General features: G+C 41.9%; 2 protein-coding genes and 2 pseudogenes across 2 annotated transcripts; 3 read left to right on the top strand and 1 right to left on the bottom strand.

The window, feature by feature from the left end:
• Positions 1 to 331: 331 nt before the first annotated feature.
• On the top strand, positions 332 to 740 carry Uba52-ps25 (ubiquitin A-52 residue ribosomal protein fusion product 1, pseudogene 25; annotated as a pseudogene).
• Positions 741 to 44,289: 43,549 nt separating this feature from the next.
• Positions 44,290 to 84,417, top strand: LOC148006393 (uncharacterized). The gene is made up of 4 exons (XM_087655373.1): positions 44,290 to 44,493; positions 46,158 to 46,472; positions 48,023 to 48,307; positions 82,943 to 84,417. The coding sequence occupies exons 1-3, from the start codon at positions 44,290 to 44,292 to the stop codon at positions 48,071 to 48,073; spliced, it is 570 nt and encodes a 189-aa protein (XP_087511499.1). The 3' UTR covers positions 48,074 to 48,307; positions 82,943 to 84,417.
• A 3,686-nt stretch (positions 84,418 to 88,103) lies between these two features.
• Positions 88,104 to 130,207, top strand: LOC120101881 (uncharacterized). Its single transcript, XM_087655073.1, has 6 exons — positions 88,104 to 90,183; positions 92,096 to 92,161; positions 111,552 to 111,598; positions 124,366 to 124,407; positions 125,005 to 125,086; positions 126,762 to 130,207. The coding sequence occupies exons 1-6, from the start codon at positions 90,148 to 90,150 to the stop codon at positions 126,819 to 126,821; spliced, it is 333 nt and encodes a 110-aa protein (XP_087511199.1). The 5' UTR covers positions 88,104 to 90,147; the 3' UTR covers positions 126,822 to 130,207.
• On the bottom strand, positions 121,595 to 123,429 carry Naa11-ps16 (N(alpha)-acetyltransferase 11, NatA catalytic subunit, pseudogene 16; annotated as a pseudogene).
• Positions 130,208 to 144,179: the final 13,972 nt, after the last annotated feature.

The following is a 144,179-nucleotide window of genomic DNA, read 5'->3' as shown; positions in this document are numbered from 1 at the left end:
AATCTCTCGTGCACTGTGACAGCCAATTCTGTGAACAACTGACTCATAAAAGGCCAGTGAAAGAAGAACACAGACTGGAAACAGTTTTAAAAAAGTCTATTCAGTCCCAAATCAAAGGACACCTGCCTGTTAAGATAAAGGACAGAGCAAGCACTGAAGATCCAGGTAAATATATTTAAAATGCAAATTATACCAGCCCTCAACAAACACCAAGAAGTCAACAAAATGATCTAAGTATTAAAAAGAAAAAACAAAACAAACAAACAAAAAATCCCAAAAACCCCAAACCACTCTTTCTCTTCAACAAGGTGGCCAAGTAGCAGATGCCAACATGCAGATCTTCATGAAGACCCTAATGGGCAAGGCCATTACTCTTGAGATCGAGCCCAGTGACACTATCAATAATGATCCAAGACAAGGAAGGCATCCCACTGACCAGCAGAGCTGATATTCGCTGGCAAACAGTTGGAGGATGGCCACACCCTGTCCAACTACAACATCCAGAAAGAGTCCACCTTGTACCTGGTGCTGCATCTACACAGTGGCATCATCGAGTCATCTCTTTGTCACCTTGTCCAGAATTACAATTGTGACAAGATGATCTGCCACAAGTGCTACTCATGCCTGCACACAGTGTAGTCAACTGTTACAAGAAGTTCGGCCACTCCAACAACCTGAGCCCCAAAGAAGCTCAAATAAAGCTGGGGCCATACCTGGCCTGTGACCCTGTGACCAAATAAAATCCATTGACTGGGGCAAAAGAGAGAGAGAGAGAGAGAGAGAGAGAGAGAGAGAGAGAGAGAGAGAGAGAGAGAGAGAGAGAATGACAAAGAAAAATATCAAGCTGGGCACAGGACTTAAACCTAGCATTCAGAGACAGAGGGCAGGCACATCTCTGTAAGTCTGAAGGCAGCCTGGTCTACAAAGTGAGTTCCAGGACAGCCAGGGCTATACAGAAAACCCTGACTCTAAAACAAAACAAAACTCTGACAATTAGCTTTCCTGTGTAAAACCATTATGACTCTTTAGAATATCCAACAAAAATTCATGTATTGGTGGCAAGAAAATACACTGTTAACTATGAATACTCTATGCTGGTACAGCTCACCAGACCAACCCACATTTGGAAAACAGCTGTGTAAGAAATATAGTAAGACACACATTTAAACAACTAACATTATTGGATTTTGTACTAAAAACTGAGATCTTACGAGTAAACTGTAGTGGTTTGGCTTGATGCTGCTTGTATATTATTGTTCATATTGGTTCCTCAAGAAGAGTTGACCCCACCCCCACAAGCAGAGCATCATGTACTTAGGTGATGCTATGTGAACCTTCTCTCCACTTTAATAGGTCAATAAAAGTTTAGAGCCTATGATTGCGTAGTGGATAGGAAAGGTGCGACTGGAGGCTCAGGAGTGGGTGGCAGGTAGAAGGAGAAAAAGAGAGAAGGAAGAGGAGAGAAGGAAGCCACTATGCAGCAGAATCATGTGGCTGGGAGAAACCAGAAGTAATAAGGAGTCTTAGAATTGGGAAATAAGTTAGTATTGTATTAGATATGCCCAATCTAGGCATATAATTTATAATTAAAATATTTGGATTGTGTGTCTTTTACATGGGTTGTTAGGGTTGGAAATTTTAGTAACAAATTGACAAACCCATGTCTGGCTTAGAACTGAAGTAACCCAATACAGAAATCCACCCCCAACCCACTCAATATTAACAACTAGAGCTTCACTCTAAAGCTGCTTCAGGGTGGACATTAAGCATGAGTCTAAAGGGTGTACAGAGAGCTAACTGAGAGGCTCCCTGCCCAAGCCCCAAGCAAACCTAGGCAACCAGAGTTAGCACACCAGCCCTGAGCTGGGACACAATGTGGCGCCAATGCAACAACATAGTTGGGGTTCCCTGAGTCTGAGAGAAAAAAAAGGACAGGAAGTCAAGGTTGCCTGAGATGAGGCCTTCACAACTGAAAATTAGCAACTGAAAACACAGCAGGTATCTTTCCAAAGCTTTCTCACAGATAACAATGGGCTGATCTAGGCATCTCTCTCCCAAGTCAACCTTCCCATGCACACTTTGATTTCCAACATCCCTCCACTTCTAAACAGGGCACAGGACACAGGTAGCAAGACCAGCTCTCTCAACTGCTTACACTGCAGGCTGTGTAAGATCAATACACAGGCTGAAGGCTATACAGGACAGTAAAAGACCTAAAGGGCTCAAAACACAAAAGCCAAGGTTCTTTGTACAGTCAGCCCCTCCCTACTAGTGAAAGAATCTGAAAGGACCTTAATGTCCTAAATCAAACACCAGAAGGAAACAAAGATAAAAGAAACTTCAGACCAAATATAAGAATTAAAATTGTACCACTGCACTCTTTTCCTCCTTTGCTTTTTGCCACATAAGGTGCCATAGAGAATTGAGGAGTTTCTTAAGTAGTGAATATAAAAAGCAGTGATTTTGTTTTTAACATTCTTAGCTTCTCAGAGTATATATGACCAAAGTCTAAGAAATTAAATTTGCCAAGGTAAGTTGAAGAAAATTTTTGCATTTTCTACAGGCTAACTCTAAAAGCTGTACCAGGATCCACTCTGACGTAACACTTTACCAGCAAAACTTGTAATTATAAACAGTATGATCTGCTCTCGTTAAGCAAATATTTTGATTGATTAATACTTAACTTTAACTCAACGAATAAATAAAATAGTTAGATTCAGTCATCACAGAGACCACAACAGTACAATTAATACAGTAATGAAAATGGAGCTCTACCTTATGTCTATATAACAAGTAACTATAGTAAGGACTAAAGAGGGCTAATATTGCACATACCTTAAGAGGCATGGACCTGGGCTGGAGTGATAGCTCAGTGGATAAGAGGGCCTGAGTTCAATTCCCAACAACCACATGGTGGCTCACAACCATCTGTAATGGGATCTGATGCCCTATCCTGATGTGTCTGAAGACAGCTACAGTGTACTCATGTTAATTAATTAATTAATTAATTAGCCATGGACCCAGAGAAACAAGGTGAAATCATATAAACCAGTATGAAGACAACCAGGCAATCAAGCACAGTGATATATGAAGAGATCTTAAATGAGAAATATGTATCAGTCAACTGCACAGGTTAAAAAAAAAATGACACTGACATACATATTGACAGCAACTTGCTGTCAATTGGGGGCAAACATACACAACTATGACCATCAAGAAGACTCAAAATTAAGAAAAATTTGGGTAGTAATACTCAATAAAGAAAGACAAGTGCTAAAATGATCAGAAAGGAATAAGTCTAGATTGGGTAAAAGAAAAGTCAGAAAGAAATTATTTGGTATAAAAAAAAAGAAAATAAAATTAAATAAATAAATAAATAATTGGGGGCCAGAAACAGATGGAACAATCTCACTGGGCAAAAAAAGTAGGTGAATAGGTGTCTTACACTTTTATTGCTGTGAAGAGACACCATTACTGAGTCAACTTTGATAAGGAAAACTGACATTGGGCTGGCTTACACTCTCAGAAGTTTAGTCCATTATTGCCATGGTGGGAAGCATGGCAGCATTCAGGGAGGCATCGTGCTGGAGAAGGAGCTGAGAGTTCTACATCTTCACCTGAAGGCAGGAGCAGGAGACTGTGTCGACACTGGTCATAGCTTGGATATAAAGGCCTCACAGCCCACTTTCCCAGTGACCCACTTCCTCCAACATGGCCACACATACTCCAACAAGGCCCCACCTCCTAATAGTGCCACTCCTTATACTACAAGCATTCAAGCATATGAGCCTATGGTGGTCATTCCTATTCAAATCTTCACAGACAGGGAGTTCATAGCTAAAACTATATAAAAATTAAAATTTCCAACCCACAAGACAAATTACTCATTCATTCCAGAGACTAGACCCAGGAAGAGTAGATAGAGCTGGTAGAAGAGGCAACCAACACAAAGGGGTAACTTGGTGATACCCTTTCTAGGCTGACAATTATGGCCCTTTCCTGACCTTCTTTGACAAATCCAAAAATGTCCTCTGCTATGTATGTACCCTTTCTCAAGCAAGAAAAAACAGATCTTTCTCTAGGAAATCACAAGCATGCACCGCAAAGGACCTCAGGGCCAACCCTAATCCTGAGTTCCTGCATGAAGACCCTGAGAGATGAAGTGAAGCCTGGGATACTTGTACAGAGTCCAAGGTGTTGGAAGCGCCAAAGCTGTGATTTCTGCCAGGGAGAGTTGCTTACATGGGATAGAACCAGCCTGGAAGAGATATATTTTACAGGCAGAAAGATGGAGGGATGGTGCCATCTAAGCCTCCGATATCAGATATTAAGCTAGAGACCTGGTTCTCAACCTTCCTAATGCTGCGACCCTTCAATACAATTCCTTGTGTTGTGGTGAACCCAACCATAAAATTATCTTTGTTGCTACTTCATAACTGTAATTTTGCTACTGTCATGAATCATAATGTAAATATATGTTTACAGATGGTCATAGGGAGCCCCTGTAAATATGTCATGACCCACAGGTGGGAAGTCTGACCTAGGGGACTTTATGTTTACGTGCTGTATTATCAGTCTTGCTTGGTCCAGCGTTTTCTGACTATGCCCCCATTCCCCCTTTTAGGAAATAGTAATATATATCTTTTCCATTGTATGTTGAAATTAATTCACTTTTTGAATTCACAGGGTTTTATCGAGACTGTGGGAGACCATAGGGACTTCTGAAGTAGGATTAAATATACTTCGTATTATAACAATGGCCTTTGGAGCCTGGGAGGGAAATGTGGTGGTTTGAATGAGAATATCTCCCATAGGCTCAAATGTCTGAACCCTGGTGGTGACTTTACAGGCTATACCTTGCTAGGGGCTAGCTCTGAGGCTAGTATATATTGACTAGCCCCAATTCCTGTTCACTCTCTCTGCTTCATATTTGGGGTTTAACATGTGATCTCTCAGCGCCCTGCCATGATGGTCTCATGGAAGCCCAACCAAAATAAACTCTTCCATAAACTGACATGGTCATGGTATTTCATTATAGCAACAGAAAAGTAAATAAGTCAGGCTATAAGTAACTGAAGATTAAAACAATTTTTTCTTAATCTTAAAAAGTTCATGATAAAATTGGGCACAAAACCAGTAAAAAGCACTCAACATCTCTAACCATTAATATAGATATCAATTCCTCTAAATATTGCAGTGTCCCATTCTCCTGCTTAACAGAACAAACGGTTCCTCCAGCTTCTTGAACAAGGCAGCCAGGTGCTCATCCTACAACCAAGTAAAGACATTCCAATAAACAGCAGGTACAGCTCCCTGCCACAAAAATAACTTTAAAATCCCAACACACTTACAAATACAATTTCATGTTTTTCACACTGTTTTGATTAGTTTGCTTTTTTCTCCATCTTTATTAATTTGGGTATTTCTTATTTACATTTCAATTGTTATTCCCTTTCCTGGTTTCCAGGACAAAATCCACCTAAACCCTCCCCCTCACCTTCTATATGGGTGTTCCCCTCCCCATCCTCCCCCCCATTACAACCCTCCCCCCAACTATCACATTCAATGGGGATTCAGCCTTGGCAGGACCAAGGGCTTCCCCTTCCACTGGTGCTCTTACTACATTATTCATTGCTACCTATGCAGTTGGAGCACAGGGTCAGTCCATGTACACTCTTTGGGTACTGGCTTAGTCCCTGGAAGCTCTGGTTGGTTGGCATTGTTGTTCATATGGGATCTCAACCCCCTTCAAGCTTTTTTTTTTTTTTTTTGTATCTATCGTGTCAAGTCAGGAGAGGAAGAGAAGAAAGGAGAGAGAGAGAGAGAGAGAGAGAGAGAGAGAGAGAGAGAGAGAGAGAAAGAAGAGTGAGAGTCTCCTGTAGCTTTATTCACCTCTTATATACCCAAGTTCTCCAGGTAGAAAATATCTGGGAAGCACAGTGGGAAACCCTGGCTCGTGACTACGTGGCTCATGACTTCAGTCCCCTTCAAGCTTATTAAGTCTTTTCTAAGATTCCTTCAATGGGGATCCATTCTCAGTTCAGTGGTTTGCCGCTGGCATTCGCCTATTTGCTGTATTCTGGGTGTGTCTCTCAGCAGAGATCTACATCCGGTTCCTGGCGGCCTGCACTTCTTTGCTTCATTTATGTGGGGCAGGCTCTGAATGGGTGTTCCTTCTGCCTCTGTTCTAAACTTTGCCTCCCTATCCCCTCCCAAGGGTATTCTTATTCCCCTTTTAAGAAGGAGTGATGCATTCGTATTTTGGTCATCCTCCTTGGGTTTCATGTGTTCTGTGCATCTAGGGTAATTCGAACATTTGGGTTAATATCCACTTATCAATGAGTGCATACCATGTGTGTTTTTCTGTGATTGGGTTACCTCACTCAGGATGGTAGTTTCCAGTTCCATTCATTTGCCTATGAATTTCATAAAGTCATTGTTTTTGATAGCTGAGTAGTATTCCATTGTGTAGATGTACCACTTTTTTTGTATCCATTCCTCGGTTGAAGGGCATCTGGGTTCTTTCCAGCTTCTGGCTATTTTAAATAAGGCTGCTTGAAACAGAGTGGAGCATGTGTCTTTGTTATATGTTAGGGTATGTTTTGGGTATCGGCCCGAAAGAGGTATAGCTGGGTCCACAGGTAGTTCAAAGTCTAATTTTCTGAGGAACCTCCAGACTGATTTCCAGAATGGTTGTACCAGTCTGCAATCCCACCGAAAAAGGAGGAGTGTTTCTCTTTCTCCACATTCTCGCCAGCATCTGCTGTTACCTGAGTTTTTGATCTTAGGCAGTCACTGGTGTGAGGTGGAATCTCAGGGTTGTTTTGATTTGCAGTTCGCTTGTGACTAAAGATGTTGAACATTTCTTTAGGTGTTTCTCAGTCATTCGGCATTCCTCAGTTGTGAATTCTTTGTTTGGCTCTGAGCCCTATTTTTTAATATGGTTATTTGTCTCCCTGTCGTCTAATTTCATGAGTTCTTTGTATATTTTGGATATGAGCCCTCTATTGGTTGTAGGATTAATAAAGATCTTTTCCCAATCTGTTGGTTGCCATTTTGTCCTTACAACTGTGTCCTTTGCCTTATATAAGCTTTGCAGATTTATGAGATCCCATTTGTCGATTCTTGATCTTAGAGCATAAGCTATTGGTGTTTTGTTCAGGAAATTTTCTCCAGTGCCCATGTGTTCGAGGTTTTCCCCCACTTATTCTTCTATAAGTTTGAGGGTATCTGGTTTGATGTGGAGGTCCTTGATCCACTTGGACTTAAGCTTTGTACAGGGTGATAAGAATGGATAGATGTGCATTCTTCTACATGCTTACCTCCATTTGAACCAGCACCATTTTCTGAAAATGCTATCTTTTTTCCTTGGCTCCTTTGTCAAAAATTAAGCGACCATAGGTGTGTGGGTTCATTTCTGGGTCTTCAATTCTATTCCACTGGTCTATCTGTCTGTCTCTATACCAATACCATACAGTTTTTTATCAGTATTGCTCTGTAATACTGCTTGAGTTCAGGGATAGTGATTTTCCCACAAATCTTTTTATTGTTGAGTATAGTTTTAGCTACCCTGGGCTTTTTTGCTATTCCGGATGAATTTTCAAGTTGTTCTGTCTAACTCTATGAAGAATTGGCTTGGAATTTTGATGGGGATTGCATTGAAACTGAAGCAGTCATTAAAAGTCTTCCAACCAAAAAGAGCCCAGGTCCAGTTTGGTTCAGTGCAGAATTCTATCAGACCTTCATAGAAGACCTCATACCAATACTATCCAAACTATTCAATGAAATTGAAACAGGTGGAGCACTACCGAATTCCTTCTATGAAGCCACAATTACTCTTATTCGTAAACCATACAAAGACCCAACAAAGAAAGAGAACTTCAGCCCAATTTCCCTTATGAATATCAACACAAAATACTCAATAAAATTCTTGCAAATCGAAACCAGGAGCATATCAAAACAATCACCCATCATGATCAAGTAGGCTTCATTCCAGGGATGGTTTAACACACTGAAAACCATCAACATCATCCACTATATAAACAAACTGAAAGATAAAAACCACATGATCATTTCATTAGAGGCTGAGAAAGCATTTGACAAAATACAACACCCCTTCGTGATAAAGTTCTTGGAAAGAACAGGAATTCAAGGCCCATACCTAAAGATAGTAAAAACCATATACAGCAAACCCGTAGCTAGTATTAAACTAAATGGAGAGAAACCTGAAGCAATCCCACTAAAATCGGGGACTAGACAAGGCTGCCCACTCTCTCCCTACTCATTCAATATAGTTCTTGAAGTTCTAGCCAGAGCAATCGGACAACAAAAGGAGATCAAAGGGATACAGATTGGAAAGGAAGAATTCAAAATATCATGATTTGCAGACAATATGATTGAATACTTCAGTGATCCCAAAAGTTCACCAGAGAACTACTAAACCTGATAAACACCTTCAGCAAAGTGGCTGGGTATAAAATTAACTCAAACAAATCAGTAGCCTTCCTCTACACAAAAGAGAAAGAAGCAGAGATAGAAATTAGGGAAATAACACCCTTCATAGTAGTCCCAAATAATATAAAATACCTCGGTGTGACTTTAACCAAGCAAGAGAAAGACCTGTATGATAAGAACTTCAAGCCTCTGAAGAAAGAAATTGAAGAAGATCTAAGAAGATGGAAAGATCTCCCAAACTCATGGATTGGCAGGATTAATATAGTAAAGATTAGTTTGCCTTTAAAGTCAAGCTATAGGCGACAACCAAGCTATAGGTGACAACAAGTGGTATACTTTGTCCAAACTGCAAACAACTTACTTTTACTGATTAGTAAATTTTATATGTTCTTTGTATTTTTCAAAAATTAGAAACATGAAGAGAAAATGTTTTGCTATATACAGATGATTAACTAATAACACTATGTACTAGATACTTATATGTTTTTCCTAATTCGCAGTATTACTAGCAATGCTGAGCTAAACAAAAATATATTGAATTGTTCTGTGCAAGAATATCTACTTCCTCCGAACAAAATTTTTGAGAGTAAAATTAACTTTAAAGGTTAGAATTTTTGAGCAGTGAAAATATATTCTACCTGAAGCCATATTATGAACTAAAATTAACAAAAATTATCTAGATATGTAAATATCTTTATTCATTAAAACACAGCCTTTTTCCCAGCCATGATTTTCAGATTTCATCCTCCAACAACACCGCCTCATGGTAGGCGGAGATTCTGTACGGAGAGAAAAAAAAAAGTCAGTTTTATACCATAACGTACTCTTCATTGATATTTTATCAAGGGAAATGGGAAATTTGAAAACTCAAATGTCCAATTAACGAAAGACAAAAGTATAATCCCAAGTAAGCCTTATCAAAATGTGTTCTTTTCAGGTTGCTTTATCATTGCAGTCTGTCCAGAGAACATCCTCCCTACACTTTTAGTCTCATATTTAAACACTTTCCAACTTTCTACTTGTAATCCGGGTCAATGGGGAATCTATGCCCTCCTGAATAACACTTAACATCCACTTTGCATCAAACAACAATAAATCAAACTGTCACTTACTTGTTACCATTAATTAGTTAAACAGTCTACTAAAATATTCCCTGTGTCATCTGACCTAAAATGACTCTTAAACTGTATCATAGAAGCCACTCAAGAAAACACACATAGTATAACACATCTGCTAAACAAAATTCACCCCCAAGAAATTCATTAAAAGATCTACATAAGGGACTTCTTAGTGTGATAACAAATTTAATACATGAGGTTGATACAAAATACATAAAGGAGTATTACTTGGTGCAGACCCATGCCAAGATGTGCTCTTGAGAAATGATTACATGCAAGAAATCAGGGGTAAGAAGGTGTGGAGGCGGTGAGGGCCTGGAGACTGTGTAGAAGCAGGCGGGCAAGAGCAGAGCCATGAGGGCAGAGAAGGGAAGACAAGGTCAGAGGACAGAAAACACTGGCATTCTTTTTTTTTTTTTTGGTTCTTTCTTTCGGAGCTGGGGACCGAACCCAGGGCCTTGCGCTTCCTAGGTAAGCACTCTATCACTGAGCTAAATCCCCAGCCCCAACATTGGCATTCTTAATGCAACACTTAACCGTACTATACAACACCAAGGTTACCAGATCCTGGCATGTCTCAAGCTCCCAGCTTAGGGACTAACTAGTCAGCTAGTTAAGTCATTGTTGGATCAAAAGAGGCACAAAGTTAAATTTTTCTAGGTACAAGTTAGGCCACCACTGCATTAACTTTCACAAATTAATGCAACATTTACATTCTTTCTGTAATTCTCTAAGATTATATCAAAGACTATTATATGAAGCCTTCACTATCAAAGTCAAACTAGCTTTGGTAAGATTTATAAGAATCTTTAACACTTAAAACATATTTTATCCACACACATGACTCCTACTTTTTGAAATGCCTTTTGATTTGGTTTCTCTTTCTGACATTTGTATTAACGACATATTATATACGTGAAAAATGGCTAAAGACACACGGACGTTGTCAGCTAAGTCCTAGAAGTGAGAAAGACAATTAAAAGTTTTAGGGGCATATGTAAAAGGCCCTGAGAATAAATTACTATTTCTGTGGACTTTGCTCTTAAATTTGCTCTAGGCGGGTACCAGGGTATTCCATGGTGTGTTCCTTATCAAGCCCAGAATTGCCAGATGTATGTCATAAATTCTCCTTAAGAGGATTATTCGTTAGTCTTCATCCCTTAAGAGCCAAAGAAATTCCTATTGCATAATGACTGGTTCAAAGAAACTCTGAATCTATACACATACTTTTAACAGACTTGAACATTCTGCTAATGTGTATGTGGCAGTCATTAAATGTAACAACATGTAGTCATATGCATGAGAATGTCCTCACAGACTCTGATATTTAGACACCTAGCTGGTGGTGCTGTTTGGAAGGGATTAAGAGGTATGGCCTTGCTGGAAGAAGCATGTCCCAGGAGGGAAGCTTTGAGAGGTAAAGATTGTTGTATATCCAGTCTGCTCTCTCTGCTTCTGCTCACCACCATGCTTCCCATCAAGATGTCTATTAAACTATAAACAAAGTTACTTTCTCATGGGAAAAGCAACAGGAAGGTCTCTTTCTCAGGTTTGCAGCTTACTTGGCAGAGCACCAGGATTCTCTGCTTGAGAAAGTCTGCTTCCTTGGTCTCAGTTTGCTTAGAATGACAAACACCCTAGGTTGCCTGCAAGCTGGCAAGCTGGGAACAGTGTCCTCATGCCATTTCTCTACAAATAATAAAATATATCTTCAAACTTAAAGCCATGTATGGTGTATTACACCTTTAATTTCAGTGTCTGGGAGGTAAAATGAGGAGAATCAGAAGTTCAAGGCTAGCCCCATGTATATAATGAGCTCAGGACCAGCCTCAACTTCAGAACCCTAGTCTCAGTTCTTAAAAAATGAATAAATAAAGGAAAAATAAGTGAGAAATAAAAAATAATAACAATTCATTTGATTATTCATTTAAGAGCACAGTATGCCCACCAAAGTTTCTGCTGTGAAAAGCCAGTGAGAAAATCCTTATAGATGGTGTAATAAGGAGGGTATCAACTCTGACACTGAGAAAGATGCTAAGGCTGTGGATATGCATCAGGGGTGCAGCACTTGCCTGTCATTGAGGAGGCTGTGGGTTTGGTGTCAATAATTAAGGAAAAATGCAAAACCAAGCAAGCCCCACAAGAAACTAAAACTATGTTTTCTATAAAAAGTTGTCCCAAGGCAATGTCACTTCCTAAGTAGTGGAAATTAATGAAATAAATATCTGAAGAGAACAAAATTTACAAATACCTGCTACTTCCCCCAATGGGATTCTTTCCTCTCTGAGAATAATCTGTCAACTCCAGAGGAGTGGCTGAAGAACAGCCATAATTTTGACAAACACCACACGAAAGGAATGAGAACTGGAGTTGAAGAATCTTCCAAAAATACTGATCTGTATATTACCAAAAAGAACCGAGGCTTGAGAGATGTCTCAGTGGGTAAGAGCCCTGACTGCTCTTCCAGAGGTCCTGAGTTCAATTCCCAGCAACCTCATGGTAGCTCAGATCAGCCCTGTAATGAGATCTGATGCCCTCTTCTGGTGTGTCTGAAGAGAGTGACAGTGTACTTACATACATAAGATAAATAAATTAATTTAAAAAAAAGAAATAAGAACAAACTAGAAGTAAACAAACCAAGTTTTCCAGAAATTAAACCCCTGACAACTTCTACTAAAAGGCCAAATACAAGGCAAGTGATACATTTCTCCACACTTGCATTGATACTCATTGCCCTAGTTAGGGTTATTATCACTGTGCTGAAACACTGAAGCAAGTTGCAGAGGAAAGAGTGTATTTGCCTTACACTTCCACTTGGTAATCCATCACTGAAGGAACTTGGGACAGGAACCCCAACATGGTAGCAACCTAGAAGCAGGAACTGGTACAGTGGTCAAACAGTGGTGCTGCTTACTGGCTTCCTCAGCTTGCTTTGTTATACAGCCCAGGACCACCAGGCCAGGGGTGGCCACACCCACAACAGCCTGGGCCCTCCTGTATAAATCACTGAAATAACACCCTATAAGCTTGATAAATAAAAATAAAACCGGATCTTATTGGGAAGCATTTTCTTAATCGAGGTTCCCTCCTTTATGATGACTATAGCCTAGATTGAGGTGACATAAACATGGAGAGCATATTCATATGTACATGTTCATATTTCACTGAAACCAACAAGAATCTTGTTTCACATACTCAAATATTATCATGAAAATATATTAAATTGCCATTAACTGTACATGTGTTTGGGTAGCAAAGAGTGTTTCAGTCCAGCCAGGACTACAGAATGTTGGGGTAGAAATCTCATTTCGCATCCAGACAAACCACAATGGGACAACAAGGTTCCATGTGGAAATGTTTAATGAGAGAAGAGTAGAAGAGGAGAGGAGTAAAGACCGGCCATGAGCATGTGGAGGGAAAGGGGAAGGAGAATGGGGAGAGAAGGGACAAAGGGGAAGAGGGGAGGCAGGGCAAGAACAAGAAGCAAGAAAGGAAGAGAGTAAGAGAATGAGGAGGGGACAAGAATCCCCTTTTATAGTGCCAGGCATACCTGGCTGTTACCAAGTAACTGTGGGAGTGGAGCTTAGACAGAAAACTAACACATAGTGAGAACCTGTTTCCAAGAAAAAAAAACAAAAACAAAAAACAAACAAGGAAAATGAACGAAAAAGTTTTTTCCAGGACTGAGGAGATGCTTCAGTAGAGAAGAGAATATAATACTCTTTCAGAGGATCAGAGTTTGGCCAAAGCAAACACATCTAGCAGCTCACATCCACCTGACTCAGCTCCAAGAGCTCAGACACACTCTCTGGATGCCAGCACCTTCATTCCCATGTGTGCATACCCACCATCACTACCAAGCTGCTACTACATACACATGCATATTATTAAAATAAAATAAAACGTTTTTAATAGAAAAAATTCTGAAAATTCAGTCTCAAACTCTGAACACATATATCACAAATTCTCTCCTAAAAGTAGTATAGGAAAAAACAACAGCATTTGGACCTCATTGATAGCAACAAGAACCATGTAGTATGTGGAAAATTACTACAAATCATTCATAGGATTATACTGTATGAGGTGTCATGGTATAAAAGCATAAATTTCTGCTAATCCATAACGATCACCAGAAAAGAAATAGTTTATCGATGTCTCTGTGGTCTTATCTATAGAGAGGTTCCTCACTCCACAAGACTTGTCTGTTTATTTAAATAATCTTTGTCTAAAGGGAAGAGGGCAATGGATTAGGATACAAATAACATGATGAGGCAAAACATGATGTTCAAAAAATGAGGTTTTTCTTCCTGTTCCAAGCAACTTTTGCAATTACAATGTGTCCTCTTTACTATGCTGACTCATTAGGAAGCAATGGTTCTGTATTGACAAGTCATCAATTATAAAGCTAGACTTGTAGGCAAAAACCACCTTGTTTGAGGTGATTGGGTTTCCAAAGCTAATTGTATGGTGTTTGCTCATCTCAGGTGAGCATCAGTGAGAAACAGTGTCTAAAATACAATGTACAAAATTATTCAGCGCACAACTTCTCTGTATTCTGCAGCATTAACAGAGAAACTATCAATGATGATGTCAAATACTTAAGCTTAAAAGTAAATTAGACATGAACTCATAAATCTACAACACATTATGCCCATCATTTGGGGAATGTCCTCAAAACACTTTAGTGATTTTATCACAGGATTCTATCCTGTCAGTGCAGAGCAAAAATCATATTGGAACAGACTTAGAATCCCTTTGAAAACGATACAAAACATAAAGTTACTTAAAGGCACCATCCAACCGCTACAGAGAGACACAATGGAAAGGATTTACTAATGAAAGACCTCAGCTCAGATCTTAGTCAAAGGACTGCCACCTTAGCTATTATACAGGGTATATTCAAGAGCAGTGAGCCTCAGATCTCTTCACCTTTTAACAAGAAATGTGACTGACTAGTGATCAGAAAATCCGCATGTGGGGCCATATGTGGATATTAGGTAGTGATGTGACCAGAGTAAAGAGAACTGAATGTAAACATGTCAAGCAAGGAGGGTTCCATTGTTTAATCCTGTCTTTAGCAGTCTTTTTCTTATTTAAGTTTTAGATTTAAGTTCTGAATAGAGTCTCCTCAAGGTTTAAAAGTAAAAGAGTTTTGAACAGATGAGACTGATTTAAACTAGTCAGCTAAAAATAGTGTAAAATTCCTCAGTGTAGGGTTGCGTGAGTCCCATGTCCACTCTGCCACAGGGCAAGGCTGCAATAGGCGGGATGCGGGAGATGACTGCACTTATCCCATCGAGCAGTGGTTATATGGGAAGTCAAGGGACACTGCTCTGGGGGGATGAAATGTAGTCTGAGGCACAGGACCACTGGAGCTGCCTGAGGGATTGGGGAGGTTCCTTGGGCCTGCAACAAGGCAGGGGCTGTCTGGTTCTTATGCTCTTAGGCATCCAGGTGCCCGTGAATGCCACAGAAGAGTTGAGAATGGAGTTGGGGCCTATGGAACTGGATCTAGTCCTGGGCTGAAGGGGAAAGAAGGGGGCCTCTAGCTGGTCCTTTGAGGAGAGGCTTTGGCTTGGTGAGGGGGGGCTTGGTTTGGCTTGGTTGTAGTGGTTTCTGTGGCTGGGAGAGCAGGGAGTCCTTCTGCAGGAGATTAGATGCTGGCTCTGTAGTCTAAGGCCTTCTCTGTGGCTTACCATGGCGCATCCCAATAAAATGAGGCAGTCCATGGTTTTACGATATTTATCGACATGGTGAAAAGTGAATGATTAAAACCGTACCCCACTTCTTAGGGTGGACTTGCGATTAAGTACCTTTTGAAGAGTGAAATATCTAGGAAGAAAAGGTTATTGGCTAAGCCTCCAGGCCTTTGGGACCTCATTAAAATGGAGATCTGTCTTGAGTCTATGAGACCACAGGCCATGTCCTCTACCTGTGGAGGGACTTGAAGCATTACCCTTCTGTGACTGATGGCCATGAATCTATGGAGGGCTGTGGGCTTGTGATCTGCCTAGTTTCCCAGGAATCAGGCGAAATGCCTACTGTCTCTTCAGTGTCACCGGGATTTCTAGCCTTAGTTCAACCAGGAACCAGGCTATCTTTCATCTACCACACAGTTCTTACTTCTTGTTTTCATATGACTCTATGAAAGTTGCCCAAAGTGCCTCAACAACTGAAAGGTTCTGTAGGCTAAAACTGTAAAGAAATATTAAGGCAAAAATATTAAATGTCAGCCAATCAGTGACTATAAAGTATAACTATTCCCTGTTCCATTCAACATACCAGAACAGTCAGCCAGCTGGCTTCCCTTCAATGGAAGGGGAATGATAGAGCAGCATGGATTTAGAATGTTTACAATAGGCTTCTTGCCTTACAGGATTACTAAAGCATGTGTCTGTCCCGCACGACCTCTCACCAGCAAGAATACGCGGGAACACACGAATCCTTCTGTAGCCAAAATGCTTATTATTTATTAATAATAGAGGGCGGCGGGGCGCCAGCATGGCGCGGCTTATATACACCCTAGCGCAGCGCATCCACACCTGATTGGTCGCTTACCCATGATCTCATTAGGCACGCCTCAGAGTGGGCAAAGACCTGGCACGAAGGCACTCTTGCACATGTGCACACAGTTAACTTCCTGAAAGGAAGTCGGCTGGCGCGGCAGAGGCCATCGCCATCTTGTAATGGCGAAACTATCTTGGCCTTCTATGTGGGGCGCAGTGGAAGCCAGTGCCATGTAGTGGTGGCGAATGTTATTGCGGCCCTCTACATCCCCCCCATATTATTTTATTAATAATCAATAAATTATTGTCTAGGCTGGTCTAGGTCCCTGCAATTACGTCCATCTGCTGTGGCTCCTGTCTTAGGTCGTTTGTCTATGTCACAGCCTTATCGAAGGGTAACCCTTTCGCCACCGGGTCCCGTGTACTGTGCATGAGGAAAGTTGTCCGTCTCTGGATACCACAGTGCTGTGTGACAGTAACTGTTAAATGACCTAGGGCGAACTCTAAAAGGAGGCCAGCCAGAAAATGAGTTAGTGGGGAAATCATGATCGCCCTATTGCGTGCACTGAGGAAACCTCAGCGATGTGGAAGGGCTGATCAAAGAATCATTGAGTCTCTCTCATCCCAGTGCAATGGATCCACAGATCCAGGGGGTGCAAGAGCAGAGAACTCAGATACCGACTAATTTTTGAAGATAGATAACCAAATTTTAGGGGAGGCCCCTTGTTCAATGGCCACAAGTGCTTGAGTGAAAGCGACCTTGTCACGTTTCTGTTGAGATCTGAGTTTGCAAACCAACCATAGCATGAACACTAATCCACAGCATAGGGCTGCACCAAACAGAGCCACTCCCGATAAGTAGTGGGCACCTCATTTGGTTCTCTTCAGCTGTTACCACCAAGGGCCGTAGTCAAGCCACTCCTATAATAAAATTCAGAATTCCCAATTGTTAGCAACTACTCCAGAAAGTTCACCCACTGTGCTTGTCTAACAATAGAATGGGGGAGGGTAACTCCAGACACTGTAGACACAATGGCTATAGCAGTAAATGGCTGCTACAATAGCAGCGAAAGTAACAAGGTCTTTCCCAGGACAGTTCAGGATCAGCCATTCTTTTCTGGAACAACCAGCAGGCAATGGAACCATGTCTGAGATCTGTATAACCAGGACAGAGTTCCCCAGTCCACAGCAGCTTTACGCAGGTGGCATTCCAGTGAAGCTACAGACTGCAAGATGACAACACCAGTTAAGGCAGCAAGAGTCACCAGGGGAATGAGGGGGGCAGCAACAGCTGGAGTCCAGTCTTCTCCAGCAAGCAGCAGTGCACAGAGGGTCAGAGAGCAGGCCACAATGGGACTGGACACACGCAGCGGTAACACTGACTGCAGCAATGCCAAAATCTCTGTGATGACAAAAGATGAGGGGGAATCTTCCATCTTCCTCTCAGGGCAGAATAATGACTCCAGGGACCCGAACCAGGAGAGCTGAATCTTTATGCAACCAGGATCAGCAAGTCTCACCAGCCACTCAGGCAGCTGGCACACACTTGTAGCATCCTGTAGAAAAAACAAAAACATTCCCTCTTCCCCAGATAAAATATCTGGACAGGATCATGTCAATATGTGGATCTCTCTATTTCACCTAGGCAGAAGTATGCCTAGTTGTAGGGTGCCATAAACTTTGGCATCCAAATTTTAAAATTGAAATAAAAGGAGCATTATTTAGCATACAGGGATAACTCCCCCTTTTTATTTATTAAGATATAGTAAAGGTATTATTTATTAAGGTAAGTCCTCGAGGATTAAATTGAGGACACTGAGCACTTGTATTTATAAATTGACTTGTATACCAAATTATTGTCTCTAGCATTATTGTTTTGGATATATAAAGAATGAGATTTTTTTGACTAATTGTTCCTATGTAAGGCCTATAATCTGCCTGGTATCATTGTCCTCCCTTGCTAAATGGTCCAGGCAATCCGGTTTGAGTTCTTAAATGTCCTATAAAGGAACAGTACTTAGTGTTCTTAACCACTAAGCCATCTCTCCAGCCCCTCACCAGCTTTATTTACCTAAACATAAGCATTAATTAGAAATGCCAAATTCTGTAAATATTGTCCAATTTCAGTCTTACTAGAAATCCCTGAGCTGGCAGGGTGAGGCTGGGAATTGAAAGTAAGCAGATGGAGTCTTCCTCTTTTCATATTAACTCCATTACCATTTTCAAAGAGCTGGGTCTATGGTTTTGTTTAGTTGTCTGAGCCAGAGCACTGAAAGGACAGTGAGTTGTCAGACAATTCACACTGAAATCACTCATTGGTTTTAAGTAGAAAACCTGTCTCTAATAAAGCATTAAGTAATTGAAATCAATTGTAAACCACAAGCCACACATTGGCTATCAGTATGTGAATTGAAAGCTTGATTTAAAAACGGTGGCTAAACCACGGATTTTAATAATCTGTGTTGAAGCAACAGAAACTCAAGAGAATAAACAAGTGATCCAATCATATATGTAGCCTTTTCATTAGATGAACCACCTATAAATACACTAAGCACATTTTCTATGGGGTGTATGCACACATATACAGGAAGTACAAAAGCATGTAAAGAGTAAAATTATCAATTTTGCCTGAAAAATTTGTATATGTAATAGGCCAAATATCAGTATTTTGTAATAACCAATTTGATTGCTGTTTGGAATAAGGTATGTTTCACCAGGTTTCTTTTTAAAATACTTCCATGACTCTAGCCTATAATTCTGTATTAACACAACTGAAGCTTTATCTCCAATGAGGATAACAAAGGCTTAAGTCCTCTGGTAAGGTGAAGTACTTTGGCAATAAACATATCCTTAGAAGTTTTGAATTAGTTTCAAATATTCTTTTCTGGAGTAGTGCAACAGCTACTCCCCAAATATTACAGCTCATTTTGAGAGCAGAAGTTTGTAGTAAAAATTTCCATATACACTGAAAGATTTAAAGTTCTAACTTTTTACATTGAAGAAGCAACAAAATTACATAATATAAGGATGTTAGCCATTCCTAATAATATCACTTTATGGGCTCTCTAAAATTATAAGCAAGCTCACGAAATGAAAACTCAAAATCAATCCTCTAAATCTATCTTGAAATGGCAGTTGGAGTAAACAAACTGGCTGTAGAGCTCTCACAAGTTTCAAAACCTCATCAATCCTTTGTAAATCCTGTAACAATCTCTACCTGTTTGATTTTTCTTAATTACAAATAAGTTTGAGTTAGTCAGTGTAACACTGGCAATCCTTATTCACAATCTTTCAGCTCTCCTTGTAACACCAGAGCACAGCCACAATTTTGGAAAGTCACCTGAGTTCTGAGTACTGACTAGGCAGCTGTTCTTGGGTCAGTGGAATTAGCACCAAAATACAGATAGCTTCAGGACAAACCACAACTTTGGAAAGCAAAACTCAACCTCCAACAAACGATCTAGTCTCCAAAATCCAGTCTCCAGTCTATCCTTCATGCTACAAAGTTTGACTGCCAATTCCTACATATGAACGCACGATGGTGTAGTCTCCAGTACCTCAACAAAGAGACACTGTCCTAAATTCTTTTAGAAGCCTGGTTTCTAGAATAAGAGTTCCATAAAATTATTATCTCAACTTAGACCTGTTTCCCTAGGTTGGCTCATGCCACATGTTGTCTAGAATGACTCCATCCAAATTACCAGCTTTATGTCAACTTTCTGTTACCAATATTATACCTTTTTCACCATATCCAATAACTTGAAAACCAACAATCCATGACCAAGGCATGTAGAGCATATTTATACATTTAAAACCAATCAGAAACAAAATTGAAGTGGCTACGCATATCTTTAATATTTAGACCAAGCACCATTTTTACCTTTTTAGCTATGATTTTAAGAGAAGCACCTTGTCACCTGTTGAGTCAAATAATAAGTCAGGGATTTTTCTAAGAGAAACAGCTATCAGCTCTTGTACCAAAGAAGCTGAGGAGCTGCTGGCGCCTATAAGATCAGCTCGTGCAGACGCTTAGCCCCTGGGCAGCTTCTCCAGCTGACCTAGACTCCTGGCTACAGGTACAGGGCTCTAAAGGCCTGATTGAAACTGCTTTTTATTCATTTGTTCCTTTTTGAAACGAGTTAAAACCAAATCAAGATGTGAACGACCGGCAGATAAAGTTTTTACCATTTTTTCTTTTGAACATGAAATATAAAACATTTAAGCAACAAGAAACAAAAACCACAGACATAAACTGACATACAGGGATAGCTTGGTGCACCAAGGACAGACAATAGACAAAGAGGGAAAAAACCAGATGGTGTCAGCAGAGAGGTAGGATTGTCCCTTTCCCACCACTTCCACAGTGACTATCCACTCGAGTGGAGTTGATATGGACGATGGATTGTCTCAATTCCTGGACTAGTCCATCAACGTGTTGAAACCAAATTCCTGTAAGATACTGAGATATATTACGGGATATCTGAGCAGCACGGCTGACATTCACAAATGGTATGGAAGTGAAACACAGTCCTGAATATTTTTACTCACATCCCAATTACATTAACTCCATCAGGCTGTGCATGGGCATTGAGATGTCCTTTTGTTTGATTCTCCTGAATAAATTTTCAGGCGGTCTACCTCTATCAAGTCTGATCAGTATGACTCTGTGAAGCTTCCAGAGCCTAATCACACCTTTTACAAGCACAAAGACAAAATTTTTCTCCCAAAATACTGTGTTCCTTTTATCTCCTACCTTTTTTTTTCCAGGGCGTTTTTTCCCCAATCTCTCGCCTCGCAGATTTGAAGTCTTTAGAGGGGACTGTCTGCTTATTATCTTTTTTCCTTGAGCTCTTTAATTTTTTACCCCACCCTGTTTCTGACATGCCGCCTTGCACCTCTCCCAGTGCTCTCTGATTTGCTATTACAGCTGGGCGGCTCCCATTCGACCTCTGACGCTGTCTGGCAGTAGCTAGAAATTCAAAAGCCAATAGAGAAAGCACGAGGGCTGCCAAAACGATAATAAAAACTTCCGCCGCATCTAGCAGGGGAGTGAAGTGGAACAAATCAAGACGCATGTCTCTCAGGGCCTACCTTTTAAACACTACAGTTCTGGATTTCTTCCGCAGATGGAAGACCCCCTCTTGTCTCCTGGCGATGGCGTGGCGTCCCGGGTTTCAGCACCAAATGTCCCTCGCGACCTCTCACCAGCAAGAATACGTGGGAACACACGAATCCTTCTGTAGCCAAAATGCTTATTATTTATTAATAATAGAGGGCGGCGGGGCGCCACCATGGTGCGGCTTATATACACCCTAGCATGGCGCATCCACACCGGATTGGTTGCTTACCCATGATCTCATTAGGCACGCCCGGGAGTGGGCAAAGACCTGGCACAAAGGCACTCTTGCACATGCGCACACAGTTAACTTCCTGAAAGGAAGTCTGCTGATGCGGCGGAGGCCAGCGCCATCTTATAATAGCGAAACTATCTCGGTCTTCCACGTGGGACGCAGTGGCACCATCTAGTAGTGGCGAATGTTATTGCGGCCATCTACATGTGTCATTCTCGATGGGCACAGCAGTAGCAGCTCATTCTGGACCTCAATGTACATGTTAAGAGGCCTCTCACACCCCATCAAAAAACTTCCTTTTATCTGCTTATGTGGGCATTGGTAAGCTTTACTTAATTTTGCTTATTTTTTGGTTTTTCTGACATAGGGTCTCTATAGCCAAGGATGGCCTAGAACTCAAAGTTATCCTACTGACTCATACTGGGTCTTGGCATACACTACCACATTTGATTCTTAATTTTAATATTTGTCAAAGGAACTATCATCATTAGAAACAATCAGGTTTTGCAAAAGTGGCATTTCACATATTTACTAAGAAAATTACTTATACAATATATAATAAAGAGCTCATTTATCACACCCTGACAAAATTCTCCCAAATACAGCTAATGGCATTTGTAACTCCTAAAGATATGAAGTATTAATGAAAGAAACTGAAGCTTGCTTGCCCCCCATACCCCTGTAATTTCAACACTCAGAAGACTGAGGCTGAACAGTTATGGCTGGTTTGGGCTACCTAGGAGTGGTAATGGCAGTGTGGTGGGGAGGAGACATAGGAAGAACAAGCCAGGTACAGTAAGTCACACCTGTAATCCCAGGACACAGGAAGAAGCTAAGGCAAGAGGATTCTGAGTCCAAGCCAACAGAGGCTAGATAGCTATGTAGTTAGGTCCTATCTCAAACAAACCAATAACCCAAACAATTAAGTGCAACTGCCTTTGAGTGACCTTATTTAGTCTCATTGCTGTGGTCATATACAGATACAAAGTGCTACCTTACCCTCACTTAATAGTTACAAGAAATATTTGTTAACTAAAACAAATGTACATTGAGTTCACTATTGTGCCCATTTTAGTTGTATGACATAACACATAATGTGCCACAAATGTAGAGAAAGCAACCTGGGGTCACTCTTAGACAAGGCAAGATAAGCTGGGTTTGGGCCCACACATATCTCTCTTCTCAGTAGCTTTCCCCCTTACCTTAGCCATCAGTTTCCTACTTAGGCAGTTACTTACAACTGAGGACCTTAAGGTATAGTGCAATCCAGGGACATTTGTATTTAAAGGGGTTTCTCCGTAAGAAATCAATGGGACAGTCTTTTAAATGAAGAGAGTTAGTGAAACTGGGATATCACATGCAAAAGAAGATGGACCATTAGCTTACACTATATATAAATATTAATTCATAATAGATTTTAAAATGGACTTAAACATAAGACCAAAACTACTGAACTCAAGAAAAAGAAAATAGGTAAATATTTTGACAGTGGATTTGCTAATGATTTCTTGGATATGATATGAACATATTCTCACAACAAAGTAGATAAACTAGAAAATACTCAGACGTAGTACTGTGAAAGCAGAAGGGGGTCCATGAGAAGAATAAATCCCATGATTTTGTGTGCCAACTAAAACTCTTAATTAAACTTTTGGGGAGAAAAAGTAAAAACTGGAGCTGAAGAGATGGTTCAGCACTTGAGAACACTTGCTTCTCTTGCACAGGACTAAGGTTTAGTATCCAGCGCACACAAGGCAACTTGGAACCATCTGTAACTCCAGTTTCAGGATATGCAACAATTTCTGGCCTCTACATGCATGCTGTAAACATACAAACGTAGTCAAGTATTCATATGTTGAATTAATAACTATCAGCACTCAAATGCTGCCACGGTGGAAGCAGCACACAATCACAATCCTCACCGCCCGCCAAAATGCTCTGGATTCGTGAATGAAACACACATACACACAGACACACACATACACACAGACTCACACACACACACACTCAGAGCCTTCTATTTAATATATTTTAAACATCGAAATGTCTGGACTCATCCAAATATCCCCGCAACTAAAACAGTCTTCCCTCCCATATGCTTTAATTATTTCTTACTAAAGCCTATATTCAATACTGGCAGCCACAGACCCAAGCCTGCAGCCCTCATGCACCATGATCTCCAACTCTTACATGTTGTCAGTGTCTCTGTGTCTTTGTCTTCCTGTCCTACATTTCTCAGGCTAGGACCTTCTCTTTCCCAGGCAATGGTGATCCCCAAGGCCCGCCTCTGTCTCCTGGCCTAGCCATTGGCCACCAGCAACTTTATTACCAATCAGAGCCAACTGGGAGTGAGGACCCTCAGAGTCTTACAGGCAGACATGTGGTTCCCATGTGCTTTTGGGAGCCAAATGAACACAAATAGCATTACAACCAATCCACAACAGTCATAGACATTAAGAAATTAAATATTTAAGTTAAAACTGCATCAAATCACACAGCATTGAAAAGGCAACTTACAAAACGGAAGAAAGTAAGTGAAATTATATTCAATAAGAGATAAAGATATAGGCTACTTAAAACTAATTTTATCATCACTGAAAAAGTAATCTGACAGGTTTGATGTATGGATGGCCAATAAGCACAGGAAAATATGCTCCCAGTCACCAATCATACAAAAACACTAGGAGAGGCCTCCTCACACCCAAATGGATGGGTACTGGGGTTCAGGGTGTTGGGCATAATCTAAGTATTGAATCCAGTGTCATGTGTGCCCTAAGCAAGTGCTCTACCACTTAACTCTATCCTCAGCCCTTTTTTCCCTTGAGTCAGACTCTATGTAACCCAAATAGCCAGAATTCCTGATCCTCTTATTTTATCGCCCAAGAGAGGAACTAGGTGAGAGGATATAATGATGCTCTTACTGTGGGAAAAAGCATGGCAGAAATCGAAATCATTACTACAGCACTACATTATCTATGTACACTTCTGAGTATAGACTCAAACTCAAAGTAGATGTGGCCCTTGGTGAAAATGGGTTGAGTTGCTTCCCAGGGTCTCTGGTCTGGCAGGAAATGGGCAGAGTGTTAATAGCTCTTACAAGGAAAGCAGGGAGGTTTAGGAGGACAATACAGGAATGCTATCCAGGGTCCTGGGTCTCCTCTGCTACTGTGGCAGTGCCAGTGCCAGTGCCAGTGCCAGGGTGGCATTAGCAGCAGTAGGCTTTGCTGATGGCAGGAGGCTGCGCCAAGGTCCAGATGAAAGCTTCTGATGACAGCTTCTGGAGAGAAAGCTCTTTCCCAAGAGTTACAGCTCAGTAAATCAGACAGTCTCAGATTACTCTAGGTAACATAGCTTCTGTACTTTACTAAATGTGAATAGGAATTATACTTTTGGAGGAGTAGAGTGGGTTCCAAGGGAAGATGCTTGGATCCACTGGATCAGTTTGAGAAGCTAGTGATGCTCTATTTGCATGGGGAAGGATTCCAGGTGTTTTTCCTACGTGACTAATAGTCCTGGTCTTCTCAGTGTGGTGTCCTGGTTACATGTTCTAGAGCAGGCAATGGCCTCATTCCTACCATTATCAATTCTGAGATTCACGGTGTTTGAGATCACTAAACCTTCTGAGCTCTTCTGTCTGATGTCATGGTCCACTTGCTCACAATGAAACATTTATCTGTACACCTGTATTCCCAACAGCAGCATTCATAGTAGCTAAAAGGTGAAAGCAATCCCAAATATACATTGATATATGATCAAAAAACAAAACATGCCACATACACACATGAAATATTATTTAGACTTAGGAAATTTAGGATGTGCAACAGCATAGTCATGAAATCAAGATGCTAAGAAAAGCAGTGAGTTGTAAAGGTAAACTGCTCTCCCATCCCACTCAGACCAGATACTTCAAGTATTTAGGAGATACTGAAAATAGGAGAGTGTGTTTTGGGACTGGGGTAATAACAGGAGAATCTTAGGCCAAGATGAAAGAGATTTATTGACGAATGGTAGTAATGTCTGTTGCACACTGTATTAATGTTACTGAACAACCCATGTAAAAATGGTTGGGACCAAAGAGATGGCTGAGCAGCCAAGGGCACTGGCTTCTCTCTCAGAGGACTATGGTGGGCTCCACTGCCAGCACCCACATGGTGATTCACAGCTGTCTTTAACTCTAGTACCGGGAGTACCCAATGCTGTCTTCTAGCCTCTGTGGTTACCAGGCAAGAATGTGGTGTAGAGACGCGCAAGCAAGCAAAAATACCTTTATACATAAAATGATAACTAAAAAAGGATCATCAAAATGTTACATTTTTACGTTTTAAGCATTTTAGCACTTCACCACAGTTTTTTTTTTTTTTTCTTTTTTTCGGAGCTGGGGACCGAACCCAGGGCCTTGTGCTTGCTAGGCAAGCGCTCTACCGCTGAGCTAAATCCCCAACCCCTCACCACAGTTTTAAATGGTGTATTTAATGGCTTAAAGATAAAAATGTGGATCAGAGAATGGCCACTAAGAGAATACAGAGCACTCAGGAATGCTTAAATAAATGGAATACAAACCCAGAGGACTAAGAGAATTTTGAGAGAGTCTGTACTGTTATGTTCTATCTTCCTTTCACATTACCTATATCTTTAATAGGGTACAGAGTTGGGAACTATGAATTATATTTCCTAGTGACTATCAAATCAAGAGTATGCATGTTGACTAAGTTCTAGCCAGCAACATATGAACCGAGGCCACAGTCAAAATGTCTGCCATTTCCTTCTTTATGTTTACCCTCCCTAGTACTGAGGATCAAATTCCTATATTCTTAAAGAAATTTGCTTGATTTAATATCAAGAATGGATGTGTAAAGGGTCAACATCTGGTGTTGAGCATTGTCTTATTTTGGCTCCCCAAAAAACCAGGTCTGAGGCTCCTGGAGTCCTTTAATTGCAAATAAAGTGTTGCCATATAAGCAATGGCTGGGTAGAAAGACAGAAAGAAAGGGCAAGGGATTGAGAGAGGGGAGAATGAAGAGAATCACCATGATCCATATTTAGAAGGATCAGATTTAAGAGCTGCAAGAGAGAAAGCAGCCTACAATATAGGTGGAAGGGAATAGGACCCTATAGGGAAAGTAGAGGCTTTCCCAGAAGGTAACAGAGCAACAAAGATAAAACACAGATTTAAACATAGATCCCTCCTGGGATACCAGAGGGAAATGTATGCTAGATATCAGGAGGATTAGTAATGTCCAGCCATTGGGCATACTCGAGGTGTATCAAAATTAACTGGTGTGTGTGTGTGTGTGTGTGTGTGTGTGTGTGTGTGTGTGCGCATGTGCATGTGCATGTGCATGTGCATGCGCACATCTGGGCACATGTGTGTTTCATTTGGAGAACTCTTGAACAGTGCCATGCCTAACTATGGAGCCAAAGCAGAAAAATGAATTCAATGCTACAGTCTAGTACATTGAGGTCTCAAGTGAGGTTTGCATTAACCTGGATATGGGGGGTTCACAGCCCAGTCAGCCAATGCACAGTTTATTCAGTTTCAACTTCTTTTAAAAGCAAAGCAGGATAAAAGTTTCCCACAATTTATAGTTCTCACCAGCTGCTGCTTCCCTACCAATAGCATATCTTGGATTGAAGTGATGCAAACCTCTTTGCCAACTGAGAAACTTGTCAGCAGTCCAACTCTTCGATCTGTTAGATGTGCTGTTGTCTAATTAACCTATAAACAAAGTTACTTTCTCACGAGAGAATGATCATGAAGGCCACGTCCTCAGGTTTGCAGCTTACTTGTCAGTAAGAGTCACCAGAATCCTCTGCTTAAGGAAGTGTGCCTCCCCGGTATCTCAGTATGCTGGGAGTGACCAAACCATCCTATCGTGCCCTACAACTGACAAGCTAGGAGCAGTCGCTTCCTGTCATTTCTCTACAGCAGACTAAAATAGTGTCAGATGAAATCCGTAGAGAATGGCTAAGCAGACAGAGTGACCCATGGTCCTGAATAGCCAGAGAAATGCTGCCCTCTGCAGATTAGCTGCCTATCTTTGGGCCAGCACAGGCAAGAGAAAAGTCTCAGTATTTGCATCAGATCCAGTCTTTTCCAATCGCTTGCCCTGTGCCCTAGTGAACTTAAGAACACTTAATAATTTTAGTATTAGTAATTTATTCCACATTTCAACTACATAATTGAGATTGTGCCAAAAGGGAAAAAAATGAAACAAAGTACATTCTTAGTAATCTTAGATGTAAGAATCATGGAGTTTTGAGAATTATACAACCCTTGTCCTATAACTAAACCTTCAAGAAGACCCTCTTGGAAGGGTGGGGGAGGGAATGGGGGCTTATGAACAGGAAACCGGGAAGGGGAATAACATGGAAATGTAAATAAAAAAATATACCTAATAAAACATTAAAAAAAAACAAAGAAGTTCCTCTTAAACCTTGAGTGTGATCAAACAAGACTAAGCCAGAAAGGAACATTCTGTTCACTTTTCTGCTAGACTCTAGAACAATCATATACAATACACGCATTGATCACAGACATTTTTTGTCCTCTCCGGCACACATAGAAAGCCATGGGGCCAGAAACTCAGATAATAAACTTCAGTCCAAACACAAGAAGCAAATTAAAATAACAACAACAATAAATAAACCTGGTTTGCTGGCACACACTTATGCTGGAGAGACAGAGACTCCATATCCTCCCTAGCCAGATGGCCAAGTCGACCTGTCCTATTGATGGCACCTGAAGAGTAAACCCCATGGTTGTCCTCTGGCCTCCACACATGCAAGCTCACATATGCAGAGCCACCAGGCCAAACCAGCCTGTAAAAGGTTTTTCATGAGCCAATAAGAAAGCTCAGTGGGTAATGGTTCTTGTGTGGCCAAGCCTGATGTAATCAGTTCACTACCTGGGACATACACTGAAACCTGACTCTTACCAGATGCCCCTGACCTCCTTGTTTTGAGGTTTGGTCTGTTGCTCTGCATTGTAATGCTAACTGCAGACCCCCAAGGCCTGATTCTCCCAGAGACAAGAGTCCATAAGTAGACCCAAGTGATGAGATGTGATCTTTTCCCCAAATTATTTCTGATAAGTGAATAAAGATGCCAAAAGTCAACAGTTGGGCAGAAGACACAAAGACAGGGTTTAGCATTCCAGGACATCTGGCATCAGAGAAGAACCATGAGGGGAAAAGAATGTGAAGGGAGGAGGAAGCCTCCATGGGTCAGGTAGGTTGGCTAATTGGAGTTAAGAGAAGCCCAGACATAGGAAATTTAACTTTATAGTGGGATTATTGGCTGTGAAACAGACATAACAGCAAAAGGATCCATATCTGCCCAGCTCCTTTGCTGATTAATGTAAATATAAACCTTGTGGGTGTCTTTTATCTGGGAACTAAGTGGACAGAGGCAGGGGAGAAACCCTGTGTCAGGATTAAACAATTTCTACAACATTCACACATACAAATCCTGCCATACACACACACACACACACACACACACACACACACACACAAACACACAAACATACACACACACAAATAAAAATTGTCACTTTTAAAATGGGGTAAAGGAACTTGTCATCACCCATGAGGATCCCCATGGGGTAGGAGGACGACCTCCCAACTCATTTGTCCTCTGGTCTCCATATACACACACTAACATATATAGACATAAGGACACAGAATACATTCATGAGTTAATTAATTAATTACTTAAAAGCTTTTCTAATTATCTGTTCTTAGCCCCAGCTCACTCTGTCTTTGCTTTACACAGCTCAACTCCCCACATCTGCCTCCCCTTCTCTCATGCCTGTCATGCTTTCATGTGTGTTACTCCTCCTTTAGTGTCCATGTTTAAATCTATATTCGCCTCCTTATAAACTATAGTCTGGTGATTAGACAGATACTTCCCAGGTTGAAAGAACTTGCTGTGCGATCATGAGGCCTGCAGTCCGAATCCCAGCATCCTGCAAACACCAGTCACTACAGCTGCCAGGAATCAGACAACATTTTCTTAGGCAAAAATAATGAAATACTGCCAGTAATTTGGATGAACATACACTTATGAATATAAGGCAAAATGCAAAACTTTGTCCTTTTAAGATGTAGCTCACAAAAAGAGTGAGGACTGGGGTCATGAGTCAAAGGGAAGTAAACATACTGGTTTCTTTTATACCATGTGAACCAAACAAGTACTGTTATCTCTTCAAATCTGTTCCTTTCTCATGAGCCAATTTTAAATAATGCTTTGGAAAACTATCCACCTGGACCTGGATCATTCTGCTCTGTTGTCCCCATCTTGATTTTCCTCACCTCTCTTTCTCCTCCCTCCTTCCTAGTCTTTTCCCCAACTACCCTTCCTTCTCATCCAATGATAGGGTATGCCTTATCCTGGACTCGCCTTGCACCATAATGGCATCACCTTACACAGAGCAGTGTCACAGATTTCAGCAGAATACAGTAGAGGGATGGACTGGGGAAATAGGATGCTCAATGTTCAGCACAGTGATGTGAAGGGTCAACTTCTAGTCGAAGTTCTGTTCTCAGACAGAACAAGGCCTACATTAAACTCCTGGGCTTTGCTATTTCTGTAGATTTCTAATTTCTCAAAGCCTAGCTGAGGAACCACCCATTTAGTTGAATGCTCACTTCATTCAATCATTAATGTTTAGGAGGGTTTCTTTACCCTTTTACATCAATATGGGAAAGTTCACCAACAGTAATAATAGTCTTGAATATAAGATCTGTTTGTCAAGTCCATTTTCCTCATGAACAACTATTATAAAAATTAAGACCAGCATGAAGGCTCAGCAAAAGGCTTTTGCCACAAAGCTTGATGACTTGAATTCAATACCTGGATCATATATGGTAGAAGGAGCTACCACCCACAAGTTGGCCTCTGACCTCTGCACCATACATGTATATACATACATACACATAAAAATGTGATGAAAATTTAAAATGGAAAGCCTAACAAAATTGAGTATAATTCAGCCAAGGTACCTTTAGTGCAATTCGAGTTGCTTTATCTTCTGCTGACTTAACAATACAGAGGGGGAATGGAAAGAAATGACCTATTGTTTTGACTGTGCCTAAACCTCAAGCATGCCCAAGAGAAGGCAAGCCTGGAGGATGGGCAAGGTCCTAGAGGGATTGTACCAAAATATCACCACACAGTAGAGAACACATGTAGTCAGAAACTACTTAAACAGAATGTGTAAGTCCTCAATACATAGGACACAGTTGATGGTGCTTGGGGTGCAATTCTTAGGGGCCCTGCAGTGTGTAAAATACATGACACTTGTGTTATATAACTGTCTGGGATTCAGTGAATCTATATGCTTCATTTCTAGCTTTGGATTACCTCAGCGGACCTTTGTGGAGTTTTTTATCGATAGAGTAGCTCTTTACCTCCTCATAACCTTATTATGCTTTAGGCTTTTATTATTTTATTTTTCCCTCCCACTATTTAAAGTTGACCAGAAGAAAAGGGTTGTGTTGAGGCTAAGTTGGTTGGTCCGGTTTTCTTCTTGGAGGTAGGCTTCTGAACATCAAAATATCTGAATGGACCACCTCACCTCTAGATCCCAATGAGGGCTTTTCAATAGAACCCAACTGAAATTGTCTGATTGTCTCTTCTCAAAGATCAGGAAAAAACAACAGTGCCATTTCAGACCTCTTATAGAGGGAGGGGCATGTGGCTGCCTCAGTATTCTGTTGCTCGTGATTTTTGTAAAAACTGAATTTTTAAAGTCTGTTAATGTTTCACAAAGAAGAAAGCCACAGTTTGTTGTATCCTATCGTTTTATAGCTTTACATTGTGTGTTTCTTCCTTTTAGGAGAAACCCTACCCAGTACAAGCCATCACATGCACAGAATGTCCAATGAGTGAGTTGGTTCTCCACAGTCCTTGGTGTAGTACTTAGTTTAGTCATTTACATTCTTTTGTATATGAACCCCAATAGGCTTATATGTTTGAATACTCAGTCATCAGGGAGTTGAATTATTTCAACTGGCCTTTGGGAAGAGGTATGGCCTTATTGGAGGAGGCATGTTATTGGAGGAGTGGGTTTAGAGGTTTCAAAGTCCAGTGTATCATTCTGGGATATATTAGGATGTATAGCTCTCAGTTACTGCCCCAGCACTTTCTTATTTGCCTCGGGCCATGATAACGTGTACTGATTTTCTAAAACTGTAAGCAAGCCCCCAATTAAATGTTTTCTTTTACAAGAGTTGCTTTAGTCATGGTATCTCCTCATAGCAATAGAATAGTGACAAACAGAGTTTATTTGACTTACAATTTCAGGTAACAGTCCATTATTTCAGGAAAATCATAGGAATTGCAGGAATTTGAGGCAGATGGCTGAAGAATATTCACAGTCAAGAGTAAAGAGAGCATATTTGCACGGATAGTTACTTAGAAGCTTTTTTCACTTCTATATATAGTTCAAGGCCCAACCTAGGGAATGGTGTTGCCCATAGTGGGCTAGGACTTCTTACTAAGTATTCAAACTTATGAACCTTTGGCAGCCATTCTCATTCTAGCCACCATAATCCCTTGTTCCCTAAATTGATTCTGGCCAGGATATGTAATGACAGTAAGGCAAATAAGACTAGAACAAAAATTGGTACCAAGAGTAAGATAGTCGTTGGGTGCTGAGATTAAAAAAAAAATTCAAGATATCTACCACCACCACCACCACAACCACCAAAACGTGCCTATAGTCCAACATGATCGAAACAATTCCTAAGTAAGACTCTCTTCCCAGGTGATTCTAGATTGTGTAAAAATGACAGTTAAAAGTAGCCAACACAATGACCAAAACAAAGAAGAAAAGCAGCCTTAGAATATAGCCCCCTTTTCCATCACTGAGAAAGTGAGAACTCACTACTGCCCAGGATAATCATGACAATAGCATTTCAGTAGGAAGAGACATGTAGTGTGTAACAAGACATTCTATTACCAGTAAACGATACCATCTCAGTGGAAACCACTCTTCATTTAGTATTTTATGTTGTGGTATAATGTGTGATGCTCATTCTCAGAAGAATTGTGAGAACTTTGCAGTAATTCTGGATGGCTTACAACCCCTGTTCCTGCTGCTGGATTAATGAAGCATAGCTATATTTATGGGTGAGGTTGTGTGGGAGCCATATTGGATTTGGGCCTGGTTGCTTTGTCACTGTCTGGCCTTAGTCTTAGATTGTAGGATCAAAAGCCTCTCCCTGTAATTTACAGCACAAGAAGTTTGCATTCACGGAATGTTTCAGCCAGAACAAGACTCTTTGGATCTCCAGCAAGGTTTGACCCCTACTGAGCTCTGCCTTTGCACGTGGAAGCTTTTTGTCCCCTACTGGGAACAGTCTGGCCAGGTACTTCTCACCTGAGTCAAAGAATTAGGTTGGCCTTCCTGGTTATTTTCCTAATTTATTCAGGTCACATAGTCGGTCCTTTGTTACCGAAGTCTCAGCCAGGGTTCCCCACTGTGCTTGGCAGATTCCTGCTAAGTGGTGTTCTTTGGAAATATAGTTTGGTCAATAGAGAAACCAGAAGCTCTTCCTCTTCTGGCTTGAACCGAATAACCTGTGTGTGTGTGCTTCTTTCATCCTGCAGGCTTTCACCCGATTCTCAGTACCTTGTCGGTGCTGGTGCCGACAAGGTTGCTTTTCGGGCCATTCAGATTCTCATTTAGCTACTGTTGAAGAGTTAAATTTTACAAAGTTCGGACATGCCACTGGTCATCTGGAGCCGCCCCCTCCTGGTCATCTGGAGCTGCCCCCTCCCCTTCCCTCACTCCCTAAAGATGAGTCACCCCCCTGCATTGCTGAGATGCTAGATTGCACGTACCCTTTGCTGATGTAATTCCGAGCCAAAAGTAACTGTGCACCATTCGAACCAGCCAATCATGTGTAACCACGCGAATTCCCCTGGCTTTCCCTATATAAACCCCCACCTTTAGAGGCTCATGGTCGATTCCCCTGTCTCCTGTGTGTGAGACACGTGTTGGCCCGAGATCTCGTTAATAATAACAAAAATTATTGCCTCTTGTTGTTACATCACGACTGGCTATTCATGCTTCCTGGGGCACCCCATCCATGACTAGAGCAAGAGGCTCCCCAACTCGGGGACGGCTCTTACACTGTTAGCTGTTGGAACACGAGCAAGCCACTTAAAATTTCAAAATCTCAATTTTCTTATCTCATACGATGTGATGAAGATTGTGAATCCATTGCAATGTCTATTGTGTAATAAATTTTTAATAAATTATGAGAACATCATCAACAAATCTAGACTGCAAGCTTTTAAAGGGTATGGTGTCATATTTTTTCAGACTAAAGAATTCAGATATTTAAAGTCCTCTAATTTTATGAGGTATGTCCATTTGAGCACACATAATTCTACCTTCATGAAAATTGGGAACACAAGAACTGGCTGGCAGAATTAGGGGTTCAGCTGTTGCCCATGTTTTGAGGGAGGTCAGAGGTCAGATAGCGTGGGCTTGAAGTTTGGTTTTCACTCTTGCTGAATGGGTTCTTGGTTAAGGCAGGTAATCCCTCTACACTCCATTTCAGTATCTGAAAATGAGGCACGATTACTGGATAAACAAAACAGTGGAAAGAGTGCCCAGACCGAGCTCTGTACGTTATAGATGGCTCAGTTAAAGCTTGCTATTGCTATCATTGACTTCAGGAACATCATTCTGGCTCAAGTACCAAGTTCTAAAGGAAATGCTGACGGCCAGCAGATCACATGTAACAATAACAGGTGATTTGATTTGGGGAAAAGCAGAGCATATCTAGGCAAACAGCACAAAGAAAGCCAAAGACAACTGGAAACATGGCTGCTTTCACTACCCAGTGGAGACAGCTCACACTGATGTTATATTTGGGCAGCCATGAGCTCTTTCTGCATCATCACAAGTACACCAGCATTTATTTACAGAACACTGTGTTAGGGCAGCTGGGAAAGTCTTAAAGGAAATGAAAAGTAGAACCTAAGAGAAACAGAGTCTGGGGAGGGGAAGACTTCTGTGTGGAGGACATAGAGACTGATAGAATATACTTAAGTATAATTTGTGTGTGGGTTTGCTTCTTGTTTTTCTTTGTTTTTTAACTCAAGTCTCATGTATTCCTAGTAACAATCAAGAATGTAGCAAGAATGCAAAGAATCAGGGAGTGGATTATACAGGAGAAAGTGTGGGAGTTAGGAAAGCCATTCTAGTAGTATTTTTTCCTATTCATGTCAGCAAGGGTTTACTGAACATCCCTGTGTAGCAGGTCTGTGCTGTGAAAAATAAGATAAAGAGATACTATGCATCGCTGACCACATTCCAATGACTATGCAAATCCAGCCAGGAATACATTTGTAAAGCTTTCTCTTGTCCTATGATCAGAGAAACAAGCATTCTTAAGTGACTACATAAGGTAGATAAGAGAGCAGAGAGACAGAGACAGACAGAGTGGGTCAAAGATGTACCATGACATGAAACTACAGTTCAAACCCAGGAGCCTTTGGAAATGACAGACCTAACTAGAGTACTGGAGAGTTTAGAGGAAAGGCTGAGAAACACATGCCCAAGTATTAGGCATGCAGAAAGAGCATGTTCTTTGGAACATCTGCAGGTGGGAATGGCAAGGAGCAGCATCTGCTGAGATATACCTGAATTCAGCTGTTATTGCAGATGGTGTACTGGAGAGAAACAGTTCAGTATTCTGAGGATGTAAGGCTGGAAAGAACAGTATATATCAGAGGAGATACAGAACAGCATTAGCTTTCCAGGAAGGTGGGGAAGCTCCACCCAAGCATGTCAGACAGAGATATACCATAGATTTGTTTAAATTTTATGGACAGTGCAGGGTTAAGTGTAGAGTGTATTAATAAGGCATAGGAATTCCTACATGTAAGAAAAGTTTACGCCAGCAGCAGTGTGTTTTCTCTCACAGTGAAGGGGTGGTGACAGGAGGGCAGGGCTCTCTGCAGTTTGGCTTTGTCATGCTTTGCTCTCATAGAGGCCATTCTGCCATAAGAAGATGGTTGGTTGAGCACAAGACCTTGCAATGTGTTTAATGATACAAGAATGGGATATAAGCCAACAGTTCCTTTATCATCCATCATAAAGTCCCTTCCAGAGACCAACAGCCTCAGTAGATTTCTGCAAGTCAGGTACATACCACCTCCAATGGCCACCTTTGGCTGTAAGAAAAGCTAAGCAAGCAGTAATTCTCCTTGTATAAAAGGTCTGGGCATGGGAAACTGGGAATAAACAACGAATAAGTTAAGCTACCATTTCTTCTACCACAGGGAGCAGGTGAGATACAATGAGGACCTGCAGGAGGCTAATGGTAACAATACATGCCTTTAGAAGAAATGTGGAATGTAGAAATTCTTCTAGTTCTTGATGTGGAGTCTCATAGGAAACTCAGCAAAAGGCTGGATGTAAGTTCAAAAGCCAAAGGCTCAGGGCTGGGTCTGAGACTCTAGCTGTGAGCAGGGGCCATTAGAAGAGTCTGGACACTCCAGGATGGCATGGAGCAGAAAGAGAATCAGGCCTCAGTAATGACATGCTTTTAGAGCAGAGGCATAAAACAAAGACCTTAAGGAAGAATATAAGGAGATGACCAGAGAGGAGAGCCGGGCAGAGAATTTCTAGAAAGAGACTCCAGAAGGGCGAGAAATACCAAAGATGTCTAAAGGTAAAAGGCTGGAAATTGGATAGAGAATTTTGTCATATGATTTCATAGCTGGTCTCGATCTGAGCCATCTATTGGTGGAAATGGAACAGTCCATTTCCCTGTATTGTAAAGGAAGGCACATGGCTAGTTTAAATTCCTTCTTAGCAGAGGCTCTAAAAATGCAGAGGAAGAAAATCAATGCAGTAGGAAGTAGAGAAAAACATTAATGGCTTGACAGGGGTATAGTTAGGGATTAGGAGAAAGGCCAATGGGAAGGGAATGGTTGAAGACACAGAAGACACTTGTAGGAATGAGAAAAGGCATTCAGGCATCGCCCTTTATCCATGGCTTTGTATTTTATTGCCTTAGTTATTTATGGTCAACTCCCTGCAGCCCCCAAACTTCCAGAAATAAATAATGCATAAGTTTTTTTCAGTAAGTCTTATTAAAGCATCTTGTTCCATTCTGTTTTGTTAATGCCTTTAGGGATTACTTTTATTATGATTTTTAACTACGTGTAGGTATGTGTGTCTGCATGTCTCTGGTTTCCACATTCCCTAGAGTATGAGACAGTCCTGAGTTGCATGAAGTGGGTGCCCAGTACCAAACTCAGGGGCTCTCTGAGAGCAGCAAATTCTTTTAACTGCTGAGCTGTCTCCAGCCCCTTCAGCTGCACCTAATTAACAACTCAATGCTGTCCTAGGGGTGCATAGGAAAAGCCCTAACACACATTTCAGACATCCAAGGGATGTGTTCTGCAATGGAAGAGGTAGCAACTGTAATCATGACTGCTGGACCAATTTTAGTTGTCTGTAAAAATGGGGGCCACCATTCCTAGCTTTGCTGCACTTAGAATCTGAACAGTATGAAGCTTTTGAGTCCAAAGAAAAGAAGAGGAATGCTGTTGGGAAAGAATCTGAATTGCCCCCCCCATACCATCTCTGTATTTAAAATTATAGGAAACCTACATGGTCAGTAACACAGATGACAAGACTGCAAGACTCACAGTCATTATACACAGTACATCTTACATCAAATACTATCTTGCGCGTGGTATTTCTTAGGCCCAACATAATTCCATGTGAGCCTCAGTCTGAGAAGACGTGCTAATTTGCCCTATTCTATTTTTTCACAGGCCATCACACCAACCTTGGAATACAGTTGGATAGCAAAGTTATGCGAAGAGTCCCTGAGTACTACAAGAGCTGGGCTACACAGAGAGTGTGCTCCCCTGACTTTGCATGGCACATGCTTGTCTGACAGTCCATGGAGCATATACTTCTGGCCTATCCTTGGAGCATGCTCATCTGACTAAACATTGAGCATGCTCATCTCACTAACCATTGAGCATGCTCGTCTGACTGACCATGGAGCATGCTCCTCTGACTAACCATTGAGCATGCTCATCTGACTAAACATTGAGCATGCTCATCTGACTAACCATTGAGCATGCTCCCCCCCCCTCCCCATACAAGGAACGTGCTCTTGAGAACTTGCATCTATCTGCACTCAGAGGAACAGATGTGCTTTCATTTTCCTAAGCAAAATAACAGGAAGTATCATCATTCTTGAGGTCACAGTATTCATAACAGGAATGTGTGGAGAGTCACATACGTGAGATCAATTGGAAGCATGGTGTCTGGTTCAGTCCCTATCTTGAGGGGGATAAAATAATCTCAGTTCTCAAATGGTGTCAGTCACCATAAGGACCCAGCCCAAGAGGACTAAGCACTTCTGTAGTCCCTTATAATCTGAGCTTGAAAGGGGCCTCTGCCTCTTCAGCCAGCTGGGCAGCTCACAGAAATTCTATCCTTGCAAACGGAGCTATAGGTACCAGAGAAGCAGCTCTTCCCTCTGATTAGTGGAACAGCTATGACAGAAATTGTCTTTTCCCCAAGACATAAAGTGACATTTTAAAGGAGAAGCCTCTCTTTTGATGCCATGGAGTCATTTAAAAATAAATGTAAATGCTCCAAAGAATGTCTGTTTAAGCACAGCTGTAAATCAGGGACACAAGACCATTCACTTCAGCCATCTCTCTGCCGGATTCACTTCTTGATCCTCAGATTATGTAAGAATCAAATCCAGTACTATCTTTACTTTCAAAGTCAGTTTGCCTGTTTTGCTGGTGACTACATGGTATGTTAGAGCCTTGTACATATGCTTCAGTTTCCAAACCTAATTGTGATCATGGGCCGGTAAGGTCGAGGACCAGGTCATGAAAGCCATCATAGCTTACCCACCTGGGTAAGCTTGTAGGAATATTGCCAAATGAATGGGAGACTGATGAAAACTGGAGTACAGTAGTGGGTGGGTTGCTAAGCAGCCTGGTAAAGAGGATTGCAAATTAGGTCCCATTAGTAGAAAAGGTGGGGTGGACAGTGAGAAAGACTGCTTTTCTGGGCCAGCAAAACTGGGTCCTAGTCCCAGGCTGGCTTGTTGGGCTTCACTCACTCAACAAATAATCCTTGAATTTCTAGGCATTTGACAGGCTCAGAATAAGACAACATTTCTTCTCCCAAAACATACTGAAGGTTTCTAAGTAGATCACAAGAGAGATATGGGAAGACATTGCACCTTGGTCAGTAAACGTGGGGTATGTGCTGAGCAAGAGCCTTCTAAATCAAGTTGTTGTCCAGGAAAGCATTCTGAAGACTCTTGCTTCATACCTTGAGGGATACAAAGGGTCATTTGTAGACTGGTGGAAAAATTTACCCACCACAGGGAAAGGGACTAGTGTTTCAGTTATTCTGCATCATGAAATGTAGGAGGTGGCATTTGACAGCTGATAGCATAGCCAGAGGTGTATCTAACCTAAGTTAATTTGCAAAGTAAAAATGCCATTGAGTCAGTACAATTTGCAGTTGAAAGTAGAAGTCCAGAGACAAGACAAAACTGGGTTTAAAGATAAGCTTTGACATACACCAATCACATGACAGTAATCACTTTAAAAAACAAAACAAAACAAACAAGCAAACAAAAAAACCAAACACTCTTCAAGTTTAGTTTCCTTAGCACAGTGTTCTCCTGATTTGGTTATCTATTGATGTCCAGCAACTCCTCTCATATGAAATGCCTTAAGACAACACATATTTAGTAATTCTCAGGGTCATTATGAATTAAGAATGTGTTATGGCTTAAATGAGGCCCTTGCTTCAAGGGTCTATCACATGGCTGCAACCAAAGTCAACCATGGTTGTGGTGCCATCTCAAGACTCCAGAAGCTCATTTACAGGTCTCTTGGCAGTTTGGTTCTTGCTGGCTGGTGACCAGAGTCTCTCCGGAGTTCTTTACTATGTTTTGCCCTCCTAAGGCAGTATATAGCTTCCTCAGATCCAGTGGAGATATGGTGTTGACTGGCAAGACAGTGTAGAACTAGAGTTTCATAAAGGTTATTCATTGTTAGAGCCCGAATGTGCAGAACTAGAGTTTCATAAAGGTTGCTCATTGTCAGAGTCCGGATGTGCAGGGCGGGATGTGCCTGAGGGAGAGCCAGAGATAGGACTTGCCAAACCAGCTATCAGCCTCAAGGACACTGACCATCCGTAGCCACCCCCTCCCCTTCCTTCACCCCCCTGAGTGAGATGAGCCACCCTACCTGCCTGCTGAACTGCTAGATAACACATACTACTTGCTGATGTCATTTCGCGCCGAAAGTAACCGTGCACCTTTTGAATTGACCAACCATGTGTAACGGCGCGAATGCCCCTTACCTCCCCTATATAAACCCCCAAGTTTGGAAGCTTGGGGTTGATTCCTCTGTCTCCTGTGTGAGATTCGTGTCGACCCGGGATCCCGCTAAGTCCCGGGATCTCGTTAATAAAAGCTACCTCTTGCTGTTACATCAAGAATGGCTACTCGTGATTCCTGGGGGCACCCCACCCCGCGATCGGAGTGAGAGACGCGGCTCCCCGTTTTGGGGTATGCTCTTTCATTTGGGGGCTCGTCCGGGATCGGAGCGTGACCCCCCCGGAACCCCGAATGCCACTTGGAGGTACGTAAGTGTGAGTGCTGGAAAGCAGCCGCTGAATGTGTGCGTGTGTGTGTGTGTGTGTGTGTGTGTGTGTGTGTGTGTGTGTGAATAAAGTCCTATAGTCTGTGTTTTTCGGTACCGGTTTAGTGTCTTAGTGCACTGTCTGGGTAGATGAAGGATTCCTGCCCTGTGCACGAGAGTCTTAGTGCACTGTCTGGGCAGAAGAAGGATTCGTGCCCTGTGCACGGGTGGAAGAAGGTTCCCCACCCCGTAGAAAGCTAGGTTGAGAGTGCACTGTCTGGGCAGAAGGAGGATTCCTGCCCTGTGCACGGGTGGAAGAGGGTTCCCCACCCCGAAATGGCACCTGTGAGTAGATGAAGGATTCCTACTCCGAATAGTCTTTTTCTTTCTTTTTTCCTTTTTAGAAAGCACACCGGGGGACGCCTCAATCGCGCAGGCTCTGGGACACGTGAGAGATGTTCCGAGAGCCAGCCTTTGTCGGGAGGACCCGGCAACTGACAGGCAAAAAGATCTGACTGTGACTTGACTTCGGAGGTCGCGTTCTGCTGCCTATTTGAGTATAGGCACGGACTAGTGTGCTTAGATGTGTTAGTGTCTGTTGTCTGTATTCTGTTTCTGTGTTTGGTATCCCAGAAGCAGCTAAGGTTAAGCTGCAGTTTGGGCCATGTACTGAAGGTACCAGGCATCTGTGGAAATTGGATATAGGATGCTTTGTCTTGGTCTTGTTTGTCTGGATTGTTTTCTGTGGTATTGTAAAACAGTGTTTTATCTGTTCTTGTGCTCACAGTCAGCGGTGATGAGTTGGGGAAGATTTAAATTTTGCTTGGGAACAAGGAATCTTAAAGTCGGAGTTTCAGCCGGTTTGACAACTTAGTGAGTAGCTGCCTAAAAGATCAGAAATGCTGTCAACAGGTTATAAAAAAAAAAAAAAAAGTTCCAAACACGGATAGAAGGCCCTCACTTCTGCCTGCTCTCTTCAGACGCCTGAAGGTAGAGAGTGCCAGGTCTGCCGCCAGGCTCCAAGGGTGGGTCTCTAAGGGGCTGGAAAATGCCCCAGCAATCTGGGTAAGATAAGGAAAAGATAGGAAGAGAAAGTTACAGAAATTTGAAGGGTTAAGCTAAGTCACTGAGAGAGTTATTGTAAGTTGCAGAGAAAATAATTTGATGCGTGGTTCAGGGTCTGTGCAGAAAAGTGGACAGCACCTAATAGCTGTAGAAGAAGATGCAGAGAGACTGAAAAAAAAGAAAGAAAGAAAGAAAGAAAGAAAGAAAGAAAGAAAGAAAGAAAGAGGTAAAAAGAGCAGGAAGCTAGGGAAGAAAAGAGACAAAAAGAAGAAGTTAGAGAGCTAAAGAGAGATAAAAGATGAGAGAGGAACACATATTGGCCACAGTAGTTAGGAAACCTAGGAAGATAGTACCTGGGAACAGAAGAGAATTCCTGGCTAAAGATCAGTGTGCCTAATACGAAGAAAAAGGACACTGGGTCAGGGACTGCCCAAGAAAGAACAAGAGGGGCCACTGGAGAGCTTCTTGGTTCTAGAGTGCTGGCTATGTACAGAGATAGAAGGGAAGTATGTATACAGGGACCCAATGCTCTGTGCTCCTATGCCCCCCAGTGGGCCAATATCCAAAGACCTTGAGTGCAAGGGGCTACTGGCAACGAACAATACTTATGGACTGCCCGAAGAACAGTGGACCTTGGCGTGGGCCGGGTAACCCACCTACTAGTTCATGGTCACCCCTGACTGCCCCATCCGCTGCTCATGAGAAAATTGCTCTCCAAAATGGCTTGCGTGGGCTGAAATGGCTGGGTGAGGCCATGTGTATGCATATCTACAGACTGTGTATGTGGAGCTTAAGATCTGTCTCAGTGCACCAGTACCTGATGCTGGGAGATGAATGGCTTAGTGCTTTTCTGCCTGGAACACATCACTCCTGCCAGCCGGGCACTAACAATTATCACCCAATCCAGGACTTAAACTGTGATAGAGTGGCTGATGTTTTAGAGTGTCCCAAAAGATGGGACCACTGGTCAGCTGCCATGGACTAGATTCTCCACCGGTTGGGGACAAGCTGGTCACCTTGCTGCCCAATCCTGACCTGGAGCCACCACAGCACAAGTGTCAAGCACTGGCAGAAGCCCATGGGTGGAGGAAAGACCTCTGCGACTGGCTGATTGACCCCTGCTGAAAGCCGAGGACCTTGTCCACAAACGGGAACAGTTCTCTTCATGAAGGTCAGAGATAAGTGGGTGCTGCCGTGGTGGACAACACAATGTCATCTGGGATGGCTGAACTTCTACCCACCCAGCACATCAGCACTGCAGATGCCTTTGCCATCTCTTGGATGCCCTGGTGAAGCCAACAACTGTGAATACTATTCATTGCCCAGGAAAACTGGAGGGAAGAGATTCAGTGACATGGGGCAGTGACAAAGCAGATAAAGTGGCTCGGGAAATGGCTATGCAGGAGCCTATCCTGGTTACAGGCCTGCAGGAGACAGCCACTGGGAACTGGGATTGGACTAAGGGATGGCTTCACTTAAAATGTACAACAGAAGAAAAGGCCCAAATTGCTTAAACGAAAAAAATAAAAAAGGACAATGGCACACTTGAGGGGAAAATCTATACTCCCCAGAGAACAAAGAAAAGACTCACTTTGCCAAATACAGAAATGGACTCATTTAGGAGATAAGAAGTTTGTCCAAGTAGTTAAGGTGTATGTAATAGACTTTAAGATTTTAGTCAGAGAGACAGTAGAAAGTATAAGGTATGTCAATAAGTGAATACTTAGCAAGCAAACAGGGCAAAGAGATCTAGAGAGTTTAGTGAAAAGTCGAAGTGAACTTCACTGAGATAAAACCAGAAAAATATAATCACAAGTGTCTCCTAGTGCTTGTAGATACTTTTTCAGGAATAGATAGAAGCTTTCCTCACCAAATGAGAGATGGCCTCTGCAATCATCAAGAAGATACTGGAAGAAATCTTCCCCCGATTTGGAATGCCCAAGGTAATCTGGTCAGACAAAGACCCTACTTTCGTTGCCAAGGTAAGCCAGGGTGTGACCAAGTATTTATCGGTCAATTGGAAATTACATTGTATCTACAGACCTCAAAGTTCAGGACAGGTAGAGTAAATAAATAAATTTTTAAAAGAGACCTTGACAAGATTAAATTGACCATGGAGACTGGCGGAGACTGGGTGACACTCCTTCCCTCTTGCTCTCTTCAGAGCAAAAAATACCCCTTCCAGATTCAGCCTTACCCCCTTTGAGATCTTATATGGGGCCTCAGCTCCCCTGACTGTATTAGATGATGTTACTGAACCAACATGTCATAGTGCCATAGTAATAATGATTTGTGTACCAGGCTAAAAGACCTACAGGTGATACAGAAAGAAATCTGCTCACAGCTGACAGCAGCCTATGCTCCAGAGACCCCTGAGACATCCCATCAGTTCCAGGTTGCAGCTACACTGAGCCCAGACATTCGAGCCTCACTGGAAAGGACCATACCTGGTGTTGCTGACCACCCTGACAGCTGTCAATTCTCAGCCCTCACCAGCAGCATACTAGCTGTTAGGGCTGAGAGCTGGGACCTAGAGGGAAATTCAGTCATGTTTGTCCTGGGTTCTATCAAGATAGGTGTGGGATAGGCTTGATTTCCATTACAAATGATGTAACATTGCATATTTTAGTACTCTTAACCCTTCCTGGGACTGTACCTCAGGGATCACAGTCTTTATAAGCTTAGAAGTTCTAAAAGCTAGTCTTGACCTTGGTGTATAGGCTTAGATAGTGTCCAGATTAGAATCCTCATGTTTAGACAACAATATCAGGCTGTGCGAGGTGAGGAGCCCCTAGATGCTGAGCCTATCATGTAGTTCCAAGATTTGAACTACTCACACACAAAAAAAGAAGTGGGGAATGTAGAACTAGAGTTTCATAAAGGTTACTCACTGTCATTGTTCAGATGTGCAGGGTGGGACATGCCTGAGGGAGAGCCAGAGATAGGACTTGCCAAACCAGCTATCAGCCCCAAGGACACTGACCATCCATAGCCACCCCCTCCCCTTCCTTCACCCCCCTGATTGAGATGAGCCACCCTACCTGCCTGGCGAGCTGCTAGATAACACATACTCCTTGCTGATGTCATTTCGCACCAAAAGTAACCATGCACCTTTTGAATTGACCAATCATGTGTAACCTCGCGAATGCCCCTTACCTCCCCTATATAAACCCCCGAGTTTGGAAGCTCGGGGTCGATTCCTCTGTCTCCTGTGTGAGATACGTGTCGACCCGGGATCCCGCTAAGTCCCGGGATCTCGTTAATAAAAGCTACCTCTTGCTGTTACATCAAGAATGGCTACTCGTGATTCCTGGGGGCACCCCACGTTTTGGGGTAAGCTCTTTCAACAGAAAGGCCATTGAAGTGAATTCTGAACACTATGGCCCCATTCTGTTGGTCAGAATTCACAAGCTAGCCGACCCTTCTCAGGTCGGCAGGGGTGTGTTGTTGGAGAGTAGGAGTGCATGGGAGGATGGGCATTTATACAAGAAAGAGAACAAACACTAGGAAATGAAGCTGTGGGGATTCCATCTTGTATTTTGGTTTGCCTCTAATTTGTAGGCTAGACCTCCAGTCAATGTCAGAGCTATTGTTATGCAGAATGGAGGGATGGTGAGCCAGAGTCAGAATGTACTGTGGGTGGAAGAGTAAATAAGGTGACTTTGGACAAGTCAAATAGCCTCCTGCCTCTGAGACACCATTTTGTCCTCAGCAAAATGTAAATACTTGGTCACAGGGGGGCAAATGAGAAAAAAAAAAGTGCAAGCTTCAGTTTGTTTTCTGAGGGAGAAAACATAGCTCTCTCCAGCTTTTGGGGACAAACTGCTCTGGGCCTTTTCTGTTTTCTTGATTCGGAGTCTGTCAGTCTAGTATCTTCAAGGATTTTAGCGTTTGGCCCCTTGGAGCCAAATAATAAAGAAATATATTAAATAACATATAAATAATTAAGAATTACATGGCTAGGAATAAACACAACAAGAAAGCTGGTTTTGGGAGTCCTTTAAAGTATCTCTAAGGCTTTTTTAAAAAACTACCTTTGCTTCTAAGGAGCCCGTGGGGGGTGGGCCTAGCTGAGAGAAAACTGGCTGTATGTGGGAAATTTCATGCTCCTGATAATAAAATGGTAATAAAACCTCATCTGGCTCCTGAGACTTAGAGCAGAGGGGATGTTTATGGTGGAGGGGGTTCCCCAACACAGGTCCAGCTGCTTTCCAGGTTGGGAGGTTTCCAGCCCTACAGGGCAACTGGGATTATGGACTCTGTGGCCTCCTGCTAGGGCAGTTCCTTTACTTTGGGAGAAAACACTCAGTTGTCCTGCCCTGGTGCCAGACAGCTTCACTCTAGGCTCCAATAGAATGGTGTCACAACAAAGTGAGATTCACAGTCTGCGCTGGGGTGGTTTGCCCCAGGGAAGGTAAATAGCTGGGGAGGACATTCAGAGGGTGGCAGTGTCCTCCCAAAGGTTAGCCAGTGATTGGGGATAGAGTTTGGGAGTCAGCCTTTCACAAAGGCATGCTTCTCAGCAGGAAATGTGGGTGGAGCAGAACAGTTCTGGGATAGAGACAAAGCTCCTTTGAATCTTTATCAGAAGGCCTGGCCTCTTGCAGGAGGGGTACCCGGGACGCCAGGGCAGGGAGAAAACTCCAGTGTGTAATCTAATTACTCTCCCTCGCTCTGTCAACCTAGAGTGCACAGTTGCTTACAGCCTCCAGCTGCCAGCACGCTGAGTGTCCCTCTAGCTCATGAGGTCACCTCCTACAACGTCATAACCCATACTGGAGAGTTGTGGGTAGCCCAGGAGTAGTTGGGACAGCCCAGACCAGATCTGGCCAACAGTCTCACCTTCCCAGGCTGGCTGCTCCACCAAACTACAGCAGTCTTAGAAAACCTATTGAGAGCCAGTTGCAGTGGCCGCTGGCAAACTTTCTCAGAGTCGTTGATTGGTCAGTGGCCGAGAGCTTTAGCCAATCAGCGCGGTGTTTGGGCTCGCATTTCAGACCAAAGGTCCAAGTGGGTGTCTGGCGGGCACAGTGGCCTTCAGAGACTCAAGGTATGGAGGGCAGAGCCAGGGAGGGGTGAGCATGTCTTGGGAGGGGACAGCCAGGCGGCTGGCACCGCCATCACAGCTATCGCTGCTCCTGGTGCTGATGCTGCTGTCACGAGCCGGGGCTCTGCATCCTGAAGAGCTCTTTCCTTACGGGGAGTCGTGGGGAGACCGGCTGCTGCAGGAGGGCGACGTTGAAAGCTCCGCGGCTGTGAAGCTAGCAGTATGTAGAAGTAGCTTCTACGGTGTCCAGTTCAGCAACCTCTACGTAAGTTCTGCTCGCAGAAGTGTGAGGCTTGGTGTGGGGTTGTAGTTTCTTCCCAGGGTGCTGAGCAACTAACCTCCATGTTTAACTGTCACTGCCGCTGGGGACCAGACTTAGCAGCTTCTTGATCCCTACTGTGGAGGAATAAGGATCATTTCAAGGGCGAGCTGGAACCGTCCCCCTCTACTTCGACTTCCCAGGCAGGAAGATGAAATTGAGGCAGCTAGTGCGGTTTGTGTTTAGGGGCGGTGGGAGGCTGTGCACGCAGGCATAGCAATCTAATTAAGGACATGGCGCTCAAGGTGTGCAGTGGTGGAGAAATATGAACGGGTTCAAGAGTGGCCGCAACTGTGAGTCGCAGTGCACTTGAGCACTGTCGCCAAAGTTGAGTTTGTTACCCTGGATGTGTCTCAACCTGCCAAGAGTAGGGTGTCTTCTTGACTCAAGTAGAACTCGGACCGTAGGTGCGTTCGACTGGTGGTTGCCCACCACCAGTTTGAGTGACCACCGTTTTGCCCTTTTAAAAATGTTTATGTGGGGTGGGATTCACGTGCTACCTCATGCGTGTGAAGAGCAGAGAACAACTGAAAAATCCCACGCAGAGAGACCCTTACTCAAGTCTTGGGAAATCTCGGACCTCAGACACAGAGAGACCATTTTGGATGTAATAAGCAAAGGTGAGGTTTATTACGGAGGCCTATTACAGAGATCTCCGGGCAGACACGTATCCCGCACAGGAGACAGAGGTGTAGGCCCGAGAGGCTGGGAAAAAGAGTATTTAAAGGCAGAGGCTGTGAGCACCAGGGGATGGGGGATGTCAAAGGGGAATGCACCACAAGTTACAAGATTGTTTTATGGCTCCAGGAGATAAGGGGACGCCAGAAGGTTTTATGGCCCCCTGGTTCCTGGAACAGAGCTACTAAATCAGGAGAAGGGTAGGGTCTTCAGGTCCTCATTATTTTTAAAAGTTTGTCAAAATTGATGAAGCATCTGTATTTGAAACACCTCTGGTTAGGCTTGGGCTGCCCGGTTTCCTGGAATGCTCTCTGCAGGACACAATGGCTGAAAAGCACAAGTAGGGGCTTATCAGGGTCTGGAGGACATCTGGTTAAAGTATGACTCTGAGTAAGCTGGGGGGATGTCTTTGGATGGTTTATGGCTCAGTCCTCGATAGCCTGAGCTGGTTTTTGCATTCCTTTTCTTTATCTTTATGGCCTGTTATTCCTGGCGGCAGGGCTTAGCCCTGAGTTTGTGGCTTTTGGGGCTAACTCTTTTAATTTTATATTTCTTTTTTTTTTTTTGTTCTTTTTTTTTCCGGAGCTGGGGACCGAACCCAGGGCCTATGCGCTTCCTAGGCAAGCGCTCTACCACTGAGCTAAATCCCCAACCCCTAATTTTATATTTCTAAACCTAGAATTCATATAATTTTCTTTTCACAACCAGTTTTTTTTTAATCCCACCTTCTGTCGGGTCCTAAAACTCAAGTCATCAGGTTTGACAGCAGAGTGCCCTTACCTGCTGAACTGTCTCACCGCCCTGTGGTCTTATTGTAGGTGGGCACCAATGGGATCATCTCCACCCAGGACTTACCCAGGGAGACTTAATATGTCGTTGATGATTTTCCTACTGACTTCCCAGCCATCGCCCCATTCCTGGCTGACATCCACTCGAGTCACAACTGTGGCCGGACCCTGTATGGAGGACACCTCCTGAGCTGTGCTGAGTCTGGCTGAGTCTGTGCACAGGCTTCCCCGCTACCCACTTCTTCCTGGCCACCTGGGAGCAAGTGGGCGCCTAGGAGGAGGACAAGCTTGGTTGGGGCTGCATGGTCTGGAGAGGTAAGCAGAGGTGTACCCTGCAGCTGCATAAACAGAAGGGTTGGGCTTGAAAAGGAAACTAAGCATTGGCTAAGAAGCATTCCCTTGATTCTGCTCCTCAACACTAAGAAAATCGCTTAGTAAAATGAGGGAGTAAGGTGCAGATACCAAAAACCCTGAGGGAACTTAAGGCACTATACAGTTTTTTTTGTTTTGTTTTTTTCTGGAATCACCTATAAATACACAAATAGTTCTAATGATATATTCATCAAAAAATTAAATATTTGGGAAATTTAAAAAGGAACAACTTTTTTTTTTTTTGTATGAGCTGGGTGTGGTGTCACTCACCTTCAATCCCAGCAGAGTCAGAAAGGCAAACAGATATCTGTGAGTTCTAGGCGAGCCTGGTCTACAAAGTGAGTTCCAGGACAGAATACAGAGAAACCCTGTCTGGAGAAACCAAAAATATCCTGTAGGTTCGTGTGTACATTTCTATTTATTTCTTTAATATTGTTGCCGTTGACAACAGTGGGTCCACAGTGCCCATATTACTGTTTCACTTGCTTGTTCTGCTGTTTAGTATGCTCTGGTCAGTGTATTTCTGTAACATTTATTACAACCTTATAAAATCTCACCCTTCCTAGTGGTCATTAAGGTTGCTCCCGTGACATTTTTACTATAATCAATACTATAAAATGCCTTATAAGGCTTATATTTTATTCGTGTGTGTGTGTGAGTGTGTGTGTGTGTGTGTGTGTGTGTGTGTCTTTCTCTTTGTCTGCTTGTGTTGGTAGGGCCAGAAGAGGGCTTGGGCCCCCTGAAGCTGGAGTTGTTACATCCAGACAGTTGTGAACTGCTTGACTGACAATGGATACAGAGATTTGAGCTAGCATGCTGAAAGGACTACAAGGAGCTGAGCCACCTCTTCAAAGCCAACACTTTTTAAAGTGTCAAAACACTGCACAGCCTGAGCTGACATCACAGGAGAGTGAGCAAGCATGCCATGAACTTCTTAGTAAGTTCCCTGTAGCTTTCTCCACATTGCCTTTGTAACAGTTTACATACTTCAATCTGCAGGAGCCTGCTTTGCAGTCTCCCTGGAGAAAACACCAACTCTGCTCTGGCTTTGGTCTTGGCAACATGTGAAGCGGGTATGGGTGGGTGAGGGTAAATGGCCTCATTCCTGGTGTAGGTAGAGACAGAGTCCTCTTGTGAAATTCCACCTGGCTGTAAAATGCCATAGACCTGGAGCAAATCTGTGTTTGCTTTAACTTCCCTAGTGCCTCTGAGCTACAGAAGTGATGTCTTCCCTAAGAGCTTGCCCATTGTTCCTGAGTTTGTTCTGTGAAATTAAAGGAAGAGACATGTTTTCCTAAAGCCTGCACCAGCAGAGATGGAGAAATTGTTTGAAGCTACAGTTTCTTACTTGACAGGTTAACATCCAGTTTTGTTTACTTACTAGCCTTGTAATGCCTTGGCTTTGACATCTCAATTACAGTTCAACAGAATACCTTCAACTCAAACACTGCTTCCTTGGTGCAGGCCAGCCAGCTAGAGGGCTAGAGAAGACAGGCCCCACTGTTAGGTTTCATTCGCTCAGTCATTCATTCATACATTCTTTTTAAAACGTTTATCTAATATCATGTATAACAAGCTTATAGTGGAAAAAAATAAACTTTTCTAATACAAGCAACTAGGTCGCCAATTCTAATATTTCTATTTTCTTACAGTCTTTTTTAAATTTTTAATTTATGAGTGAGTCTGTGGGTTTGCATGCACATGTGTGCATATGCATGTGTGCATATGCATGTGTGAACCAGAGGTCAACTTTAAATGTCTTTGCATGGGAGTCATCTTGTCTTTTTATTCAGGGTCTCTCTGGGACCTGGGGCTCCCCATTTACGATAGGCTTGCTGGCCAGTGAGCCCTAGGGATCTGCTTGTTTTTCTCTCCAGAGCAGAGATTACAAGTGTGCTGCCACGACCTGCTTTTGATCTGGGTGCTGCCATTCAAATCAGGACTTCATGCACGCATAGCAAGCACTTCATAGGGTGTGCTGCCTTCCCAGCTTCTCCTGTAATGTTAAAAAAATCTATGTCACAGAGTTAGGGTTAGGAGCTAGGGTTTAGGGTTAGGAGTAAGGGGTTAGGGTTAGGGTTATATATGCAGAGTCATATATATCATATATAATCTCTATCTGAACATAGTCGATATTTGTTAATTCAGAAACTACTATTACACATTTTCCTTATATCGGCACTGAAATAGACATAGTCTCTAAGCAGAATGCTCTTACTCTGAATGGCCTCTCTTACATTGTGTAGGAACACCACTGATAACCTTTTGTTGGGGTAATATGGTAGACTCTCCAGCTAGAGCTTCCTCCTAACCCATCTTGATTCAGGGATTCCATTTGTGTAGGTTTCAGTGAGTAAGCAATTTCTCCAGGATAGAAGGCAGAGTATGTTTCAGCCTCTGCGCTGGAGGTTAATGTACTAGGGGCATGGCAGGCACAGTGTCTTTCAGAAGAGCAGGGTGTTGGGATCTGATGCAGGAGCACTCAAGTGTAGAAATGTTGTCCCCTCTGAGGACTGCAATTGGTTCCTGGAAGTAGGCAGCCTTGAACGATTTGAAGTGGGGAGTCTGACGTTTATGTTGTTCCTTTTGTTTTGCTTTTGATCCCCCCACCCCATGCATCTCAGGTTGGCCTCAAACCTCATAATGGAGGATGATCTTGAATCTCTGATCCTTTTGACCTGACTGACCTGTGCTGAGATAGTGGGTGTGCAGCATCACACCCTACCCATTTGATGGGAATGGAACTGAGAGTGCAGGCTGACCAGGCACTCTACTAGCTGAGCCACAGTCTTTCTGGTGACCTTAGTTAGTAAGGTTCGAAGGGCAAACTACTTAGACAACTGTTAAATAGTCTGTTTGTTCACACCATCAGACTTCTCTTTAAATTTTTAAAATTGTGTTTATGCACATGGGTCATATGCCTACATACCGTTGCATGCAGTGCCCGTGGAATACCCTGGACCGGATTACCTACAGTTGTGAGCTGTCATGTGAGTGCTGGGAAATGAACATGGGTCCTCTGGAAGAAGAGCCAATGATCTCAACCAGGGAGCCATCCCTCTGCCCCCCTCTCCTTACCTTCTTGCAGGAGTGTTTTATACTGTCTTCTCGACACAGTCCCACAGGATAAGTACAGTAATTACTGTTTATATCACAGAAGAGAAAATAATTTCCAAATCTGCCTTAAGTGAGGCAAAGTCACCTTAGAAGACATACTTTTCCCCTTTCTTACACTTTCCATGCAAGACCCATTTCCTGTACACGAATCATATAAGTAGTTACAGTAACAATCGCTGCACTTTTTCTGAAGACATCTAATAAATAAGGTTAGCGTTTTAGTGTTCATTGCGGCTTTGGTGCTAGGATAGTTCTTGGAGCCATATTCAAAGGAAGTGTGAACTGGAGTGAAGTTGCTGTGAAGGATGCTTCTGATGACAACCTCACTTTGAAATTATGTTCTGCTGCTCCCAAGGAAAATTAGCTAGCCTCTTGCAACAGAAAAAACAAACAAACAAACAAACAAACAAACAAAAATTAGAGCAAGAAGCATTTGCACTGAGGCTCCGGGGTCTTGAGGCTGTGGTGGGTCCCCAGTGTTTTAGTGTTTATTTGACATGAAGGTTACAACCCGAGAGAGATGAGTTTACTACTTAGGATTCTCATTTCATTAGCAACCTTTCATTAGAAACTGTCTTTGACAGTTTCCTTTTGGTGTCCGTGCATGCGGTACCTGTGTCTCTGTGTGTGTCTGTGAATGTGTGCGCATGTGCAGGCACACACAGACATTCATGCATTGCTCACATTTGTGTGGAGATGCACGTGTGTGCAGACCAGAGAAGAACTTTGAGTGTCCTTCCTTAGGCACTATCCACATTTTAAAAATTATTTATTTGTTCTGTGTACGTGTGCATGCTTTGACACTGTGGTAGTCACAACACAAATTCAGAGTCAGCTCTCTGCTAATCCTCCTTCATGGGGTCTGGGAATTGAGCTCTGGTCATCAGGCTTCCGAAGTAAGTGCCTTTAACCTGCTGAGCACTCTATCCAGCTCCCTTTCAAATCATGTTCAGGCACACCTCCTTCTGACCCAGTACTCAGCAGCTAAGCCAGGATTGATTGCTGGATGATGAAGCTCACGAAGCTGCCTTCCTTCCTATGGGACTACAGATCTGGGACTGACAGACACCATGACTGTTTTTGTTCAGTGTGTATTCTAGGGATCAAACTCAGGTGACACACTGAACCATTTTCCCAGCTCTTCCTTCAATTTTGCAGTTCTGGGACTTGAACACAAGTCCTCAGGAAGGTTAGCTAAGTATGTCCTTCATGAATGAGCAACACCCATAGGCACAGTAATTCTTTCATTACACCTTCCAGGTACTTGTGAAGTCAGGAACAAGGCAGAAAACACTTGCAGCAGTGGTCTTGGAAGACACAATCCCTCAGTCTTCATTTTCTAAGCTGTAGATTGACATGGTAGTGCTGACTTTTTAGGGTTGTCATGAGAATTAACCAAGGCGATGTGTTGTTCCTGCCATGTAACGATCTTGTGGTAGAACTCCTTTATGTAAGAACTTGGTTGTTTTATTTCATTTTATTCTCTCTGTGTGTGTACATGTATGTGTACATATATATTTACGTGCTACATGTGAATATGTATGTCTATGTATGGTGAGTGTGTATGTAAATAATCTATGTTAATGCTGTATATGAAATTGTGTGTCTGCATGTTCATGATGTGTATTTATGTCTGCATTTGTGCATTATGTGTGTGTTTGTATATGTGTGTGTGTGATGTGTGTGTCTGTGTATGGTTTATGGGTATGATGTGTGTATGTGCATAATGTGTGTGCTTGTGTGTGTCTGTATGGTGTGTTTATATGCATATGGTGTGTGCATGTTGTGTGTGAGTGTGTGGTGTTTGTATGGTATGTGCATACTGCATTGAGGCCACTTGTGTGTGCATGATATATATGTGGGGTGTGTGTATGGTATGTGTGTAGGACATGTATGGTATATGGTTTTGTATGATTTATGTGTGCACGTAGCGGGGTGCACATGCAGAGACTGGGAGGAAATCCTCCCGGTACCAGTTCTCTCCTTTTACATGGGTTCCTGGAACTGAACTCGGATTTGAAGGCAAGGGATTTATTTACCTTTCGAGCCTTCTCTGGCCCTCTCTGTAAGTACTTTTTAAGTGGAGGGTTTTCCAAATTACTGTTTTGGGTTTTTTCCCCTTTGTTTTTCTTATCTTTTTGTAGGGGAATTTGGTGGGGAAATTTCTGTAGCTTTCTTGTTTTTTAACTTTTCCAAACATCCATATTGTTCTTCAGATATTGCCATAGGGTGAATGGGCTTCAGGACTTGTTCCATTCGATGAGGTTTTGAGCACAAGATGTGTTTTCAATTACTCCTGTGGAAGGCTCTTCTGAATACTTTGAAGACCGTGGGATTGAACTCTTGCTTTGATAGATTTTTTTTTTATTTTTGAGGTAGATTTTGGCACACAACAATCTCCTTTGCCTGGAAGATTCTGTGATCTCTACATAGTTTTCTTACATCCGGTATAGTAATATTAATAGTAGTCACTAGAAATGACATCAGATGAATAATACCTTTACAGCGTGAAATGTTTCTGCTCTCTTCATTCCCTCCAGGATGTTCAAATTGGGTATGACAGAGTGTTCTACCTGGCATGCTAGAATGGCATGGTGCAACTGCATTACAAAAATGGACAAATAAAGTGTTTGTTCATTTAGTTAATCTGAGATTTCTTAAACTGTCACTTCATAGAGCAAAGAGGTTATGGCCGGAAGATCTGAGTAATGAATGGTACCGTTTTTTGTTGTTTTGTTGTGGTTGTGGTTGTTGTTGTTGTTTTTGCTCTGTGTGTTTTTGGTGTCAGGGGAAGGCTGTTGTGTTCTCACTGGGGAAGAGGGTGTTATCTAGAACTGAGTTAGATAGTATGTCGAAGGTTTTTGTTGACGAGGAATTTCATTTGGGTTGGAAGGACCACAGGAATGGGAACCGAGTGTGAGTGGTAGTAGAGCTTGCCCTAGTCTGGGCTGCATCCTGGGAGAGGGGTGGGAGCGTGGAAGTTGCTTCAGAAAAGGATGGAAACATGGTATCTGTAGCCAGGAAGCAGAGAAAGATGGGTGTTGTTTCTAAGCTTTCTTTCTTCTTTGTATGCAGTGCAAGCCTGAGCCCAGGGAATGGTGGTGTCTATATTTAGGGTGGGTCTTCCCTCCTTAATTAATCTAATCAAGATACTTTATCATAAATATGCCTGTTGACTGTTTCCTGGATGGTTGTAAATAGCGTCAGATTGACAGCTAATAGTATGCTTCACAGCTGCTCCCTGGATGCTTTAACATAGAATGGTGGGTGTTGAGTTGGTGCAGAGGTGACAGTTGTTGATCAAGAACTTTGGATTTAGTTGGAGCTTTTAATTTTTGAAGCTAGAGTCCACAGAAACGGTACGTGTGTAATTTACCACATGTCAGTGAAGACAGAGAGGATAGAGAATAACTAGGTATATGAAAATGGGTTGAAGAAAACTGCTTAGGTGTCCTTGAAGACTACATATGAAGGAGGATACACTATGCCATCGTGAAAGCATTAGGCATTCTCTTAACTCTGCAGTACAGGGGTGAATTTGGAATACCCCAAGCACATCAGTGTCCCCATGGGAATGGGGAAAAAGTAACATACAAAGTGGTGGTTGGTGTTCACACCAAACATCAGAGGCCAGAATCCAGTGGCCTTACACCTCCAGAGGATGTGTCCTTAAAGAAGACTGAGCATTGAACTTTGTCCCCCAGGAAGGAATCACCTCATTTCTTATTTTGTTATCATTTTGGTAAGGCTGAATAGACAAACCCCTTGCTGTAAAGATGTCATTCTGCTGGTTGATGTTTTACCCTTGTTGGATGGTATGTTTAAGAAGCCTTCTGGTTTTCTGTCTGAACAGGAAACTGGAGACCTTGCAGCTGGGCAACTCTGACCTGATCCTCTTTGTACTGCTCCCCACCCTGTGGAGAGCTCCTCTCCTAGCTGGCACTCTCTCTTTCTCTTTGGGGAGATTGGGAGGCCATGACTCTTATACAGGTTTTGGCAGTGCAACTGAGGGCTTACCTTCAGAACCGGTGTGGAGGACTCTTGGAAAACTTGTCTCTGGGAATGTGAGGGCCTTTCCCTTTGGAAAAGAGTCAGACAGAGGGTGTCTCTAAGGAGGGGCTCTTCAGAGCCTATGAAGTGGCTTCTTAGCGATTCTGTGTGGAAGTCTGTAGCCCTGACAAAGGGTTCATGTGTGGCAGATTTCAAGCAGCTCAACTCTTTCAGAGTGTACTTTGGGATCATAAACTATACTAAAAGGAAGTTTTTGTTGGTTTCTCCTCTGTTATTTGCCTCTTTTAGTGGGGATGAGGAAATTAAAAACTTGCCATCTGAAGTGAGTGCTTCGCCAAAAGGTGACACAGAAAAGACATAGAGCAAATAAGGCACTACATGTGCAGATCTCCAGGTTAAAAGTCGGGCTCTCCCATCACAGCCTCCTCACTTCTTCCCAGACCTCCTCCCCACTGCCTTCTGATCTCCACATGTAGATAGCCCTTATCATATGGAATTTCTGTAAATTTAGAACCTTGGTTCTCCCTTATCTTGTGAAGTTGATTGTGGCCACCATACCAGGAGCCTCCACAGTTGGTTATTTAAGGATGGGATTATTAGTTCAGCTTTTTATCTCCTACTTGAACTTTGTTGTGACTGAAATAAAGCTTTTGCAGCCTCTGGCCCTACCCTGACTGATGATGGATGATGCATGTTCTTCGTGTACCTGAGTTGGAAACTTAGAGGGTTTGACCTTTCTGGATAGGGTCAAGCCCTGCAGATGACATACTTGAGGACTACAGCTACAACAAATGTAGAATGTGGGGACTGAATTCATGAACTTTTTTTTGAAAAACAAGGAAGGTAAGCAGACTCTTCCATTTAGAGAATACAGAGAAGCTACAGAGTTTTTTTATTTGAAACCATATTAATATCTGCATTTCTTTGACTTATTATCCAAACCTCAAAGCTGTACTTTAGCATTACGTGTCAGAAAGGTAAAAGTAACATTTGAGATGTTCTAGAACAAGGCAAAAAAAAACAAAAGGACACATTCGTTCCTTGTATTCAGTTTTGAGGTTCTTGCTGTGTCAGTTTGTCTTGTTTAGCAAAATGAAGAGGTAATGATACCAGTAAGTGATTTCTTTTCCTTCTTGTCATCCACCGTCTTTATAAAGCAAGTATTTGTAAGAGAAATGTCTCCCCAGTTCCCTATTAAATTGTAAAGCATATATGATCTAGTGAGAGAAGCCAACTACAGAGTCTAACACAGTGGAGCATCCCTTAACTAATTCTTTGGTGGAAGAAGGTGGTAATGGCAGAAAAGGTCCCTTTGAAACTCAGTAAATGAAATATCAGGGAGTAATTCCACAGTCACCCTGGTGTTAATTCAGACTCCAACTCTCATCTAGGTCTGCTTTGGCTCCCACAGTGTTTATCTTCATTCATTGGCTGCCACCGTGATGCTACCCAACCCCACTCTGATGTCCTGGACACTCTCCTTTTTCTGTGGCCTCTGCCACCATGCCTGTCCCCAGTCACTCTCCTAAAACTCCAGTCCTGGCTGTTTCTCTCTCCTATAATTCAGGCTCCTGGGGCATAGTTTTTTGGCTTTGTCCTGACTGCAGCATCAAACATAATGTGGTTTAGCGGGTACCCAACCCCGATGAATTAATATTCAGATGGGTTAGTGAGTGGAGGCCAAAGCCAAACAAGACAACCAACAGGAGCCAAAGACATACTGGAAAACCAACATAGTGGGTGCTGAAGGATGGAAGGGGTTCCGCATGGTATCACAGTCCTCGACCCCCAGGAGGCAGTGCTTGCTGGTTAGGATTTTCTTGGTGCAGGGAAATATGGACACAGCATCAAAGCACTTAGTAGGAGTGGGGACCCTTAAACACTGTGTAGAGGGCTTAGTGGAGCTGAGCCTGGGAAGGGCGATTGGGTCAGAGCAGGTGTCCTGGAATGGCTTGTTTGGTAGAGTTCAGATGACTGTCTATTGCAGGGGATGAGCTGTTGGGTCTGGCTGGCTTCCATCATTAATCATTGCCTGACCTTAAGCAAGCCCCTGGGTCTCTTTCTTCATTGGCAATGTGACAAGATAACTCGTATTGTAAAGAGATTGAAAAGGAAAGGGAGTTTGGCTGTGAAATAAGTAAGGATGCCTTTTGATCAGCTGCTTCCTGACTGACTGTTGCCTGCAGTATGCAATGGGTGGATGCATAGATGGATGCATGCATGTCTTGCTGGATGCACGGATGTTGGATTCATGGATGGATGGATGGATGCATGGCTGGCTGGCTGGATGCATGCTGGCTGGATGCACAAATGGATGGATGGGTGCATGCATAGATGGATGAATGCATGGCTTGCTGGATGCATGCTGGATGGATGCATTGATGGATGGATGGATAGATGGATGCATAGATGGATGGATGGATAGATGGATGCATAGATGGATGGATGCATGGATGTTGGATGCATGGATCGATGGATGCATGGATGTTGGATGCATGGATGGATGGATGCAAGGATGTTGGATGCATGGATGGATAGATGGATGCCTAGATGGATGGATGCATGGCTTCCTGGATGCATGGATGGATGGATGCATAGATGGATGGATGCATGGGTGGGTGCATGCATGGGTGCTAATATGATATATGGATGTGAATGCCATTCAGACACAAAATAAAAACTGAGGGAATAGGAATGAGCAAGTCAATTTTGTTCCTTGTCCAGAACTCTCAAAAGAGTTTGGACTGGAGTAGCTTTACAACCTTAACACTTTTAAATACACTGTTTTAATGTTATTTGTTGAGAATTTCATACATTGATACAGTATTTTTCAGTATATCCACTTCACCCCCTGTATTTGTTCTAATAATCCCTTGAATACAGCGAAGCCTACTCATGAGTGAGGGGCCACCACTGCAGCGTGGTCCACTCACTAGGGATCATACCCCTAAAGAAACCCTCCCCCAGCAGTTCTCAAGTGACAGAATCTTCTCAGCTGCAGGCAGGGGCTTCAGTGCCCTACCACATCCGTGCTGGAATGTTGAGTGGTTTGCTCTTCTGCTGGACACCAACTGCACTGAGTTTGTGAGCTCAACGTCCATATGAGAACATGTCATTGTTTTGATCCAACTCCTTCCGACCTTTGGCTCTTAAACTCTTTCCACCTCTTTTCTTTCCAATATTCCCTGAGCCTTGAGGGAACTTGATACGGTGGGAGCTTCTGTGGCTGAGCTCTCCACAGAGAGTTCATTCTCAATACTCGGACTAGTCATGAATGTGTATTACCTACCATCCACTGTATGAAGATGCTCTCCCAATGACCACCGAGAGCTGTGTTAATCTATGAGCTTGTAACTGGTATAGTTTGATACTATATATCCATTTAAGAAAATAGTAGTTATGGTTCACTCCCAGGGCTTATGAGCCTCTCTGCCATGGTTTCCTGACCAGATTTACAATGCCAGGCAAAAGTTTCCTCTTGTAGTGCAGACCTTAAATCCACCCAGAAAATGATTAGTGATCCTCATTACATTTCTGCCATTTATGGCATACCCATGAGTACATCTTGCCAGGGCTTTTGTTATGTAGCCCTGAGTAGTCACAGTGGAGTGAGAATAGTCTACATAGCATCTTCTAGAATCATAAAGGGTAGCTAGCAGGGGTGGAAGCTTCCTGCTAAGTACTGTGCAGGCAGGTTTGTGTGATTTCTTCAAGTTCTTTGACCTACTTGTGTGGTGTCATCAGCTATAGGATCTTACCATCACATTCTGATGGGTAGCCCTGAGCAATGAGAATTGACAACTCTGGTATCATCTCTGTGACATCCTCGACCAACAACTTGAGAGCAAGGTGTCCTACATCTAGCTCTGGACTTTTTGAGAACTTGTAGCCAATGGAAGGAGAATTACCCACCTTGTAACGTTCGTTGTAAGTTGGCAAGTAGCTTTTCATACGGCTTTTGTATTTTAATGTTCGTGGACGTTTTACCTACTTGTATGTCTGTGTGAGGCTGTCAGAAGTCCTGGAACTGAAGTTACAAGCAGGGGTGAGTTACCATGGGCGAGTAGGTGCTGGGAATTGAACCCAGGACCTCTGGAAGAGCAGCCTGTGCCCTTAACTGTCCGTCTCTATGGCCCTTCATATGGCTTTTTCAAATATCCTTAGTGTTAGTTAGTTCTTCTTCATCCTCTTCCCTGCAATCCTAAAGATTTTAAACCAGTGTTTCATTTATGCATTATTTAGCTATTGATCTAAATTGGTAGAAAAGATTAAAAAAAATAACACATGGTTTACAAAACTATATTTGTAATTTGAAGAGGGGATTCTAAAGGAGATTATGTTCAAACCAACATGGAAAAATCCTAAAAAGGATCTGGCCTCCGCCCCCTTGTTGTAACACCTTACCTGTGTTCTGATTTTCTTCTTTTGTTTATTTCATTGTTTAAGGGTGTCTGCAATACCTTTTTGTCCACAGCTGAACACTTTCCAGGCCGTTCTGGCATCCGATGAATGTGATTCCTATGCCCTCTTTCTCTATCCTCCCAATGGTCTTCAGTTTTTGGAACTCACCCCAAAGAATCCTACAGTGTCCAGCTGCAGCTTCCTGCTAAGGTGGGATTCTGCCAAGGGGAAGCAGATGATGTGAAGAGAAAAGCCCTGTATTTCAGCCTGACTAACAGTGAGCAGTCGGTGAAGAATCTCTACCAGGGAGTAATGTGGAGTGTGTGACTGTGCTATGCACTGGAAGGACATTTAGGAGGGACACTATCTCTAGTGGCCAGAAACCATTTGATAATAACCTTTGGTGGCTTCTAAGAAAGGCGCTGGTTGAAAACCAAGAGCTAAGCTGGACCTCTGGAGCTTCAGGCTGCCCAAGATTTAAAAGATTCTTTCTTTTTCCTGCACTCTCTGTCAGGCATGGAAACCAGAACCAGCAGTGATTATATGTTTTTGCAGAACTACTGGGGCTTGCTGTGAAAAACATTGTTCTTGGGGCTACATAGAAATATCCAGTCATAACTAACTGCCTCAGTGGACGCTTTTCTGGAGAGGAGGCATCATGATTCAGTCTTTCAAACAGGTATTGTTAAGGATTAAATTATGAGTACTATAATGGAGGGGGGAGGAAGATGAGGCTTTTAGTCGTCTCAGGTTTCTTTTGGCACCATCACCAGAAATCATGCTGACTGGTTTACCCACAGCGTTGCCAGAGACAAATCCATTTCTTAGTCTCCCCAGTGGGTTATTCTGCTAGTGCTGCAATAGGCTATTCTGCAGGAGTCTGTCCAGTTGGTGCTCCTATAAGACGATTGACTTCAGGTGGGCTCTTTTGTCTTTGAATTTTGCAATACTAGCTTAGCCCACAGTAGTTACTTTGTGGCTTCCCATAGTTGCTTCTCAGTCAAACTAGATCATGGGCAGAGAGAGTGACAGAGCAAAAATTTACCGATCACTTTATCTGCAGAGCATTGTGATAAAACCCTTGCAGATATTATCTTAATTAAAACTCTCTCAACTTATAGGCAGTAAGTATAACTATCTTCCCAGTTTTACCAATAGTCTTACCGAAATTATGAAAGGTGCTTATGTCAGAGTCAAATGGCCGAGCCATAGTCAATACAGCTCTGAAGGATGGATACAGGGGTGATCTCTTATGCAGAGTAGATAGGGTGTTTCTTACTTGGATTTCATGTTACCTGGTTGTTTGTATTTTGGTTCATTTTATCAGTCACTTTGGTTACAGCTCACTCTGCCCTTCTCCTGCAATTTTGATATTTCTGGAAAGCATCAAAGGAGACAGTGAAGAACCGGAGTGAATGGATGACAGTGTTTGTGTGTGTGTGTGTGTGTGTGTGTGTGTGTGTGTGTGTGTGTGCACGCACATGTGCGCGTGCATGCATGTGCATGCATGTGTGTGTGAGCACGTGTATGAAGGCCTTTATGGCTCTAGTAGGGAAACACAACTTTCTCCTCACATGCTTTTTGCACACACACACAGGCACAGACACATGCACACGCACAGCAGCTTCTTATGGATATGCAGGTACCAATTCTCATTCTAATACTCTGTGATTCTTGGTCCTTCCCAGATTCTGTTGGTGTCCAGGGGCTCTGCCTTTAAAAATCATAGTATTTCAAGCACTCAGCCTTATTTCCAAGGGTTCTACATACAAGTGTCGCCTCCTGTTCTGTGATCCGTACTGGGTCTTGGTCTCCATCTCACCCTAGTCTGTGTAGTCTAGACTCTAGAACAGACTTAGCAGTTGGCCTCTATCCTTTCTCCTCTAACCTCTTACCCTCTAGCTTAAAGACTCTCTCTCCCCAGGTTGTACCTAGAGCCCCTTGGAAGGAGGGCTGAATGCTTGAAATACTACAATTTTTAAGACACAGGCGTGTGCCAGAAAGGAGCAGCGTGAGACATGACCAGAGTGATTGACAAATTTGGTGTGCCTCACGCTTAATAAAATGAGACAAACTACAGACAATGGAATAACATAAAATGCAAGTCAGAATTATCCTACCACTACTCTGAGTGACAACTCTGCTACCTCCCCTTTCAGCGTGGGCTTTGCCTCCCATTCAGTGTTTGCATACTTAACACTGTCTCCTAGCCTTCTTTCCTCCAGATTCTGTCAGTATCGTTGTCTTAAGGGTTGAAACACTGCATCACACATGCCCAGCATTGAGGACAACATTTGTAAACTAAAGTAGCTCAGGATCATGGTCCTAGCTCCTTCTGCATGCTTTGCTGTACCCCTCCAAGGAGAAGAACATTTTCCTAGTCCTGGAATCTCTTCCTCCAACAGAGGTCATACATTATTCATGTTTGCAGGCCTCTTCTGAAACATATGCATATTCAGGTAGGGAAGAGAGTAGTTCCTGGGAAGGGATTAGTCCCAGGCAGGCCAGCATGGCTGTTCTGTTTTGTGATACAGTTTTTCTTTCTAGGAGACAAATTCTATCTGTGAGCATTCATAAATGACCTCAGTGTAGAGGGTAAATTAACTGTTTAGATTCCCACCAGGCACTGTGGCAAACACCAGGATATTGATTTATGTCTCATTAGAAGGCATTTATTTAGCTCCACTGTTGCATGATTTGTATTTTCCTTCTCTTTGAAGCTTTGAAGCTGTCCACTTCCAAACTCAAGAGGTTTCCCAGCTGCAATACCCTGCTGTGGGATGGGCTGGGGCTCCAGGGTCTCTTCTTACTGATTGGTTTCAGTTTTTATAATTACATTACTGTGTGGGAGTTGGGGGTTGGAGGCAGCTGTTGGGGAGATGTCTGGGTCGGAATCCAGTTTGTCAGAGTTTGTGCTCTCCCCCTACCGCGTGGATTCTGGGTTTGCTCTAAGGTCTTGTAGGTAAGTGGCTTTACCTGCTAAGTCATTTTTTCAGCCTGGAGTTTTGTCTTCTGTGGTGTGTTTTATTTGCAACCCTAACTTCTATAAGCACCAACTGAGGGCAAGAGTTGAAGCTCTGCTGGTAGAACATTGCCTTCCGGACACAAAGCCCAGAATTTTGACCTTGGTGACACACAAACAGGGTTTAGTATCACACCTGGTATCCCAGTGTTTGGGAGGTGTAGGCAGGAGGAAGAGAAGCTCAAGGTTATCATCAGCTACATGAGACTGTGTCTCAAAAAATGAAAAGAAACCTTAGCAATTGAATATAACAAATCACAGAAGGGACGAACACTGACCTGATTGGGGAGGAGAGGGTCTATTTGGTTTACTGTCCTGGGTCACACAGTGCATTAGGGGAGCCACGGCAGGAACTAAAGCAAGACAGGAACCTAGAAGGAGGTAGGAACTGGAGCAGAAGCCATGGAGGAACATTAATATTGGCTTGGTTCCTCTGTCTTACTCAGCCTGATTTCTTACACAACCAGAGATGGTACCCTAGGGTGGTATCACCCATAGTGAACTGCTCTTACTCCCACCAATCATTAACCAAGAAAACACCCCTCCCCGAGACTTGCCTTCAGGCATGTGTGATTGAGGCAATCTCTTCTCAAGTCTGTGTCAGGGTGACGAAATCCAGCCAGTACAGCAGAGTATCGTGAATACATTTGGGTACAGGTAGTGGCTAGTGGACAGTGCACAGAATGAGAGAGAGATAGAGAACTGAAGAAAACCTCAACTCTCTTCATTATTGCAGTAGAAACCGAGACTAGAATGATGAATTCTTGCCCCAGTGAACAAAGATCTCGTTATATGATTCAGTGGATCTTAATACTTCTTTTTAGCCATTCCCTCTTATTCTTGATTGTTGACTTTTGAGGAAATTACATTGTCTGGGATAATTTGAGCTTTGGTACTTCATGCAAACACAGGATTGATATCATTGGCTAGGTCCCATTTTCCAGAGTCATTTTTTTTCTCCATCTTTATTAAATTGGGTACTTTTATTTACATTTCAATTGTCATTACCTTTCCTGGTTTCCAAGCCAACATCCCCCTAACACCTTTCCCCTCCCACTCTATATGGGTGTCCACCTCCCCAACCTCCACCCATTACCGCCCTCCCCCCAACAATCATGTTCACTGGAGGTTCAGTCTCGGCAAAATGAAGGGCTTGCCCTTCCACTGGTGCCCTTACTAGGCTATTCATTGTTACCTATGCAGTTAGAGCCCAGGGTCAGTCTTTGGGTAATGACTTAGTCACCTGAAGCTCTGGTTGGTTGTCATTGTTGTTCATATGGGGTCTCAAGCCCCTTCAAGCTCTTTCAGTCCTTTTTCTGATTCCTTCAATGGGGTGGTCCTGTTCTCGGTTCAGTGGTTTGCTGCTGGTATTCACCTATGCATTTGCCATATTCTGGCTGTGTCTCTCAGGAGAGATCTACATCCAGTTCCTGTCAGCCTCCACTTCTTTGTTTCATCCATCTTATCTAGTTCGTTGTGTGTATATATGGGCCACATATGGGGCAGGCTCTGAATGGGCGTTCCTTCAGCCTTCCAGAGCCTTCCTAACCCGAGCTTTCTCTTAGGGTTAGAAGTCATCTTACACATGGCTGTCCTCTTCACAGCAAGCGTACCATTGACACTGAGATAGTAGGTGACTGAGCTGGCAAGAGTAGTGCCACATCCCCACAGAAGATCTCGAGTTTCAGGATAGCTGGGACTATCTGGTGAGACTCCTCTGAGAAAAGAGATTCTTGGGAACTAACAGGGGTTCATGGTCTACTCTACAGAGAAAATGAAGAACTGTTCCCAAATACTGAGCCTCATTTTGATTAATACATTTGTATCTTACCCATGTTGAACTTTTGCTCAAAAATTGTTTTAGACTTGGTCATTAAAACGTACTGATACATCTATCATCCTCTGTCATTAATACATTAGTCCATGTGAATCAGAGTACACAGAGATGTTTGTAAGACAAAGTTTCTTGTTAGCATGAAATTCTTGCCGTGGGTTTGCCAACTTTTGGCTGTATGATCTCAAGATTAGCTAACCTCTCAAAACCAACTTTTTCCTCACTAAGATCTAGCAGAGCTACCACCCCTATCTTGCAGAGCACAGTGAAGACTGATAAGCACTGGTGTAAGCACGGCTTGTAGAAATCAGTACTATTTAAGTGTTTTAGGAATTTTAAGCTTAAAAAAGCTTGAGTCCGATTTACGTTTTCATTCACGTCGAGAAAGCATAAAATATTCTTGCATTCCATGTTTGCTCTCAAGACAGCCAGGATTTTGACAGAATATTTGATTTGGGCTTCTGGAGCAGACATATAACCTGATGGCTTAGTGTTCCATACACAATGACAGACAAAAGGCAGCTTATAACAAAGTTCCTGTATGGTATTTATCTCAGTTACTTAGAACCTTTGCTTCTGTTTGACATAGCATGGAAAGTTTGGCTTTGATCGTTAAAGTCTTTTGATTTCAATGTGAATTCTGAAGGAGGATGAATGGACTGGTTACAATCCACTCTTTCCTCTGTTCTTAGAGTAAGCAACCTGGGGATTCCTGGGGCGTGGGCTTTTCACATCAGCAGCAGGCTGGCCCTGGACAATGTCTGGCCAGCCACGGTCAGAGGTGACCATTCCACAGCCTGCTCCTCAGCGCTGGAACACTCCTTCCACCATGCTGCAGCCCTGGAGATCTGTACTGAGGACAGTTGCAATTATCACAATGAGAATGGAGAGGATGTAGAATACCCACCAATTGAACCAGGGGAGGCCCTGGAAGGCCACAGCAGAATCGATGTATTGATGTGTCTTTCAAATCAAAGGGTAATTTCAGCTTTGTGAATGTTGGCACCACGTCTCCAGATTCTGATCACGCTTCTCCTTTGCTACACCCAGCACCTGGTAATTGGCCATCCTACCGGGAAACAGAATCGGCTTCTTTGGTCTGTCAAATCAGACAGGGGCCACCTGTGGGAGAGGTAGAGGTCCTGGATTTCAAGGACCCAGCATTGCTTTTGAATCCAGTAGGCACCAGAACCCCAGCTCTTGCACAGGCAGATGCAGCTTTCTTAACTCCAGGCAGGAAAGACCTTAAGAACAAAAACACCCAGTCCTATCCAGAGGCACGGCCAGTGCTTTCACAGCCAGATGTTCCTGTCGCTCCTTTGGAAGGAGAAATCCTTCCTAATTACCCCGAGTCCGGTACATGCCACCCCTGAGTGGAGGGAGGTATGTGGTAGGACTGGATGACCACGTGAGTTCTAAAGCTCAAGGCAAGTGCATTGAAAAACTGGGCATTTGAGGTTTTGTTTAAAGAAAATATAGCAGAGTTGACAAACTAGACATGGTCATTCCTGGACCCATCCCTGTACCAGGCAGGCTGGGACAGGCTGGGGCAAGCTGAGACAGAAAGATTTTCTAGGTTCAAGAGTAGCCTAGGCCATATAGAGAATTGTAGGCCAGCCTGGATTATACATCCAGCTCTCCTCCCAAGTGTAATGAAAAATTTCGGTTTGCAAGTTCAGAGAAGGTGAGCCATGTCGAGGCTTCATAGGCATTGCAGGATGGAGGGTACAGCCATTTAGCTTTGACTGTGGTAGTTAGCTGTGCAGGCTTAGGCAAACATGCTGAAGAGCCTTAGGGAGAGAACATGGTATAGACACCTGTGTCTGCTATTAGTTCTGGTTCTTGTCCCCACAGCTGTGGCCTTCACCTCCCCTGAACCACCATAACCTGGTTCTGTGACTCACTAGCACTAAAGGTAGCAGGAAGAAGGCAGGGGAATGCCCAGAGGGAACAACTTTTCGTCCACCCTGATGGACTGGGAAACTGGTCCTAGATTCATCCTCCCCCACACCTATCTCCCGCTCTCCCTGCTCAATGATCTCTGCCAGGAGGACGTGTCAGAGGTCACACCTCTCTCCACAGCATTTCAAGTTCACAGTTTTTCTGTCCGTGTATTGACAAAAACATTAACCTAGCAGAGAGGACCTTCTGGTTCTGCTGGGACATTTTCTGCAGGTTCAGGGGTTGTTTAGAGAAATAGTTCAGGAGGGAAGGAAACACTTTGTGTTTAACAGAGTATAGAGTAATAGTTAGGGGAGGACCGTTGTTGTCAAGTTTGAATCTTGGCCATGCTAAGGCAACTTATTTCACCCTCAAGTCTCTGATTTTCATTTATAAACGTATTGCCAGGATTTGTTGTTAGTATATGTTATGTTTTGATTGCCTGCATTAGTCTGTTCCTCAGAAGACAATTAAGACCATCATTACTAATCTTTAGAGGATTTAAAACATAGCAAACTGGAGGATGGGGGGGGTGAACAGCTGGGCTGGAAAACAGGGAAACTGAAAACAGAAAGTCTCATTAAAAAGCTTTTGCCTCCTGGCTCCTTTTCTGCTTGATGAAGTTTGATGAGCATTTGTTTTTGTTAAAGCCAAAGGCATGGATTTCTTTTAAACATTCTAGAACTTTCAAATTCTTCTAACAATCTCCTAAAACATTCAGTGTGAGTTCTTTCTATCTAAAGAGATTTAAAGACACGAATCAAAAATTTCAACAAAGGGATTTTGTGTTAAAGATGGGTTTTTGAGTGGCCTTTTGTTGGGGGTTGTATTTTCTTGGCCCAGGAAGAGCACACAGTTATTGGAAAGTGCTTGTATGTACAGTTGTCTGAAACCGGGGGAGCGGGCTATGGCCCAGCACAAAACTGTAAACTGATCTAAAACCTTCAGAGAGTTTTCTTTTGCAATCGGTCATGGTTCTTGAAGCGTGAACTTTGTAGATGATAATGTGTCACAGTGTCAAAGGTTGTGTGTAGCTGTTTAAGAGCTCAGAAAGGCCTGAAATGGAACCAGTCACTGGGAACTGAGGGTAACAGCATAACCCAGAAGGGACATGATCTGTGGTATTTAATCAGCTGCCAAATGTAGTCAATGCTGACATCTAAATGCTAGAATGTTTATGAAAAAGACTTTCAGGGGGAGATTGTCCAACTGGAAGCTTCTAAGTCTTAGAGGAGAAAAATACTTTTAAATTTTACTTAAAAAATATTTATGTGTGTTCATGTGTACAAGTTCATGTGTGGGAAAGCCTAGCCCTTAAGGAAGAATGTTTGGTGAGCTGTGTGAAGCATAGAAACATGTAATTGTTATTATTTATGTTCAGAGGAAACACTGTTCTCCCGGAGGTTTATCCAGCAGCTGTGGGCTTACTCTGGGCAGCTGTTGACATGGGGCTGAGACCTTCTAGTACCAGCTCAAGGTAGGAAATGCGCAGCTTCTGGTAGTGGATGGACTTGAGTTACCCCGCAGCTCTGTTGTGTAGTTTGAAGACTGATGCTGTTTGAACCTTATTTTCTGAATAGAGAGCACCCTTCTCAATAAATTTTAACTTCCCCTTTAAGCATATAGGATTTTGTTTGCTGAGTCAGGGAATTAGGATTTTGTTAAAGGCTCAGAAAATTTCTCTTCTTTTTAGTATTGTTTTCATTAGGGTGTGTGTGTGTGTGTGTGTGTGTGTGTGTGTGTGTGTGTGTGTGTGTCTGTGCACGCCTGCCTGCCTGCCTGCCTGTGCATATGTATATGTGTTGTATAGGCCCCATAGGCATAGGAATAGGAGAGGTGCTCTGAAGTGGCCCCAGGGCAGCTTATGCAGCATGATGGTATAGACAGGTTCCATGCTGCCACCCTGGGCAGTGTTTCTTTGTCCTGAGAGCTGGCTGCAGCCCTGCTCATATTGGGAGCTTTCAATTCCAGGCTGCAGTAGGTTTTTGGTTGTCACAGCAGAGAGTATCTGTATTCTCACCGCCAGGGAGGTGGGCTCCATTTGCAGAGAGAGAGAGATTCATGGGGAAAGGCTGTAGTGCATTTGTTAGTCTCAGTAGACTGAGCAGCTGTGAACTTTCCCTTCACTAAGGCCATCCCTAACTCAAGCCTTGAGAACTGTTCCGTACAGCTTTTACTCTGGACTGAGCTCACCCTCCCTGTTGCCTGCCCTGATCCTCAGCTTCCACCTGGTTCCCAGCAGCTACACAAACAGACCAGTTCTTTTAGTCTGAGGCAGGGATTTTGTTGCAGCTTTCAACCTGGAGTAGCAAGCGCTGCTGAGGTGCTGGGGTCCTCGAAGCTGGGAGAACTGAAGTAGAGGAGGAAGGTGCGGCCAGGTCGAAAGCTCTGGGCCAGGGTGTGGTGGTCTCACAGGTGGCCATTTCTGAGCACAGTCTCCACTGCTGTTTCTCACCCCCTGGCTTCTAATACTCGCAGGCAGGCCGCTTCTGACATTCCCATAGTGACGCAGGATGGGGAGAGTTCTGTGGGCAGCAAGTAGACACACCACCCAATCCAGATCAGGCGACCCAAGGGTGTCTGTTAGCCCCACCTCCACCCCCCCATGTCCCACCCCCATACTGTGGCCAAGCTGCTTAAGTGGTTCTAGCTGTTGTGGGGGTCCTGCAGCTGTGATAGGCTCCTCCTCTCCTGCCCCTCCTCCCCACCCACTTCTCAGGCCCTCCTGGGATAGCTGTCCTCCTCTGGGGCCCTGTACTTGCTCCCAGCCATGGTGGCTAGGCTCACTGCTCTCCTCCTTTACCTCGTTTTCTCCTTGGCCATCCTGGTCCAGACAGGTAAGGTGAGTGAGGGCTGGGGCACCCGGGGACCCCGCCCTGCTGCCTGGGGGTCGCTCTGTGCATGACCGACTTTGTCTCTACCTGGCTGGCCTGAGGTGTGGCTTCTGGGTAGGAATAGGGAGACCTGGCTGCTCTGGGCCTAGAGGTGAGGGTCTAAGATTTTCTGGAACTGTAGGGCTGGTATGAAAACACTAGGATGTTAAAATCCTAGCCAAGTATTAGTGATAACAGCTGTCCCCAGCAGTGTACCTTGGGAAAAACCTTGGAAAAAGCAGTCATTTTGAAAATTGGCCTTGAGGCCACCTGCAGCAAAAGCATCTGGAGAGCTTCCCAGGAGACTCTCTGGCCACTTTCATCGGGAACTCGGAGGGTTAGTAGAGAGACAAAGGAAAATTAGGGTGGGGGTGACTTGTACTTCTTAACAGCACCCTGCTCACTTGCCTTGCAGAGAGCGTCCAGTGTGTGCCAACCAGTGATATTGACAAAGATGTCTATCTCATGACTCTTGAGATATCTCTATATGTGTGTGGTTCTAGGGCTGGGAAGGAGGAGAGCCTTGTACATATCACGCAGGTGCTCTACTACTGCCAAGACACACCCTAGACCTTGGCAGAGTTTTTCAGAGACAGGATCTCTGTGTGTATGTCAGGCAAGTCTTGAACTTATAAGCCCCTCCTGCTTCTGCTCTGAAATGCAAGGATAAAGGTTTCGGACAGCTTGCAGATGTGTTTTTTGTTGTTGTTTTTTTTTATAGTTCCCTCTCTTGATTTCAATATACTCAAACACCAAGGTTTTTTGTTTTCCTTGCTGCCTTAGTACAGATGTGTTGGAAGAATTGAGGTCAGGGGCTATCTTTGTGGGTTGGTGTCAGCTCCACTCATCTCAGACCTACCCTGGACTCTGGTGAGCTTTGGCTGTCCTAACTGTATAGCAAGTCACTGAAATGGGTAGATGTTAGGGCTCGCCAGTCTCAGTGCATGATGACTTTTATTTTATTTTTGGTTTTGTTGTTGTTTGTTTGTTGTTTAATTTGAAAATCTTTTATAACGAAAGTTTTAAAAAAATGTACTTTGATGGCTAGTGGAAGATGCACTCTGTCTCATGCCTTAAAAATCCATTTTAACCTGTCATATGATAAATATCAATAGTCAGAAACCATATTTAAAAAGCACATGAAGGTCTTCAAGTGTTTTAGCATCTAGGGTTGTAAAACCAAAAAGTTTGATGCTTCCTTTGCAAAATTATACTCAGGAGAGTGGTTTCTGCTGTGCACAGTGTTTATCACTTTATTGTTATGAAGTGATACCCGACTGTCTCCTGAAGTGGCTGTTTTGGTTCTGGCCACCAGCAGTGTACTAAAGTAGCCATTGTGTAATGGCCTTGTCAGCACTTGTCAACTTTGTCATGATCTAAACCCACAAGATTTAGACATTTATTATACAATTATATTATAATTATTTATTTGTAATTATATTTAGTTTACATGCTTCCAATTACTACGGGGTTGTCTAAGATAGTTTCTTCTTTAATGAATTGCCTGGTCAAGCCTTTGGCTCAGTTCCTTGTGTATATTTTCTCCTGGTTCCTGCTCACAATGCTCTTTTTTTTTTTTTTTTTTTGGTTCTTTTTTTCAGAGCTGGGGATCGAACCCAGGGCCTTGCGCTTCCTAGGCAAGCGTTCTACCACTGAGCTAAATCCCCAGCCCCCACAATGCTCTTTTTTCCTGTTTCCTTTGCTGTATTTTTTTCATTTTTTTCATTATCATTACAATTTCTATCTATTGATCTGTCTGTCTGTCTGTCTGTCTGTCTGTCTGTCTGTCTATCCAAGTCATTCCTATTGTTTGCCCTAATCTTAAGCAGTGTATGAAAGGACTGATAATTTCTTTATTGACTTATTTTAAAAAGTCAGTATCTTTTGTTTATCAAGTCATGAACTTTGTGTTAACAGACAAGGATGTAAAATATTCTTCTTTGCTCTCAGTTTATAATCTAGTACAACAAAACCAAGAGAATATAATATAAACAAGGGATTGAACCTAGCATAGTCGCTTACTAGCCAAATGCTTCTGAGCTCTATGCACAGCCCCAACCTTGTCTTTCTAAAATTATGCTTTGTTTTTGAGATCTACTTGCCTGCAAGTTTTTGCCACGTACAGCTGAGAATAAAATTTTCGAAGTTTTAAATGCTATTAGTATTCCTCCCCACTGCCATTGATTTTTTTATTTTTTAGAGAAGATCTTCCTTTGTTGCTCAGTCTGCCATGAAATCTCAACCCTCCGCCTTAGGGTTTACAGTGCTGCCACTGGAGGCCTGCCCCACTATGCCTGGCCTACCTTGGGCTTTAAAATATTGTTTTAGATTTATTTTTTACTATTTAAACACTAGAAATATTTTTCCTACATGCATGGATGTGTATCATGTGGTGCTTTGCGCCTTCAGAGGTCAGGAAGGTGTTCGATCCCCTGGCACTGGAGTTACAGATATAAGCAGCCATGCAGATGCTGGAAATCAGTTGCCAGCACCCCGGTCAGGTCACTTACAACCACCACAGCTCCAGGTCCAGAGGATCTAAGGCCCTCTCTGTAGGGACTGCACTAATACAGATTTAACCCCTTGGCCCCTATATGCATAATTTAAAATATCTTATAAGATGTAATTTTCTTTTACATTATTGATATTTCCCATTCAAATGTGATCTATGTGATTCTTTTAACTTTGGGTTTATTTTCATAATCTTATTCATTTTCATTTCCCACAGCGGTGTTGCCGAGCATTGTATAGTATAGATTCCTGTTATGAATAGGATCTTTTCCTCCTCCTCCTCCATTTCTCTAACTCATGAATATTGATGCCTGAGAAAACTTAAGATTTTTTTCATATTGAAATTAGCAGTAACAACCTTAACTACTTTCTAAAGTTTTGTGTGTGTATGTATAACATGAACAGCTTCTGATGATGGATGACCCATAGTCTCTAGTCTATACTCACATAAACACACACACACACACACACACACACACACACGAGAAAGAGAGAGCTAGAGAGGCAGAAAGATAGAGGCAAAGATAGAGAAACAAAGACAGAGAGACAGAGAGACAGAAAGACAGAGAGACAGAAAGACAGAGAGACAGAGACAGAGACAGACAGAGATGGAGAGAGGGAGACAGGGAACACTTCACTGACTGAGCTACATTCCTCCATCCATGTTTTGTTTTGCTGTGTAGCCTAGGAATGTGTCAGGATGCTTGGTTTTGACCAAGTTTTTGAAATGTATAGTTACAGAATACTCTCCATTTTGGTCTGTTTTATTTACTGTTATATCCCTAGGACGTGCAAGAGGGTAGGTGTTTTTCAGTTCAATGGAAGGAAGAACAGATAAATACCAAATTTTCCATTCACAAGCGCAGAGCTATAGTGATTTTGTTTTGAACCAGGCATAGTGGGGAAGTTGAAGTAAGAAGATGGTTTGTGTGTCTTCTTATTCTCTGATTCCTTTTATATGGTAGCTCTCTGCCTCACCAGGCTTCTTATTCATGAATTTTCATAACAGCTTTATTTGAAATTGCCTGGTACTGGAATGAACGCATATGTCCCAGACAATGGAATGAACTGTAACAATCACTTGGTGCACTCCATTGGGAGAGATGGCTTCACAGTTGGGGTGAATGGACTCAGACAGTGTTAAACACTTCAAGCAGTACGATGCCACAAGTATTACTTTGTTGGAATTACCTCACTATGGAGGCAAAAAGCAAATTAGTGGTCATTTGGGGTCTGAGGTGGGTAGTGGATGGAGACCTAGGAGAGGTAGAGACAAGTATGTGTGTTAATCAGAGGTGAGGAGAAGGGGCCAGTATAGTGATGTAACTGTTCTTTGCCTGGACTGTGGTAGGGTCACATGACACATTTGACAAAAGTATGGATGAGCAAACATTCTCCAATGAACGAAGGTAAGTCGTTTAGTGGAAGTCTAAACCCAGTGTATGGTTGTGAGAATTTCCGTATTTTTATTGTGATGATAGACTATGTCTTGCCATAATGTGACTTTTGGAGGAAACTGAGCAAAGCACAAGAAACCTCTTATGTTGCTTCCTACAACTCTGTGAACCTGTAGTTATGTTGGTAAACTTTTGAGATCCTGTGGCTCAGTAATTCTGAAGACATCTGCATACATGTCATGGGTAGAGGGCAACACCATGTGTCTTCAATTGTTCTCTACTTTAAAAAATATATTTATTTATTTGCACTTTTGTGTCTGTTTTGGCTGCTCATACTTAAGTGCATCACTCGAATGCAGTGCCAGAAGAGGGCGCCAGATCTCCTTGAACTGGAGTGCGGGTGGTTGTAAGCCAGGTAACACATACCCCGTGCTAGATTTACAGCCGAGCACCACTACATCCGGCCTTTACATGGCTGCTGCACACCTGAACTCAGGCTCTTATGCTTGTGCAGCAGTAACGGTACTCAGAGGTCTCCCTAACCCCGTTTGACTGCTTGAAATAGAATAGACTTTTCTGACATTGGAATTGTAGTGCCCAGTTCCTCGTGCTCATGTGCACAGCTGGTTTCGTGCTTGGGCAGTCAGACTTAGGTTTTGGTTGGAAGCCAGGTATATTTATGGTCCTTAAGACATAAGACCTCCCTCTCTCCATCTCACACCCTGAATACTTGGCCAGTTCTCATCCTTCTTCTCAGCACACATTATACAGGGCATCACTGATGCAGATGGGAGCTGCAGAATTCCTGATCCACTAAGATGTGAGACATGTCATCTGCTGACTCCTGTGGTCCCTTACCGAGCCACTCTGTTAGGCTTCCCTCACCATGATGCACTTTATCCTCTAAGATCCGTGTCAGTGTGAGGCCTTCCTCTGTAAGTTGCTTCTGTCAAGTGTTTGTCCCAGCCACAAGACTAGAAGTCCGAGAGTGGAGAGATGGGCTGGGCTGTTCCTCACTTGGTTCAGAACTTGCTTGGTCCCTACCATCAGATAATCCCAGGCACAGAGACTGCAGTTACACATGCTGTCAAGGTGCATTCTAGCTGCAGCGTGGCTCAGGACTCTGTGCCTTTGCACCTGACTGATAGCCCATTGCGTAGCTGGACTGCATCATAGGAGATGACCTGTCCTCATCTTTCTCTAGTATTACTTCTCTCTTCCTTCCTTCTCCTCTCTCCCCACCCTGTTTCTTCTTGTATTCCTTTCAGCAGACTGGACTGCCCCAGTGATCCTGCACTTCTGCTTGTCATGCAATGGAAGATGGCTGTGTTGCTGTCTGCTCAGTAGTGTTACAAGTGATATGTGATTGGCCAGCATCACCCTTTTTATTGTTCTTGGGTAATTTTCCGTATTCCACGTGTTTCTCCTGAAAATAGATGTTTGAGTTGCTTTGTTTTTATTACAAATGAAACATATCTGAGAGCCCAAGGAGGGGCATTCCTGACTAATGGAGCACATATATGTTTAATGTCTTAAGAAACTTCTGGGGGTTTCTAAAGTGTTCCTACCATGTTCTACTCTCAGCAGCAATGCATGGCACATTCCATTCTTCCTAAGATTAAGAGGAACTTCCAGAGGAACAGACGTGGCTTAAATAAGAAAAACAAATTCACTCAAGAAGAGCTTTGAATCACTAATAAATGTTGACTGAAACACAGAAAAATGGTAGAACTACTTTGGAATGCCTCCTGTGTCTAGCTAGTGTCTGTGGACACCCGTGTGCTCTTTTTTTATTTTTTTTACTCTTTCCCAGGTGTTTGGACAGACCAAGGGTACAGATATGCATGCTTGAGGACATAATGTTTTAATTATACAGATGTGTGTGGCATCCAGCTTGAAGTTCTCTGTAAACAGGGCCAGCTGTCCCTGACATTTTCCTCTTCTCTGCTTTTTCTTTGTATAGAGGCAGACAATGAAAAATGATGATTTCTGTTCCCTCTGATCAAAGACTGTTAACCTTTCAGCTATAGCCTTATCACAAAGCGAAGAACTACTCATTGAAGGGGGGAAATGGGCCTGTTGACATTTTACAGGACTTTTTTAAATGTTAAAGATATTTTTGAGGGTGGGGCCAAGGGCACAAACACCTGTAATGTGTGCACTGTCCTGAGTGTCCTTACATTCTCAGGAAACAGGTGGCTACTGCTTTGTGTGTTCTTTTGGAACAAACTCATACCCTCCTGAAAGGACCAGAGTTTGTTGTGCTGATAGAGGGGGCATGTGGTAGACTGGGCTGAGGCCTTCACAGCCTCTGTTGAGGAGTAGTACTGGAGGGGGGGAGCCTTTCTGTCCAGTATTCTTAAACAATGCTTGTCATTTGGGGCTTTGATATGTTGCTTAGGCTATGACTTGGCAGGACACTTCCAAAGAGCAGGACACACAGATTGGTATGGTACCAAAGTGGCAGGAAAGCAGTTTGTTTTTTTTTTTTTTCCATTTAAGAATTTAAAAGGAGGGCTCAAAACCTCTGCACTCTGTAATTTTGGTCAATCGTCACTGGCTATCTGTTAGTCTGGCAGGCATGAGTTTTAAAAACACGAAAACAGTATTGGAAAAGGATGTTCTGGCTCAGGGGGTAACCCAGGCTTTGCCAACCTGACTTTAAACATCTTTTTTCATAGAACTTAGCACAGCTAGTGATGCTGGGGGTGGGGTGGGCAGTGTAGGGAAGAAACTTAATTATGCAAATTTTGATTTTAATGCTTTATTTGTATGTTTCCTGGCAGGCTGTTCTTTAATCTCTAGAGCAAGATTTCTCAGAATTACCATATATTCTCATTAATTACATTAAAATTATAGCAAAGGTTGTTTTTGCTATAATCAAGAGTGATTTTGATTAATATTTAGGAAATCAAACCCCTCGCCAGCAGTGGGAATGAGAACAACCTTCTCAGTCAGTTGTCCTTTCTCTTCCTTCTCACCCCTTCTTGAAAAGGCCAAAGATACAAATGCACCAGAGGGATTTTTAAGATTCTGTTTGCTTTTGCAGATAGTTCTAAGGAAAACACTCCAAAATGGGAGTCCATTTTCCTCTCTCTTGAGTGTGAAGAAAGAACACACAAGTGCACACCAGCCTGCCTTGGCTGGCAACAAACAGTGCCAGGAGCACACACCCTCTCTTACAGGCTGACTGTTAAGTCAGCAGAGAATGCTGGGAAAATCTAGAAGATGAAGAAGGTAACATACCCATGTACCCATGTAAAGAGGACATGAAAATTGCAGACAGGTATTAGATTAAAAACTAAAGGACCAGTCGAAAATGATCTATCTTTGGTTTTAGAAACCATACCTACTGAGGCATCCCACATTATAACTTGCTCTGATTTCAATAGTTTGACATGTGTGTTTTTGTGCTTATGATCTGTTCATGAACGTTCATTAGTACACTATGTACAGTGTGAGGAGGAGCAGGTCATTGAGGGAGAAAAAGATACTGGAAAGATAGTCATTTGACACACTATAGTTTCTAATGTTTCAACCACACCCTCCTCCATTTTCCCTCTCTTCTTTCCATTCTTTTGTGTACTGATGCTGGAAACCATGACCTTGTGTGTGCTAGACACACACTCTATCAATGATTCTCTGTTGCCTCCTTATTGATCTGTGTAATAATTTTTGATCACAGGATAGGTGTAAAATAGTGTATCTTCACTATCTCCTCCTTCAAGGAGTGCTCAGTACTCTAATCAAAGACAGAACCCATTTGTCCATTGTCTTTTTCCTTGCTAACCTCTATGTTTCCTGCTTTTAGGAAAAAGTGGGGCCAGCTTACAGGTTCAGAGGTTCAGTCCGTTATCATCAGGGTGGGGGCAGGACAGTGTCCACACAGATAGGGGGCTGGAGAAGCTGAGAGTTCAACATCTTCCAAGGGCAGATAGGAGAAGACTAGCTTGCAGGCAGCTTTTAGGAAGTCTTGTCAGACTATTTCTTTCTTTTTTTTTTTTTTATTAATTTGAGTATTTCTTATATACATTTCGAGTGTTATTCCCTTTCCCGGTTTCCGGGCAAACATCCCCCTCCCCCCACCCCTTCCTTATGGGTGTTCCCCTCACCACCCTCCCCCCATTGCTGCCCTCCCCCCAACAGTCTAGTTCACTGGGGGTTCAGTCTTAGCAGGACTCAGGGCTTCCCCTTTCCACTGGTGCTCTTACTAGGATATTCATTGCTACCTATGAGGTCAGAGTCCAGGGTCAGTCCATGTATAGTCTTTAGGTAGTGGCTTGGTCCCTGGAAGCTCTGGTTGCTTGGCTTTGTTGTACATATGGGGTCTCGAGCCCCTTCAAGCTCTTCCAGTTCTTTCTCTGATTCCTTCAACGGGGGTCCTATTCTCAGTTCAGTGGTTTGCTGCAGGCATTCGCCTCTGTATTTGCTGTATTCTGGCTGTGTCTCTCAGGAGCGATCTACATCCAGCTCCTGTCGGTCTGCACTTCTTTGCTTCATCCATCTTGTCTATATGGGTGGCTGTATATGTATGGGCCATATGTGTGTGCATATGTGTGTGTGTGTGTGTGCATGCGCGTGCATGCACAAGAGTGTGTACATTTATGTGTATGTGTATGTATATGTGTAAGAAGAGAGAGAGAGAGACAGCGAGACAGAGAGATAGAGAGACACACACACAGAAAGAGAGATTGATATGTACAATGGTGCCTGTGGAAGTCCAAGAATAGCTATGGAGTTGATAATTTCCCATCTCTACATTGGTTCGAGGAATTGAGTTCAGGTTATCAGGGTTTCTGTTTTTTATGCAGAAGATAACTGTACAATAAACTGGATAACTTAAAATTTGAAAAGAAATAATAATTTTTTCCAATTCCCCAAAATAGAATTCCCCAGAGTTCAAAATATCAGCCGAGCAATGCCCCTGAGTGTTCCTGGATTTGAATGGAATCCTTCTTCCCCTTCCCCCCCCCACCCCATTCTTAACTACTTTGTATCTCACTAAAATATAAGAACAGTTTCCTGTGGATAGATGTGATAACTTGGAAGCCTTTCTTCTGGATTTAGATTAGTGTGAGCAAAGGATGTGTCTCTCAGGTGAGTGGAATGCCATTCTTTGTCACCTTGAAAGTAAAATTATACAGATTTAAGGTTTAAAAATATGAAGTTAAAAGAATAAGTTTCAAAATTCAGACTCAGGACTAAACACTGTGAAAAGCAAGTCCAGGCAGCCCCGCCCTGCCGCTAGGACTAACAGACCATAAAGATAAAGAAAAGGAGTGCAGGAACCAGCCTCAGTTATCAGGACTGACCCAAACCATCTGGCAGAAAGGCACCTCCCCCAGCTTACTCAGAGTCACACCTTAACCAGATGTCCTTCAAACCCTGATACGCCCCTAGCTCCCAAAATCCTGTATGCTCCAGTCAATACGTACTCTCCTGCTGTGCTGTAATCTCACTGCCATGTTTAAATGAGCCAATCACTTATAGTTGCGCCAGAAATTAGCCAATTGTGTGTAACCGCGCCAAACCCCCTAGCCTTCCCTATATAAACCCCTGACTTTTGAGCTTCGGGGTCGACACCTCTGTCTCCTGCGCCGGATACGTGTCAATCCGTAGATCCCTGTAATAGAACTCTGTAATAAACCTCGCCTTTGCTTATTACATCCAAAATGGTCTCTCTGTGTCTGGGGTCCGCGATTTCCCGCGACTTTAGAAAGGGTCTCTCTTCTGGGATCTTTCTTTCTTTCTTTTTTTTTTTATTATTAACTTGAGTATTTCTTATATACATTTCAAGTGTTATTCCCTTTCCCGGTTTCCGGGCAAACATCCCCCTCCCCCCTCCCCTTCCTTATGGGTGTTCCCTCCCAACCCTCCCCCCATTGCCGCCCTCCCCCCATAGTCTAGTTTCTTCTGGGATCTTTCAACCTCAGCTTTCACAAATCCTTTGTAATCACAGTAATTACAAGAAGCTGTGCAGACGAGAGGGTCATGGTACAATGTTCACAAATGCCAATGTGTAGCAAAGGCCTAATAATACACTAGGTGTGAATTATGAAACTCAATTAAGGCCTTTGACAGTCATATTGCCCAGTTAGAATATACATAATTATAAGTAGGACTCCATTTTTTTTTTTTTACAAAAAGAATATTTGCTTGTTAAAGTGTGACATTCAAGAGTTAGCTTAATAGGATGTGGAAAGATTTCCCAATGAATACTGCAGACCTCAGAAGAACAAAGGCGAGCACATGGTTTATTTTAAACAGATGTCACCTGCTGTGGAAACTTCTTTCAGGCAAAGAATACAATGTTCTTACTGTACTCCAGGCCTGTGATGGATTGTTATATACATAGGAGAAAGGGGGAAATAGTCTCTCTATTTCTGCCTTGAACTTAGATGCCTAAAGCAACACAAATCCATCCATTAACATTTTGGGTATTAGGCGGCTGAAAGATTCCCACTAGAATAAAGTTCAGCTTTAGCAGCGTTGTCCTCCTCTGAAGGCTCTAGTTTCTTTGCCTTTCCTGAGTTTGTTCTTATTGTTTGTTTTGTTTCTTTTTGTTTTGTGAACTGTGTCTTCATCTCATGGATCATGGCTCCTTCCCCTGATCCACTGAATACATGTTGTCTGATTATCACTCTTCTCTTCTTATCATGACCCCAGAACTCACTTTAAGCCTGTCCAGATAATACAAGATAATAACTGTATCTCCAGGGGTTGGGGATTTAGCTCAGTGGTAGAGCGCTTGCCTAGGAAGCGCAAGGCCCTGGGTTCAGTCCCCAGCTCCGAAAAAAAGAAAAGAAAAAAAAATAACTGTATCTCCAATACCTTAGAAGCTAGTTTAGTTACATCTTATAGTTATTTCTGCCTCATAAAGTATCAACTGTGTATGCCCTGACACTCGAAATGAGAACACCCCTGAGGGACTGCATGCATTACAGGAAATTGAACATTACATCATTAGCATTGTGTCGTGATGTCACACTGTTTTTATTTTACGTAAAACCACAATAGATTCTCAGAAAAGATCATATCTAGACAACTTCCATATATGGATTTAAAAACAGTGTACGATCTTATGAAAACCAGAAATGAAAATTCCACAATATGTGTGTTAAGTGCGGGGTCAGCTGAAATGACTCAGACCCATTGCAGGGGCCTAAGTACTTTTTCCTTCCACTAAGTGGTGGTTAATGAGCACACAGTAAGCTAAATGGACTGTGCATGCAGTCTTCTTCTTTTGTAGCCTGGGTTCTGCTATTTTTGCACAGGTCTGGTATTCATGTTTTTGCATGTGTCTCATTTGGTAATATCTATGTTACTCACAACACAGGTCTAAGTGTGACAAACATGTTGAGTGTACAGTGGGGTTGTGTCTCAGCGGCTCTACCACAGGTGTCTTGCCTCAGGCCTCTTGGGCATTCTTTGTGCAGAAATGTTAGAACTCATCTACCCAGTGATCCCACAGGGATGTGGGGTGATAGCCAGGACATAATGATTCTCTGTTTTTTGGGGGGGGGGGAAGGAACATGATGCTTTAAGTGTGTTTTAAATATTATCACTTTTACTTTTGAAATTATAACATAATCCCAACATTTCTCCATTCCCTCCACTTCTCCTCCCACCAAACCCTTCCATGTGGGCTGGAGAGATGGCTCAGTATTTGGAAGTGTATTTTACTCTTCCAGAAGAACTGAGTTTGGTGCCTAGTACCCTTGGCAGACGGCTCACAACTGCCTGGACTTCTAGCTCACAGGCTCTGATGCCTCTGGTTGCCTTGGGCATTCACACATACACAGGATGAAAATAAAATAAAATAAAATGTTAAAATGACTCCCATCTACTCTTGCTTGCTCTCTTTCAAGTCCACGACCTCCTTTTTCATTAATTGTTGTTACATGCAACTATGTATAGATTTTCCTACATACATAAATATAACCTATTCAACCTGTCTAATGTTGCTTGTATGTTTATGTTTTCAGTACTGACTACTTGGTATTGGGTAAAAATTGACCTGCTCTTCCCCGGGGAAGACTATCAAAGTCTCAGCATTTCTTAGTTGCATGTAGTTCTTTGTGTAGAGTTGAGGCTTCACAGGCTTTCATCCACTTTGGCATGTCTATTAGCTTGGTAAATCAATTAATTTATTGAGGCTTAGTTACTGAGAAGGAACTGTGTGACTGAAAGGCAGCTGCATCACCAAAAGCTCACCACAGAGGCTGGGGAGAGGGTTCAGTCCATAAAGTGATTGCTGCATTAGCACAGGAGTCTGAGCTCAATACCGAACACCCACGTGACAAGCCAATGCTAGTGGCACACACTTGTGCTCTCATTGTTGGTGAAAGGGGGAGAGCAGATCCTTGGCAGTGAGTAGCAAGCTGACTTGACTTAATTGCTATGTTCTGTGTATGTATGAAAGATTCTGTCTCAAAAAAAGAAAGGCCTTCAAATACCCACAAAGGTGTGTGTGAACCTAAACATAGAAACATACACACACACACACACACACACACACACACACACACACACACACACACACACACACACACCTGCACATACATCTACAAAGTTTGGTTTTGAAGTTCCATCCCAGCATGGATGATAGCTCACCAAAGCTGTAGACATAGAGCACTCTGAACAATTTACAGGTAGCCCGAGGAACCAGAGGCATTTTGTTAAGTTTTATGTGCCCTACAAGTCTACCTTCTCACTGTAGGAAGGGGTTAGCAGTGACTGACTTCATGGAGGACCATACTTTGAGCTGTTGGAAGGGACAAAAGTCCTTAAAGAAAATGGTGTGCAGTAAAGAGTCACAGGGTAGGTTGTAGCTAGACTGGAACTAAAATCCTTGCCCTGCCTTGTTTAGAGCTGCTTCACTCCAGTCCGTTTCTATCTTCAAGAGGCCTCCTTCATGATATACCTTCCTCCTCTTCTTTGAGGTAGGGTTTCAGCGTGTAGCCCTGGCTGGCCTAGGACTTGACACGTACACCAAGCTGTACTTGAAATCGCTGTGCATACCAGGCTTGCCTTGCGCCTGTAGTAGAACGTCTGCTGACTCCCAGTTTCTGGGAGTAGAGAGGCTCTCGAGAGGACCTGGATTCAGTTCCCAGCATTCACACGATAACTCGCAGATGACTCTAAGTCCAGTTTTAGGGGGTCCGATGCCCTCTTCTGATCTCCAAGGATTCTTGCACACTCGTTGATTTTGTGTGTGTGTGTGTGTTTGTGTATGTGTATCATATTAATAGCATATATTAAATAAGTAAAAAATATATTTATTTCTTGCCTACGTAGGTGCAGAGTATCACTCTTTGCCTTTGCTGAGGAAAGGTTTCCTCTTTCAAATTAGCTGCCCCTAAGCCATCATCCAGCTCACACACAAGTCTTGAATCTCCTTCCTTCATTTAAAAACTACCTAAAAATTAAAACTACCTAAAAACTAACTTAAAATTGTCTTCTTCTTTGCAGGATACGGAGACTTGGATGATTTTAATCTGGAGGATGCACTGAAAGAAACTTCCTCAGTAAAGCGTGACTCAAACAAACAAGTCCACCAAGCAAACACAAGTTGTCAGCCATGCACCACACTGACAATCTTGCCTTCAGAAAAGTACACGCATATGAGACTAGCTGAACCTCCATCTACCTGTTTGTTCTGTTGTGCAAGGCTTGTGTCGTTTTGTCATACGTGTGTCATCTTCCTTTTTTTTTTGGTTCTTTTTTTTGGTTCTTTTTTTTTTTTTCGGAGCTGGGGACCGAACCCAGGGCCTTGCACTTCCTAGGCAAGCGCTCTACCACTAAGCTAAGTCCCCAACCCCTCATCTTCCTTTTACATTTAGAAAATTTCATAATTTTCATTATGTGGAAACCACAAGAGAACATGCATCTGCCTTCACCTTTTTTCTGTTGTACAAAAAGAGAACTCCAACCCATTTCATTCCTCTCACTGTTTTGTTTTGAGACAGGGTCTCTTGATTCAGCCCGAGTTGTCCTGAAATTCTCTGTGCCAACAAGGCCGGCTTTGACTTGGGTCCAGTACTAGAGCAACAGTGACTCTTGCCCACTGATGTGCATTTCTAGCTTCAGAACCCATGACTTTTTATGATTCTTCAGTGTGATCCCCACAATGGCCTCGGGGACCTATACCGAGACCATTGTCACGATGTGACTTCTGTAAACCATAAAGCAGCCCCTGTGTTTTACAATCTGCTTCCTTTTGTCCTCCCTTCTCCCTTCAGAGAACCACTTTAGCACCACGACTAGAAGGACAGGAACAACCAGAGCCCCATCAAATCCAGCAGGTAATGAGGTGTGGGAAGTGAGGAAGGCCAGACTCACCTGAGAAGGGACACAAGGAGGGACTCGTTAGGACTCCATCTGGGAAAGGGTCAAAAGGAGCCGTGTAGAATTTTTAGCGGCACATATGAAAAGTTAGCAAAGGCACCCATGTGAATGTTAGATTTAATTCAACAGAATCCCATCTGGCTGGTCACTGTGCCTTACGTGAAAGCCATGCGTTTCCACTTCCCTATTGCTTTGGGTGACGATGGCTGCCAGAATCCAGGTACAGGAGGCAGAAGGGGTGAGCTGAACTTGACTTAAGCCCCAGCCGATCCCCATAGCTCCCAGGTTAAACATGAGCCACTCATAGTAGAGCAGAGTTGGGCAACCTGAGGCCTAAGGAGAAGTCTTCAACGAAGATATTCAGATGTTTTCTTGAAATTCTCTAAGTTATTGAAGATATTGGAAGAGTTTGTGTATGTGGGTCACATCTATAAATACTTCTCATCTGAGAACTTAGAACTAAAAACTGATATTAATCTGAGGAAAATAAAAAGCCATATGCATTTACATATGTGGTGGGTTTTTATGAGAAATAACTGTGCTTATAAGGTGAAAACATAATTTAGAGTATAAATGACATTATTTTATAGTGTTCTGTAATGTCTGGCTTCAATAGAATGCATCTGAATTCTTTGTGTGTTTGTGTGTGTGTGTGTGTGTGTGTGTGTGCGTGTGCATGTCTGTGTCTGTGTGCGCCTCTGTGTGTGTGTGTGTGTGTGATTGCATGCATGTCAGTGTGTGTATATGTGTGTGTGTATGTTTGTGTGTCTGTGTGTGTGCATGTCTGTGTGTGTATATGTGTGTGTGTTTGTGTGTATGTGTGTGTGTATGTGTGTGTTTGTGTGTGTGTGTGTGTGTGTGTGTGTGTTACTGTGAGACAGACCTAGGAATCACTATGTAGACCACACTTTACTAGACAGACCAGACTGGCCTCAAATTCACAGAGATCTGTCTACCTGCCTCTACCTCCCCACCCCCCGAACCCTGTGCTGGGACTACAGATGTGTGTTACCACTCCTCCTGGATTTTTAATAGCTGCATCTGGACTGAGCAGTTTTAAGTTCCTGAGGTTCAGTACAACATGCGGAGAAAATCCAGACTCATGCAAATATGTAGGAGAAAAGGGGAAAGAACTCAATGTACTTTTTTCCTTTAGTATTTTCTTATTTATTTACTCCCTTTTTGTCCAAATTGCTGCCAGTTTCCCTGCTGCCTTACACAGTCTCTCCCTCTATGTCGCCCCTTCTCCTCAGAGAGGGTGGAACCCCCAGGGTATCCGTCTCCACTCCCCAACCCCCACACCTAGCTGGTACATCTAGCCTCTTTGGGACTGGATTCATCCTCTTCCACTGAGGCTAGTAAGGTAGCCCAGCCAGGGAAACAGGATTCACATGTAGGCAACAGCTTTAGGGACAGCCCCTGCTCCAGTTGTTTGGAGCCAACGTGCCCAAGCTGCATATCCGCTACACATGTGTGGGGACCTAGGGCCAGATGTGCATGCTCCCTGGTTGGCGGTTCAGACCTTGAGAGCTCCAAGGGTCCAGGTTAGTTGACTCTGTTCATGGTCCTTTGGAGTCCGTGACCTCTTCTGGTCCTTCAGTCCTTCCTCTAGCTCTTCCATTGGACTCTTCCTATTCTTTGAATGGATCATTCACAGTTTGCTAGCACTGTGCACTAGTCACTTGGAAACACTGATACCCCAACCAATGCACAATGTAATATATTACAGAATCACACCGATTCCTGTTGCCACCTATCTTATTGAACAAAGCGTTCAGTAAGTCATACAGGGTGGCACCACCTGTAATCCCTGCACTGTGGAGGCAGAGGTGGGGAGAATACCAAAAGTTTGAGGATAATCCTGTTCTGTATTGCAAGTTCCAGGGTACTCAGGGTTACAACAGCAAGATCTCTTGTCCAAAAACAAATAAGCAAATAAATGATGAGTAAAACAATGATTTAAAAAACCACCTAGATATTGAAAAGCTGCTCATATCAAAGCCACCAGTAAGTTTTTGGAAAACTGTCTTAAATTCCAAGTTTCGTTACTGGCAGCAGATATGATCAAGGGAGGCTGCAGGGATAGTTCAGTGGCGCAAAGCACTAGTGCCTGTGTGGCAGCATTCCTCTTGGAGGCTCTGCGGGGGAGTTATTTCTCTCCTTTTGCCATACACATTCTTTGGCTTATGACTACTTCGTTCATCTTCAAAACCATGGATATGCCAGTGTTTCCTCTTTCAGTTTGTCTATTTTTCCGTATCTGTAGCCCAGGCTCATTTGAAATTTGTTATATAATTCAGGCTGCCCTCTAAGTCCTCCTCCTCCTGAGTCTGCCTGTCAGATTCTGGGTTCATAGGTGGGCACCACCACACTTGGTTCTCATGGATCTTCTGTGCATACAGTCCTGTCACCTACAGACCGTTTTCAATATCCTTTCCTCATTCTTGCTAGGACTGCTGGTACTGCATTGAATAGAATTGGTAGATTGGACACGGTTATCTTGTTCCTCAGGTTAGAAGGAAATCTTTCAGTGTTTCCCCCTTGACTATGTACCCTGGTGCCATCCTGTGTGGTCTCCATTCCGTTGGGTGACATCGCTTTCATCTTCGTTACTTTTCTTGTTGCTGTAAGAAAGCTCCAGGGTGGAAGTCGCTTAAGGGAGAGTTATTTTTGCCCAGTTTGAGTGATGATGGCATATACTCAGCTCACTCCATCACCTGTGTACAGGCTAGGATCTCAGACCGAAGAACCATGTCATCTGCCGTAGGTGCTTCTTTTCCACACAGTTTACCGAGTCAAGATGATCTCCTACCATATTGCTGGAGGCCTCTCTCTCAGGAGGTTCTAGAACTCATTGAGTTGACAACTCGCGCTAACCACTCTAGCTTCTATGGCTGATATGTGGAATTATCATCAAAAAGATGTTAAATTTTGTCTATTTCTCTTTCCATACCTACTGACATGATCACATGGTTTTTATGCTTCATACTTTTAATGTTTAACGATTTAATTTATGTTGAGCAGTCCTGTGTCCCGGGCATAAATCCAGTTTTGATTATAGGGTGCAATCTTTTAAATATGCTGTTCATTTTCTTTGCTAATGTAATGTTTCCTTGATTTTTGCCTCTATTCATGTAGTTTTGCTTGTTTTTGGCATTCTCCTCTGGCTTCGCGTGAGGGTCATGCTGTTCTCATGAAGTGAATTTGGAATTCTTTCCTCCTCTTCAGATCTGCAAGGATTTGAGAAGGATTAGATTTAGCTTTTCTTTGAATTCATTTTTATAACTTCTCTTACCTGGATATTTCTTTGTTGGGAGGTTGTTAATTATTCTAATTATCATCCATCCGTTTATATTTTGATTTTTCATAATCACCTTAATAGTTTGTGTGCTTTTAGAACTCTATCCATTTCCTCTAGCGTGTCTGATTTTTTGGAATACATTGTCCATTGTAGTTTCCTTTGTACCTATTTAGTATTAGTTGCAATGCCTCCTCTCCCATTTATAATTTTGAGTCCTTAGAACAAGTTTTGAATCTTGTTTTCTTTTCTCAAAAAGCCAACTCCAGATTTCCTTTCTTTCCTCTCCTCCCCTTGTTTTTCCCCGTTTGTTCTGAGGAAAAACCTAGGACCTCTAAGTAAATGCATGCTTGCTTCTGAGCTACGCCACCAGCCCACAAGAACCTTAGCTCCATTAAAGCTTCCTGATGGTTTTCTTGTCTAGAATTCTTTGTCCTCCCTCCTTTCTACACATCCTATTCCTATGCCACTTCTTCCTCTTCCTCCCTCTTTGGAGACTGAATCTTACTATCTTGGCAAGCAGTCCTAGCTGGATCTCAAATGTCAGGTCCTCCCACCTCAGCTTCCTGGATCGTGGCCGTGCACCAGGTGGCCTGCTCTTTCCAGCTTCGTAACAACTTTTCCTCTTATGGGCCGTGTTTCTGTTGCGAATATCTGAACTCTTTACTAAGCATTCAATTCTGAAACACTTCCTTTTGAAAATTTAATGGTTTAATATTTAAGCAAATAGAACCTATCAATTTGCAGTTAGTTTTATAAAATGAAACCCATTGCTTTTAGTTTTGGAAGTTTAATTATTCCAGCACATTTTGCTGAAAAGATTTCTTCCTCCCTTGAGTTACTTTGCATATGTATAACAAAAATCACTTGAGCAGATCTGAGGTCTTTTGAGCTCTTCATTCTGTTCTGTTGCCTGTATCTATCTGTCTGCCACATCTTTGGTAAATGTTAACTATGAAATATTAGGTAGAGTGATTCATCCCACTTTATTCTTTATAAGGTTTAAAAACGACAATCTCAGGTTCTGCCTTCCCCAAAAAGTTTAGATCAAATTTGACTATTTATGGAAAGAAACAATCAGTGGGACTTCTATAGGCTTTCATTGACCCTAGAGAGTGTGGGAGATGATGTTGCCAGTGTGGTGTGTTTTCTGGTGTGTGTCTTTATTTGGATCTTCTTGGTTTTATACCTTTAGGTTTACTTTACGTTTATAGTAATTTCCCTCACCTCTGCTTTAAATACTTTGCTTTCTGAGACACTGCTGAAATGAGTTCAGTAGCATCGACATGTAGTAGTGATGACAAGGCAGCATCCAATCCATCACTTACAAAATGCCACAGTAGTTCTCCTTTACTCTTAACCTGGGCCCCATGTAACCCCACTGATCACGTTGGAGTGACACGCAGGAAGCACAGAGACAGAGACAGGAAGTGGATAATAAACCTTACATGTCACCGTCCAGTGACGTATTCCCAACAATTGGCCTGTAGGGTCATTTCACGTTTGACTACAACACCCATTTGTTTCTTGTTCTGTGACGGTGCAAGTGAGTTGTTTGGAAATCCTTGTTGTTTTTTCTTTTCATTTCTTTCTCTTTTTGTTTTTGTTGTTGTTTCTTTAATGCAGGGTTTCTCTTGGCTGTCTTGGAACTCACTCTGTGGACCAGGCTGTTTTCAAGTTCAGAGATCCTCTTGCCTCTGTTCCTCAGAGTGCTGTGATTAAAAGAGTGCATCGCCATAGATCACATGAAACTCAAGACGGATGACCAAAATGCGGATGCTCCACTCCTTCTTTAAAAGGGGAACAAAAGTACCGTTAGAAGGGGATAGGGAGGCAAAGTTTAGAGCAGTCTGAAGGAACGGCCATTCAGAGCCTACATGTGGCTCCACATGTGGCCCATACTTATACAGCCACCAAACCAGATAAGATGGATGAAGCAAAGAAGTGCAGGCTGACAGGAACCAGATATATATTTTTTCCCAAAATGTTTTCTGCTGAGTGTTTAGAAACTAGCTTTTTAGATCTTTGATCCACTTTTAGTTGATTTTAATGTATGGTATAGCATGATGGTCAAATTTGCTTCTTTAACCACTTTCAGTTTGTAAAGCAGTTCTCTGTACAGCACATAAATGCTAGCTTATAAAACAATTCTCTGCACATTACAGACAACACCAGCTCATTCATCTCTGGGCATCATAATCTGCTGTTTAGTTCTTGCACAAACAGTGGAGGAAACCATAGCTCATAGGTCTCGGGGATCGTCTAGAATTCCCTCTCCATGTGTGCAGCAGATCTAGGCTCATGTTTTAGCTCTGGTCAAGTGGTGAGATATGGGTCTCTCGGTCCCCAACCTATGAAGAATGGTTAGAATCTCCCTCATTTAAACCTGTTCCATCTCTTTGCCATCTTTTTCCGGGTAGTCATGAGGTTGTATAGGAGCTTAAATAAGTACTAACGATGGTCTATTCACGGTGTGACTTCCTTAAACTATGATGTAGGTATGCATTTTATTATTATTTATTTTTTATTGCTGTTTTCCCTCCTACTGTCAGAGAGAGGGGACCACATCACCACTACTACAACGAGAAGGCCAGGAACAACTAGAGCACTGTCAAATCCTATGGGTAAGACAAGCTCTCAGAGGAAAAAAGGAAGGAAGGATTTTCCACATCAGCTACCTGTTTCAGTGGGTATCCTAGTTTGTGTTTCTATGGTGATAATTAAACACCATGATCAAAACCAACATAGAAAAGAAAGGGTTTATTTTATTTGGCTTATGACCACCAGTGTAGGGATGGTACCTTTCACGGTGTACCGTGTCCTTCCCCACTGATCGATCACTGAGAAAATGCCTAACAGCCTGAGCTTATGGCGGCCTTTTCCTAAACACGGTTCCCTCCTTGTAGATGGCTCTAGCTCATGCCGACATAAAAACTACCCAGTACAGCAGTGATTATCTCTTTTGTTCTGTGGTCCCTAGAACTTGATGGGTTTGACTTGGAAGATGCCTTGGATGATCAGAACGATCTAAATGGCCCCAAAAAGCCAAGTACAGGAGAAGGAGGAGGTAAGTTCTAGATGTTCAACATCACAGGCCAGTGCTATAGTTCCTGGTATGGTTTGTCTTATACCTGCAATGGCGTTCTGACACGTCCAGAGTACTGTAGATCTGGGTCAGATCTGGGCCACGTTGAGTTGCAGGAGAACCCCACAACAGTAGTACTGATATATTTTGGTCGGGATTCTCCGAATTATTGGGAATCTCAATAACTATTGTCTTTGTGTGTCATATCTACCTCTGTTAAATATCTATATATTTAATTTTTTTTAAAAAATCAGTATTGTTTGTATAAAATGATAATACTAAACCAATACATATTAACATAAATAGCACATTATATGAGTCTGTGTGTCAAGAGAAAAACAATTTGTCAGAGAGTGGCATTATTTTATACTTCTTAGAAATTTCTAGAATATCAATCTTGCTAGGAGATACCTGGATTCTCATATTGAGATATGCAGCTTGAAAGCTGTCCTCTGACCTACACACACACACACACACACACACACACACACACACACACACACACTTAAATACAATTAAATTCAAAAGGGTTTAAAACAGACATATAAATGAATAATACATTTTAAAAAGTGTTTACCTTTCCTCACTTAGTTCTCCTTTCATTACTTTTCTGGTTGCCCTGACCAAGTACCTAGCAAGCGAAGAGAAGAGGAAGGATTCTTTCATCTTATCATTTTAGAAGCGATGAGACCCCGATATGACTCTGCTGCTCGAGTTGTATCCGCACATAGGAAGCAGAGAGACAGAGACAGGAAGTAGGATAGTAAAACCCAGATGTCACCTTCCAGTGATGTATTTCCAAAAGCAGGCCTCAAGAGTCCCAGCACATGAGCCTATAGGGGCATTTCACATTTGAACTACGACACCCGTTCAATGGACTTGTGCCCATTTGTAGTTTTCCAGCATTGCAGGTTAGGCTTTGGAAAACCTTATTCTCTTATGGTTTATAAAAGTTCAGTGTAATGCTGCGTGCTATAATAAAAAAAAAATCTAACTTGCTGCTAACACCACCCATACCACTGGAAAAGACTCACAGTAGCTTACAAAGGCTTCACCCGAAATCTTGTCGACAAGCACCATCAGTGGCTGTCCTGGACTGACGGATTCATTTCATTCAGTTTTAAGAAATGCTTCCCAAGTCATCCAGTTGGTACGACATTCATTCTGCCTGGCAAAAGTGGTCTCATGACACAAAGCAGACAAAGCCAAGTAAGAGAAGGAACAGTGACGCCAGGGGCTTATCAAGTCACCCCTCTGTCCTCTGGAATAGAGCGGGACGGCTTTAAGCACACTTTGCACACAGAGCATAGGACATTCAGGAAGATGTGTACTTAATCACTGAACTATGGTTAATAATGATTCTGCTTCTTGTATTAGTCATCTGTGATTGTTTTGCAGATCGTGAGAAAGTTAAGACTTATTTTTGCAGAAAGACATTAATCTCCTTGGTTCAGTTAAGAAGCAGAGTCTTCTATAGAGTCAGAGCCTCAGAGAGCTGCCATCGAGGCAGAGGGATGGCGTCTCATCTGAACTTAATTATAGGATTGTATTTCTTCTCTCTGTGGTCACACAAACACTCAAGATGATTGGCCGTTCTACAGAACATATACATCGGCAGTGAGCTGTCTGAGGGGCCGGTTGAAATTTTGCCTACCCCCTTTCTTCCTTATTCATTTCCCTCAACCTCCTTCCCTTCCCCCTCCTTCTCCCCCTCCCCATCGATCCTTAGTATGAGCACAAGGTGTGGTTCTGAGACCTTACATCTGCTGTGCCACTGAACCACACTCTCAGTTCCATGAAGAACACTCACGTGTCATGGACAACTTTGACTAATCCAAATGTTTGCTGCTGAGATTTTTTCTTTTGGCCACTGAAGTGTGTGGTTTTTCTGTAGGTTGATCAGACAAGGATCTCGAAGATATCTTGGGAGGCGGGGGATACAAACCTGACAAGAATAAAGGTAGGAATGTTGCTTTGTTTGGCAACACATGGATTTTCCTTAAAATGCTAACCATCCGGCCACCAGGTAAACATGTCACTCTCAGCCTCTGGCAAATCAGGCTTTGACATGTGCACCTGTCATGTGCAGTAGGCTCTCATTCTTGTGGGTGGGGGCTCATTTGTGAGCCATCCTGGGATGCTACCCATTTGCTCTGTTGCTCTTTAAGCCTGAGCTGGTGTCCCCACTACCTAGGTGCACCTCATAAGCCAGTTTTCCATGCAGTGCGAGGGTTCAAACTTAACATGGCACACATTTTAAAGAAGCCCCTAGCAAATCAGATGTTTACAAAATTCCTTTGGATTCCATTTCCCCTTCCCAGGAAGATTCACACTTCCCTCCTATTGGATTCCAGGAAGTGGAAAATCTCCTTGGGGTGTATCCTGTGAGCAAAGAAACTATTTTCAATTAAAAAGACAAAAAGTTGGGGGAGGGGAAGGAGAGGGAATGGGTGCTGATGGACAGGAAGGCGGGAAGGGGAATAACATCTGAAATTTAAGTTAAGAAATATATCTAATAAAAAATTCAAAGAAAGAAAAATTAATACAAAAAGCAATTTATAAGAAAAATTATCTAATGAAAAATTAAAAAAAAAAAGAAAGCCAAAAAGTCCCACATCGTTCCTTGGTGGGTCTGAGCCCCAGGTCCTGTTTATCAGCTGATAGAATCCATTCTTACCTTAAAGATCATGGGAGCTTTGCTACTTTGCAACAGAATTTCAAGGTAGCCATCCCTGAGGTTTAACTGTGTTTAAATGTGTAGGAAAATTAAACCACAGGATCAGACTGTCTAGAGGTTTCAATCCAGACTGACACACAAAACAACACACAAATCAAAAACAACCAACTGAAAAAAAAAGCCCTTAATATTAAAAAAATAATGTAGCACTGGTTCAGGAAAACTACGGAATCTTCATCCAGCCTCGCCCAAGGAGCCTCCATTGTAGAACCATAGAGCTGGTTGTTCTAAATCGGAAGTTGTTATCTGTGAAATAAAGTCACCTATTGAAGTTATATCTGTGAAATAAAGTTACCTATTGACATTTTGGAAATTATGTTAGATCTCATTGTGTGTGTGTGCGCGTCTGTGTGTGTGTGTGTGTGTGTGTGTGTGTGTGTATGTGTGTGTGTGTGTGTCTGTGTCTGTGTGTCTGTGTGTGTGTCTGTGTCTTTGTGTGTGTCTGTTTGTGTCTATGTCTGTGTGTGTCTGTGTGTGTGTCTGTGTGTGTCTATGTCTGTGTGTGTGCCTATGTGTGTGTGTGTATGTCTGTGTGTCTGTGTGTGCGTGCCTGTGTGTGTATCTATGTGTATGTGTGCCTGTGTGTGCATGTGTGCCTTTGTCTGTGTGTGTGTGTGTGTGTGTGTGTGTGTGTGTGTGTGTGTGAAATTTTATCACATGTTTAGATTTCAATAGCCCTTAACACAACCAGGGAGAGATTATCATAAAATCTCTTCTGCATGCTTCCCCTTGAACAGTCATGTCCCTCCCAAGCCTCATGTTTGCAGTTTCCACAGCTGTTCATGACTGAAACCTTTCTTCACACATCTGTCAGATGGGATCTTAAGCTTGGATGGGGTGAGATGTCTGAGTCTTGTGTGGTGAAGTACGTTCCTGTTGGAACCCATAGGTGTCATATGCCACAGTTGTGACCTTTCAAATAATCACTTTTGACAAGATGTTGGAATGTTGTGGTGTTTGAAACCCTTTGTTTATTATTCATGTTATGATGGAGAAATTGTAGCAGGGTCCGCAGAATTCAAGCTTTGAGTCCATCAAGACCCCTCTTTCCGAGTCCAGGCTGAAGTTGAGCATTTGCTTCGTTCTTGCAAGCACTATGCCTTGCATATGGGAACAGTGTTCTGTTGCTTAAAATACCCCGCAGTCATGTTTGTCCCCAGAAAGACATTTCCAGATGGTGTCATCTCAAGGAAAAAGCTGTAAAAGCCTCTAAGTTAAAATTCCAGGGGTCAGGAGGACACGGAGCATTTAAAGGGTGACAATTGGTATTTCCAGACAGGGAGAGAAGGGCAGTGGTTACCTCTGTAAGTGTGCATGGGAACGAAAGCCTGAGTGACAGGCCGGGGGCTTCAATTCATTAAATGTACTGGTTTTAGAAAGGAAGAGGTGTCTGGAAATTCTTTAATTGGGCTCACGTTGGAGCTCATCTTGTAAAGAATAATTAATTGTTGGCTACAGTTACTCCCTCCTTCACCCATCACTGTAGGTGTCAGAAAAGAAGATCAAAGGGGACACGGGAACACGGGTGACATTCACAGACACCATCCCTTCCACCAAAAACCAAGCTCATGATGGGGAGCGAAGGGGAAGCATCATATAATTTCCATACATTATAAACTCAATTAGCAAACTTCCTCGACTCCAGTCTTTACAACGTAGCTTCAGTCATTCTGGTGTGGATTTGTCAAGTAATATGTTATCCGTTGTGTATTTTTTCCTCAAGACAACATTGTTGACACACTGCGAGTGTGTACCTGAGTCCTCGAGCATTTCTTGAAGTGAGTGGCTTGCAAACCCTCCATTCTTCCTCCTCCTTTGACCTTTCAGGATTCACACTGTTGCCCTTTTTTGCAAGTGGTCTTCTTTTCGTAGTGTGGATGAGAGAAGGTCCAAAGAGGTTTCGTTGGAGTCGTTTCCACAATATTTCTGGCTTTAATGTGGGGAAATACTGTTCTATGGTGAGGAGACACATCAGACACCCACAGTCGCTCCAACAGATCAGGGAGTGCAACATGAGCATAGGGAAGTTGTTGAGCTGCTCTTCATGTATAACGTTGGATGTTTGGATGTAGATAACAGCGCATTACCTACAGAGTAGTCTCAGTTTTGTGGTAGGAAATGGATGAACATGGCTGTGAGAGATTTTGCAACTGCAGGAATACTATATTCCCTGGTCGTTAGCCCAGATAGTACATTTTGGAGTAATTTTTCTGTTTGCTCTTATTTAGCAATTATAAGTTTTTTTGCAGCAATATTTTCCTCCTTTTATTACTTTTTTTTAGTAATTACAAGCTTTTTATAGCAATATTTTCCCCCTTTTTATTACTTTTTTCTGTTCTTATTACTTTTTTTTTTTCAGCAGAGTTTTTTTTTACAGCCCCAGGTTGCCTGGATGTTGCGAGCTTTCTGACTTAGCTCTCTAGGTTCAAGGGTGGCGCCACCTGGCGTAGCTTTATTTATTGACTTTAAAAACACCGTACCTCTCTTGCTATTGCAATAAAAGCACATTTTAAAAATATTTAAAAGCCCTTGCTGTTTCTTGCTGGAAGCCTGGGACACTCACAGAGTCCCCAGCAGTTGTCAACATAATCACTCCACCATCCCATGATTCTCTGTGTCCTTGACAACCAGATGTGTCAGGCACTCGATGGGAGCCACAAGCTAGGTGGCCATCAGAGAGGGGCAGACTCCTGCCTCATGTCCCTGCCTCTCCCAGCAAGTGGCTCCACAGGACTGGAGGCTGACGTGTGTGTGTGTGTGTGTGTGTGTGTGTGTGTGTGTGTGTTTGTGTGTGTGTGTGTGTGTGCATTGTTGTCTTTGTTTCTGAACTGCTGAAAGTCTGACACTTCTGTTAACAGCAGAGCTTATTCATAATTTATCAACCCATTGTCTTTCCCTATAAGAATAATAAATAATAATTAATGGTAATATTAATAAAGGAAAGATGTTTATTTACCTCCAAGTTCTGGGAGCCGGGTGACCAAGATGGGTGGCTATATCTGGTGAAGGACTCACGTTGCACCCTAACATGGCAGAAAGACAAAAGGGCAAATGGGCACAGATCCAAAGGACAACACAGCCTGCTCTTGTGGCACCGAACGGAAGCATCACGCTTTTTACCGCAAGTTTCCGTGGGGACAAGATTTATTCAAACCACTGAGCACAACTTCCTCACTGAAGTAATTCCTCTTATTCTATGGGGTCCATCCAAGTAAAGGTGGTTGCTATAGCAACAAGGTCCCTGTAACCTCAATCAGGCAAAGCATCATAGTTTTGTAATCTTTGCATTCAATCAGAACAGGGCATTTGTCCTGGTCACAGTTTCATGTCTTTGAATATATGTGTTTTTAGAAAGTCGGTATATATCGTGATCTCATGTTCATGCCCTTGTCCCAGTTTCTCCTCACTGTTTTATAATAATTTATATCACCGAGCCCTTTTCCATATATCACCAAACATTTTACGTTGCTATTTGTCAGTGGATGGACTGCCAGACCGAAGGCTGTCATGAAAGAACTGTGCTGCTGTGAACATCTGTATATGGGCGTATAGAAGATTTCACACAGGCATAGTTTTTAACTGTCTTGAGTATATGTGGGCATTGGCATCCGCTCAGCATCTGCTAGGGTCTCTGTGCTGGGTCCAGACATGGCTCCGTTTCACTTGTGGGTGCCCCTTCAATACCCGAACTATATATTATATATTGTCTCTTTACTAATCTCGCTGCACTTGCCCAAAATTCTCCTCCTGAGAGTTAACCAGAGAACAAAGTCTCTGCTGGGATTTTCAGAGACTTCCTTTGTCTCTGCAATGAATCTGAGTCTTCACCTTAGCCTCAGGCAGACTCTTCAGACGGGGGCAAAAAGCAGCCACATTCTTCACCAAAACACCACAAAAACAATCTCCAGGCCACACACTGAAATTATTCTCCCCTGAAGCCCCCTGGGCCAGGTCTATGCAGTTAAAATCACTCATAGCCACAAAGTCTTCCTGCCAGGATAGCTCATTGGGCCCCACTCAAACCATTTCGTGGCTTTCCAAATCCAAAGTCCCAAAATTCACGTTCTTCCAAACAAAAGTACAGTCAGGATTATCAGTAATACCCAGGCCTTGGTATCAACTTCTGACTTACTTAGGGTTTTACTGCTGCGGACAGACAGTGTGACCGAGGCAGCTCTCACAGGGACAACATGTGACTGGGGCTGGCTTACATGGACAGAAGTTACCTGAGTGCCCCTGAGGGCTTCAACTGATAATAAAGAGTTGCCATAGCCAATGGCTGAGCAGAAAGACAGAAAGACAGTTCATGGGGTTGGGAGAGAGGAGAGGATGAAGAGAGTCACCATGATCCAGAGTTAGAAGGATCAGATTTAAGAGCTACAGGAGAGAAAGCAGCCTATGATGTAGGTAGAAGGGAATAGGACCCTATTGGGGGAGTGGGGTGTTTCCCAGAAGGTAACAGGGCAGCAAAGATAAAACATAGATTTAAAGGTGTGAAACCTGGGATGCTGGGTGGAAGGGAGATGTATGGTAGCTGTCAGGAGAATTAGAAATGTGTCTTTCATTCTAAAAACCAGAGAACTCTTGGGCAGGTGCCATGACTGTACTAAGGAGCCAAAGTTGTTCAATTAATTCACTGCTTCAGTCTGGTACATTGAGGTCCCAACTGAGTGTCGCATTATCCTGCAAAGCAGGATAAAAGTTTCTAGTTCTCACCAGCTGCTATTTCTCTAGCAATAGCACATCTTGGATCAAAGTGACCCAAACCTCCTTGGAGACTGAGAAATCTGTCAGCAGTCCAACTCTTAGACGTGTTAGAGGTGCTGCTGTCTAATTAAGCTATAAACAAAGTTACTTTCTCATGAGAAAATGACCATGAAGTCCACGTCCTCAGGTTCGCAGCCTATTTGGGAGACAGAGCACCAGGATCCTCTGCTTGAGGAAGTTGCCTCCTCTGTATCTCAGTGTGCTGAGAGTGACCGAACCATCCTAGAGTGCCCTGCAGCAGGGAAGCTAGGAGCAGTCGCCTCATGACATTTCTCTAAATTAAAGAAAAATAGTGTCAATCCTAATCCCTAGAGAATGGCTAAGCAGACAGAGGGACCTGTGGCCCTGAATAGCCAGAGAAATCCTGCCCTCTGTGGATTGGCTGCCTACCTTTGGGCTATCATAGGCAAGGGAAAACTCTCAATATTTGCACCAGATCCAGTCTTTTCCAATAGTTTGGCCTGTGCCCTAATTAACTTAAAAACACTTAATAATTTTAGTATTAATAATTTATTCCACATTTCAGCTACATAATTCAGTCTGTGCCTAAAATGGGAAAAATGAAAGAAAGTAAATTCTTAGTAATCTCAGATGTAAGAGTCAGGGACTTTAGAGAATTATACAGCCTTTGTTGGATAACTAAACCTTCAAGAAGTTCCTCTTAAACCTTGAGTGTAACCAAGGAAGACTGAGCCAGAAAGCAACATTCTGGTTCACTTCTTTACTAGACTCAAGGACAATCATATACATACACACATCAATCACAGACATTTTCTTCTGTCCTCTCCTGCTTACATGGAAAGCAATGGAGCCAGAAACTCAGATGATAAACTTCAGTCCAAACACAAGAAGCCAATTAAAATAACAACAACAATAAAGAAACCTGGTTTGATGGCACACACTTTTATTGCAAGGACAGAGTCTCCATATCCTCCCTACCCAGCTAGCCGGGCTGGGTATTAAGACAGATTAATATTCCTAGTCAAATGAAAACTCCCATTTTATAAAAACTGGTGGATGGCACCTGAAGAGTAAACCCCAAGGTTGTCCTCTGCCCTGCACACATGCAAGCTCACATATGCAGAGCCACAGGACCACACGAGCCTGTAAAAGATTTTTCATGAGCCAGGAAGATAGCTCAATGGGTAAAGGTTCTTGTGTGGCCAAGCCTGACATAATTAGTTCACTACCTGGGACCTACCCAGAAACCTGACTCCTACCAGATGGCCCTGACCTCCATGCTTTGAGGTTTGGTCTGTTGCTCTGTATTGTAATGCTAACTGCAGGCCTCCATGGCCTGATTGTCCCAGAGACAAGAGAGTCCACATGTAGACCCAAGTGATACTATGGAAACTTGTGTCCCCAAATTATTTCTGATAAGTGAATAAGGATTCCAACAGTCAACAGCTGGGCACAGGCAGGGTTTAGCATCCCAGGACTTCAGGCATCCAAGAAGAACCATGAGTAATAAAGAAAGTGAAGGGAGGAGGAAGCCACCATGGGTCAGGTGGGTTGGCTAATTGGAGTTAAGAGCAGCCCAGATGGAACACAACAAATTATATAGTGGGATTATTATCAGGGAAACAGACATAACAGCCAGAGGGTCCATGGCTGCCCACCTCCTGTGCTGGTTAAGGCTTAATGTAAATATGAAGCTTGTGTGTGTCTTTTATCTGGGAACTAAGTGGTCAGAGGCAGGGGAGGAAACCTGGGTTGGGATTAAATAATTTCTACCACATCTACACTCACAATTCCTCCCCCTCTACACACACAGACACACAGACACACACAAATAAATGTAATTTTAAAAAGGGGGATAAGGAACTTGTCATCAACCATGGAGATCCAAGTTCTATTACTAAAACCCATGTGGTAGGAGGATGACCTCCTCACTCATTGTCCTCTGTCCTCCATATATGCACACTAACACATATATGCATATGCACACAGAATATGATAATGTATCAATTAATGGATAATAAATTAATTAAAGTTTTTTCAAATCATCTGTTCTTGCCCCCCGCTCACTTCTGTCTTTGGTTTACACAGCTCACTTCCCCACATCTGCCTCTCCTTCTCGCATGCCTTTCATGCTGCATGTGTGTTTCTCCTCTCTTAGTGTCCATGTTTAAATCTATATTCACTTATTTATAAACTACAGATCTGGTGGCTAGACACATGGTTTCCTGGTTAAAAGAACTTGCTGTGTGATCATAAGGCTTGGAGTCCAAATCCCATCATCCTGCAAACACCAGCCACTACATCTGCCAGGAATCAGACAACATCCTCTTGGGCAGAAATAATGAAATACTACCAGTAATTTGGAGGAGCACACACTTACAAATATATGGCAAAAATGCAAAATTTGTCCTTTTAAAATGTAGCTCACAAGAGTGTTAGGACCTGGGTTATGAATCAAAGGGAAGTAAGAATTCTGGTTCCTTTTATACCATGTGAGCCAACCAAGTATTGTTATCTCTGTAAACCTGTTCCTTTGTCTGTACGCCATATTAAAATACTGCTTTGGGATATTAAATGGGAAACCACTTAGCAAAGAGTTCTGGAGCATAGTGCATACTATGGAATTCACCAATTATTATTAAGTTTTGGAACAAATGTTAAAAAACAAGTAGGTTTTCATGTTCATTTTTAAGTGTCAGGCACAAGGCTTACAATCCTATGATATAAGGTTGAGACTAAAAGGAATTACAAAACATTATTTGCAAAGGACAAATGCTAAGTAAAAATATGCTCCAACTTGAGAACCAAAATACAACATGTAGGAAAGCTCCTTGTACATAATGGTAGAAAACATCACACTAAAGATAATAAGACACCTCTCCTTCCTGAACACTACAAGAAACAGAATTCCCTGAGATCTTCTAGGATTTTCCTGTCTGCATAAAGGAAGCCCCAGTAAGTTCTCTCGTCACCACAATCGTATTTCCAGTAGAACATCAAAGCAAAACCTAGGAAAGGCATCTGTAGCTTTCCCATTCTCAGCAATTCATTTTTATTTCATTCTAGACTTACCGATAAACTACTTCGAAAGGCAAACAAATTTTGGTAGGCAGCAAAATTTCACTCAAAAAATAAATAAAAATGAATTCTATTTTATCTTTTGACAACAATGAAAAGTGTCAGAGAACAAGAAATGGTAACACACCTTTAATCTCAGCACTCTGGAGACAGAGGTAGGTGGGCAGATCACTTGACTTTGAAACCAGGCTGATCTATAGGCTACTCAGGAAAAGTTTGTGCATCTCTGAAAAAAATCCAGCCTCCAACAAAAGGAGAGAGAGAGAGAGAGAGAGAGAGAGAGAGAGAGAGAGAGAGAGAGAGAGAGAGAGGGAGAGGAAGAACCGATTTTATTAAAAAGTTTGGATTATCTGTTTATGTTTCTTTGCTTGGGGACTGGAGTGCGGAGGGTTTTCTAGCAAAATAAAGCAAGCAGAATTTACTTATGAAGCCTGCAGGCTCATTTCCCACAGCAGTACTATCCACCCCACTGCTAAACTCTGCAGAGCATCGATGGAGTGGGTATGAAACTCCTCTAGTTTTCTTTCAACCTGTAAACTGCAGGCCAGTAGCATCCTCAACGCTGCCTCCCAAAGTGGCATCTCCATCTTATATCATCTCATCCCATGTGGTTGGGGGAATGAGAAGGATATGCAGGCTCTGATGCTGTTTCCACTGTGTTTACTTTCCAAATGTTTTTATATCCTTTCTGTTTTCATGTTCCCCTTATAACAAAAGCCTCTGTGGCACTATTTCTATGTAATTGTCTCTAGCTGTGACCATGAGCTACACGAGTACATGGTGTCCAGACTCTGCTGACTTTAATAGATACCAGAGAACATTCGAGATCCACACCCCAGACCCCTCTGCCTTTATCTTGCTAGTTTCGACCCCACCTCAGTAGTGCATCGTGAGAGGATTCTCAGAGAGGTGTGTGGACAGTCTAGTTTCTGATGAACAAGCTCTGTCTACATCACTTCCTCAATGACAACCCCTCAAACCCTAGGATATGCATCCCAGTAATGTGAGACAGCCAGTATGAAGCCCCTGACTTTTGCTTAGGGCAAACATTTAAGCAGGGCATACCCTGATCTCAGGTGCAGGGAAGTTTGTCTGCCTGACAGGTGGCTTACGGAGGTGAGTAATCCCTACTTAAAGGTGGACTTGTCACAAGAAAGAGACCAGAGCTGAGTCTTACATTCTTAGAACTTCATATCTTATCAATTACACTTCTGGGCTGCGTGCTTTCAGTCGCCACATATTCAAGTGACCAGTTTTGTCTGTTTATTTGTTTGTTTGTTTCCAGTAATGGACCGAGAGAGGTAGCAGTTCTACTGTGTTCTGTGTTTCAGACATATTAATGGATGGTTGCCTTTCTGTCTCTACTTCTGCAGTTAGACCATCAGGCTGGCTTAGTAAATTGGAATCCTCATTTTGTAGTTCAAAAGTGATTTTTTCCCACTTCTAATTGTAGCATCAGCATCTCAGTACAAGTTTAGTTTATACATAGTCTAGGCTTTCTTAACAGAAAACATATTGATACCCTCAGCTTTACAACTGAGACATAAAGCTTGGCTAATTTTCAGTTCCTGTTGTTGAGGCCATTGTATCTGGGGAACATCATGTGATTAGTAATTGCACGTCAACTTGGTCAGGCATGGGATGCCCAGGAGATGACTAAATAGTATGTCTTACCATATCTGGAAGAGTGTTCTAAAGAGCTTAGCATCCACACTGGTGGACTAAAGGACATAACTGCTCCTCTGTGTGTGTGTGTGTGTGTGTGTGTGTGTGTGTGTGTGTGTGTATGTGTATGTATGTATCTGGCCAGTTGCTGGCTGAATAGAAAGAGGAATACAGGTGAAGTTTGGTTCCTAGCTTGATTTGGGGGATTGATCTGTCAGTAACATTTTTAATTCTCAGGCTGTCAGGCTGACTAGATCTCAACTGTGAGCTCTACTGTTTTGAGATTTCTTTCAAACATAACACTGGCTTTACAAGTAGACACACAGAGAGAGCCACATGTAAGTCAAGGGCTGGAATACAGACTGAGAAAACTGTTCCTAGGCAGTTTTGTAGCTTGAGTGTGAAATACACTATTGAAAAAAAACATTGTGCATCATATGACTGTGTATACAGAACACACATACAGAGAGAGACATATACAATTGGTTCTATTTCTTTCATTTCTTTGAAGAACTCTGACTAATACTTAGTACTTGAAATCTGAAATTCATAGTTTTCTTTATGGATCTGTAAGTCAGAGGCTTTGGAAGGCAAGTTACTTGCTGTAGGTCATTCTTCAAAGGAAGGCAAAGATAAACATGAAGGAAAGGAGAACGTCATGGAGGATGTTAACACTGGGCTTGCATAGTTCCATTGGCATGACTCATGTCTTTCAAAACACACAGTCTTTACTTCCTGATTTCTACACATGTCTAAATGTTTTCAAAGGGAGTTCTAAGAACTCCATCTGTGCCTGGTAGTGAACTAGACAAGGCTCACACCATTCACTGTAGCAAACAGAAGTCACTGAAACCTGGAGATTAGATTTAAAGGATGTGCACTGTCATCCACACAGTCCACAGAGTCCTGTGAAGTTTCTATGTTGCTGGCTATTGGATGTTTGCTATCCTTCAACACCATCAGTCACTATCCTTGGTTCTTGTTTTGAGCCTGAACCTCATTGAGGACCTCTTAGAACGGCAGTCTGAGTAGATCTCTGGTCATAGAGGATAGCAAGAAAGATGAGAACCATGAAGGTAACCTAAAACTCACGAAGGACTGAAGCCTTTGAGGATACACTAGATGTGCACATGTCTTAACGTCTCCAGCCTTAGTAGCACCAGTATCCTGCAGAGGAGCTCAATGATCTGAAAATGTACATGACTTGAGACTTGAAGAACCATTGGTGGAGACCGAGGAGTTCCAAGTGCAGATGATGTCCTATGCAGCAGGATGAGCCAGCAGGTCAGGGGGAGTGTGGGATGCCACCAGCATGCCCAGAGACTTGCATTTTGTTTTTAGAGTGGGGACACAATGATGATGCTTCTCTGCTGCCTTTCAGATGACAGGCAACATGACACTTGCTCAATCACAAGCGAGTGCTTGTCACAAGGATTCTGGACGGTATTTTCTTCTCCTCTGGAAGATACAAGGAAACTCTACCATTCAGCCCCTCCAAGGCTTCAATCATCTGCATGGAAGGCACAGCCAGAAGAGAGACAGTGTCAGTGCATCCACTGCTCCACCACAGTCTGCTTTCTCATTAGGAAAACAAAAGACCTCCCAGGAATTCTGAGACCTGCAAAGAAGGAGATAGAAACAGCTTTCGAATGACTCAAAAGAATTTTTAAAAAAATCTATTGAGTGAGTTCTCATTTGAAGTTCATAGAACACTCACTTCCTAGTTTGAAAATTGGTATTTGAGGAGCAAATTAAACATCCAAACTTTGTAAAATCTTCTTAAAAATGTATCTTAAGGAAACCAAATAGGTCCAAAAGATGACTGTTCTACTGTATAGAAGACTGGGATATTAAGAATATGGAAAGCAATACAGAATCAGAAAAGCCCACATTCTGTAATTCCTATTAAATTTAGCAATTTAGTTACTATGTTGAATTCTAATTAAAATGTTTAGCTGTTGGGACCTAAGAAAGACATGTAGGACCAAAAGTAACCCTGCAGAGATTGCTTTCTTGTGGCTGATGTGGAAAGAGGGGCTAAGGGTTCAGTGAAAGTTCAGACTGGACCAACAAGCTCAACAGGTAAAGAAACTTGCTACCAAGTTTGGTGACTTGAGTGTGATCTCTGGAATCAGGTCCAAAGGACAGAACTCCTCCCAAAAGTTATCCACTGATGCCACACAGTGCACAAATGCACACACACACACACACACACACACACACACACACACACACACCCCACAGACACAGAAGGGGGGGGCGTAAATAAACATAATATATTTTGCAAAGGCTTAAATGTCACAGTGCCTAAGAATGAATCTTAGCATCCAGTCAGTGTTGCAGAACAGAAGGCAGAAGCAGGCCAAGTCTTCAGCAAGCTAGCAAGTTTCTAAGAATGTGGATCCTGAGGCAAAACAAGGTTTGGAACCAGGGTGTGTCCAAACAGATGGACCATAAAAGGATTTTTTGAGAACTTGATGCAGACATTTGCACTTGCACCAGAATTATTGTTAATGTTGGCATTCATTCTACACTCCACTGAGCCAAGCTTCCTGGGCAAGCCATCCCCAAATAGGACTTGGAAGTGCCATTTCCACATCTAGCTACTAGGATAATGAGTCCCACCTCTAAATCCCCTGCCTGTGAGTTCAGAGCATTCCAGGGGTATCTGAAAAGATCTTCCCAGTACAGGCCCAATACCTCTGAGACAGTCTCATGCTCTTCCAACCCCAGCTTTAGTCTCCTTGATGGTGACCTGGGCCCTTGAAAACAAAAGAAGTAAAAAGTTCTTAAGAAGCCGTGGCTTTTTGTTTAGCTTCTGGTTCTTAGTGGCTTTGATGAAAAGTTGAATTATAGGAAAAACGATTTTGCACATTAATTTGGGATCATAGAATTCACATCCAACAAACTGGCGAGACTGGGCTCAGAGCTGGAGAGGGGAGACTCAGTTGGAACTTGAGAACTGTCCAAAGCTACATCCCATTTCCCTTTGCAACTGCAAGAGTGGGAGAGACCGAAATCTGAGTTGCGCTGATTTGTGCTATAGTAGGCTTGGTAATGAGAATGCACAGTGCCTCCCTTTGTTGCCTCAAACTTCAGGCTCTCCTGTCTCAGTTCCCCAAGCATCAGGAAGGTAGGTGTGTGCTGCCACAGCGCTAGCAGGAACAGGAAGATTTCTGTGTTCTGTTACCTTCTTCATGGGCTGAGGCTGAGCCTGGAGTCTCCATGTCAGTAGCATCTTTCAAGGCTGTTCCTCTGCAGCTCTGAAACCTTTTTTTTTTTTTTAAATATAAACCAAGTTTATTTTGCCTTTTAAGTAGTGTTCAAATAGCACTACAGGTAGGTAAACAATGTGAATTAGTATACGTCATCTCAAAAGCCAGAGTTTTGTTATCGTTGTTGTCATTTTTTAAGGAGTTGTGAAAATGATGGAGCCTATTCTAACAAGATAAATATTTTTAACCATTTCACTTTGAGTTAATGAAGGCTCACAAATAAGCAACACTCCTCATGGAGGAAAACAGAAAGCTGTTCTCGACAAGGGACAACTCACACACACAAGCAAAGAGAACTGTGTAAAAATAACTAACTGTTCCCATATTAAACTTTGACCACTGGGGAGATGCCTGGGGAGGTTCACTGTCAGATTATTCAAGCACTTGGGCACCCTCTAGAGGAATAACTTGAAAACCTTCAAAACTTCATTTGGAGAGGTTCACTGTCAGAATATTTAAGCACTTGGGCACCCTATAGAGGAACAACTTGAAAACCTTCAAAACTTCATTTGGAAATAAGAAAAATCTGATTTTATGTAAGCTATGAAATTTTAAGCTCAGAGGTACCACTTGGACATTTTTATTTGGAAACCTCTTCAGAAATATCTTGCTCTAAAGCACCCATGAAATGGGCGCAGCCACTGTCTTTGCTACTGTTCCAGTCCTTTCTGTACAGCAACACAGGGACAATCATCTCCAGTTTCTGAACTGCAGTAAACGGTAAGCACTGCTACAGTGTGGGACAGCTAGCTTTCCTCCTGTTCTTAGGGATAGCATTCTTAACATTTGAATGCCTGTAGCGTCGCTCATCTTTGGCCCTTCTTCCTCCCTCCTTCCTGTCCTTCTATTTGTCTGTGCTGGACAAAGTTCTGCCATTAGACTGTCACCCCATATCTGAGTTTCTTTTCATAGGATTAAATCTCCAAATCTTATAAAGTGACATCCCCTGAGATGACAGCTTGTTTCCATGTCACTTCCTTATGGCTGTTCTTTTGAGAAAGGCTATCAATGCACAGTCCAGACTTAACACAACCTAGAGATCCTCCTGCCTCTGATTCCCAGTCCTCATCGCTATCATCTGAAATGAGATTGAAAGCTCAATTTTCAACTTTTGTCCCCAGTACTGGGAGCTTTCTCTCTTGAAGATGCTCTGATAATTTAGTGGGCCAGCATTGATTTGAATCAGTTTGACTTTGGGTTGATAAAAATTTTCACTGAATGAATGGACTTCATTTCTTCTCTTTGAGAGTCTCAGAGAACCTGGTTCTTATTTTATTCTTCAGGCCCCAAGAGTCCAGAGAGTAGAAATATACCAAAGGTGAAGATTCTAGTAAGAAACGTTGTCCCATAAACTCAGGCCTTAAAGAGAAGGCTAAGGATGACTTAGAAGCAAAGGCAATGTATTTTTATACTCTGTTCATGGGGAGAATAAAAATCAGTAAGATAGATGGAAAGAGGACACTAAAGAAAACAGAGACCTGCCCATGAGACCTTACAGGTATCTGTTGGTTGGGGTTCTCTGTGACCTTGTAGCCCCAACATCATCTCACCTGGATGTTCTACTAACATCATGCCTGGTTGAGTTTACAGTTGTTTAAGATCAGACATATTACCAGTGTCGTAGTCAATGTTCTATTGTTATGAAGAGACACCATGACCATGACAACTCTTACAGAGGAAAATTTTTAATTGGGACTGGCTTAACATTTTCAGGGGTGTAGTCTATTATTGTCATGGAGAGGTGGGAACACAGGAATCCATGGTACTAGAGAGATAGCTGAGACTTCTACATTCCAATCAGCAGGTAGCAGGAAGGGAGCAAAGACATTGGGCCTAGCTTGACCATTGTTAGATTCTCTTTTTGATCACCAAGAAACAAATAGATTTAGGTCTGTGGAGATTTCCAGGCAAATATGGTGGTTAGGCCTTGTAATTCTAACAACCTGGAGACAGAGAATAAGTCATGGTGAAGACCAACTTCAGCCCAGAGTGAGACCCTGTCTCAAAAAAAAAAAAACCACAAAGAAAAACAAAAAAACAAGAGCCTAAAGAAGTGTACCACATCTTGATTACATAACCTTCTGGATACCCTGAGAGATTACTGGGGTCAGGCTAGTTGGACAATAAATCTTAACAGTGAAGAGTACTGATCAATCAATAGGCCTTGACTGTATATAAAGAGAAAGGGAGTGGAGCATAACTATTAATTGCTCTCTGTGTTCTCAGAGAGGATAATATATAGACAGCTGCTCAACCTGCCATGGTGGACTGTGGCCTCCAATTGTTGGCCAACATACACCCATTCATTAAGTTGATTCTTGGGCATGTGATTTAGTAATGGGGAAGGAACTCATGTGGTAGGACATCTACTAATCCGTGTGACCAGGCAGGCATGTTAAAAATAGGGGAAGGGTCCAGAGGAAGCTTCATAAACAAGAAAATCTCCAAATTGCAGTCTTTAAGTATACTGTATATATAACACCAACATTAACATGTAAAACATATCCTGATTTCAAGGAGAGAAATTCTAGTCATGGTGGCACATGTTTGTAATCCTGGCACTGGGAAGATGAAGCAGGAGGATCTCTGTGAGTTTAGGTCAGCCAGGACTACATTACATAGTCAGTTCAAAGCCACCTCATAGTTTGTCTTAAAAGAATTTTTTTTCAGTGAGATAACAAGTCCAGAATAGAGAAATAGAAAAGTCTAACAATAGAAGTGTTACTGAGGACGCAGACAGATAGGGGGCACTCAAAATCCTGGGACGTGGTGTAAGTTGGAAAACATTTTTATGCCAATAAAACTAGGTGTGCACACACTCTGTGACCGTGAAGGCACTTGCCTGTGTACACTGCATTAGAGGATCTGCCTTCTCAGATCCAAATCCTCCATTTCAAGATGCAAGAAGCAGAGCCACACTGACTGCTGGGTGAGTCTACAGGGTGAGTCCGAAGTCATAAGTGCTGTGGACCCCCCTCAGTCCTGCAACTCTTGAGGGAAGCTGGTACTAATGGTCCAGATTTGGCTCCTCAACACTTGGGTAAATTGCTAGTGAGAGCAGGGTATGTAGTCTCTGGGGCCTGAAAAACATTTGACTGTCATTCTTGGAGTTAATCTACTGTGCATGACTAAAGGAATCTGCACCCAGGAACTACTAGCTGGTAGCTTGGTGACAGTAAACATGTACCCTTTCCCTGGAGATACCCCAGAGTAACCTCAGATTGGTCCCATTTCTAGCTGATAGAATTGGAGGTAGCACTTAGATTGGCTATGAGCTCCCTGCTTCTGATCTTTTGGATTATCAGGGTTTAATGTCTTTCCTACAAAAAAGACAACATAAGAAAAGTACAATTTATTGAGGTTGGAAGCCCACTGTCTGTGGCTGGCATCATTACCATGACATCGTTCTGTGAATAGCATATGAAACTGGGCTCTAGCATTCATGTGGTAATTTGTGCCAAAACAAGTTTGCTGCGTGATCAAGACAAGAGAGATGAAGCAATAGAAAATATTTGGTAATTTAAGAACATACGACTTTAAAGTTTTAAGCTTGGAAATTTGTTATAATCATACAAATATTATTTTAAAATGATTATGTGTTCAAACATGTATGGCTTAATTAAACGATTAATGAAACATATAAATCTAAAGAAAATGAGAAAACTATCATTATAAGAACTGTGTCTGTTTTATCTTTAGTGTGTTAGAGACTCTGGTGATGAACTATATTCTGTATCCCCATTTAACAGGGTGTGGTGACACTGGGTGCTGAGGACCACAATGTATGGATTTTCACCATTGGTTCTAAGCTCTGTGTCAGGATGCTCTCTGTCCACATAAGATTACCAGTCTGGAACTTTTGGTCAAGCTCAGACATGAGCAAAGGCTCAGCCTTGTGAATATTCCTCTGGGTCTGTTGCAGGGTCTTTAAGAATGTGACAGGGGAATGGCTAGTAACTTTTGCCTAGTGAACATCTCAATATGGGTGGCATCTGACCCTTAGTGCAAAAAGTAGGAGGTTAGTCCAATTTTCATAGCTTTTATTGACACATTTATTTTACCCTTCCTGATTTTTGCAGCCTCTATGCACAATCTAATTTTAGATGAACATTTAGGGCCTTTGCCAGATTTAGGGGAAAGTTTGGTCATGAAGGTGAGGGCATTGTCAAATCTCAGCGGTAGAGGCAACCCATATACAGAATTTTTTGTCTTCTGATAACAGCAGAGAGTATGGGTCTCTTGTTCAACAAGAACTGCCATCCATTTGCCTCCTGTTTCTTTTTTCACTTTGTTTCTTCCTGTGTTCTTTCTGTCAAGGTGAGGAGTCCCCTCTCTCTAAAGAGGGCCTATGGACACTGGCATTGGCAAAGGCATGTCAACTGTTTGCAGTATGCATGTCTTTGCCCTTCTCCCAGCAAAATGAATGGGATAAAGCCAGAAGGTCAGCCCTTTGTGTTGAAGTCCATTGGCTGAGAGACTGGGCCTATACCATCCTGGGTAGTTGACCACTGCAACCTAGTATACCTGATTTCATGTTGAACAAAGCTGCTCCATATAAAACCTCTTCATGTCTGTAGGAAGCGCAGAGTGCAGCTGCAGTGGAGCCCAGAGTGGAAGCCAGAGGCTTCCAGCCAGCCCCAGAGCAGAGCAGGATGCAGCAGCCACAATTGCAGAGGTAGCAGCAATCAGGCCTGGGTTCCTGCTTAAGACGGGAGATGAAGCTGATCACATCCACCTTCTACCAAAGCTATCGTTGTTTCTGTATTCTCAGACCCTGCCTGCAGGATCTGAGCTTTGAGCTCCTGTTGATCAGAACTGGAGGAGCCAGAGCCTGGGCAGTTCCTGGAGTACATTTCCCATTATGAGGGTTGTTATGGGGCCTCTTCACATCCACAGCTATGTCCCTCCTCTGTTCAGGGGAGTCTGATGACCTGAACTTGGCTGCTGTCTTGGAGTGGCTCCTTTGGGTTATCATCTGGTATTGGGCTGGGTGGGCTGACGGCTATTGTTTTATTAAGTCAGATATGGGTTTGGCCCAGAAGACGTGCCTCATAATGGGTTATTTCAATGTTAGTATCCACTTACTGCAGTTCCCCTCAGGAGGTCCATTACAATGATGGAGATGTAAGTTAATAACAGTTCCTGGCACAAAGTCAATGTATTTATTAGTATGGTTGTAGCAGCAACTGATCACAAAAAAGCAGGCCAAACGAGATCAACTCTTTTGGATAGATAGGCCACTAGCCTCCTCCAAGGTCACAGTGCCTGAGACATCCATCATAGCCATCCTACTCCACAAAACTCCTTCTGGGCCTGTGTCCTCCACCCACAATACTACTTAGGAGCCCCTACTGCTAGCATCACCATAGCAACAGTAGCACCCACTTGCAGCCACAGTTGCTGCCAGAAGAGGTGTGCAGCATGGATGGGCCAGCATGACCTATGAGCCTATGGGAAGTTGTGTATCATCCCAGGGGCAGCAGTAGCTGTTGTCCCAGGCGGGCTCACTTCCCTTCTCTTTTAGATCTTTGACTCCAATCAATAGAAGTGACAGAAATATACAGAGAGATAAATACATAGAGAAAATTATCAGGGTCCCAACCATACATTCATGCACCTGAAGAGACCATATGGACCCCAGTCATAGATCCTCACCACCTGCAACTCATTGGCATCCTAAACAGAAGGTGCCTTAACCAAACTTAACTCTAGAGGTGACAAACCAGGCAACTTTCAATTTTGATGCATTTTTGGGCTGGAGGTGTCAGATTCTTTTAAAGCATTGGCCATCAAAGAGATTTCATAAGGAACATCTCAGGTTGTACAACTCTCAGAGTTCTTGACCATTACATTCTTTCCATCTCCAGGAAACTCCAAGACCACCAGTGTTTCAAGGTCTGGACCCGAGATGGAGGTATGTTACTGGGAGTGGATTTTGAGGTTGCAAAGTCCCCCACCATTCCCAGTTAGCATTTGTTTTCTTCTACTTCTTCATCAACATCAGAGCTCTCAGCTGTCCATGCCACTTGTTCTTGCTCTAAAACTCTGAAATTGCAAGTCCCCAATTAAATATGTTGTTCTATATGTCGCCTGGGTCACCTGTTTAGTCCTTCTTAGTTCTAGCATTCTATTAATAGAAAGAACAACAAAAATCAAGCTTTCTGATTTTGTAGATTCTTTGCCAGGGCATGATAAGATCTACCTACGTTCATTGTGATGATTTTCAAGACTATACTGATTTCCAAATCTTGCTTTTCTCAAAGACTGGAATGGTCCCCTTGTCAATAACAGATGGGGCCTGCTGATTCTTTTTACTAAGTCAGGTAATAGTGAAGGGCAGGAAAAGGAAGCTCCAAACACCCAACTGCAATTTGCTGTGAACTTAGCTTTGCTGCACATGGAGGCCATTCTGGGAAGAGAAAGCCATCCATTCCAGGCAGTCCAATGAGAGGAAGTGATTGGCTTCATCCAGAGAATAGGTTGAGTAGAGTTAAAATTTGCATTTCTGATAATTCCCAAGGTAGTGAAGCTACTGGTGCTTGTCCAGGTCACAGTTTCAGAAGTGTTGGTCTAGCATGCCTGACTGGTAAGTGAGGAGGTTTTTCAGGTTTTGATATTCATGGAATTTCTACTTTCCAGAACTTCTAGGAATACATGGCAAGTAGGCTTCAGTCTAAATGAATAACTTGTCTTCACAGTTTGCATGGTGGGTAATGTTTGTTGATCATCAACTTGACAGCACCTGGAATCTCACTGGAGACACACCTCTAGGCACCCAAGTGGAAGATCATTTGATTATTAGCTATATAAGACATTGCTAGATTTATGTTAGCCTCTGGACAAGCCTGTGCAGAACTATTTTGATTAGACTAATTGAAGTGGGAAGACCCATCCTCTATGGTTGACTGGGATAGTGGACTGGATATGGTCGATGAAGTGATTTGAATACCAGCATCTCCCTCTGATCTCTGCTTGCAGTCAGTATAAGAGCTCTCAACCTCCTGCTGACTTGACTTTCCACTATGGTGCAACTTGCAACTATAAAACAAAGTAAACTTCTCTCCCTTAACTGTTGCTTTTGTACACATATTTAATCAGAGCAACAGAGAAGTAACAAAGCCAATCAACTTTCACTTAAGCTCCTGAAAATCCACAGGAATCTCAGCCAGGTGTCATAACCTATTCTCCAGGAAAACTGGAAATTTAGGAGGAAGAGCCACTCTTTCACAGTGCTTCTCCATTCACAAGCATTTTATGGGAACACAGACACTCAAGAGACAGAAACTGGTCAACTGCAATGGAACTGAAAGGACACAGACCCCAATCACATGGTGGATCCCATGAGTCACATGGTGGATCCCATGAGTCACATGGTGAATCCCATGAGTCAGAGGGTAGATCCCATTATCTCTGCTTCCTAAGCCACCGTGTACTTATCTCCTTTTTCCCTGCTACCTGACTCCAGCTCCATCTTGCCTGAATCTTTCTGCCATGTGTCATGGTATTACTACCTTGATTTCCCATGATTCTGTGTTTTTCCCTTTGTATTCTGATGGCCATGGTGCCTGTTCAAAAAACACCATGCTGTGATGGATTTACTCCTGGTAATATCCTATAGCCACAAAGTTGAATTCAATCATTAACCTTAGTGGTTTGAATTCTGTTGTGCCTAACACTAGTTTTTGTTCACATTTAGAGGACAGAACCTTTGACTCCTTTTTATCTTTGAAGGGAGTCTTTCGACTAGGTTTCTCTGCCCGTGCACATAGAGTCTCTATGTCCCCTTTCAAGTACATAAGTCATAAAATACCCCTCCCTCTGATTCGGTTGGTTTCATAGCATGAAAAACCAGGGCCAGGCTCTTTACAGATTCATTGCTTCCTTACCTTGTCCAGTACAAAGACTGCAGCACTGTATGAGGTGTGACACGTACTCTCATACTCCCTGGTGCCCCTGCCCTCCCCGGTCAGAATCCACATCCCTGGGTGAGCCCCCAACTCCATCCTGTCCCTAGCCTGAGCCCAAGTCCTAGCCTGAGCCCAAGTCCTAGCCTGAGACCAAGCCCATGCCTTAGCCTGAGCCTGAGACCGAGCCCATACCTTAGCCTGAGCCCAAGCCCTAGCTGTGACCCAAGCAAGAACCCAAGCCCCAGCTTGAGCCCTAGCCCAAGACCTAGCCCTAGACTTGGCCCTAGAACTAACCCTAGTCTGAGCACCAGCCCGAGCTCCGGAACTGGTCCGAGTGGGAGACCAAGCCCTATCCTGAGCCAGAGCACATACCCTAGCCCTATCCCTGGCCCAAGACCTCACCCAAGCCTGAACCCTAGCCCTAGCCTGAGCCTGAGCCCGAGTTCGAGCCCGAGCCCGTTCCCTAGCTGTAGAGTCAACTAAAATACAATTTTATTAGTCTGGGCTCTTAGTCTGCAGCACATCTATCTAGGCTCTTATGACTCTTAGAGTCTCTAGGGAGAAGTAGTGTGTAATTATTATAGGAGGACTGCATTTATATGTTACTAGTCCTTTTCCCCTTGCAGCTTTTATTACCCTTTATTTGTTCTCCATGCTTACTGGCTTAGGTAATATATGCCCAGGGGTATTCTTTTTCAACTCCAGGCAATTTCATACTCTGTTTGCTCCTTTCACTTTGATAAGTCTCTTATTTAAGTTAAGGACATTTTCTTCTGTATTTTTGTTGAGAATGTATTTTTCTTTGTTTTGTTTTTTGGGTTTTTTGCTTTTGACCCGAGTTTCTTTTCCTCCTTCTTATATACTTTATTGTCTTTATCATTTTATTATTATCTTTGTTATTTTGTAGAAAAGCCCTATCTATTTCTTGGATGTTTTCTTACAGGATTGACTTTCTTTCTTTATTTTTCCTTCCTTCCTTCCTTCCTTCCTTCCTTCCTTCCTTCCTTCCTTCTCTCCTTCCTTCCTTCCTTCTTTCTTTCTTTTTTTTCTTTTTTTCGGAGCAGGGGACTGAACCCAGGGCCTTGCATTTGCTAGGCAAAGGCTCTACCACTGAGCTAAATCCCCAACCCCTCTTTCTTTCTTCCTTCCTTTCTTCCTTCCTTTCTTTCTTTCTTTCTTTCTTTTCTTTCTTTCTTTCTTTCTTTCTTTCTTTCTTTCTATCTTTCCATTTCCTTTCTTCCTTTTCCCCCTCCACTCTTTTCCTGCTTTTGGATTTAACATATTCCTCTATCTATGTATCCATTCCTCCTATCATCTCTTCAGTGCCTGAGATTCTCTATTCCATCTGTTGTAGTCTGTTATTAAAATCTGCCTCTGAGAGACTATTTGAGTTCCTACATTTTTCTCATCGACATCTCCCTGTTTAGGTTTTCTTTATTTGTTTCCTTCCACAGTTAGGGTTTTCACAGATTTCTTTATTTTTCTCTGTAAAGACCTCTATCATATGTGCAAATGCTGTTTTACACTCTTTTTTATTCTAGTTCTTCAGTCATGTTGACATATTCAGGGCCTTCTGTGATAGTGTTGATGGTCTCTAATAGACATTTGAATGCCCTGGCTGTTACTGGTTGTGTTTTTATACTAGTCTGTAGGTATCTGGGATTGGGAAGATTGTAATTCTAGGTGCTGGAGTCTGGTTTTGTGTAATAGAAAGTATTTAATCTCAACCATGAATTTCTACCCATCCTTTGTCCAATTAGTTTCTGGATAAAAGATGCATACAAGCTTTATATTTATGATAATCCTTAATTAGCACATGAACTGTGCGGATAGCTATCCTGTACACTATTATGTATATTTCTCAGCCAATAATTTCATTATATAATTTGCCATGGTTTTGTCTGGACTGCTTTTAACCCCAATTAGCCAATTCACATGGCCATTATCTAAAGATTCTTACCTCACGGTGGCTTCTCCTCTGCTCTGTTTACCTTCTTCTATCTTACCCTGTCATGGTCTCCTCCCACCCCCAAGCTGGGAACACCAGGGAACACCGATTTCAATTCTGCACAGCTTTTGAGTGTAGGCATTTTTATTTACAATTCAGAAATAACTTGGGGGTGAGTTCACTTAAGAGTATGGATTAGTGTTTTCTTTCTTTTGTTTTGTTGTTGTTTTTCATTTGGCTTTCTCTGTCTGTTTGGTTGGTTAGTTGGTTTTTGAGACAGTGTTTCTCTATTAGTATTTTCAAAAGCCAATTGTTTGATTAAGATATCTGGGGTCAGAGAAAGGACCACCCATTTCCTTAAATCTTGTGTATGGTAATCAAGAAATTCTTCTAAAACTTCTGAAGGGCCCGGTTACCCTTCAGCCCCAGGGTATATAGGTACCTCTGGATATTCTCTAATTTACTCTATTGATCAGGATGGTCTTAAACTCAGAGATCTGCCTGCCTTTGTGTCCGGAATGGTGGAATTAGAGGCGTGTGCGAGCATGCCAGGCTAGTGCCCTGAATAATTGCAAGAACTGAGTAGTCTCTCCCTGCTAAGAAAGATTTTGATATGCATGCTGTGTAGACATTTTCAGGGAGTCATGAAATCAGTATGTCTTGCTGACTCATGCCTGCTGAGGCCTGCCTGGCTCTGCCAGGTAGTTCCAAAGCTGTTTACTATCCAGAGTCTACCGAACTGGATCGCTGATTTGTCTGTGAAGGGTTTGTGAGTAGATCAAGCTGCTGCTGCTGACCTGTGAACTGAACTGCCGATTTTCCATCTGAAAAAACAGATGGGAGTTGCTCTAAAAACCATTTCTAAACAAGTCCACTCCCCCATATCCTTTCTTTCCCACTACCTCTGGTAAAAATGGCTAAAAGGAAAGTTAAAATACGTAAGAACCATCATTAAAAATAGGTTTTAAAAAGTTGCAGTTATACTCCTGCGTTTTAGTCCCTGAGAAACATCCCTGGCTCTTCTGCAACTTGGTGTGTAGACCAGGGCGGCTTAAAACTTACAGAAATATGTCTGTCTTTGCCTCCTGAGTGCTGGGATTAAAGGCATGTACCACCACCCCATCCAGTCAACAGTTCTTGGAAAGTTTCACTCACACATGTCATGGTGCTGTTTCTACCACATGAGTCACTAAGAGATAAGGACACTCTTACCTTCCCACTCGAGTGGTTCTGTTCAGTACCTCTATTCCAACGCACATGATCCAAATTATTCTTCTGCCCCTAATGTTTTTTTACTTTTCTTCTGTTGCCATTTGGAAGTTAGTGTTGGAATTAAAAGCTTTAAAAGTCAATAAATAAATTGCAAAAGTTAAAACATGCACATGAACGACAATCAATACTTTACATGGCACAATGATCAAGATATTTCTAAATTTAGAAAAATATGAGGGACATCTATCATGTTAAAGAAACATAAGAGTTATCTCTCATACCTCTTCAGTTACCTACTCTAATAGGAACTAAGGTTGAAAGCACCATTAGGAAATCTGTACTATCCTGACAAAGACCAGCTTTGGCATCCATCTGGTGTGCAAACTGAGGCAGGCAGCCATTGAGGGTCAGTGCTTAGAGCTTCTGATTGTTGGATCCAGATACCTAAAGATGCTGCTGCCAAAGGAAGCCAGAAATCAGAGAAGTTACTCAGCAGACCTTTTTATGAGGGAACAACGCTTAAATTACTGGGGCTGAAAGTCCCTGAGGGTATTGGAAAAACTATGAACTTTTTCTAACTCCTTGGGGCCAGCAAGAAAGAGAAGGAAAGAGAGAAAATTTTCTCTCTCTTTCTCTCTCTCTCTCTCTCTCTCTCTCTCTCTCTCTCTCTCTCCACACACACACACACACACACACACAAACACAAATACACACATGAACACACAGAGGCAGGAACACACGCACTGAGTGGATGAAACAAAAGACAAAGTCCAATAATTTCATATACACAAATATATGCATACAAACACACAGACGTATATGCATAGAGACCTATAGACAGATATATGTACATTCACACATAGATTAGTTAATGCAGACCTCCATCAAGCAGGCTTCAAATATTTCATACCTGGATGCGTAAGTACACGCAATAGGTGGCCTGAGAAATCAACACACACCCAGAAAGGCAATAACCTTTGCACATATACCTACCTACATACATATTGTTGATGGGTGAAAGGAACAATATTCCAAACTACCATAGACAAAAACATTGTACATACACATATGTGGTGAATGAGGGTGGAAGCTCCAACCCTCATTCATGCAAACTCTGCACATATACATATATACATACATACATGCATACATGCATACATGTATGCATACAAGCACACAAAATTGATAGATAAAAGAACAATGCTCTAACCATCACACACACACAACCCTTACACATATTCACACATACCCCATAGATTATGTTAGAAGAAATAATGCTGCAGCCCACCACACATAAACCTCAACAGAGACACATAGTTGGTGGATGCTCCAATCCCCACAATTTATTCTTCATTTCATCCAATATATATCATAGCAAAATATTTCATGAAGTATTAAATTACAATGTGTTTCTGTTTTAGTTTTATCATAGTGAATGATGTGCTTTTCAATACCTTATAAGAAATAACATTACAAGTACAGGTAAAGAACAAAAATTAGTACCAAAAACCCATGAACATTCATAACAAAGCAACTTAAGTAAGTTTACTGTAAGTATACGCATCATGCTTTCCTTACTCTAAGAGGCTACTCAGTGGAAAGACCTTAAGGTACAAAACTGTGTATAACTTCCTCTATTTTTGAGATTGTAATTACTTTACATTCTCCTTCTTTTTCCTCTTCCATGTCCTTCTACATCCTTCCATATACCCCTCCTTGTTCTCTTTTGAAATCATGGCTTTCTGGGTTTTTTTTTATTACTCATTCTTACTCATTATTTTATATGTAAGCTAACATAAGATACACATATATAATAGATATTTATGGATACATATATATGTATAGTTTCTAAGTACTTAAATATAACCTACTCAGTCAGTGTAATATTGCTTGCATTTGTGTTTTCAGGAATTTGTATTTGGTATTAGATAGGCAATCTAATTGACAATTCTAGGGGAGATTTCTCTTACTCTCAAGTTTCCTTAGTAGCATATGCTTCTTTGAGTAGGGTTGATGCTTACTGGACTACTCCTATATATTTCTCAATTTGTTTTGACACATTCTTTGGGCACATTTAAAAAATTAATTAATTAAGGTACCACTCTGCTGTTTGAATCTGGTGAAAGATTAGCGACAAGCTACCAAGGACACAGTTATGCAGGCATGTGCCCACATTTCTAGCATTTTTTAAAAACTAACTTAGGAGTATTACAACTGGTAATGAGAGCCCTGTGAACTATATAGTGACACATTTCTCTAAATAAAATATTAAACTCCTGATAAGCAGGAGCCTTCTTGCTTGGTGTTTACAAATAGATTACAGAAGCAAGATTGTTGGTCATAAGGAGCTACACATGTAAACCTCCTGACCTCATAGCTTCCAGATTAGCATGAAGAGATAGGAAACAGCTTCAATCTCTCCACTATCAAGGGAAACTGCTGGCACTAAGTCTTGCTTGGTGATTCTGCAGACACTAGAGAAAACTGTTGTGATTGAATGAAACTGTGTACTTGGTTATATTAGAATGTATGGCCATAGAGATGTTTTCTGGGACCACATCATGTATAATCTCCACTACTTATGATCACAGCCTTCTAGAATATGTGATGCTGGTATTGATACTATCAAGTAAATATCTTAAGTGGTGTTCTCATAAGTACATAAATTTATCAGACAAACATCAATAAAATAGTCTATTCCATTTTTGGGGGGGCAGGGGTTAAATTTTCTGATCATCAGTGAATCATTTTCCAGAAGATCCATTTCACAGATTGTGAGAAAAATAAAATATTCAGGTGAGAGTTCTTCTATACATTATAAATACACCAACTTGGTATGTTTTTCTTGCAACCCTGATCAGTCATGTAAGCTCCTTCACAGAAAATGGTAATTAGTGTCTGAGGCAGGCTGAAAATAAAAGAATGGACTGGGTGTCTGTCAATCTGTCCATCTTTCTTGGTTTTTTTTTTTTTTTTTTTTTTTTTTGGTACAGAGCTCCTTTTCTTTCCACAGTGGGAAATCTTCACATTTTATATTAAAAGATACTAATCAACTCATCAGAAATGTAAAAAGAAATAAACTGATCATTTGCCATATAAGTGTAGTTGATGGAAGGAAGTAAACTTAACTTTGTGCTGCGAATAAAGGAAACGGAAATGGTTGGTTTCTTAAAGACAGTACATATGATCCCTTCTGTCATGAAGCAATTGTAATTAAAACTATTTTTAGATTCCCATTCACATTATGGAAAGAAGTTTATCAAGTTTATAAGGAGTGATTATTGTTATTTCCATTTTCAAGGAAGATTATCTCTTATCAGACATTGGAATTAGAAGTTTCAGGTTCAAACATTTCTTGGAAATTTTATATATATGCTTAAATGGTGAATATAAAATGTAAATATAAATATCTCATTATTGAGACATGTGTGTATGTATATCTTGAAGTACATGTTGCACGATGGCTTGTATTTTAACTATAGTATGTTACATTAGATTATATGAGGAATCTTTCTTTGTAGTGCAATTAGTCTTCCCATGTTTTAAATATTAAAGGTTTATATACAGGATTCTTGAACCATGATTTATTCTTGTGATATTCTGTCCCCTGAATTTGAGAGGGAGTCATTATCTTCAGTTATCTAGCCACATATTAGCTCACGAGTATCAGAAGGAAAGTTCAATACCTAGGTTTACACAGCAAATGCACCATCCATCATTAAAAAAATACAAAAAAAAAAATCATGAGTGTGGGGAGGAGATCTGTCAGGAGATAGAATGGAAGGAGAAAGTGACAAAAACAATCATCAAATGCATTGTATTTTAATGTAGAATTCTCAAAGAACAAATTACTCAGAAAAAGAATGACAAAAGGATAAAATTTATGCTTCAAAGATTATTGTTTCTTAAAAACACTTCTAATAATACCAGAATGCTTGATAGGAGACATTATTCTAATTATTTGGCTAAATTATTGGAAAAAATGATCTCCTTTTTGGTTACTTGTGTGATATGTAATTTGCGGGTTTTCTACAGGAGCTACTAGAATGAGGTTATTGAATATTTTAGTACAGGGAGATAGACAACAGAAAATTTTACTAAGTCAAACAATATTTTTGTTTATATTCTGGAAAGATTTTTCCATGTAATTAATTAAAATAAAAAATCTTGAAATAATTTCCTTTGTGTATTATGGGAAAAAAAACAAAGCAAAATAGTTACTCCTTAACTAAATCCAGGTAAGAAATATTGATACAGGTGGCTTTCTGTGAGTGCCGCTGTGCTTAGATTTAGCAATGGATGTGTCCTTTTTTGCTCTGGGGCAGGAAGAACTTGGTTTTACCACAACACCAACTACAATGCAAATTAAACTAACAGATATTTGATTCTCTTTATAAAAATAAGAAATTTAAGATAAAACATGTCATTTTATTGGCTTACCTGTGGATTGGTGATGAACTGGACGCATTCAGGTCAGACAACACTGCTGCTTCCAAGTCCATTTACCTATACTGGCCGATGGGATATGTTGTTGCCACCTTTCGGTAAGACCTAGAGTTCGGACCTGTGAGCACAAGATGATAACTTCAGAAATTGTGGGTCAAATTAATGGAGTGTAATTCACTTCCCATTGAATGAGTATACTCATTCTAATATTCTCCAATTAGGAAACAAAAATCAGGCTATGGTTATTGGTGACCATTGAAGAGTGTGTATCTATCCAGTAACTCCTTTCACCAAATGCTTTCATCATCCCAAAATGTTTGCAAAAATAGAGTCAATTTTAGTCTAATTGTATACAGGATGCCAACTCAACTTTCCGCCTTCTATCATGATCCTAGATTTTTCTATACTCTTCATTATATCCATTTCCACATGTATGTAGGTGCTTTACGGTTTTTTGTTTTGTTTTTGTTTTTTGTTTTGTTGTTTGTTTGGGTTTTTTCTTCTCCTTATATTTTTATTTGTTCAGGTTAGAGATTGCAGTTTAATTTCTGCTTGTCATTTCCTTAAGATCTACAAATTCTGCTCCCATATTAGTCCAGAACCTATCATCGTCTCCCACGAGGAAAGAGAGCATTCTTCTTCAAAAGAAGGGAGGGCAAGTCCAGGCAGTTCCCCAGAAAGCAAGAGTGGATAACTCCCCAAAAGGGAGAGGGCATGAGGACTAGCTTGACGATTCTACTCCAAGGAAAACCCAGATAAACACTGGCAAATGCAGGACACTGGGGTATTCTCAAGTTGTCCCCACTTCCTGTTTAGCATTCTAGGGTATGGAAACCTGCAGGATATACAGAACCAGTACAGCACTGAACAGAATCTGATGGCAGCATGAAGAAGCCAAGAAAGGCTCTGCATGGCAGTCCTCAGGCCTCCTTGACTCCCGCACAACAGGTTCTGTGTCCAGGTGTGCCTCCATGATCATACAGGTTATGCAGAAGGTTGCTAAGCATCAAAAGGAGAGCCATTTGCGTCACAGGACTGCAGAACAAGGTTCCCAAGAACAATATGACTAAAATACGAAGACCTGTTGTGCTCAAGCAGGTCCTAAGAGGCGGACCCCAAGGTCTGCAAGCTGTCTTGGACATCAGTGCTATCTTTGCCATTGCTGCCACTGTCACCTCCAGCCAGGTTGTCCTGCTGATAGGCCTCTTCGGAACCAGGAAGTGTGCTACCCTGATTCTCCTTGGAACCAAAAACGACATATCTGCCTTTCTTCAGCTCCAGTTGCCTTCTCAGCTCATCTGCCATCTGTGAGAGATCTCGCTTCAGAGCATATGCATCTTCGCCATCTGCATAGTACTTGGGCTCCACCTCACTAACCTGGAAGTTCAGGGTGCTGGAACAGAGGTGCAAGGCTGCTCGGTTGCTCTTCCTGGCATGCAGGGAGACATACTTTGCACTGAAGTCCTCTATCATGGCCTGAGAGGCCTGGTCCATTAGCTTCTTGGCCAGGGCAAAGCTTAGGTGGCAGCGCTTCACAGCCAGTGGGGTGATGTGTCCATGAGGGATGCTATCAGGATCCTCTTCCATTTTGGCCAGAACATAACCCACAATCTTCCCAACCTCATCCTCAGCAATGTAGGAGAGCTGGGCCACGAGAGGCCATGATAGTAGTACTTCATCTGGTAGTTCTCGGGCAGGCAGAGCAGGTTGCAGTGCTGTATGTTTGTCAGGTCATATGGCCGAGCCCAGCAGATGCTCATATTGGCGGCAGAAAAGCCTATCAGACTCGGGAGAATCAGAGAGGATGCCACAGAGCACAAGCGACACCAGCACCATTTGCTTTAAGACACCTGGGTTATCCAAACGGAACTCATACAAGATGAGGAAGATCTCTCACTATCTTCCATTTCGTTTCGGCGATGCTGTACAGAACTTTGTATATCTTCATGCAATTGAGGTCCTAGTCGTGTCCGAAGTAAATGATGACCACACAGTCCTCCTCTGAAAGGATTGGCCGGTCTACCTGCCAGCCATTGTGTAGATGCGGAAGCATGTACAACACTTTGGACGCGCTTGCACAGCATGACCTCGCGAGCTACCTCTAACCTCGTGTGAGCCCACAGGGCCGGAACAATGAGCAAAGCACCAGTGTGCTTTATGTTTTGATCTTCGACGTTCAAGACTCCACAAGATCCATGGGGCAGGACAGAGGTGCATTGTCCTAGAAGAATGTGAACAAGACAAGATCTTATCTATCCTAGACATTCTTCTTCCCAAAATGATCTGATTTTATCTGTGTCGTAAAACTACACAGATCTATCTCTTCCCAATAATATTGTGTAGTATAATTAAATTTGAAAAATACTTTATATACTCCCACATTTTCTTAAAAATTAGTATTTAATTGAATGATGAAAAGTTACTCATGCAATACTCAAGTATTTGAATGTCTCTGCAGAAGAATATCACTGGTTTTTATAGTCAATTAAAAAGGACTGATGTCATTAGACCATCAGAGTCAGGTATAATTTTCAGAGTTCAGGAAGATTTCAAATTTGCATTCTAATCTTTCATGAGAAGATGTGCTCATGGCATATTGATATTATATTGAGTGTAGTTGATGGAATCACAGGGATTGTGTAGCACGTGCCTTCTGCTCTAATCAAACATACACCAAAATTCAAATTTTTTTCCACATGAAAAGTTCATGCATACTCCATATTTGGGCTCTTTTCATTCTTCTATCCAAATTCTTAGTGTCATCACACAGTTGACTCAAATAACACAAACACAAGTTTTATGAGCATTCTAGGCTCTGTGACTTTGCTCTTTACATGGAAAAGCATTTGTCATAGACTCTGACAAAAGAGAAGATCACCTTTTGTTCTCTGAATGTTTTCTATTCCTCTGGTAAAATCTCAAAAGTTTGTTATTTAATACTTAGGGTTTCTCTTTTATCAAATATGAGAAATATTATATTTGGGATGGTAAAGTGTCACATGACAGCACGGCAGTACAAAAATTAGGTCATTTAGAGGTGGAATCGTGTAGAGACTGCCAAATATACCTATAACATAATTGATGACCACAGACGTAAGATATTTTTATGCATAATAACCTTAAAAATCTTACCATTTATCATGACTCTAGTATTTTTCAATTTCACAGTTCCATGGAACAGATCATTTGCTGGTATTTCTTTCTACAAAGGTATTTTACTTTTGTTAATATTTTAATTCCTTGGTGATATAGGAATGGTAGTATGTGCATATATACACACACACACACACACACACACACACACACACACACACACACATTTGATATTCTGTCTCGAAATCAGTTGTTAATTAGATGGTCAATGGAAAATGCTTTGCATTCTCTTGTCCATTCCTTATTTTATTTAATTTGGTGGAAGTTCTGCATTTATTATTTCCTCTTCATATTAGAGTAAACAGTACTCTCAAGTCTTATTTTAAGTTCCACTAAGTAGATGTCACTCTATCATACACATTCCAACCATCTGCTGCTTCCTCCTTTGAGGTCAAGCAAATTTCTATTCTTCTGTTTGTTTCAGGCACATCATTTTGAGGACTGGCTATACTACTTAGGTCAATGTGTTATTACCTGACTATATCTGTTTCTGAAACATTTTTTGAGTATTCACCAGTCAAATAATGAATATTGCTGAACTTATTTTCTTATATTGAAAGCTAAGATGATTCTGAAAAAATATTGACAGGGATTAGCTTGAAATATGCTCCTAATTAATCTTGCTGTATTATATATTTTTGTTGCATTTCACAGATCCATTCATGAAGCCAAGAAACACAACAAAATGCAACTTCCCATGCAGATATTCACTGAGAACATTGCATGCTGTGACACTGTATGTGAATACAAAACCAAAACTAATATTCCATGTTCATGACTAGGAGAGAGACAGTTTGTAAAGTAATGGAAGATGGAGACATAAGAAGAGCATGGATGGGGAGAGCAGGACAGAGGGAGAGAGGGACAGAGGGACAGAGAGACTGAGGGAGAGAATTTAGACAGTTTTGTGGAACTAATTAAATTATTTTACATTAAATTATATTAAATTATATCTGTAGTCAATGCAGACATAGGACTCTCATATGTGATGTGTAGAGAGCAACATGAAACAAGACTGATTCATGTACTAGAGATCCAAAAAGAGGAAATACTTTTTGTTATATCACTGAAAATTGAACCAAATATTTCCAACAGCATATATTTCCAAGTGGAGTATTATTAGTACAATTAAACTGCCCCCTCCTGAGTCCTTATTGCTTATATCTTAACTGTGTGTTGTTTCCTCTATTCCTTATTCATTTTAAAATATTTATGTCTAGTAAGCAATTTTTATTTTATATTATCATAAAGCATTATTGATATACCTAAGTGTTATAACCATAACACTCCATACCTAAGTGTTCAATGATATATTAGCTCTTTATCTCCATTCCTAAGTGTTCAATGTTATATTAGCTCTTTATCTCCATTCTGTGCTCTTTCTTTAAGTCTCTTACTATGCATCCTTATATCTTCCTCTGAACTCCAGCTACAAAGTCATGGCTTTCATCCTCATGTTTATTTTCATAATCTAGTCATGAGGGTATCTTTGCATGTGACTTCTGTTCAGAAATTACCTTTATAAATTTAACAGTGGTATATGTGTGTGTGTGTGTGAGTGTGTGTGTGTGTGTGTGTGTGTGTGTGTGTTTGTGTGTGTGTTCATCTTTGTGTATGGTGTTTAGGATAAAACTCACAACCTCACAATACTATACAGTAGTTCTATCATTGAGATAAACATAAATATCTATTGAATAATTGTCTATTTTTCTCAGGCTTATATTATTGTTCACTTTCCTGTATTGGGTTTAGTGCAGATCAAAAATTTAACTACTATGTAACATGTAGAGCATTGAAGACATTTCCTACTGTAAAGCAGAATAGACTGTGACTCAGGGATCACCACCTCTCTGCATTTCATAAATGCTAATGGGTACACCTAGAGTCAGTGTTCTAACATGTCACTGTGGGCACTGCACTAGACTTACAAAGGACACTATAATGAAGATATTTTAGATCACCAAGCAATTTCTTCCTCATACCAGGTCCACGTTACACAAAACAGTAACTAAAAATAGTATAAAATAGATTTTGAGTCAGTGACATAAACCAGGGAACACTCATTACCTTGGCTGAACCATATGTGTCCTCGGGACAGAGAAGAGCAGAAGAGCAGAATGTCCCATAGGGAAATGTTCTCTTGCCTCTGCCGTTTGACTTTAGCTATGGCAAATGCTCAGTGTTGTACACTTTTGTGACTTAGATCCATTTGCTTTAACATGAACATTTTTACTAATTCTCTCCCATGACTCTAGTGCTTTAATATTTTATCCTACCATAATTATTAAAAACCTTTTGTGTAGTTCAGAAGATTGGTAATAGATAATTATAACTTTTATTCATGTTATATGTTTGTATCCTTTTTGTCTTTGAAGAGATAATATCAGATCATCAAAACATTCTTCTCACAGGTCTTCCTGGTTGCTGCCGCTGCAGAGAGCCCCTGGGCAGCACCCCACGAGCGAACCTGAGCCTCGGGACCACAGGTAAGACCAAATTTTCTGCTGCAAGAAAGCTGCCTGGTGAGCTTGGGACACACGGAAGCAGAATTTCTCTAGGACCAGGCACGTTCTGTGTTTACCGGATGTCCCACACCCGCGGATCCCGGCCCGCAGCAGCTCTCTGCTCCCAGACCCGGTGAGAGAGAGACCCAACCGCCTGGTCAGGTGGGCACTCCTGAGGCTGCAGAGCGGAAGAGACCACCAACACTGCTCACCCCTGCCCACATCCCTGGCCCAAGAGGAAACTGTATAAGGCCTCTGGGCTCCCGTGGGGGAGGGCCCAGGAGCGGCAGGACACCTGCCTGAGACACCGCCGGAACCTGAAAGAAACAGACCGGATAAACAGTTCTCTGCACCCAAATCCCGTGGGAGGGAGAGCTAAATCTTCAGAGAGGCAGACAAGCCTGGGAAACCAGAAGAGACTGCTCCCTGCACACACATCTCAGACGCCAGAGGAAAAAGCCAAAGACCATCTGGAACCCTGGTGCACTGAAGCTCCCGGAAGGGGCGGCACAGGTCTTCCTGGTTGCTGCCGCTGCAGAGAGCCCCTGGGCAGCACCCCACGAGCGAACTTGAGCCTCAGGACCACAGGTTAGACCAACTTTTCTGCTGCAAGAAAGCTGCCTGGTGAACTCAAGACACAGGCCCACAGGAACAGCTGAAGACCTGTAGAGAGGAAAAACTACACGCCCGAAAGCAGAACACTCTGTCCCCATAACTGACTGAAAGAGAGGAAAACAGGTCTACAGCACTCCTGACACACAGGCTTATAGGACAGTCTAGCCACTGTCAGAAATAGCAGAACAAAGTAACACTAGAGATAATCTGATGGCGAGAGGCAAGCGCAGGAACCCAAGCAACAGAAACCAAGACTACATGCCATCATTGGAGCCCAATTCTCCCACCAAAACAAACATGGAATATCCAAACACACCAGAAAAGCAAGATCTAGTTTCAAAATCATATTTGATCATGATGCTGGAGCACTTCAAGAAAGACATGAACACACTTAGGGAAACACAGGAAAACATTAATAAACAAGTAGAAGCCTACAGAGAGGAATCACAAAAATCCCTGAAAGAATTCCAGGAAAACACAATCAAACAGTTGAAGGAATTAAAAATGCAAATAGAAGCAATCAAGAAAGAACACATGGAAACAACCCTGGATATAGAAAACCAAAAGAAGAGACAAGGAGCTGTAGATACAAGCTTCACCAACAGAATACAAGAGATGGAAGAGAGAATCTCAGGAGCAGAAGATTCCATAGAAATCATTGACTCAACTGTCAAAGATAATGTAAAGCGGAAAAAGCTACTGGTCCAAAACATACAGGAAATCCAGGACTCAATGAGAAGATCAAACCTAAGGATAATAGGTATAGAAGAGAGTGAAGACTCCCAGCTCAAAGGACCAGTAAATATCTTCAACAAAATCATAGAAGAAAACTTCCCTAACCTAAAAAAGAGATACCCATAGACATACAAGAAGCCTACAGAACTCCAAATAGATTGGACCAGAAAAGAAACACCTCCCGTCACATAATTGTCAAAACACCAAACGCACAAAATAAAGAAAGAATATTAAAAGCAGTAAGGGAAAAAGGTCAAGTAACATATAAAGGCAGACCTATCAGAATCACACCAGACTTCTCGCCAGAAACTATGAAGGCCAGAAGATCCTGGACTGATGTCATACAGACCCTAAGAGAACACAAATGCCAGCCCAGGTTACTGTATCCAGCAAAACTCTCAATTAACATTGATGGAGAAACCAAGATATTCCATGACAAAACCAAATTTACACAATATCTTTCTACAAATCCAGCACTACAAAGGATAATAAATGGTAAAGCCCAACATAAGGAGGCAAGCTATACCCTAGAAGAAGCAAGAAAGTAATCGTCTTGGCAACAAAACAAACAGAATTAAAGCACACAAACATAACCTCACATCCAAATATGAATATAAAGGGAAACAATAATCACTATTCCTTAATATCTCTCTATATCAATGGCCTCAACTCCCCAATAAAAAGACATAGATTAACAAACTGGATACGCAATAAGGACCCTGCATTCTGCTGCCTACAGGAAACACACCTCAGAGACAAAGACAGACACTACCTCAGAGTGAAAGGCTGGAAAACAACTTTCCAAGCAAATGGTCAGAAGAAGCAAGCTGGAGTAGCCATTCTAATATCAAATAAAATCAATTTCCAACTAAAAGTCATCAAAAAAGATAAGGAAGGACACTTCATATTCATCAAAGGAAAAATCCACCAAGATGAACTCTCAATCCTTAATATCTATGCCCCAAATACAAGGGCACCTACATACGTAAAAGAAATTTACTAAAGCTCAAAACACACATTGTACCTCACACAATAATAGTGGGAGATTTCAACACCCCACTCTCATCAATGGACAGATCATGGAAACAGAAATTAAACAGTGATGTCGACAGGCTAAGAGAAGTCATGAGCCAAATGGACTTAACGGATATTTATAGAACATTCTATCCTAAAGCAAAAGGATATACCTTCTTCTCAGCTCCTCATGGTACTTTCTCCAAAATTGACCATATAATTGGTCAAAAAACAGGCCTCAACAGGTACAGAAAGATAGAAATAATCCCATGCGTGCTATCAGACCACCACGGCCTAAAACTGGTCTTCAATAACAATAAGGGAAGAATGCCCACATATACGTGGAAATTGAACAATGCTCTACTCAATGATAACCTGGGCAAGGAAGAAATAAAGAAAGAAATTAAAAACTTTTTAGAATTCAATGAAAATGAAGATACAACATACTCAAACTTATGGGACACAATGAAAGCTGTGCTAAGAGGAAAACTCATAGCGCTGAGTGCCTGCAGAAAGAAACAGGAAAGAGCATATGTCAGCTGCTTGACAGCACACCTAAAAGCTCTAGAAAAAAAGAAGCAAATACACCCAGGAGGAGCAGAAGGCAGGAAATAATCAAATTCAGAGCTGAAATCAACCAAGTAGAAACAAAAAGGACCATAGAAAGAATCAACAGAACCAAAAGTTGGTTCTTTGAGAAAATCAACAAGATAGATAAACCCTTAGCCAGACTAACGAGAGGACACAGAGAGTGCGTCCAAATTAACAAAATCAGAAATGAAAAGGGAGAGATAACTACAGATTCAGTGGAAATTCAAAAAATCATCAGATCTTACTATAAAAACCTATATTCAACAAAATTTGAAAATCTTCAGGAAATGGACAATTTCCTAGACAGATACCAGGTATCAAAGTTAAATCAGGAACAGATAAACCAGTTAAACAACCCCATAACTCCTAAGGAAATAGAAGCAGTCATTAAAGGTCTCCCAACCAAAAAGAGCCCAGGTCCAGACGGGTTTAGTGCAGAATTCTATCAAACCTTCATAGAAGACCTCATACCAATATTATCCAAACTATTCCACAAAATTGAAACAGATGGAGCCCTACCGAATTCCTTCTACGAAGCCACAATTACTCTTATACCTAAACCACACAAAGACACAACAAAGAAAGAGAACTTCAGACCAATTTCCCTTATGAATATCGACGCAAAAATACTCAATAAAATTCTGGCAAACCGAATTCAAGAGCACATCAAAACAATCATCCACCATGATCAAGTAGGCTTCATCCCAGGCATGCAGGGATGGTTTAATATACGGAAAACCATCAACGTGATCCATTATATAAACAAACTGAAAGAACAGAACCACATGATCATTTCATTAGATGCTGAAAAAGCATTTGACAAAATTCAACACCCCTTCATGATAAAAGTCCTGGAAAGAATAGGAATTCAAGGCCCATACCTAAACATAGTAAAAGCCATATACAGCAAACCAGTTGCTAACATTAAACTAAATGGAGAGAAACTTGAAGCAATCCCACTAAAATCAGGGACAAGACAAGGCTGCCCACTCTCTCCCTACTTATTCAATATAGTTCTTGAAGTTCTAGCCAGAGCAATCAGACAACAAAAGGAGATCAAAGGGATACAGATCGGAAAAGAAGAGGTCAAAATATCACTATTTGCAGATGACATGATAGTATATTTAAGTGATCCCAAAAGTTCCACCAGAGAACTACTAAAGCTGATAAACAACTTCAGCAAAGTGGCTGGGTATAAAATTAACTCAAGTAAATCAGTTGCCTTCCTCTATACAAAAGAGAAACAAGCCGAGAAAGAAATTAGGGAAACGACACCCTTCATAATAGACCCAAATAATATAAAATACCTCGGTGTGACTTTAACCAAGCAAGTAAAAGATCTGTACAATAAGAACTTCAAGACACTGAGGAAAGAAATTGAAGAAGACCTCAGAAGATGGAAAGATCTCCCATGCTCATGGATTGGCAGGATTAATATAGTAAAAGTGGCCATTTTACCAAAAGCAATCTACAGATTCAATGCAATCCCCATCAAAATACCAATCCAATTCGTCAAAGAGTTAGACAGAACAATTTGCAAATTCATCTGGAATAACAAAAAACCCAGGATAGCTAAAGCTATCCTCAACAATAAAAGGACTTCAGGGGGAATCACTATCCCTGAACTCAAGCAGTATTACAGAGCAATAGTGATAAAAACTGCATGGTATTGGTACAGAGACAGACAGATAGACCAATGGAATAGAATTGAAGACCCAGAAATGAACCCACACACCTATGGTCACTTGATTTTTGACAAAGGAGCCAAAACCATCCAATGGAAAAAAGATAGCATTTTCAGCATATGGTGCTGGTTCAACTGGAGGGCAACATGTAGAAGAATGCAGATCGATCCATGCTTATCACCCTGTACAAAGCTTAAGTCCAAGTGGATCAAGGACCTCCACATCAAACCAGACACACTCAAACTAATAGAAGAAAAACTAGGGAAGCATCTGGAACACATGGGCACTGGAAAAAATTTCCTGAACAAAACACCAATGGCTTATGCTCTAAGATCAAGAATCGACAAATGGGATCTCATAAAACTGCAAAGCTTCTGTAAGGCAAAGGACACTGTGGTTAGGACAAAACGGCAACCAACAGATTGGGAAAAGATCTTTACCAATCCTACAACAGATAGAGGCCTTATATCCAAAATATACAAAGAACTCAAGAAGTTAGACCACAGGGAAACAAATAACCCTATTAAAAAATGGGGTTCAGAGCTAAACAAAGAATTCACAGCTGAGGAATGCCGAATGGCTGAGAAACACCTAAAGAAATGTTCAACATCTTTAGTCATAAGGGAAATGCAAATCAAAACAACCCTGAGATTTCACCTCACACCAGTGCGATTGGCTAAGATCAAAAACTCAGGTGACAGCACATGTTGGCGAGGATGCGGAGAAAGAGGAACACTCCTCCATTGTTGGTGGGATTGCAGACTGGTAAAACCATTCTGGAAATCAGTCTGGAGGTTCCTCAGAAAATTGGACATTGAACTGCCTGAGGATCCAGCTATACCTCTCTTGGGCATATACCCAAAAGATGCCTCAACATATAAAAGAGACACGTGCTCCACTATGTTCATCACAGCCTTATTTATAATAGCCAGAAGCTGGAAAGAACCCAGATGCCCTTCAACAGAGGAATGGATACAGAAAATGTGGTACATCTACACAATGGAATATTACTCAGCTATCAAAAACAACGAGTTTATGAAATTCGTAGGCAAATGGTTGGAACTGGAAAATATCAATCTGAGTGAGCTAACCCAATCACAGAAAGACATACATGGTATGCACTCATTGATAAGTGGCTATTAGCCCAAATGCTTGAATTACCCTAGATCCCTAGAACAAACGAAACTCAAGACGGATGATCAAAATGTGAATGCTTCACTCCTTCTTTAAATGAGGAAAAAGAATACCCTTGGCAGGGAAGGGAGAGGCAAAGATTAAAACAGAGACTGAAGGAACACCCATTCAGAGCCTGCCCCACATGTGGCCCATACATATACAGCCACCCAATTAGACAAGATGGATGAAGCAAAGAAGTGCAGACCGACAGGAGCGGGATGTAGATCGCTCCTGAGAGACACAGCCAGAATACAGCAAATACAGAGGGGAATGCCAGCAGCAAACTACTGAACTGAGAATAGGTCCCCTATTGAAGGAATCAGAGAAAGAACTGGAATAGCTTGAAGGGGCTCGAGACCCCATATGTACAACAATGCCAAGCAACCAGAGCTTCCAGGGACTAAGCCACTACCTAAAGACTATACATGGACTGACCCTGGCCTCTGACCCCATAGGTAGCAATGAATATCCTAGTAAGAGCACCAGTGTAAGGGGAAGCCCTGGGTCCTGCTAAGACTGAACCCCCAGTGAACTAGTCTATGGGGGGAGGGCGGCAATGAGGGGAGGGTTGGGAGGGGAACACCCATAAGGAAGGGGAGGGGGGAGGGGGATGTTTGCCCGGAAACCGGGAAAGGGAATAACATTCGAAATGTATATAAGAAATACTCAAGTTAATAAAAAAAAAATTCTTCTACCTTTCTTAGATATCTTCCCTTATTTTCTTTCTTCATATTCTCTAGTCAGTATTCAGAAATAATTCTTCATATATATATTTTATAAATATATCAATTTTTTAGTAGTTTTCATTGATTTTTTTTTGTTTATACTGTAGCCTTTTCTTTTATCGTTTGAAAATTCTTTGAATCATCAATGTATTTCATTACACTTAAGATAAACCTGTAAAGTTTTTCTATGGATAAATTAGGAAAATGTTTTAATCCTATTTTTATATTAGGATTTTTCCACCTAATTTTTGTTTTTTCTTTACTCATAAGATTGAATGTAGATCTCTCAGACAATGCTTATATTTTAAAATAGATAGATGCAGATGATTTTAGAATTGTCTTTATTCGATAATTTCATATAAGTATAGAAATGCCAAATCACCTGCACAATCACAAGGTATCCCCAAACCTTTCCCTATATTCATGTTCTTTCCTTTTCTTGACTTTACTAATTATCAATGTATAAAATATTGACTTTTGGTCTTAGCATTGTATTGAAAACAACTGCACTGTCCTCATGAGTCCATGCTTATGCCATGGCTGGGGGACAGCATTTTACTACATGCCTCCATGATTTTAGTAATCTGTTTTAAAATTCATACCTTGTTAGTGATAGTATCACCTCACTGTTGCACATTTAGTCTATTAATATGTAATTTCAATATTCACAGTTATTATTTCTATCTGAAGATATAGGCAAATATATTTACGTTAAACGTTTTTTTTATTTGTCTTGGAAAAATTAAAACATTTTATTCCTCATAGAAGGAGCATGTGAACTATCTTAAGGTTGATATTCTCTCTTAAGAATTGTTTACCTTTCTGTGGTTCATCATGAGTCAAGAAATATTTTAGCATATATAATAAAACTACCAGTTCTATTTTAGTTTTCATGCTTTAAAAATGTTATTTGTAGAAATATTTTATTTAAAAAGTCTCTTTGTCTTGAAATCTGTTTTACAAACAAAATCACCATCAGAAAGAGATGTACACATCTTTGCAACTATTAATTAGACATTAATATGTTTCTAATGCTCTGAAAACAAAATGTTACAGTAATGTGAATTAAAGTCCCATGTGAATTATTACTCTATCTCATGTGCAGAATTCTTTATAATAAAACTTTGTTGTCTTAAAATTATACCAATGTTTTCAGACATTCATCAAAATATCAGAAACTTTACTTTTCATTAAATATTCTATGCTTACTGTGTGTGTTTGTGTGTCTGTCTGTCTCTATGTGTGTGTGTGTGTATGTGTGTTCCTATGTGTATGTGATTTATGATTATATGTACATATTTCAATGTGCCATATTGGTGTAATAAGGAAACTTGCAGGTGATTATTTCCTTCTGGCATGTATGATTTCTGAGCCCTAATCTATATTTTCACCCATAGGTGATTAATTTTACATTCTGAACAAAACCTTAAATTTGTTCCTTTCTTGTTACATTCTAACCACAAGATCAGAGCTGGTTTTTTTTTTTTTTATTTTGTTCTTTTTTTTTTCGGTGCTGGGGACCGAACCCAGGGCCTTGTGCTTCCTAGGTAAGTGCTCTACCACTGAGCTAAATCCCCAGTCCCTGGTTTTTTTTTCATATTCTAAGATGATTTTGCATAATTGTTAGGCTCTGCATAAAAAGATACAAAGTCAGTTAGTGTAAGTTGTCCTTTTCATAAAATTCTACTAAGCTGACATGTAACATTGGGTCTTGGATGAATCATCAGAAGCACTCAAACATACACACAAACACACACACACACGCACACATTCACACACACAGGCACACACACATACAAACACACCACAGACACAGACACACTCACTCATATTATTTTCAAAGTAATAGATTATGCATAGCAGTTGATTAATAAAGAGTAAAAATTAAAAACTAATGAGTGAAACCTTTGTAAAAGAGATGGCTTATGAAGTGGTTTTCTTAGGTTTGGGTTCATGGTTGTTATGGATAGGGACAGAGCACATGTGCTGTGTTTTTCATTTAAGGGACTGTTTCTTAGATACTTACAATCCTCATCAAAGATAACTGATAATATAGGTACTAACTTCATAAAAATATACTTATGTACTCACTGTCTGGTTATTTATTAGATTTCCAGTACATCAGTGGTTTCTTGTTCGATTACTATGCTTTGATTTCATGCTATATTCTTGCTGCTGTCTTCCTTGGTCTCTGTTGCAGATTCTAAATGTGAGAGGCACTAGAGAGCTAATAGTACAAGTACCTTGTTTTTTCCTGGGAGTGTTAAGAAATGGGTTCTTGTTTCTAATATATTCATTTTGGATCCCTAGATCTATCACCATAAAAGAATTCAACACTCTATATCTGTATGCCATCTAAGTATTTACAAACCCTGATATGATATGCTCACTAATTTTAATTTTTATAAAAATAATTGTGCTGCTTCCCAACCTCATTTTCCTAGAACTGTGCATATGAAGCACATGGAAGTAAGGCTGTAATGATGGAAGTCCAGTTGGAGAGGAAGCAAACGTCTCTGCTCTCTTTTTAAGTGTCCTCCCTGACTACGTTCTGTCATAATGAAAGAGAAATCAGGATGCTGAGCTCTAGCACCCATGGCTTCTCAGTCACCCTTAATCATACACAACATGTTACAGTTATGTTTGATTTTTCAGTACCCAAGAACTAAATTCTAAAATATATAAGTTAGACTGAGTGTCTTCCAGACTTAGCCTATGGGAAGAAAATGAGTTCTACATTAGAGGAGTTCTTACAGATTATGAATTGTAAATAATGATTAGATCATATTAATTTTGTATTCATGAGCTTTCAGGTTATTTTATAGCATTTTTTCTCTCTGTGCATTCTATAGCCTCTGTATGTAACAGCAACAAACTTTGATATGGTGAATGACATAATCAGCAAGCTACTACCAATGATAAGAAAGCATGTAACTTACTTTCAATCTATTTTGAGTTAAAATTGAATTTTGCTTTTTGAGATTCACATATGTGGAAATGTGTAAATACAGATGAAATTTGATCAAGATACATTTACAAATCATATTTTACAAATGGCTCCTTTTTATTTTATTTGTTAGGTATAAATTTCTTTCTTTCTTTTTTTTTTTATTAACTTGAGTATTTCTTATTTACATTTCGAGTGTTATTCCCTTTCCCGGTTTACGGGCCAACATCCCCCTAACCCCTCCGCCTCCCCTTCTTTATGGGTGTTCCCTTCCCCTTCCTCCCCCCATTCCCGCCCTCCCCCCAACAATCACATTAACTCGGGGTTCAGTCTTAGCAGGACCCAGGGCTTCCCCTTACACTGGTCATCTTACTAGGATATTCAATGCTACCTATTAGGTCAGAGTCCAGGGTCAGTCCATGTATAGTCTTTAGGTAGTGGCTTAGTCCCTGGAAGCTCTGGTTGCTTGGCATTGTTGTTCATATGGGGTCTCGAGCCCCTTCAAGCTCTTCCAGTTCTTTCTCTGATTCCGTCAAGAGGGGTCCTGTTCTCAGTTCAGTGGTTTGCTGCTGGCATTTGCCTTTGTATTTGCTGTATTCTGTCTGTGTCTCTCAGGAGAGATCTACATCCGGCTCCTGTCTGCCTGCATTTCTTTGCTTCATCCATTTTGTCTAATTGGGTGGCTGAATATGTATGGGCCACATGTGGGGCAGGCTCTGAATGGGTGTTCCTTCTGCCTCTGTTCTAAACTATGCCTCCCTATTCCCTCCCATGGGTATTCTTGTTCCCCTTTTAAAGAAGAAGTGAAGCATTCACATTTTGATCATCCGTCTTGAGTTTCATGTGTTCTAGGCATCTAGGGTAATTCAAGCATTTGGACTATTAGCCACTTATCAATGAGTGCATACCATGTGTGTTTTTCTGTGATTGGGTTATCTCACTCAGGATGATATTTTCCAGTTCCAACCATTTGCCTATGAATTTCATAAAGTCATTGTTTTTGATAGCTGAGTAATATTTCACTGTGCAGGCATACCACATTTTCTGTATCCATTCCTCTGTTGAAGGGCATCTGGGTTCTTTCCAGCTTCTGGCTATTATAAATAAGGCTGCTATGAACATAGTGGAGCACATGTCTTTTTTATATGTTGGGGCATCTTTGGGTATATGCCCAAGAGATGTATAGCTGGATCCTCAGGCAATTCAAAATTCAATGTCCCATTTTCTGAGGAACCTCCAGACTGATTTCCAGAATGGTTGTACCAGTCTGCAATCCCACCAACAATGGAAGAGTGTTCCTCTTTCTCCTCATCCTCACCAGCATTTGCTCTCATCTGAGTTTTTGATCTTAGCCATTCTCACTGGTTTGAGGTGAAATCTCAGGGTTGTTTTGATTTGCATTTCCCTTATGACTAAAGATGTTGAACATTTCTTTGGGTGTTTCTCAGCCATTTGGCATTCCTCAGCTGTGAATTCTTTGTTTAGCTCTGAACCCCATTTTTTTTGCCTTCTACATTTTTTTTATATTTTATTTTATTTTATTTTTAACTTGAGTATTTCTTATATACATTTCGAGTGTTATTCTCTTTCCCGGTATCCAGGCAAACATCCCCCTCCCTCCTCCCCTTCCTTATGGGTGTTCCCCTCCCAACCCTCCCCCCTATCCGCCCTCCCCCCACCAGTCTAGTTCACTGGGGGTTCAGTCTTAGCAGGACCCAGGGCTTCCCCTTCAACTGGTGCTCTTACTAGGATATTCATTGCTATCTATGAGGTCAGAGTCCAGGGTCAGTCCATGTATAGTCTTTAGGTAGTGGCTTAGTCCCTGGAAGCTCTGGTTGCTTGGCATTGTTGTACATATGGGGTCTCGAGCCCCTTCAAGCTCTTCCAGTTCTTTCTCTGATTCCCTCAACGGAGGACCTATTCTCAGTTCAGTGGTTTGCTGCTGGCATTCCCCTCTGTATTTGCTGTATTCTGGCTGTGTCTCTCAGGAGCGATATACATCCAGCTCCTGTCGGTCTGCACTTCTTTGCTTCAATCATCTTGTCTAATTGGGTGGCTGTATATGTATGGGCCACATGTGGGGCAGGCTCTGAATGGGTGTTCCTTCAGTCTCTGTTTTAATCTTTGCCTCTCTCTTCCCTGCCAAGGGTATTCTTGTTCCCCTTTTAAAGAAGGAGTGAAGCATTCACATTTTGATCATCCGTCTTGAGTTTCATTTGTTCTAGGCATCTAGGATAATTCAAGCATTTGGGCTAATAGCCACTTATCAATGAGTGCATACCATGTATGTCTTTCTGTGATTGGGTTAGCTCACTCAGGATGATATTTTCCAGTTCCAACCATTTTGAACCCCATTTTTAAATAGGGTTATTTGTCTCCCTGTGTTCTAACTTCTTGAGTTCTTTGTATATTTTGGATATATGGCCTCCATCTTTTGTAGGGTTGGTAAAGATCTTTTCCCAATCTATTGGTTGCCGTTTTCTCCTAACCATAGTGTCCTTTGCTTTACAGAAGCTTTGCAGATTTATGAAATCGAATGTGTCGATTCTTGATGTTAGAGCATAAGCCATTGGTGTTTTGTTCAGGAAATTTTTTCCAGTGCCCATGTGTTCCAGATGCTGCCCTAGTTTTTCTTCTATTAGTTTGAGTGTGTCTGGTTTGATGTAGAGGTCCATGATCCACTTGGAGTTAAGCTTGGGTGATAAGCATGGATCGATGTGCATTCTTCTACATGTTGATCTCCAGTTGAACCAGAACCATTTGCTGAAAATGCTATCTTATTTCCATTGGATGGTTTTGGTTCCTTTGTCAAAAATCAAGTGCCCATAGGTGTGTGGGTTCATTTCTGGGTCTTCAATTCTGTTCCATTGGTCTATCTGTCTGTCTCTGTACCAATACCATGCAGTTTTTATCACTACTGCTCTGTAATACTGCTTGAGTTCAGGGATAGTGATTCCCCCTGAAGTCCTTTTATTGTTGAGGATATTCTTAGCTATCCTGGGTTTTTTGTTTTTACAGATGAATGTGCAAATTGTTCTGTCTAACTCTTTGAAGAAATGGATTGGTATTTTGATGGGGATTGCTTTTAATCTGTAGATCGCTTTTGGTAAAATGGCCATTTTTACTATATTAATCCTGCCGATCCATGAGCATGGGAGATCTTTCCATATTCTGAGGTCTTCTTCAATTTCTTTCTTCAGAGTCTTGAAGTTCTTTTCGTACAGATCTTTTACTTGCTTGGTTAAAGTCACACCGAGGTACTTTATATTATTTGTGTCTATTATGAAGGGTGTTGTTTCCCTAATTTCTCTCTCGGCTTGTTTCTCTTTTGTGTAGAGGAAGGCTACTGATTCATTTGAGTTAATTTTATACCCAGCCACTTTGCTGAAGTTGTTTATCAGCTTTAGTAGTTCTCTGGTGGAACTTTGGGATCACTTAAATATACTATCATATCATCTGCAAATAGTGATAGTTTGACTTCTTCTTTTCCGATCTGTATTCCCTTGATCTCCTTTTGTTGTCTGATTGCTCTGGCTAGAACTTCAAGAACTATATTGAATAAGTAGGGAGAGAGTGGGCAGCCTTTTCTAGTCCCTGATTTTAGTGGGATTGCTTCAAGTTTCTCTCTATTTGGTTTAATGTTAGCAACTGGTTTGCTGTATATGGCTTTTACTATGTGTAGGTATGTGCATTGTATTCCTATTCTTTCCAGGACTTTTATCATGAAGGGGTGTTGAATTTTGTCAAATGCTTTCTCAGCATCTAATGAAATGATCATGTGGTTTTGTTTTTTCAGTTTGTTTATGTAATGGATCATGGTGATGGTTTTCCATATATCAACCCATCCCAGCATGCCTGCTCGATCATGGTGGATTATTGTTTTGAGAGGCCTTGGATTCGGTTTGCCAGAATTTTATTGAATATTCTTGCGTTGATATTCATAAGGGAAATTGGTCTGAAGTTCTCTTTCTTTGTTGGGTCATTGTGTGGTTTAGGTATAAGAGTAATTGTGGCTTCATAGAAGGAATTTGGTAGTGCTCCATTTGTTTCAATTTTGTGGAATAATTTGGATAGTATTGGTATGAGGTCTTCTATGAAGGTCTGATAGAATTCTGCACTAAACCCGTCTGGACTTTGGCTCTTTTTGGTTGGAACACCTTTAATGACTGCTTCTCGTTCCTTAGAAGTTATGGGATTGTTTAACTGGTTTGTCTGTTCCTGATTTAGCTGTAGTACCTGGTATATGTCTAGGAAATTGTCCATTTCCTGCAGATTTTCAAGTTTTGTTGAATATAGGCTTTTATAGTAAGATCTGATGATTTTTTGAATTTCCACTGAATCTGTAGTTATGTCTCCCTTTTCATTTCTGATTTTGTTAATTTGGACACACTCTCTGTGTCCTCTCGTTAGTCTGGCTAAGGGTTTATCTATCTTGTTGATTTTCTCAAAGAACCATCTTTTGGTTCTGTTTATTCTTTCTATGGTCCTTTTTGTTTCTACTTGGTTGATTTCAGCTCTGAGTTTGATTATTTCCTGCCTTCTACTCCTCCTGGGTGTATTTGCTTCTTTTTGCTCTAGAGCTTTTAGGTGTGCTGTCAAGCTGGTGACATATGCTCTTTCCTGTTTCTTTCTGCAGGCACTCAGAGCTATGAGTTTTCCTCTTAGCACAGCTTTCATTGTGTCCCATAACTTTGGGTATGTTGTACCTTCATTTTCATTAAATTCTAAAATGTCTTTAATTTCTTTCTTTATGTCTTCCTTGACCAGGTTATCGTTGAGTAGAGCATTGTTCAACTGCCACATATATGTGGGCGTTCTTCCCTTATTGTTATTGAAGACCAGCTTTAGGTTGTGGTGGTCCGATAGCACGCATGGGATTATTTCTATCTTTCTGTACCTTTTGAGGCCCATTTTTTGACCAATTATATGGTCAGTTTTGGAGAAAGTACCATGAGGAGCTGAGAAGAAGGTATATCCTTTTGCTTTAGGATAGAATGTTCTATAAATATCTGTTAAGTCCATTTGGTTCATGACTTCTCTTACTCTGTTTATGTCTCTGTTTAGTTACTGTTTCCAGGATCTGTCCATTGATGAGAGTGGGGTGTTGAAATCTCCTACTATCATTGTGTGAGGTGCAATGTGTGTTTTGAGCTTTAGTAAGGTTTCTTTTACGTATGTAGGTGCCCTTGTTTTTGGGGCATAAATATTTAGGATTGAGAGTTCATCTTGGTGGATTTTTCCTTTGATGAATATGAAGTGTCCTTCCTTAACTTTTTGGATGACTTTTAGTTGAAAATTGATTTTATTTGATATTAGAATGGCTACTCCAGCTTGCTTCTTCTGACCATATGCTTGGAAAGTTGTTTTCCAGCCTTTCACTCTGAGGTAGTGTCTGTCTTTGTCTCTGAGGTGTGTTTCCTGTAGGCAGCAGAATGCAGGGTCCTCGTTGCGTATCCAGTTCGTTAAGCTATGTTTTTTTATTGGGGAGTTTAGGCCATTGATGTTGAGAGATATTAAGGAATAGTGATTATTGCTTCCTGTTATATTCATATTTGGATATGAGGTTATGTTTGTTTGCTTTTCTTCTCTTTGTTTTGTTGCCAAGACGATTAGTTTCTTGCTCCTTCTTGGGTATAGTTTGCCTCCTAATGTTGGGCTTTACCATTTATTATCCTTTGTAGTGCTGGATTTGTAGAAAGATATTGTGTAAATTTGGTTTTGTCATGGAATATCTTGGTTTCTCCATCTATGTTAATTGAGAGTTTTGCAGGATACAGTAACCTGGGCTGGCTTTTGTGTTCTCTTAGGGTCTGTATGACATCTGTTCAGGATCTTCTGGCTTACATAGTCTCTGGCGACAAGTCTGGTGTGATTTTAATAGGTCTGCCTTTATATGTTACTTGACCTTTTTCCCTTACTGCTTTTAATATTCTTTCTTTATTTTGTGCATTTCGTGTTTTGACTATTATGTGACAGGAGGAGGTTCTTTTCTGGTCCAATCTAGTTGGAGTTCTGTAGGCTTCTTGTATGCGTATGGGTGTCTCTTTCTTTAGGTTAGGGAAGTTTTCTTCTATGATTTTGTTGAAGATATTTACTGGTCCTTTGAGCTGGGAGTCTTCACTCTCTTCTAAACCTATTATCCTTAGGTTTGATCTTCTCATTGAGTCCTGGATTTCCTGTATGTTTTAGACCCGTAGCTTTTTCCGCTTTACATTATCTTTGACAGTTGAGTCAATGATTTCTATGGAATCTTCTGCTCCTGAGATTCTCTCTTCCATCTCTTGTATTCTGTTTGTGAAGCTTGCATCTACAGCTCCTTGTCTCTTCTTTTGGTTTTCTATTTCCAGGGTTGTTTCCATGTGTTCTTTCTTGATCACTTCTATTTGCATTTTTAATTCCTTCAACTGTTTGATTGTGTTTTCCTGGAATTCTTTCAGGGATTTTTGTGATTCCTCTCTGTAGGCTTCTATTTGTTTATTTATGTTTTCCTGTGTTTCTCTAAGTGAGTTCTCCACATCTTTATTGAAGTCCTCCAGCATCATGATCAAATATGATTTTGAAACTACATCTTGCTTTTCTGGTGTGTTTGGATATTCCTTGTTTGCTTTGGTGGGAGAATTGGGCTCCGATCATGCCATGTAGTCTTGGTTTCTGTTGCTTGGATTCCTGCATTTGCCTCTCGCCATCAGATTATCTCTAGTGTTACTTTGTTCTTCTATTTCTGACAGTGGCTAGACTGCCCTATAAGCCTATGTGTCAGGGGTGCTGTAGACCTGTTTTCCTGTTTTCTTTCAGCCAATTATGGGAACAGAGTGTTCTGCTTTCGGGCATGTAGTTTTTCCTCTCTACAGGTCTTCAGCTGTTCCTGTGGGCCTGTGTCCTGAGTTCACTAGTCAGGTCGCTTGCAGTAGGAAGGTTTGTCTTACCTGTGGTCCCGAGGCTCAAGTTTGCTCGTGGGGTGTTGCTTATGAGCTCTCTGTGGGGGCAGCAACCAGGAAGATCTGCACCGCCCTTTCCGGGAGCTTCAGTGCACCAGGGTTCCAGATGGCATTTGGTGTTTTCCTCTGGAATCAGTAATGTGGGCAGAGTGTAGTCTCTTCTGGTTTCCCAGGCGTGTCTGCCTCTCTGAAGGTTTAGCTCTCCCTTCCATGGGATTTGGGTGCAGAGAACTGTTTACCTGGTTGGTCCCTTCAGGTTCTGGCGGTGTCTGAGACGCAGGGGACCTGCTGCTGCTGTGCCCTTATCCAAGGAAACCCAGAGTCCATATACAGTTTCTTCTTGGGCCAGGGATGTGGTCAGGGGTGAGCAGTGTTGGTGGTCTCTTCTGCTCTGCAGTCTCAGGAGTGCCCACCTGTCCAGGAGGTGAGGTCTCTCTTCCACGGGGTTTGGGAGCAGCGAGCTGCTGCGGGCAGGGATTCGCGGGTTTGGGAATCCTGCTAAAACCAAATGGCTCCTTTTTAATCAGAAGTTATTGAAGACATAATAATAGTCCTTTGAGTGACAGTTTTTCTTGAATTCGTGTCTAGTTTTATGTGAAATGAAAGTCATAGCCAATGGTTTGAGCTGTATGTGCAGTTTCACTAGATAATACATATCCACTGTAATAAATTGCGATTAATTTGTCATATGCTCACACCTAATTTAAAGGATGCGAATGTTAGAGGGAATATTTTTCTTTCTTTCTTTTTTTTTTAATTAGACTGTAGTGCCTATTTGGTATGTAATTCTGTAGTCTTTCCCATTTCTTCTTGTTTTTATTTCTCTTGTGTGGATGTGTAAGTGTACATGTTCTAGTGTATTTATTTTTAACTTTTAATAAATCTTTAATGAATGATTC

This window comes from Rattus norvegicus, chromosome 3, assembly GCF_021556685.1.
Source record: "Rattus norvegicus strain SHRSP/BbbUtx chromosome 3, alternate assembly SHRSP_T2T, whole genome shotgun sequence".
Lineage (NCBI taxonomy): Eukaryota > Metazoa > Chordata > Mammalia > Rodentia > Muridae > Rattus > Rattus norvegicus.
Note: the sequence above shows the minus strand (reverse complement) of the source record. Positions and strands in the feature narration are given on the sequence as shown.

Excerpts from the sequence above, each read along its gene's own strand:
- LOC148006393 (XM_087655373.1), top strand. The coding sequence starts at position 44,290 with ATGTGTAACCTCGCGAATGCCCCTTACCTCCCCTATATAAACCCCCGA. Across the intron at positions 44,494-46,157 it reads GGGGCACCCCACGTTTTGGG|ACCAAAGGTCCAAGTGGGTG; the intron begins GTAAGCTCTTTC and ends CTCGCATTTCAG. Across the intron at positions 46,473-48,022 it reads TCCAGTTCAGCAACCTCTAC|GTGGGCACCAATGGGATCAT; the intron begins GTAAGTTCTGCT and ends GTCTTATTGTAG.
- LOC120101881 (XM_087655073.1), top strand. The coding sequence starts at position 90,148 with ATGGCCCCAAAAAGCCAAGTACAGGAGAAGGAGGAG. Across the intron at positions 111,599-124,365 it reads GGTCTGGACCCGAGATGGAG|TTCCATGGAACAGATCATTT; the intron begins GTATGTTACTGG and ends TCAATTTCACAG. Across the intron at positions 125,087-126,761 it reads ACATTGCATGCTGTGACACT|GTCTTCCTGGTTGCTGCCGC; the intron begins GTATGTGAATAC and ends TTCTTCTCACAG.